At 39.0% G+C, this 142,808-nt stretch overlaps 5 protein-coding genes across 8 annotated transcripts; 2 read left to right on the top strand and 3 right to left on the bottom strand.

The window, feature by feature from the left end:
• Window positions 1-4,401: 4,401 nt before the first annotated feature.
• LOC131930468 (multiple epidermal growth factor-like domains protein 11) lies at window positions 4,402-22,831 on the top strand. Its single transcript, XM_059286969.1, has 12 exons — window positions 4,402-4,717; window positions 7,061-7,234; window positions 9,147-9,339; window positions 11,492-11,888; window positions 12,662-12,854; window positions 13,571-13,831; window positions 15,416-15,562; window positions 16,434-16,586; window positions 17,509-17,652; window positions 19,193-19,351; window positions 21,296-21,396; window positions 22,265-22,831. The coding sequence occupies exons 1-12, from the start codon at window positions 4,402-4,404 to the stop codon at window positions 22,829-22,831; spliced, it is 2,805 nt and encodes a 934-aa protein (XP_059142952.1).
• A 1,367-nt stretch (window positions 22,832-24,198) lies between these two features.
• On the bottom strand, window positions 24,199-27,888 carry LOC131930471 (uncharacterized). Its single transcript, XM_059286975.1, has 3 exons — window positions 27,746-27,888; window positions 26,849-26,957; window positions 24,199-25,185 (listed from the first exon to the last, which is right to left on the bottom strand). Exons 1-3 carry the CDS (start codon window positions 27,859-27,861, stop codon window positions 24,982-24,984), a joined length of 429 nt encoding a protein of 142 aa, XP_059142958.1. The 5' UTR covers window positions 27,862-27,888; the 3' UTR covers window positions 24,199-24,981.
• A 4,361-nt stretch (window positions 27,889-32,249) lies between these two features.
• On the bottom strand, window positions 32,250-37,792 carry LOC131930472 (kelch-like protein 21). Of its 2 annotated transcripts, none has more exons than XM_059286978.1 (3): window positions 37,744-37,792; window positions 36,359-36,408; window positions 32,250-35,241 (listed from the first exon to the last, which is right to left on the bottom strand). In XM_059286978.1, the coding sequence occupies exon 3, from the start codon at window positions 35,234-35,236 to the stop codon at window positions 33,536-33,538; it is 1,701 nt and encodes a 566-aa protein (XP_059142961.1). In that variant the 5' UTR covers window positions 35,237-35,241; window positions 36,359-36,408; window positions 37,744-37,792; the 3' UTR covers window positions 32,250-33,535. The 2 variants fall into 2 exon arrangements, with proteins under 2 accessions (XP_059142961.1, XP_059142959.1); XM_059286976.1 differs by having other exon boundaries at window positions 36,375-36,408; window positions 37,744-37,791.
• Window positions 37,793-39,424: 1,632 nt separating this feature from the next.
• On the top strand, window positions 39,425-44,930 carry LOC131930469 (geminin-like). 3 transcript variants are annotated; one of them, XM_059286970.1, is made up of 7 exons: window positions 39,425-39,532; window positions 41,085-41,198; window positions 41,291-41,489; window positions 41,928-42,010; window positions 42,181-42,270; window positions 43,799-43,874; window positions 44,366-44,930. In XM_059286970.1, the coding sequence occupies exons 1-7, from the start codon at window positions 39,467-39,469 to the stop codon at window positions 44,458-44,460; spliced, it is 723 nt and encodes a 240-aa protein (XP_059142953.1). In that variant the 5' UTR covers window positions 39,425-39,466; the 3' UTR covers window positions 44,461-44,930. The 3 variants fall into 3 exon arrangements, with proteins under 3 accessions (XP_059142953.1, XP_059142956.1, XP_059142954.1); XM_059286973.1 differs by having other exon boundaries at window positions 44,372-44,930; XM_059286971.1 differs by having other exon boundaries at window positions 41,294-41,489.
• Window positions 44,931-53,386: 8,456 nt separating this feature from the next.
• On the bottom strand, window positions 53,387-108,948 carry LOC131930470 (potassium voltage-gated channel protein Shaw). Its single transcript, XM_059286974.1, has 7 exons — window positions 108,285-108,948; window positions 74,418-74,683; window positions 67,001-67,129; window positions 60,996-61,072; window positions 59,847-59,934; window positions 59,294-59,428; window positions 53,387-54,099 (listed from the first exon to the last, which is right to left on the bottom strand). Exons 1-7 carry the CDS (start codon window positions 108,664-108,666, stop codon window positions 53,467-53,469), a joined length of 1,710 nt encoding a protein of 569 aa, XP_059142957.1. The 5' UTR covers window positions 108,667-108,948; the 3' UTR covers window positions 53,387-53,466.
• Window positions 108,949-142,808: the final 33,860 nt, after the last annotated feature.

Consider the following 142,808-nt stretch of genomic DNA (forward strand, 5'->3'; position numbering starts at 1 on the left):
AATTATTGTCTCAGGGTTTTCGTTTAACATTGTGAGCGTGATTACAGTTTTTGTGTGTAACTGTGTAAGCATAATTACAAACTTGCCTTGCAGAGCACAGGGGTAAGTGTAAGTGATGGGGGGGGGTCATCAACACCCCCTCCCCTCCCACACAAACACACATACACACATTCATACCAGTGTTTCTTGCAGACTTTTTTCTCCGGTGGGGCACTTGAAATCTTCGGGGGGGGGGGGGGGCGGTAAACTTTCTTCGGGGGGGGGGGGGCGGACACTGTTAAAAGTATATATTTTCTATATAAATTATATAAATTTCATTTCGTTCGGGGGGGGGGGGGGGCGGTAAAAAATTTTCGGGTGGGCTTTGCCCCCCCCCGAAGAGATGCCTGGAAGAAACTCTGATTCATACACACACTCATAGCAAGGCACTGATGTATTAAAAATATTTCTTGGGGAAAGTAGTATATTATCGGCTCTAGTTGAATATTACATTCACAATCGATTGCAACCAGTGGCGTAAGCAGGGAAGGGGGGGGGGGGGGGTAGGGTTAATTATATGTAGGCTATTATTCAGAATATTCCACCTACTAAATTTAGTTTTTATTTTAGATTGAGAGTGGCTTTCGGGCATTTGTCGCATTCGGGCAAGTGTCCATTCGGGCATTTGTCGCATTCGGGCAAGTGTCCATTCGGGCATTTGTCGCATTCGGGCAAGTGTCCATTCGGGCATTTGTCGCATTCGGGCAAGTGTCCATTCGGGGATTTGTCGCATTCGGGCAAGTGTCCATTCGGGGATTTGTCGCATTCGGGCAAGTGTCCATTCGGGGATTTGTCGCATTCGGGCAAGTGTCCATTCGGGGATTTGTCGCATTCGGGCAAGTGTCCATTCGGGCATTTGTCGCATTCCGGCAAGTGTCCATTCGGGCATTTGTCGCATTCGGGCAAGTGTCCATTCGGGCATTTGTCGCATTCGGGCAAGTGTCCATTCGGGCATTTGTCGCATTCCGGCAAGTGTCCATTCGGGCATTTGTCGCATTCGGGCAAGTGTCCATTCGGGCATTTGTCGCATTCCGGCAAGTGTCCATTCGGGCATTTGTCGCATTCGGGCAAGTGTCCATTCGGGCATTTGTCGCATTCGGGCAAGTGTCCATTCGGGCATTTGTCGCATTCCGGCAAGTGTCCATTCGGGCATTTGTCGCATTCGGGCAAGTGTCCATTCGGGCATTTGTCGCATTCGGGCAAGTGTCCATTCGGGCATTTGTCGCATTCCGGCAAGTGTCCATTCCGGCATTTGTCGCATTCGGGCAAGTGTCCATTCGGGCATTTGTCGCATTCGGGCAAGTGTCCATTCGGGCATTTGTCGCATTCCGGCAAGTGTCCATTCGGGCATTTGTCGCATTCGGGCAAGTGTCCATTCGGGCATTTGTCGCATTCGGGCAAGTGTCCATTCTTATTTTCATAATTTCTTCATCGGCGGGTAAGCGGCTCTTGTGTATTTGTATGAGGCAGCAGATTATAAAGGTCCAGACTTTATCAATGGTGGTCTTTGTTGTGAGCTGATTCAACAAATTTCCTCTGTACTAATTGGCAGTTAATTAATGTCAGATACCGCAACACTTCTCTCAGTTAACGAATCTCTGTAATTAACGAATCTCTGTAATTAACGAATCCCGGTAATTAATGAACCCCGGTATTTAATGAATCTCTATAATTAATGAATACATGTAATTAACGAATCTCTGTAATTAACGAATCTCTGTAATTAACGAATCTCGGTAATTTAAAAAATCCCTACAATTAACGAATCTTTGTGATTAATGAATCACTGTATTTAACGAATCCGTATCATTTTAGCTGCTACTAATTTGACTGGAAAAAAAAGTTTGCTGGGCATAGTGCTGACCACACTATCCCTTTCTATGCCGAGGTCAATGAATCAGATGAACTCTACTTCATCTGCCCCATGTGTCTTGGGCACTAACGGGATTAAGAAGAAAAAAGAAGAAGAATTTGACTGATTGCGTTACGTAGTTCTCCTTCATTAATTATTAACCGACTCAGCTACCAGCGTAACAAAAACCGATAGTCATCGTAACAAGTCAGATAAACATACACAACAAACCCGCCGACACACAAACAAACAAACAAACAAACAACCCGCGTCTCTGCTCTTGTGTGACACATTCTTCGAATTTTTTTTAAAAATTCCTGAATGTTAATGAAGTTTCAAATGAAATAACATTTGAATTCACGGCAAAAAAAAAAAAAAAAAAAAAAAAAAAAAAAAAAAAAATCTACTCCTTGAGTTGAGTGGCGAGTCAACTAGAGACAATGACACTGCTTACACCCCCCCCCCCTACATTAAATCTCGACTACCCCTCCCCCTTCTACCGCTTGACAGAAATAAACGACATGTCACTTTATGTGACGTGCAGCTGCGCAGTGACCCAGTTCTATGCTTGCTGGGTGACCGGAGATCTAGAACATTCGGACACGCTTGTTAGAACAATTAAACATTTTTTTGTTTAAATATCATTTGAACCTGCTGAGAGGCTAATTAGACATTTGCTCAGATAAAACTCTAAATCTACATTTTTAAAATTAGAATATTACGTCATCCGCTATAACAGTATAATCTACCGGCGAATAACTCTCAAAATAGAAACTTCACTTCAAAACAATCGCAATTTATATTTTAGGCTTATTTTATATTCGTTTTAAAGAAGTTAATGACCAACTTAGCATAACGTGACGACGTGGTAGTGTAGCGTTAAAATAACATGTACATTGTTTCTTCCAGACTTTTTTTCTCGGGGGGGGGGGGGGCACTTGATATTTTCGGAGGGGCAGAAAAATTCTCCAGGGGTAAGGGCGGACACTGGTTACTGGTTAAAGTATAAGTTTTCTATATAAATTTCATTTCGTTTGGGGGGGGGGGGGGGTAGATTTCTTCGAGGAGGGGGGGGGGAGGGCCAAGAGATGCCTGGAAGAAACTCTGCACACGTGGCAACATCGAAAGGTATAAAAAGCCACTAGGAAAAAACCAAATCCCGGTTAACGAACACTCCGTCAACGAAAACGTGTTTGAACTGTGTGGCCTTCTGAAACCCGACATCGTTGAGCTGCCCTTTGGCTGTCTCTATAGGGCTTGTAAGTCTACGGTCTCGAAATCTACTAGCTGGCAAGTAAGAGAACGAGAAGTTTACCTACTTACAAACCCGAAAGGGACATCCATGTATGACGTCTTCACTGAAGGGGGATAGGGGGGAAAACTGGACTAGAAGGGGCGGGGGTCAATTTTTTTAAGTAATGTACAATGATGGGACGGAGTGGCCTAGAGGTAGAGATCTAGACAGCTAACCTGTAAGTCTCGAGTTCGAATCCGGGTTCAAGTCAGTAGAACGACCCAGCCCTGATGGGGGCGTTAGGGAAAGTAAAGACGGCTTGGCCAATTGCTGACCACAATATCCCTCGAGGTCACAGAAACAGGTGAATTCTACTTCATCTGCCCCATAGACCGTCAGGTTTGGAAAGGGAACTATTTTTTACCTATGCACTGGCTAATCAGGAAAGACATGTCGATTAGCTTGGACTAATTAATATTTTAATTAATAAAATGATTTTATGATGATCTAAACTTTGTTCTGTACGAGCCGGCTATTCGAACAGTTTGTTGAACCGTGGCTGTTGTAGGCACATTATATCGGTTTAAATATTATTGTTGTCGGCGTAGGTTTTGGCCTCACCACGCCACATCCATCCACGTTAGCTGCGTCATGACTCTTAGCTGTTTGCATGTTATGTGATGTAACTGGATAGCTTTGTTATGAAAAAATCTTAATTCAATATCAATGAAGACATTGATCCTTTATGTGGTCAAAGGCTAATCAGGGTCCAAGTCAGTAGAACACCCAGCTCTGATGGGTTCCTAACTCACGTTAGAGAAAGTAAAGGCAGCTGGGCAAAGTGCTGACCACATTACCCCTTCCCTGAGGTCAAGAAAAATATGAACTCTACCTGTCCAAAAGATCGCTAGGTCTAAAGAGGGTTCTTTACTTTTTTTTATGATAAAAGGCGATAAATGTTCTATGTGTTATCACCATCTACCAACAGTCCCTGATTCTAAATGCAACTCAATGTTTCTAACATATGTTAGGTACTCATTAGTGCTGGATGGGCTCCGGGACTAAATGCTGAATCAGAAGGAAAATAATCAATTTCTTTTTAAATTTCAAAATAATCGATCACCGTAATTAAGCTAATTAGTATTTTTTTTTACATTTCAGCAGGAATTCGACCAATCAACCATCACTTGAGATGTAATCACCGAATCAACTTTCCAGCTCAGATCACGTGTTACTATTTAAAATCTCGTGTTACTCCTCTCCCCCTATACCCAAAATGTTTCCCACAAGCGCTTTGTTGTCCTTCATCGTGTGGACTCTCCTACCCTCATCATCCGCCAACACAACACTTCACAGCGACACCAAGCAGGTTCTGACCGCTCAGACTGTGGCCACTTTAGCCAGCGGGTCCTCCACCAACCAGACCTCGACCAGCCCCACCCCCACCTCCCCCGCCTGGAACACCTCCCTGCTGTGCAAGCATCTGGCCAACATCACCGCCTCCCAGAAGAGCCCCCCGCCCCCCACGGAGGAGTCCATCGAGGCTAAGTGTTTTCCTGGTTTTGTCTGCGTCAACGGCATTTGTACAGGGGGTAAGTGACCCATTCGACGGTCTATGTGACTTAATTCGTCCAGTCTGTAAGTGACCTATTCGTCCAGTCTGTAGGTGACCCATTGTCCAGTCTGTAAGTGACACATTCGTCCAGTTTGTAAGTGACCTATTCTTCCAGTTTGTAAGTGACCTATTCGTCCAGTCTGTAAGTGACACATTCGTCCAGTTTGTAAGTGACCCATTCATCCAGTCTGTAAGTGACCCGTTCGTCCAGTCTGTAAATGCCCAATTCGTCCATTCTTTAAGTGACCCATTTATCCAGTTTGTAAGTGACCCATTCGTCCAGTCTGTAAGTGACACATTCGTCCAGTTTGTAAGTGACCTATTCGTCCAGTCTGTAAGTGACCTATTCGTCCAGTCTGTAAGTGACCTATTCGTCCAGTCTGTAAGTGACACATTCGTCCAGTTTGTAAGTGACCCATTCGTCCAGTTTGTAAGTGACCCATTCGTCCAGTTTGTAAGTGACCCTTTTGTCCAGTCTGTAAGTGACCAATTCATCACATTTGTAAGTGACCCATTCGAATGATTGTGAGACGGCGCGGCCTAGCTCTAGCGCGCTCGAAAGTCTCGAGTTCAAACACGGGTTCAAATCAGTAAATCGTACTTGAGTCCACCCAGCTCTAATGGGAATCTAACTCACGTTAGAGAAAGTAAAGGCGGCTGGGCGTAAGGCTGACCACACTATCCCTTCATATGCCGAAAAAAAATCTCGAATTTGACCCCCGGGCGGATGAGGCTCGATAGCTTGGGACAGCAACCAAGCTACGAAAGAAAACTCAAATATTAAAACAACGTTTGTCTCTAATTTATTCTTGGACGGACAAAGGCAACGGAAGCTAAGCCAGAAGATAAAGCAGGCTGAAGTCAGGGTCAACGGGCCCTATGACGCATACCATGTTGACACGTCCATGTTGACACGTCATACTTAATTATGTTGGAGGAAATCCCGTCTCACAACGATTAAGGGGGGGGGGGGGGGGGGGGGAGAATGAGAAATGCAGCTTTTCCTGTTAGATTAATAGCTTTTTAAAATTATATACATTATTACACACAAAGGGACACCATCCGGTATTTTTTTTTTAAAATGACATCAAATTGCCTGTAGTTTTGATATATCATACATATAATCGTTGACGAAGGGGGGTGTCACCCTGGGTTACCCCACCCACCTGGTGGCACACGACCTAGCGACGCCATTTCTATAGGTGACCAAATCTATGACACATGAAAAGATATCATTAGGTTGTAATGTGTAGTTTATATGAGTGACCCTAACACATTACCATACAGGTTTTTAGTTAGACAATCCTCCCTTTTGTAGCTGATATACACAGCCTGTAAAAAGCCCAAGTTTTGACTGATGTAAATTTTGTTAATGACTTACAAGATTGATTAGCACGTGAATGTCCCACATTACCAATGCACCTGTTGAAAGAGTAACTTAGCCATACAATTCTTAGTGAATTAATTAACGGTTTCTTGTTGATTATCTGTTGATTAGACTTAAACATATCACTCGGACTCAACGAATCATAGCCTTTATCCAAGTGGTAAAAGTAATTGCCACAAGCGATTTCTTCTTTATCTTCATCAACATTTTCCTTGTACGCGCAAGATACATGAGGCAGATAAAGTAGAGTTCATCTGTAAGTACATCGGCATATAAGGAGCTAATCTGGTCAGCACTATGGACAGCCGCCTACGTTTCCCTTACGTAAGATTTGGGTGGACTCAGGGACGTCCTACAGTCACAAGTCCGAACCGAGTTCCGAACTCAATACTTCCGGTTAGCAGCCAAACGCTTTACCTATTGACCACGCCGTCCCATTATCTATTTTTCTAAATCTAAATCTACAACATCCCTTATCCCTTGTGTGTGTCTTTGTGGCACCGCAGTGTGTGTCTAGGGCTAAGTGTCGCATGGAGGCGCCCACCCTTCTCCATGCCTGACCCAGCTGGATGACTCCATATCTTTTTATACTAAATCTATATATAAACTTTATATAAGCCACTATATAAATCTCAATATAACCTTCAATATAAATATAATACAGGACAAAATATCTCACGGACAAATGATCTCAGGACAAATGATCTCATGCGCAAAAGATTTCAGGACAAAATATTTAATGACAAATTGTATCATGGATAAATGATCTAAGAAAAATTATATCAAAGCTAAATATGTATAGTATTTAGGATGATTTTAGTCGATTTTAACATTTTAGCAGAGTTAAGCGAGTAGTACCAGACCATTACCATGTATCTACAAACAATGTATAAAAGATGTTTTTAACACACCCATCTATGTCCGCACGTGCAGGCATGAGCTGCAAGTGTAACGAGGGGTGGGCCGGGCTCTTCTGCCAGGAAAAGTGTCCAGAGAAATGTGCGCCTGACGGCGAATGCGCCACCAGCACCGGAAACCAGGCTATCTGCATCTGCAACGAGACTTCGGTCTACTCACCCGGCGAGGGGTGCGTGCCGCGGGTTGAAGGTGAGTAGGTTTTGTTTATGTGCGGGGTGGGTGTGTGTGGGTATGGGTGTGAGCAGGGGTGGGTGTGCGAGAGCTGACTAAATAAACATTTATTGTTTGAAGTCTTAATTGGTTAGAATTATTTCATCTCAGATGTAATCAAATGACACGTGGTGGATCCACACCTGTATAAATAACACACAGAAAAAAAACATCAGGGGATTTAAGCTTAAAACTATAATTTATGTTTGTATAGGTTATTAAAAACTATATTTCTCATAGAGAAATTTGAATGAAGTTGGTAATTGTACACAGTGGCGTCGCTAGGTCGGGTGCGGTCCGCATCCCCCGTCCTCGCGACGCCACTGATTGTACATGTTGCTCATGGGTTGATTTTATTTATTGTATCTAGGGGGTAATGTGTAAAGTTGGGGCTCGGATGGTGGGGGTGGGGGAGCAAATGAAACTTTCGGTAGGGAAGGGGGGTGGGGCGCACTTAAATTTCCCGGAGGCAAACACTGGTTTAAGTGTATACTTTCCTATATAAATTATAGATGTTTTTTTAATATATCGTCTATCCCCCCTCCCCACCAACACCTGAGAAATGCTTAAATTATACTCAGGGGCTATGGTTATAATACTGTGTTAGGTGTGGTTAATTATAGTAACGTGTTAGTTGTAGCTAATTATAGTAATGTGTTAAGAGTATAACTGTGACATATCCCTGACTACACTAGCCCTTTCGTTTTCTTCAGTTGTTGTTGGGAAGCTGAACGGACTGTAAAACTTAGGTCAGGCCACTACCGCTTTCTCGTGGCCCACTGTGTGCGCTAAACCCCCTAGTGCAATGAAAAGTTCATGACAGGTTCATACCTTGACATGTTGAATGTCACAGTAACCCCAGATCACTACCTGCCCCGGAGCTCAGATCTCTGTCAACATGATTTCGACCCTGAACTACCCCCTCACAAATCCTCACCCCCCCCCCCCTCCTAAACACACGACTGACCTAAAATGTCTGTTGTACTGATGTTGTTCTAAACCTTCCCATCTGTCCATCTGAGTTCATGTCCCTCCCCCTAACCTCCCCACCCCTCAAACACGTCTTACCTAAAATGACTAACATAAGTTGTACAGATACCTGCCTTTGACCTTCAGAAACATACACAACGACCATGGGTTCATTCCCCTTATACCAAAAGTGACTCAAATCTTTTTTTTTCTACTTGACCTTCAGAAACATACTCAAGGCCCAGGGGTTCATCCCCGTCTCCCACCCTTCACCCAAAAACCCACACGCCTTACCTAAAATGACTCAAATATTTACTTTAATGAAGCCTGCCTTGACCTTCAAAACCAGATAATCCCCCGAATAATCCGCACACTACAGCGTCTCAAGTTTTGGTTTTACTGATGTCTGACCTTGACCTTCAGAGCCAGATAATCCTCCAAATAATCCACACACTAAAATGTTACAAAATTTTGGTTTTACTGATGTCTGCCGTGTTACTTCCAGGCATCTCTTCAGCCACCCCCCCTCCCCGGAAAATATATACTTTTAACAGTGTCTGCCCCCTCCTCCCCCCCCCACCGAAAATTTCAAGTGCCCCCACCCCCCCCCCCCACCCCAAAAAAAAAGTCTGGAAGAAACACAGGATGCCTTGACTTTCAGAACCATAGACAAAGACCACACGTTTCCCCCTCTCCCCTACCCTCCCCCCAAATAACCAGCACACCTTACCTAAAATGACTCCAACATTTGTTGTGCTAATGCCTGCCTTTGGCCATTAGAACCATAATACAAGGACCACACGTTCATTTCCCTCAACCACGCCCTTAACCCCTCCCCCCCCCCCCCAAAAAAAAAAAAATAACCCGCACACCTAACCCTAAAATGATATACTCTGTACTGATGCTTGTCCTTGATCTTCAGAGCCGTCCACCACGACCGTGCCCACGACGACAGAAGGCAACCTGCGGCCCAGGTCGGAGCGGCTCTGTTTCGGCGCCAGCCTGTGCGTGCACGGCTACTGTGACCTGTCGTCCCTGCAATGCCTGTGTGACAGGGGCTGGAAGGGTCAGCTGTGTAACGAGAAGTGCGACCTCAACTGCGGCAAGAACGGGAGGTAATCCTTGATTTATTTAAAGAGAATATAATTTTGCGCATAAGATGGAGTACCTTCCCTTGACACGGTTTGACCTCAATACGGGAGATAATTCTTGTTTTTTTTTTTTAATGTAGCTTTGCATTTCATAGAGTGCCTTCCCTTGAATATCTGTCCTGTTTTAGTTTGGATAATTTTTCTTAGCGGCTAATCTCTGCTCATTTTGTTTATAATTTAACCGTTAATCGATTTAATTTACGTTTGCTAACCTTACCACAACCATGAAAAGGGATGTAATGATGCCAGGAAGGGTCCACTGGTTAAAAATTATATTTAGCAACTGTCTCTATAACACCACGATGACTGCTTATATCTCGCAGTAGTTGTTTAGTAATTTAGCCGCAACCTGATTAGTGACTTTCCTTTAGCACTTACTTCCCTTTGATAAATTAGGAAAACACAATTACTTCCCTTTATAAAACATTGCATTAGTGGAAAAGAATTTACTTTTTTTATTACTTTGTTTTGGTGTTGGGAAAATTTTTTACATAATTAGCGGGGATTGATAAAGTGCAAATGTTGTAGGTATTTTACGAATAAGCTTGGAGTATTATAATTGTTCATTTGGTTTGGTTTGGCACCTACGTTCGTTTAAGTGAGTGCAAAAAGACTATGAATAAGTTGGGGTACTATAGTCGATTATTGAGCTGAAACAGGCGATTCTGCCCCGGGCTAGACTGTGAGCACTTTGCGTTTATTTTCGCGTTAGTGTTTTCTTTGTGTTTAGGTTGGGTTTGCATTAGTGGTTGCGTTTTGATTTGGTTCGTTTTTGTTCTTTCTTTTTTCGTTTTTATTTGTGTTTTTTTCTTTGGGTTTGTGTTTGTATTTGTGGTTGTGGTTGGTTTTGCGTTTGGGTTTGGTTTGTTTTCGTTTGCTTTTTCGTTTGTGTATTTTTCTTTGGGTTTGTGATTTTGGTTGGTTTTGCGTTTGGATTTGGTTTGTTTTCGTTTGCTTTTTCGTTTGTTTTTTCTTTCTGTTCGTATTGGTGTTTGTGGTTGTGGTTGGGTTTGTTGTTAGGTTTTTGTTTTTGTTTGCTTTTTTGTTTGTTTTTTCTTTGTGTTTGTATTGGTGTTTGTGATTGTGGTAGGGTTTGTTGTTAGGTTTTTGTTTTCGTTCGTATTTGTAATTGTGTTAGCGTTATGTTTGCGTTTTGTTGTTTTGGTTGGTTGTGGTTTGGGTGGGCAATGCCGGGTTTATGATGATTACTAAACACACAAGTAATGGTCTTTAACAGAAAGGTTTTTCACAGAAGCCAGAGCAGGGCCTGGCCGGGACGGCTAGTTATAGTTTAAAGTAGAGATTTTTTTAAAATCTAACTATTAGGAATTAAATTAGAGTTAGAGCTTATGGCTAATATTAGGCTTAGACCTTACAGCTTATATTTGACTTAGAGCTTGCGGCTTATATTTGGCGTAGACCTTATGGCTTAAAATATTTGACTTAGACCTTACGGCTTATATTTGACTTAGACCTTACGGCTTATATTTGGCGTAGACCTTACGGCTTATATTTGGCTTAGACCTTACGACTTATATTTGACTTAGACCTTACGGCTTATATTTGACTTAGACCTTACGGCTTATATTTGACTTAGATCTTACGGCTTGTATTTGACTTATACCTTACGGCCAGTGTTTCTTCCAGACATTTTCTCCGGGGGGCGCGGGGGGGGGGGGGTGATATTTTCGGGTGGGGGGGGGGGGGGCGGTCAACATTTTTTGGAAGAGATACCTGGAAGAAACTCTGCTTACGGCTTATATTTGGTGTAGACCTTACGGCTTATATTTGACTTAGACCTTGCGGCTTATATTTGACTTAGACCTTACGGCTTATATTTGACTTAGACCTTACGGCTTATATTTGACTTAGACCTTACGGCTAATATTTGACTTAGACCTTACGGCTTATATTTGACTTAGACCTTACGGCTTATTATTGACTTAGACCTTACGGCTAATATTTGACTTAGACCTTACGGCTTATATTTGACTTAGACCTTACGGCTTATATTTGACTTAGACCTTACGGCTTATATTAGACTTAGACCTTACGGCTTATAGTTCGCGTTGACCTGACCCAAGTTTCACGAAACTCCCCGTCTCCCCCTCCCCAGGTGCCGAGAGAGCAGCGACTACATCTTCTACTGCGTCTGCGACCCGGGCTACAACGGGTCCCGGTGTGAGAACCTCATCCTCAAGCCGTTCAGCACGACCACCGTCGCCAGCACCGCGGGGTCAGAGGTCAAGGATGCCCAGGCCAACAGCCTGTGGTACCTGGGCGACCATTCCGGCGACGCCCCGACGTCCACCGTCCTGCCGGAAACGACCGGTGAACCGGACAACGGGACCTATTCCTCAACGACCGCCTCTGTGGAGAACGTCACGGGTTTGGTCAACGTCACTGGAAGTGATGTGGCGGTCAACTCGACGACAACAGCATCGATGGTGGAGGTCAATACGACGATGAGACCTTTGGAAGAGCGTCAGTGTGTGCCTGGTATCGTCTGTGAGGTAATGGCGTCACGTTTCTGTTGTTATTTTAATAATTCGCGGTCAAGGCAAGTCGATAGTGTATACATTTGGTTTGTACACGAATGCATATCAGGATCCTGATTATGTATTGGATATGGAGTAGATCTATGAGTTAGGTGCTATAGGTCAAAGTTTAATTTGTGATACTGGCAGAAATAGCCCCCAGTATGTTAAAAGTAAAGCACCCTTTCCGGTCCTTTCACATGTTTCTGTGACCTCGGCATATGAAGAGATAGTGTGGCCAGCACTATGCCCAGCCGCTTTTACTTTCCCTAACGTGAGTTAGCATCCATCAAAACTGGACGCAGGATTTGAACAAGGATTCGAGACTTTCGGGTTAGTAGTCCAGCGCTCTACCACTAGACCACGCCGTACCATTTCCCCCCTCCCCCCAGTATATTGGGTCCAACACTTTCAGTATCAAAATTTGTTTGTTTCGTTCAACAGTTTGACAATTATTATAATCCTTTGGCGCTTCTAAGAAAACTAGGGTTTTTTTCAGTGATGGGGTTTTCGTATTAGACGTTCACTCTATGACTACTAATTGTTTTCTGTTCATAAGTACATTTTGGGAACTATGACGCTTTTTCTTAACAAGACAATATTTTGTAATAATGATGAGAGTAATGACAAGTTATATACTTTTTATTTTGTTTTAAAACATTACAATTCAATATTGATTCGTATAAACACTGTAAACGTATATCATACGGTGTTTATAAATACATAACCTTGAAGTTACATGTCCTCAGCACGGGTACTGCCAGAAAACTGCGCAGCTTGTCGCGTGTGTCTGCGACTCTGGGTACGCCGGCGCCCTGTGTGAGACCCCCTGCCCCCGGGCCTGTGGCGCCAACCAGACCTGCGACATAGCAGGCGACGGGTCTCAGATATGCAGGTGTCGGGACGGGTACAGCGGCGCCAGGTGCAACGTGTACGACCCTCGTGAGTAGTGTGTGAACACTTTCTTTCAGTTCAGTCCATGTCATTACAGACGCCTTCATTTACTTTTCAGCGGATATTCGAAGCGCTGTTTTTTTTTTTTTTTTTTTTTGCATTGCTAGTTTAATTTAGTTCGGTTTGTTAGGATTTAGTCGTGATCAGCAGGGTAAATAGAGGGCCTTAGAAATTATGTGCAGGCTTTAGCCATGTGGGTCATTGGAGAACAAGTCTGCAGTTAAATGTTTAGTGGCTTACTTTAATACCACCAAGTGATTTCTTTCTCTTTCTCACCATGAGAACTTGTTGGTTTTTTAAATATTCATATAGAGATCTAAATATTTCTGTCGATTTGCACCTAAGGTTTTACACAGTATTGTTAAAATAACTACCAGAAATAAATTATCATCTTTTCCAAAAGTGCTCCGGACACATGAGGGTCTCTACAGCCATCTCTTTCCACTTTTGCTAGTCTTAAATGGCAACTTTCTTGGCAGTTCTCCGGGATAATTCTGATTTTGTCGGTTGTTTTTTTTTTAGCTGTGTTCCTTTCCACATCTCTCTTGGACTTCCATGTTTTCATTTTTCTTCATTGAGGCACTCGAAATAAATATATACACAATATTTTGGTTTTGCAAAAAAATAAAGTTTGTCTGATTTTGTTTGCAAAAACGCTATGTATATTTGATCATTGTTATCATAATACACACGTTACTTCACAGCAACAACGACGGCGTCCCTAACAACTGTTACTGACCTGGACCGTATCTCAACGACCCCGGACAACGAGTCAACGACCTTGGTGCGCGTGTCCACGACCCTGGGGGTCCAAGCTATGGACGACCCCTGGGAGCCACTGGCGGGGTTTGGTCCCCTCGTACCGCTGGCACTGCGCATGTGCACGCAAGGGTTTGTCTGTCGCTATGGCAACTGTTCCCGGGCGCTGGACGGGATGCAGTGCGTGTGTGAGCCGTCGTTTAGAGGTAAAGGTCAAGGTTGTGGTGTGGTCAGTGTGGATCTAAAAGTCGCAATGAGCCATTACAGAAAGGGTAGTGGCTATTGATCAGTGTTTCTTTCAGACACTTTTCTTCGGAGAGGTAGAGCACTTGAAACTTTTTGGGCGGGGGGGGAGGGGGGGGGAGGGACTAAATTTTTCGGGGTGGGGGGGGGGACAGGGGTCAAAGTATATATTTCCTATATAAATTATATTTCGTTCGGGGATGGGGGTGAGGGGTGATAGACGTGCTCTCGGGGACGGGGGGGGGGGGGGGTGGGGGGGTGGCAACGAATATATACCAACCAAGAACAAACTGCAAGGTGGCAGTTGTTTGATTTTGGAGGTGTCTCTCCTAGATGAGTTGCTGTGCCCAGCTAATGGGCTTCATCTGCCCGGGGACCGAACTCGAGTTATTGCGGTTGATTTATGGTCTTAGAGTGTTGTTGTCTACCACTTCAGCTATATTTGTGTGGTCATTACAGACTTGTCTAATGACTACCACTGCAGCTATAGTTATATGGTCAGTACAGACTTGTCTAATGACTACCACTGTAGCTATAGTTATATGATCAGTACAGACTTGTCTAATGACTACCACTGTAGCTATAGTTATATGATCAGTACAGACTTGTCTAATGACTACCACTGCAGCTATAGTTATATGATCAGTACAGACTTGTCTAATGACTACCACTGTTGCTATAGTTATATGATCAGTACAGACTTGTCTAATGACTACCACTGTTGCTATAGTTATATGGTCAGTACAGACTTGTCTAATGACTACCACTGTTGCTATAGTTATATGATCAGTACAGACTTGTCTAATGACTACCACTGTTGCTATAGTTATATGATCAGTACAGACTTGTCTAATGACTACCACTGTTGCTATAGTTATATGATCAGTACAGACTTGTCTAATGACTACCACTGTAGCTATTGTTATATGATCAGTACAGACTTGTCTAATGACTACCACTGTAGCTATAGTTATATGATCAGTACAGACTTGTCTAATGACTACCACTGTTGCTATAGTTATATGATCAGTACAGACTTGTCTAATGACTACCACTGTAGCTATTGTTATATGATCAGTACAGACTTGTCTAATGACTACCACTGTAGCTATAGTTATATGATCAGTACAGACTTGTCTAATGACTACCACTGTAGCTATTGTTGTATGATCAGTACAGACTTGTCTAATGACTACCACTGTAGCTATAGTTATATGATCAGTACACTTGTCTAATGGCTACCACTGTAGCTATAGTTATATGATCAGTACAAACTTGTCTAATGACTACCACTGTAGCTATAGTTATATGATCAGTACATACTTGTCTAATGACTACCACTGTTGCTATAGTTATATGATCAGTACAAACTTGTCTAATGTCTACCACTGTTGCTATAGTTATATGATCAGTACAAACTTGTCTAATGACTACCACTGTTGCTATAGTTATATGATCAGTACAAACTTGTCTAATGTCTACCACTGTTGCTATAGTTATATGGTCAGTACAAACTTGTCTAATGGCTACCATTCAAAAATTCCCAGACGTATTCTGCAACGAGCCGTGTACCCTAGACTGTGGACCGAAAGGAATCTGCCAGTTCAGTGATAACAAAACGGAGGTGTGTGAGTGTACAGATAAGCATTACACTGGACCAACCTGCTCAGAGTTAAGGCCCTTGGAGGAAGAAGGTATGTACTCCATACATACAGATACATATTTTTAGATAATATTGTTTTAGAAGAGGGATGTATTCCGTACAGAAAAATAAATGTTTAGATTATATTGTTTTAGAAGGAGGGTGTATTCCGTACAGAAAAATAAATATTTAGATAATATTGTTTTAGAAGGAGGGTGTATTCCGTACAGAAAAATAAATGTTTAGATAATATTGTTTTAGAAGGAGGGTGTATTCCGTACAGAAAAATAAATGTTTAGATAATATTGTTTTAGAAGGAGGGTGTATTCCGTAAAGAAAAATAAATATATTTAGATTCTATTGTTTTAGAAGAAGGCGCTAAGGCCCCTGTTCCTTAAAAAAGAAATGTTTAGAATCTATTGTTTCAGAAGAAGGTGTTTATACCTTACAGAAAAATAAATATGTTTAGATAATATTGTTTTAGAAGAAAAGATGTATAACTTAAAGAAAAATAAATATTTTGTTTAGTTTCTATTGTTTTAGAAGAAAGTATTTAAAGCTTACATAAAATTAAATATTGTATTTAGATTTGTATTGTTAAGCAGAAAAATAAATATTATATTTAGATTCTATTGATTAGCAGCAGGTATTTATTACCTACAGAAATCAAAATATCTTTAGATTCCAATGTTTTAAAAGAAAAGATGTGTAACTTAAAGAAATATAAATATTTTGTTTAGTTTCTATTGTTTTAGATTCAGGTATTTATAACTAACAGACCAATAAGTATGTTTAGATTCTATTGTTTAGTAGAAGGTGTTTATTACGTACAGAAAAATAAATATTATGTTTAGATTCTATGGTTTAGTTGTATCGTTTTACTTTGTAACGAAACGGTATTATTGTTTTCCTTCTGGTTGTAGCCGGCCTGTCACCGTGGCTTGGAGTGGGGATCGCAGCTGTTATTCTTTTGGTCTCGTCCGCGACAATTGTTCTGGCCATCTACCTGATGTGGAAGCAGCAGAACATCACGATCATGAACTTGGTTTACTGGTTGCAGCCGTATGAAGATGATGGTAATGTTTGCTGTGGGTTTTTTTTTCTTATATAGTTTTATCCACAAACAGAAAAGGGCGATAATCTACTCCTTTGATGAATGAGTTCTCGTTATTTTCATGTTAAAATAATTAATGACAAGGATTCTTAAACGATGACACCCGAACATTATGTGGTGAGATTCAGATTTTAGGGGGGGGGGGGAATAATAGGCCCTATCACCCCATCTTCTATACACACAAACATACGCGCACACACACAGACACACGCACACACACACACACCCCTATCTCACACACACACACACACGTACTCTACAAATGCAACGACTTTCTACTTTGGAGTCTTTAAACAGCTTCCCTACATCATCATATTTTTTTCCGGTTAGTGCCGAAGACACACGGAGAAGATGAGGTAGAGTTTCAACGACCCTCGGCATATGAAGGGACAGTGTGGTCAGCACTATGCCCAGCCATCTTTGTATCCATAACGTGAGTCGGGTACTCACCAGAGCTGGGTAGACTCAGGGACGTCATACAGACTCGAGCCCTGGAGCCGAACTCGAGACTTTCGGGCTAAAATTCCTACATCTGACCCCCCCCCCCCCCCCACCCCTTACTCCCATAATACTAGTTTGAAGAACCCCTCCGTATTGTAGAATAAAACATCTCCTTCCTTTTTCTTTAACCGTTCTAAATCTAAGACATTACCCCCCCCCCCGAGTCTACACCCCTGTCATTTACCCCAACTGTCAATTACCCACATTGCCCTAACCTTAGCTATATAACCCAACCCCTAACTTATCACTACATGGGTGGGGGAGGGGGTGGTAATTGACGGGGCGGGGGGTAATGCCTGCACCCAATCGTTCCACCTCCGCACGGTATCCCACTTAACACTATATCTCCTCTTCTTTCCCCCCCCCACCCCTCTCCCCTCCAGACGGAAGAGACTACGACGCCTTCGTGTCCTACGCCTCTGCTGACCAGGATCGCCAGTTTGTCATACAGACCCTGGTGCCACGACTGGAAGGCCGAATGTGCTACACGCTGTGTATTCACCAGAGGAACTTTATCCCAGGCTTGTGTGAGTCACAATACATGGACACAATCATTGACATAAACATAGATATAGACATACGCAGAGGAACTTTATTCCAGGCTTGTGTGAGTCATAATACATGGACACAATCATAGACATAAACTTGGACACAATCATAGACATAAACATAGACATAGACATACGCAGAGGAACTTTATCCCAGGCTTGTGTGAGTCATAATACATGGACACAATCATAGTCATAAACTTGGACACAATCATAGACATCAACTTGGACAAAAAACATAGACATAGATATACACAGAGGAACTTTATCCCAGGCTTGTGTGAGTCACAATACATGGACATAAACTTGGACATAAACATAGACACAGACATATGCAGAGGAACTTTATACCCAGTCACAATACATGGACACAAACATATAAATAAACATAGACAAACACATTGATTCACATAAATATACTTAGAGGAACGGCACAACAGCTTTATTTGGACAAAAACATAGTTCTAAGCTAAGACATCATCATCTTTTTATTTTTGTGCCCAAGACACCTGCGCCCGCCACAGAAAGCTCCCTCCACTTTTGTCGGTTACCGGCAATTTTCTTGGCTGTTCCTCATGACAGTCCTGCCTCTGCCAGCTGCTTCCCCGCTGTGTGCCTCCACATCTCCCTTGACCTTCCTTGTTTTATTTTTCCCCGAGGCGTCTAGTTTAGAGCTATTCCTGCGATGTCTTCTGGTTTCATTCTTAGGACGTGCTCCATCCATCTTCTTTTTTTCAATTAATTTGGGAACTGCTTTAATTTTCATCTCTCCAAGCAATTTAAAGCTAAGACATAAACACGGACAAAGACAGGGATTTGAAGTCGGACTTGGACATTGACATAAACTTAGACAAAACATGGACACACGTAAACATATCTTGGTGACAATACTGGATGTGCTACATACTACACACTGTGTATTGACCACAACAGCCGTGCGTGAGTCTGCACACACCTTGACGTCACCACCATGGGGTGGGGGGTCACTCAAGGACGCCTAAACACAAACATAAAGACCGACGGAACACAGTCACAAATACACGCGAAATTTTAATGTGATTTGATATGAAACTCATCTGGGGGTTTTCAGACAGTTGGGGTGAAGGGAGTTTGTGTGTGTGGAGGGGGGGGGGGGTATGTCAAATGGAGTGGCGATGAGAATTTTTTCTTGTCGTTTTAACATGTACTACTCATTATTAATTAAGTTTAATTTAGGTTGATTAGCCTAACATAGGCCGCTGATAAGAGCTTTTTAGACATCTCTCTTCTGGGCTAGTCTCTCCAACTGTCCCCCCAGGTGTATCCAATCTTCTTGGTGCCTTCTTCCAGGTCACGTCTCCAGGTCTATCTTTATCGACCTCTTTCACTCATTATTAATACGTTCTATAAAGCGCCTGATATTCTGACGAAGACCTCATATCAAACATCATTTATTGCGTATTAGGAGGACTTTAGCTGCGGCCCTACATTGTTTTGAATACCCTCAACACGAGCGTAACATCCGTTATTTACCCTTCAGATATCACGGACAATATAACCGGATCCGTGAAAAGAAGCCGGCGGACCATCTTGATCCTGAGTCCGGCATTTGTGGCCAGCGGTTGGTGCAAGTTCGAATACCAGATGGCGCTACAGGAGATGCTGTGTGAGAAGCACCGGATCCTACCCATAATCCTAGGTAAGGTGGCTTCACATCCTACCCATAATCCTCGGTAAGGTGGCTTCACATCCTACCCATAATCCTCGGTAAGGTGGCTTCACATCCTACCCATAATCCTCGGTAAGGTGGCTTCACATCCTACCCATAATCCTAGGTAAGGTAGCTCTACATCCTGCTCTTAGCTAGATAACAGCCTACCCATAATCCTAGGTAAGGCAGCTTCACATCCTACCCATAATCCTCGGTAAGGCAACTTCACATCCTACCCATAATCCTCGGTAAGGTGGCTTCACATCCTACCCATAATCCTCGGTAAGGCAACTTCACATCCTACCCATAATCCTCGGTAAGGTGGCTTCACATCCTGGTTTTAGCTTGGTACAACCTACCCATAATCCTCGGTAATCTAGCCATAATCATAGGTAAGGTAGTTTTACATCCTGCTTGCAGTTTAGTACAGCCTACCCATAATCCTAGGTAAGGTAGTTTTACATCCTGCTTGCAGTTTAGTACAGCCTACCCATAATCCTAGGTAAGGTAGTTTTACATCCTGCTTGCAGTTTTACATCCTGCTTGCAGTTTAGTACAGCCTACCCATAATCCTAGGTAAGGTAGTTTTACCTCCTGCTTGCAGTTTACTACAACCTACCCATAATCCTAGGTAAGGTAGTTTTACATCCTGCTTGCAGTTTAGTACAGCCTACCCATAATCCTAGGTATGGTAGTTTTACATCCTGCTTGCAGTTTAGTACAGCCTACCCATAATCCTAGGTAAGGTAGTTTTACATCCTGCTTGCAGTTTACTATAATCTACCCATAATCCTCGTTAAGGTAGCTTCACATCTTGCTCTTAGTTTACTACAACCTACCCATAATCCTCGGTAAGGTAGCTTCACATCTTGCTCTTAGTTTACTACAGCCTACCCATAATCCTGGGTAAGGTAGCTTCACATCCTGCTCTTAGTTTACTACAACCTACCCATAATCCTCGGTAAGGTAGCTTCACATCCTACCCATAATCCTCGGAATGGCAGCGTCACATCCTACCCATAATCCTAGGTAAGCCAGCTTCACATCATACCCATAATCCTAGGTAAGGCAGCTTCACATCCTACCCATAATCCTCGGTAAGGTGGCTTTACATCCTACCCATAATCCTCGGTAAGGCAGCTTCACAACCTACCCATAATCCTCGGTAAGGTAGCTTCACACCCTACTCTTAGTTTGGTACATCCTACCCATAGTCCTCAGTAAGGTGGCTTCACATCCTACTCTTAGTTTGGTACATCCTACCTATAATCCTCGGTAAGGTGGCTTCACATCCTGCTCTTAGGGTGAAGAGCTCCTAGATCTAGTATATTTAATTTCTTATAAAGTACGTAACTAGCGTTATTAATATTACTTAGTGTATTTATTGTCAGCTATAAAGTAACTATGTAAATTTCATAACATATTTATTGTTTTTTAAAGTACGAAACTAGCTTTATTACATAGCATATTCTTTGTCTGTTATAGAGTAACTAGCATAATTTCATACCACATCTATTGTCAGTTACAAAGTAACTAGCTTCATGCCATCGGACCTTTATGAAGTAAATTAGAATGCAATTTTTACAGGCCAATTTTTTTAGTATCAGCATAAAGCTCATAAATATTCTATGCTAATGCACGTATAACGTGTTGTAAAGATATCACCAGTAAAAATACCTGAATAATCAGAGGTTATTTCAGGCATATCTTTGTCCACGCCCCTTCTCCCGGGCAAAATAGAACAAATATATAATTTATATAGAAAATATATACTTTAACCAGTCTCCGCCCCTCCTTCCGGAAATTTAAGTACGCTCTCCCAATAATTTCAAGTGCCCTGAGACCCCCCCCCCCCCCCAACCACCTGGAGAAAAATGTATGAAAGAAACACAGGTAACTATGTTTTTAAAATGTCCCAAATGTATACATCAGGCGACATCAGCCACCTCAAGCAAGACATGGACGACACCCTGAAGACCATCTTAAAGACAGTCACGTGGCTGGAGTACCCTGGGAAGGATTCCTCAGACGAGGTCAGTGCGCATGACATCACGGATGTTGAGGAGTTGACACGTGTGCTAAATTTATTTGAAGATCAAAACTTTCTGTTTAGACAAACTTATCAACACGGTTCTCGTTTCTTGTTTTAACTTAGGTCTATATCAGTTTGGAATTCAGAGCTAAAGTGAGGGTGTGTTATTTTTATATTACTCTGAAGTAAAAGTTTGTAAAACTTACTTTTTAAAATTATTTAAAATGTAATCAGGGTAGATCGCAAATTTCAACACACTTGCTAGACACTATACACCTTTAGTGTAGGGTTTAGGTATAGAAGCGGTTTGGTGGCTAGTTTTAGGTTTATTAAGATGTGGTTAGTTTTAGGTTTGGATGTGGTTAGTTTTAGGTTTGGATGTGGTTAGTTTTAGGTTTATTAAGATATTGTTAGTTTAAGGTTTGGCTTGTGTTAGTTTTAGGGTTATTAAGATGTGGTTAGTTTAAGGTTTGGATGGTGTTAGTTTTAGGTTTGGATGGTGTTAGTTTTAGGTTTGGGTAGTGTTAGTTTTAGGTTTGGATGGTGCTAGTTTTAGGTTCAGTATGATATGGTGTGTATTTCACAATCACACGATTTTATCACACTATAATGCGCCACAGTATTAATATGGCTTTCCAAACTTTGTCTTAAATTTTATACACTGAAAGCAGTCTAGACTGTACTGATTGAATTGACATGGGCAAGATAACCTCAGTTGAAAAAACAGGTCTTTTTGTAGTTAGCATTGTTTATTTTAACTTTCTCAAACTGAAAAAAAAACACTCTTAGAACAATAGCTTTTGTCAAAATATCACATTTAGTGCCTTGTCTTTGAAATATTTACTGACTTTCTTGTCTCCGATTCACAGGAAATGGAAAAGTTCTGGAAACGTTTGGCACTGTCTTTACCCAAAAGACGACCTGGCCAGATGGAGTCAATGGCCAGTCAATCTTGTCTTACCTCCCCTTCCACGCAAACCAAGCACGAAGACATCGTAAGCGACGCGCTCAAAGCCCCGCTTGAAATCAGATCCTTCCACCACAGCCACCCTAAAGGTCCCCCGCTCAAACAAATAGTCCGGGTCCCGGCGGTCGACCTCGACACTGAATCCTCATCAAGCCAAGCCCCCATTTTTTGTTTACAACTCAACCGTCTGCTGAACGGGTCGAGTGAGAGCGACTCTAAACCTTCTAGCCTGTCGCCGTTAGACCCGTACTACGTCAGCCCACGTGATCAGCATCCGCCAGACTACCCGCAGGACGACGCGGGAAGTTTAACGAAGCTCGCGCAGAGTCAGCAGACGTCGCCCAGTACAACGGTGGATCTGTCGGATAAACTGGCGTCATGGCCGGAGCCTAAAGCAGGCCAGAACGGCGAATCAATCCTGGACAAATACCTGGGGGATGGAGATCTTGCGAGACAACTAGCCGTGTGACAAAAACTCGCAGCGGGATAAACAAAAGTTCACCGGAAACTTTAAAAACAAACACTCGAGTTTTTTGGATTGGCCAAAGAGATATAAGGTTGTTTTGCTTCTGTCTCCTGCTAGATCACATGTGTTCTTCACGTGATGAAAGGCAAATGAACATGAACGCCTCAACCGACTTTTTGTTTTTCCGTAGAAGAATCAGAGAGAGGGGAAAGGAAAGCAAGCACGTTTTTTCCAAGTGGAGAGAATTTTACAGGCGTATATATATATATATATATATATATATATATATATATATATATATATATATATATATATATATAGTAATTAATTTATATACAAATAGGCCCATTAAGATTATATATATTTTTTGTACATTTTTCTCATAAGTTTTCATGTAGGGGTAAGATAACTACCCCAGGCCCAACTTATGGAGTCAAAAACATGAAATACCAAAATAGAGGTCTGACCGAATATATGAGATTGTTTTTTTTTAAATAACTACATTTTAGACGTTTAATGCATTTTTGAAGTAATAGGTTTTAATTTAAAAAGTTTAAAACCCCATGTCTGTATAACCCACATAGAATAACGCGTTTCAATACTACTGTTTTCTTTTTCTTCTTAGTCCTTAATTGTAATGTTGGAATAGATTTCCTCCAACACATTGAAGTACTACGTGTCAACTTGTTATGCAACATATAGGCGGTTGGCTCAAATTTCAGTCTTCTTTTCTTTTGGATTTGCTTCCATAGCCTTTGTCCAATCAAGAACAAACTACAAGGCAGCAGTTTTGATTTTGGAGTTTTCTATCTTTTAACAGTGCTATTTCGGCAAAGAAACTCCTATTCCGCTAAGAAAAAAAGTCTTATAAACGAATCGCCATGTTTATGTCAACTGTGGAACTGATATAAAGAACCAGTCCAGCCAAATCTGGCCCAATGTCGTGAATGATTCGTGTAGTTTTTGTAATATTTGATATATGTACTTTTTAAAAATGTAGATCGATGTACTTTCTTTTTTAAAAATTAGATCTGTGTACTTTTTAAAAATTCAGATCTATACTTTTTCAAAATTTAGATCTATGCTTTTTCAAAATTCAGATCTATGTACTTTTTTCAAAATTTTGATCTATGTACTTTTTCAAAATGTAGATTTATGTACTTTTAAAAAAAAATGTATGTTAATCTCATTTCAGCCCAATACATTTCCACAGCAAACAACTAGATCAGCATACACATAACGAATACAACACACTAAAACTCAATTTAAACATCAAAAACCTAACACACATACATTTAGAAATAAACAAAAAGACAACAAAAAAATATATGAGACATATGTAAAGGAACTAATGTTGTATTGTTTAAAATGATTTATAATTATATTATTAAAAATGTCGTAGTATATTAGAGTTTTTTTCTTGCTTTTTTTTGTCCCCACATAGACATCATACGAAATTCAACGTTTGGGTTGTGTGGGATACTGGGCTTTTGACCTATGACCTTTGACCGAGGAACACACTAGGGTCTTACAGTGAGCTGATATCATATTATCGAGGGGCGTGAGTTGGTGGGGGGGGGGGGGGGATCTTACAGTGACTTTATGACCTATGACTGAGGGACATATATGAGTCTTCCAATGTGTCTATGACATGACGTATGACTAAGGGTCTTACAGGGGTCTGAAAATTAAACTATAACCTATGAACCTATGACCAAGGGTCGATGAGGGGTCTTCCAATAAGCCTATTACCTATAACTGAGGGACGTCTTACGAGGAACGATTGACTTCTATTAGAGACCTAGGGGAATCCTACGATGAAATGATGACCTATGATTAAGGGACGTACGTTTGTCTCACAATGACTAATGACCTATTGCCCGATGACCGAGTGACGTAGAGGGGTCTAACAATAAACCTATGACTATGACCTGTGACAAAGACCTGGAGAAGTCCTACTATGAAATGATGACCTATGACTAAGTGACGAACATTGGTCTCACAATGACCTATCGATCAATGACCTATGACCGAAGTACGTCTTACGATGAACCAATGACCTGTAACAGAGACCTGAACGGGTCCTATTATGAAATGATGACCTATGACTAAGGGACGTACATTGGTCACACAATGACCTGTCGACCGATGACCTATGACCTCGGGACGTAGAGAGCATCAGACTCCACCTCCGTGCACATGTGCATGTCCTCGTAGATGCCACACTTCCATATGTCCGTGGTGAACTTGGTGTTGCGGGGGAACCGTTTCTTGTTCAGGCCCGGGGGTGCGGCCAGACGCCCGTAGACAGCATTGGATGTCTGGTACAGGGGATGTTGGTGGGGTCGGCCATAACCCTGGGGGGGGGGGGGAGAAAAGTTCGGATTACCAAGTCAGTTTTGGTAATATTTAAATGAAAAAAAAATTGATAGGTTTAAAATATAATATGTAAATTGTATTGATCACTACCATATAATGGGGTGGTCGGTTAGTAGAGCGTACGACTGTGTACAGGGATCGAATTTATAGGGAGTCTCAGAGTCTATTTAGATTTGGTGTACCAGACGTATATCAGATGGCTGGACATAGTGCTGACCACACGATCCCTTCGTATTACTATTTCACAAACTGAATATACTGGTGAGGTGCCTCGGTGCCATAGATGGGGTCTATAGCACTGTTTATGACAGTCATCTTAATGATGATGATGATGATGGTGGTGATGATGATGATGATGATGATGATAATGATGATGGTGGTGGTGGTGGTGATGATGATGGTGGTGGTGGTGGTGGTGGCGATGATGATGAGATGGTAGTGGTGGAGGTGATGGTGGTGATGATAGAGATGGTAGTGGTGGTGGTGATGGTGGTGATGATGGTGATGGTGGTGATGATGGTTATAATGATGATGTTAGTGGTAGTGGTGGTGATGATGGTGATGATGGTAGTGGTGGTGATGATGATGGTGGTGATGATGATGATTCCGATTTCAACATACTCCTGGGTTATCTTAAACTGTCTGTACGATAACTTTAGCCCTCACAGCAATGGTGGTTGAGACACACTGGCGTACCAATTTAGCAGAAACCCATATTCGGCCATAACCCTGGGGGGGGGGGGGGGGGGGGGAGAAAAGTTCGGATTACCAAGTCAGTTTTGGTAATATTTAAATGAAAAAAAAAATTGATAGGTTTAAAATATAATATGTAAATTGTATTGATCACTACCATATAATGGGGTGGTCGGTTAGTAGAGCGTACGACTGTGTACAGGGATCGAATTTATAGGGAGTCTCAGAGTCTATTTAGATTTGGTGTACCAGACGTATATCAGATGGCTGGACATAGTGCTGACCACACGATCCCTTCGTATTACTATTTCACAAACTGAATATACTGGTGAGGTGCCTCGGTGCCATAGATGGGGTCTATAGCACTGTTTATGACAGTCATCTTAATGATGATGATGATGATGGTGGTGATGATGATGATGATGATGATGATAATGATGATGGTGGTGGTGGTGGTGATGATGATGGTGGTGGTGGTGGTGGTGGCGATGATGATGAGATGGTAGTGGTGGAGGTGATGGTGGTGATGATAGAGATGGTAGTGGTGGTGGTGATGGTGGTGATGATGGTGATGGTGGTGATGATGGTTATAATGATGATGTTAGTGGTAGTGGTGGTGATGATGGTGATGATGGTAGTGGTGGTGATGATGATGGTGGTGATGATGATGATTCCGATTTCAACATACTCCTGGGTTATCTTAAACTGTCTGTACGATAACTTTAGCCCTCACAGCAATGGTGGTTGAGACACACTGGCGTACCAGTTTAGCAGAAACCCATATTCGGCCAACCCGTATTCGACCAACCCATATTCCGCCAACCCATATTCGGTCAACCCGTATTCGGCCAACCCATATTCGGCCAACCCATATTCGGCCAACCCATATTCGGCCAACCCATATTCGGCCAACCCATATATGGCCAAAACAATAGCCACCGGTCTCACCTTTAGACCCAGCGTGTAGCAGTCTGGTCTAGAAGCTTCCGCGGCGTCGGGGTGAGAAATCAGCAGACGTTTGGCAGGCTCCAGTTTGTGGCCACACCCAGGGCCCATCCTGTTGGGGAGGGGGGGGGGGGGGGGCGGGAGGGAACAGTGACTAGTTAAGACGCAATTTGGTTGCTAGCATTATACACATACACATTTATTTCTGTCACTGAGATTGACTTTCATGCCCTCTGAGTCGTTTGTTTACAACACGTAGTTAAGTGAAGACACAAAAACAGACCTATAGGCAGACTTCCGTACAATTACAGACTGTGCAATACACAGATAAGCACAAAGATTATAACATAAATTAGGATGAATACAAACATTGTGAAAGGAATTCCATAAAACAGATACAGACGTTAAGACAGATATTATGGCAGATATGTATTGTGCTGATAACATTTAACAGGATGTTTGGGGGGGGGGAGGTAAAAACTTATTTAGACAGATGTTAATGACGTTTTAATGGTAAATTGTTGAGAAAACTGATTAGTAAATATAATAAAAATAACAAGAGTAATACGTAAAATTTGCATTTAAAGGGAAACTACTCTAAAAAAATAATTTCTTGTGAATCAACCTAGACTCCGTCCCCTTACAATTAAAATACAGAACTAAATTATATTTACAGGAAGAAATTTTTTTTTTCAGGGTGGGGGTGGCACTGAAGGGTGAGTGTGGCTACTTAAGTTAAACGCCACTCAGAGAATCATTAACTTCCTGACAGTTATAAAGAGACAGCTATTACAGTATCCCAACATTGACCAAGATTCAAACACCGCCCATAGCATCGTGACAAAAAGGAACTGCATTCGCTTGCTAGGCTACCCAACTAACAGACGACCATTTGCTTACCTGCCGCAGACGTCTTGGGCTTTGGCATCGTTTCGACACACAAATGAATTCTCCATCTCCACACTGTCGTCTAGTTTATTACCACTGGTCGCTGGAATCATTGAATTCGGATCCATTTTCTTTTTTTTTTTTCAATGGTGACTACAGGCTGGGTGTCGTGTGCTGAATGGTGCTGAGTGGTGCATTGTAATATGGTGCAATTGGACACAAAATGGTGCTAGTGAACTGGTTTTTTTTCGCAGTTTTAAATAGTGTTAGATCAATTCAATTTTTCTCAAATCGATTATGAAATGTGTCCCCAAGGGGTCGAACATTGGTAAAACCTTAGTTTAGCGTCGGTTATTATTCCGGAATCGTATAGCAGTAAAAAAAAACAGTAAAACAATGCCAAAGTCTGTCACACACTTCCGGAATTCACCGGAAGTACTGTAAACCATACTTTATTCTGCGTCATCTTTTATTTTTATACAGAATGTTTAAAATTTGGATATATTTATTTTTGTAATCATTTTTACTATTTTCGTACTCTAGATTTTTTTACTTGGCCTAGCAGCTAGATATCTAGCTAGATCTAGATCTAATTAATTAATTAATGGTCGCAAATCCGCTGCAAGCCAAATAACATTAAATTATTACATTTGACTTCATTATTTATATTTATATTAATATATGTTTTATTTTTATTTTTAGATCTACTAATTTAAATCTACTATCATATTTATTCTTGTTTCCTTTTGTCGATTAAACTTAAAAAATTAAAGCATTAATTGACTACAATCGACTTTCAATTTATTTATAATTCAATGGTCAAATAAACCATGGTTTACCGTAACTCTAGTTACCGAAACTCAACAAACATTACCCGATAATTTCCGACGCTAAACTAAGGTTTTACCCGAACATTAATGACATCTGCCTCCTAGGAATGAGGAGAGGGGTTGGATTCTTTTAACGAGAAGTGGAGAGGGGTGGGGATGGGAGGGGGGGGGGGTCATACAGCGTAACATAATATTTTATTTAAAAGGGAATTTTGTAGGCTGATTTTAAGAAGTTATTTTCTCATTTTTTTATAATGACGTGTAAATTACAATTCAGTTAATCGATATACCTAATCGAGGCCAGTTACAATTTAGAAAAAATAAAACATCTGTAAAAAACAAACTGCAGTTTGACAGCTGTTGTAGGCTGAAAAGTGTCGTAATAAAATTTAATGGGTCGTGGGTCTGACTTATTGTGATGATGGGGAGCGGAATGGTGTTGAAATAGTGTCGCCAACATCTATATTATGCAACTTATTGTGAGAATACTTTAAAATTATTGTAATACTCTTGGTTACTTCCCCTTACTAAACAACTTCACAAAAGAAAAGCCTAGTAGAAATTGCATTCTTAATATTTTTATCATCGCACAAACGACCATCGGGCTGCAGACTCATGTCCACATAGATATACAGCCAACAATATACAAACAACAACACAATGGCATCAGTTGTCGTAATATCATTTTTATTGTTATGTTGCTAGCCTTTTCACAGTTTTGCAGAAAACAATTTTTTGTCACACCATCATTATTCAAATTCAAGTTGTACACACGTCAGAATATGTATGTGCATGTGTGTGTATGTAAATATATATATATAATATATATATATATATATATATATACATATATATATATACATATATATATATATATACATATATATATATACATATATATATATATATATATATATATATATATATATATATATATATATATATATATATATATATATATATATACATATATATATACATATATATACATATATATATATATACATATATATATATATATATATACATATATATAAAATGCATATATATATATATAATACATTTATGTTAGACACACATGGTATATGTCTTACAAACAAAATGAGTAACTTGATTCAGATGCCCACATCACCTACAGTAGTAAAGGTTAACGCTACATCAGCACATTAATGGCAGTACCTACACAACTGTTTGATAAGTGAGACATTCCAACCCATAAAAATTAAAAAGGTGATAAATAAAAAATCACTTCTAACAAGAGGATAATGTATATTGACGACTGTCATTGACAGTTTATTGAAAACCAGAGCAGCAAATATATTAAGATAAGTAAAACGTACTATTTATTACATTATTCTAAGTGAAGAAATTGAAATGCCTGAAGGCTTATGAGTTTTATTTTAAGGGTTAAAAAAAAAAATTTCTGTATCAACTTCGGCTAACACAAGTGTTGCTTGTCTTTTTCAAATTAAAATCTTTAAAATAGGTCATAAATATAACAAACCTCCCTTCTACACATCTGTTTTGATACACAAGCCTAGTGTAACTATGACTCCAGTTTTCATTAATGACACTCTATAACCATAACACCCCCTCCCCTAACTCAAACTTTGATACACAGTATTAGGGGTAGTATAACTGTGACTTACAATTTATTTATACCATTTAAAACATGGTACAATTCAACACACACCTCTACATAAAACACCCCCCATCTCACATTCTCCATATAGAACCCCATTCCTAACATTTTTACAATGCCATAAAGATGAGCAATACAGGTTTTAAAATCTTTTCCTCAAGCATAACTAATCATAGGCTGTCAATTAGTATTTTCAGATGCCTTTTAATTAAGATCATGGAGAGTTTTTTAAAGTAAAAAAATGTAATTGACTACTAATCAAAATATTAAAAACTACACATTGTTTCACTTATCAGAAGCAAGGACTTAAATGAGATGTGTTTTTATTTCTGATCTTAATATATAAGTGCTTCAAGCATCTGTATTTTAAAAAAAAAAAAAAAAAATAAAGCTATGTAGGGGTTTTAAGAAAACAAAAAAAGTATTAGTAATTAAAAAACATTTTCTACTCAATTATTTTACACTGGATACAGAAGGAAGATTAAATAAAAAAATAAAAAAACAACTTATAATATGTAAGATCATTTTGCTGATTCTTTTCGAGTGAAAGAAAATGCTCTTTTTTAAAGACTTAACATTAATTAATGAGTACATTGCAGAAAGTAACAAATGTTAACAGTGTGTTATGAAATATTTTAACACACAAGCACCACTTTGCACAGGCTACGTATTCTAGTCAAGCCACACCTCATGCTCCATAATTTGAGGAGAAGACGTATTCTCCTCTATTTCTCGTTTGATTTACAAATCACTGACCTACAATACCCCCCAACAAAAAAAAATTATTCAAGGGACAGTTATGAAGATTATGTCTGTATTTAAAAATTTTGCGTTGCATTAATTTTTTGCCAAAGTACTAATGCTGAAAATTCATTATTTATTTCTTAACTAAATACTTTTGAATTTTAAAATAATATTTTGATTGTCTGATAAAACAGCAGAGGGGTTGTCCAAAAACAATGTCACTCACAAGGGCAGAGGAGCACTGACTTGGAAGAAAGGGGGGGGGGGGGGGGCTGTTTAAAAAGTAGGACAACAGTTGCATTTTAAAAAAATTATGTTAGAAAATCATTCTTGGCCATTATTTTGCATTTTTTTGATTTTTTTTTGTTTAATTGTATAAAAAATTGATGATATGTTTAATGTTGACTGAGTTGAAAAAAAAATAACTTTAAAATCCTGGACATCATGAATGGGTGAGCCCCAGCGTGTACTAGTTTATGGATCAAATGTTGTCTGGACAGGAGAAGTATTTCTCTACCACCATGTACTGGTTTAGAAACTGTTGCTTGTGTCCTTTTCTTAGACTAGTTGCATATATTGTGAGAGTAAAATTTTTAAAAATCTCTGCTCTATTTGTACCAACACCAAACTGGTACAATGTAAGTGGAGAAGTTTTGTGAACAAACAAAAACTAAGTTCACGAGTATAAATAATTTTAAGTAAGAAATGAAGAGCTATTTATAGATCAAAAGCACACACTATTCCCACATAATTTATGCAGTTAGTGATTACAGCTAATAAAAATATCATTTATGACAGCACATACCTTGTGACATTGTTTAACTGTACATATACACATAATGTATGCAGCTTTCCCGTACTATGTTCATGATAGATGCTGAGAGCGATACATAACTGATACATATTTTCATTAATCAAAACGCATTACAAAGCAAATTAATGTTAATTTAAAAAAACAATGTAATCTACAAGATGATGGAAGGTACAAAACAAGTGTATATTAAAATTAATTTATTTCACAGTTTTGATTGGTTTATGCATCAGGATTTACAACATAAACCAATTCTTTAAAGAAGGTAGGGTGACAGTGAAATGAAGAGCTAATTGATTGATTTAGGCAATTAGCAAGTACTTCCCTGTAGACAGACATGGAATACAAACACAAACAAGCAGAACAGCATGAGACTATAACAGCACTGCATCACAGCAGGTGTGGAGTGTATCCTTGCACATAATGTTAGTACATACACCAACATACACTTGCACATAATATTAAGACATACACCAACATAACCTTGCACATAATATTAAGACATACACCAACATAACACTGACATGTGTTGTGTTATTGGCTTGGGAATGATTGTTATGTAAATGGATTACTGACACACGTTTGGTGAATCAACAGAACAATGTATGTTGTGTACACTACCATAGCAATGTAGGTGCACATGACCATAACATAGGCATGTATGTTGTGAACATAACAGTAACAAAGACGTATTGTGTTATTAAAAAGCACATTACGGCTGCCACAAGCCTAATGTGATAGTCAACATACCAGCCTAGACAAATGCATGTGTACAATGACGTTACATAGACATTCACTACAATGAAATACTACAAGAGAGAGTGGTCTACAGACACCAATGTGTTCAAATAATATGAAGATAATAGGCATCAGAAGTGGATGGTTATTATTGGTAGACTAGCCAGTTAACAATTAGCAAAAGTGGATGGTAGTATTGGTAGACTAGCCAGTTTTTTGCATCAAAACTTGATGGTAGACTAGGCAGAGTAAGAATCAATGAGACAGCAGTTGTAAAGGCTTGGGGTACACAGCTCAACTCGCGCTACCAACGGTGGGGTTCAGACAGTCCAAAGAAAACCAACCAACGCTCTGGGGGGGTGGGGAGGGGGCGCGGAAAAGAGAAGGACCAAATGACCAGACATGAAGTGATGACCCAATATTGGCACTTGAATGGAAATATCAGTATGGTAAGCATCCCATGGTGTACAAGACATAGCAACTGCAACATCCTAAAATGGACAATATCATATAATTCGTCGGGTGTAGGTCAAAATTTGACTGACTTGTTTTTCTCGTAATTAAAAATCAACACATTTAATTCAGGAATTACAGAAATTCTCAAAATGATTTTTAAATTGACTAAATGTGTTCTGATAAACACACGCAAAAAAAAATGTTATTTGTATCACAATCAGTTGTTTTTATGACTAGCTGTATCACCAAAATATTTTAAATTAAAATAACTTATTTCATACAGCATTGGAGATTTTGCTTGGCTATTCAAATACATTAAAAAATTATAATTATGAAACAGTGTCATAAAAAAATACAATATATTGCAATAGCATTATGTTAAATAATATAAAGGAAAAAAAACCCAACTTAAAATATCAAATTATTTTCCAATAAATATGAACATCAACTTCCTCTTTGGTGAATGAGCAAAGACAAGGTATCAGAGCACTGTATGCCATCTCCCAGGTTTGATTAGCAAGCTTACTATCTGAGATAATACTCCACGTTCACATAGGTCACAAGGAAATTCACCAAGAACACTAACACATTCTAAGTGTGATGCAACCATGATGAGCTCTAGCCTCCATCATGGGCTGCTCCTCGGTCCACTTCTCCGTGTTGGGGTCAAAACACTCCACCAGGTTGGTGGGCTTAGAATTGACCAGCCCCCCAGCCACATAGATTTTACCGTTCACCACCGTCGCCCCGCTGAAAGTTCGGCAATACTTCATACTCGGCAGGGGCTTGAATGTTCTTTTCTGAGCATTGAGAGCAATCATCTTGTTTGAATCTTCCCAGATGATGTAGAAGACTGTGTTGATGACAACTATTTTAGCGTACTGAATGTTCTCCGGCAGAACGAACTGTTCTCCGCTGGGTCGGATAGTATCTTCCACAATGTGATAGCTATCTAAAACTTTATCTGCCGCGTCCTCCCCTTTTAAGCCCCCAACCTCTACAATTGTCTCGTTGTACGGAACCACACACGACTCCTTACGTGGGAACATAGTTCTCCCAGCAGCTGACCACGTATTGCTCACTGGGTTATAGCATTCAATCGTCTCCACCGTTAGCATTTTGCCCTCGTATCGCACCCCACCCAATACGTACATTTTATCTTTTAGTATGGCAGCGGCATGCTTTGCCCGAGGTTTGAGCATGGACGAAACCTTCTGCCACCTCCTCTCCACGACATCAAACTTCCAAACTTTGGCTATGATTTTATTATTACTGATCCCCCCTGCCACGTAAATACAGTTGGCTAACACTGCCACGCTGAAGTGTGTCACTTCCTCCGGCAGTTCTTCAAGATTCGACCACTTTTTCTTATCAGGGTCAAATCTCTCCACACTTACAGCGGTAGAGTCTTCACCCCCACCGCCTACCACCACTAGCATTTCTTTGGCAACAGTGGAAGGTCGAGGGCGAATCAGGATATCCTGCATGCTCTTTCGTCTTTTGCCTGCTTGCGGCTCATGGAATGATTGCTTTAGTAACTCAGCTTCCTGTATTAAAGATAAACATTTCTCAGAGGCACTCACTAGAGGATTGTGTTCAACAACTTTAAGATTCATCTCAGTCAAGCGTACATGTTCCAACAGCTTACACAGATGCAGCTCCCTCTGTTCCAAATCAAATTCTATCCACCTGATGACTGCGTTGAAGACGTCCTCCTCACTCCTAACATCAATGAGATCGTTAGACACGTACTCTATCAACCTCTCCACTGGGAGATCAAGAAACTCATCATTTTCAACAAGTGAGAGAAAATTTTCCAAAGCGTACTGCCTGGCTTTATCTTGCAGATCAGTGCAGCTGTGAAGTTGAGCAAAAGACTCAATACCCAGGCAGTTGGAAGGATGCAGTTGCTGGATCAAGAACTCCACGCAAGCTTCAACTATTGCCGGGTACTGGAACAGGCAGGCGGCTGCCAACATTTCCTGAGCATTGCTGGATGTGATTTCAATCTTACCACTGTAAGCGTAATCAATGACGAGTTTCAGAGTCCAGGGGGAAACTTCGTTGAAGCAGATTCTGTTCTCGCGGCTCTCCTTTAGGTCACTGGTAAACATGGCCTGGAAGTAGGGAGAACTAACCGCCAGGACGTTCTTGTGGCATGGAAATTCCTCTTGACCCACACAAATAATTGCATCAGTAAACAAAGCCTCTTGACGGAATTCATTGAGCTTTACCAACATGCTCTGGCCATACTCTGTTTCTTTTACGATATGTGACACCATGTTGGCTGGAAAAAAAAAGTTAAAACATTTTCTTGACATGTTATGTTAATCATGTTGCATTAACCCTTAAAAAAAAATCTCTCTGAGTAAGTTTAATCTGTTTTTTGAGCTTTTAATAATAATTTTAAAATAATTTAACAAAAAAGCTAAACAATCTTTTTTATTTCACACAATTTTAGTCATGTAATTTGTATATTAGGGATTATGCACATATTATAGAACACAAAACTTTAACATTTTTTGGCCAGCCCACAAAACACAGAAAAAACTTAACATAGCATTAGGTAGTTAGAACTTTGATAAAAGTAGGCTAAAATTAGAGTCAACTGCCTAAATGGTGCATAACCAGTTGACACATATACTTTCTTTTAACACCAAAAATTAAGAACGAAGAAGAACTTTAATTATTAAGGATCAAAGTATATTGGGAAAATTAAGTTTAAGCAATAATGTTCAGATATGTATTATTCACTATTGGCAATTGATGATTTAATACATAAAGGTTATCACTTCAATCTTTATCTAGAGTCAGTTGATTATAACATCAATGAAATTATTAGGTACTTTTTTTAACATAATAACATTTGATATTTCTTCTTGTTTCGCAAAACAGATATACACAGACATATATGGTCTTAGATTTAAATATTCTGCCAAGAGGTTAGGGTAGACAACTGATCTAAGATCACATTGTTTTAAAACTGATAAAGAATTTGAACCATCACTATTAGTTAATAGATTGTCATGCATGAAATTTTGGTTACACATTAGTCTTGAGAAGCTTTGAAAGAAATTTATAAGCTTTAAAGGTTAAAGATTATAGCTATAAACATTAATAATAAATTTCTGCAGTTTTGTCACAATTAATTATGTATAGCCTAAGAAAAGACTACATACATACTATACTATAAAGCTAACTACTATTTAGAAAGAAAGAATGTGTATACATAAATACATATGTATATTCATATTTAAGGAAATTAAAAGATTTTTAAAATAAAAAGGAATTGTAGTAACATTTCTCAATACCATCCCCATTACAAATAAGAAATAGTAAGCTACTCCCCCCCCCCCCCCCCCGAATCCCTGAATCGTTTGTGTCATATAATTTGTGCAAGATACCTTGACTCTCTCCTACCTTCAGTATAACTTTTGACAGACAGCGGCATCACCTGAAAAAAAATTGATATCTTGCACTGTTAAAAATGTAATTGTCAAGAACAAAAATCAAATACAGAACTAGCAACTAAGTGTAATCAAATTGCAATTTGTCATCAAATTCTAATGGACACAAGTGAGAATAGTCTCAAAGGTATCTGGGAGGCCCATCAAATATTTTTTTAAATCATGCAGTGTAATTAAAATTAATATGGTTATAAAACCCTGACTGTTTTAACTGTTTAGTTTTTTCAGACTTAAAAAAAAGAATGTATGCCTATGTATTTGACGTTTTGGCATTTTTTGTAAGTAAACACAATTTTTAAAAAAGGCAAAAGCAATTTGGTTTGCACATGATAACGGAGACTTAAACAATGACATCTTACTATTTGATAGGCTAGCATAAACTTTATTATACCAAATGGAAACAAAAAATGGCAGAACCAGGTCATGTGGTTTAAAATAGCATTAGGCCTATGTTATTTAAAAACTTTATCTACAAATTTATGTAAACAAATAACTATCAATCACTGAGTTCCTGTACAGCCAATCAATGTTTGTCTTAGAAAAGTGAAACATCCAGTTATAACTTAGGCTTGATGAAAATAAATAGAAATGTAGCCTTAAACTCAAAAAATTATTTTCAAGTTCTCTGGATATTTGCAACTTTTATAACGCTGATTCTAAAAATATTAAATTTCTTAATTATTATAAGGCTTTAGTTTTTATTTTTATTGTTTTTACACCCGCTATGAATTTAAAAAAAAAATGTTTTTATTCATGTCAACAATAAGATGAAAGTATTCTTGTCAATTCTGTGGCCTTCATTTTAGGCGCAAGTTAAACATGATTTATTTTTTAATATGTAAGCCAGCCGCCACTATGTACTTTTCTGTTGTATAAAAAATGATTTAAGATGATTAGAATAAATAATATTGTTCATTCTCATCTCATGATAATGATACCATGAATTTTGATGTTTTTACAGTTGTTTGACTGGTCTTAAAACATTAGGCCTAATCTCTGTAGTTTGCTAATGTGTAAGTTTATTCAGCATCTACTCCACTGCTTATCAGCTGCAGCAGATTGAAATTTAGATATCTAGCCCCACAGTAACTCAGAAATCAAAACACGTCACATGTGGTTTGTTTGATTGTTTTGCCACAAGTTTGTGACTGAGCACTGAAGGTGTGAGAAACAAAAAAAAATGAGTCGAAGTCTAATCTGCTTTATTTCTTTAGAGTTTAAATACACTTCACTCAGTAAAATTTGATACCGCCTATTTGTGAAATTTAGATTTAGTTAAGGAAAGTGACATGGTTACAATATTTTAAAATATTTTTATCTACCCTCAAGTCTTTGTTAGTTATTATTGTCGAGTGGTAACCGACAGCGCCATTTTGGAACCAGGAAATGACGTATTTGGAGGATTTTATTTTTCTCCACTAGGCCTGTTGCTGTTACTTCCCCTTTGGGAGGGACGTAAAATCTATAAAATCAGTTCATACAAAACTTCAGATAGTATGCTTACATAAGTAGGCACCATTTATAAGAATAAGACTTTCATCAACACAGAAGCACATGTTGGTAATTAAATTCCTCAGAGATACTAGTGAACGTGCATGATGCATCTAACCAGACGTTCGATCTTGCAGACCGAGAGTGAAAATCAGTTTCTTCCAGGCATCTCTTCGGCAGTGTTTCTTCCAGACTTTTTTCTCCGGGGGGGGGGGGGGGGGGGCACTTCAATACTTCGGGGGGGGGCGGTAAACTTTCTTCGGGGGGGGGGGGGGGCGGACACCGTTAAAAGTATATATTTTCTATATAAATTATATAAATTTCATTTCGTTCGGGGGGGGGTACAAATTTTTCGGTAGCCCCCCGAAGAGATGCCTGGAAGAAACTCTGCTCTTCGGGGGGGGGGGGGGGGAGAGAACGAACATTGTTGACCGCCCCCCCCCCCCCCGAAAATTTCAAGTGCCCCCCCCCCCCCGGAGAAAAAAGTCTGGAAGAAACACTGTTGGATAATTTAAGGGCAGATGTGTCAACGGCCAAAAAAAAAAAAACGGGGTGTTGACTTTTAGTAATAATGTGTGGCGATTGAGAGTCGGGGGGATGAAGTTTATAACAAGCGTGACGTTATTTTTCGTCGCCCTGTTAGGGGTCGTCCATAAATGAAGTCACACTCGTAGGGGGGATCGGGGTGGGTCAGTAATTTTGTGACGGTGTGTGATGAGGGGGGGGGGGTTCAGATAATGTGACGTCACACTTTAGCATAAAACAGCGCTGTTAGAAAACTAATTTTAGACTCGCTTTTTATAAAAATGTTTTAATAAATTGTTATAGGAATTGATTAAAATACCCTGTATTGACAGAGTTCAGACAAGATTTTGGAAAAATATCGATGTTTTAAGAAAAATTCAACTGCAATTTTTAGGGGGGGGGGGGTGTAGGCTGAGGTATGACGTCATTTTAGGGGTGGCGGTCTGGCTTTTGGTGACGACGTGTGACGGAGGGGAGGGGGGAGGTAAAAATCGTCCCAAAAAAAGCGTGACGTCATTTATGGATGACCCCCTTATAGCAAAATAAAATGTAGGTTCTATAAAGTTGATGTTCAAAATTTAAAAAATGGTTTTAATGCCTTTATATTTTACAAAACAAGGTATTATTCAGTAACTTTCTTCAATAATATTTCAAAAAAAGGATAGGTCCTACATCCATATTTAAAATTTAGGCTGTGATTATTTGAAGTACACTTCTAGTTCTAGAATACTAACTATATAATATGGTTTGCTTCATTATTAAACATTTTACTCTTGGAAATCGCATATAGATCTAATATCTGTTATTTCAAGAGGTTATTTTTTGTTTAGAAAAACACCTTGTTTAATATAAAATACATGCCAATATTTCAAACATTTCTAATTCCGAATTTTAGAATAGTCTAGTATCTAGAAATTTAAAAAAAAAATATTTTTACATATAATTAATGGCCAGTGTTTTAAAAACTTTTCTGGCAATGTTAGATGCAAACGCAGTCTTCCAGGCTAGGCCGCGAAAGTTTGAGAAAAGATGGATACAGTAACACAGTCAGAAAATATTATGTCAAGTACTCCCAAAGAAACAAGATCTTCCGTTGTAAGGATTAGATACGTGATGTAGATTTAGATATAGAATCTAAATAGATTTAGTTGTAATATTAAAAATAAATTTAAAAGGATGTTGGTTTTAGATCTTTGTCAAGTGCAAACGAAATGCTGCTGCCGAGAGAAAATCGGACAACAGTCACAACAGTACACAAATCGCATTTTCTCTAGATCTAGATATCTAGAGTCTAGACTAGTCGGTAAAACTCCTTTTTAGCGTATTTTATTCCCCGCTTCTCGTTCACCTCCAGTTGAGCGTATTTTATTATAAACATAACTATTAACTATAATTAACTGAAACACATAAACGAAAGGAAATCACTCTGGCACTCTGCCTATTTCTTTATGAATTTTTAGTGCAATTTCCATTCTGGAGAATTGCGTTTATTAACCCGTCATTTCTGGATGTATGAATGGATGGATGGATGGATGTGTGTCCGCAGCTTTAAGTCGTATCTCCTCCTCAACGAAGCAATATCGATGACTAGTTCCAAAAGCAATTATGTTAAGCAAGTTGCGAGGATGAACATAGGCCATAAAAATTACGGGTTTCTTTCATGGATTTCCCGGAAAAGCCAAAAAACCTTGAAAAAATGCAGTTTTTGGCCCATATCTCGGCAACCAGACCACTTAGCGACTTGAAACATGTACCAATCGACTCCTGCCATAATTTAGAACAATATTGCAGAAGAAAGTTTTGAAAAATACCCTTTCGTTCGGTCACAAAAAATTTTTTTAATTAATTAAAATTTGGACCGAATTAGTAAGCATATTTATCCAACCACACCACACGCGTCATCACGTTCAATAGCTGCGCCATCACGTTCAATGGCTGCGTCATCACGTTCAGTAGGCGCGCAATGGTTTTTAGTCATGTAACTCTATTGTAAATAAAACATGTAAAATACTGAAAAAAAAATTAATAAAAAACGTTTTAATAACTAACCAATGGTTTTACTAACCCTGCTCTTGATTTACGCTACGACAGAGCTATTTTTAGATAACATAAGGAAATTGTGCTTAAATGTCACTAGACTTTTTAATTAACTTGTTTATTTTGGTTTAGTTTTTTAAATTAATTTTGTCAAAACTTGAGATAAATTCTAAACTTGGAATATTGAATGTGAACTAATTAGTATTTAGATCTAGATTTAACTTTTTTTTTCTTTTTGAAAATATGTTCGTGTCAGTTAAGATTTTCATGGCAATGGGTAAAGTAGAAACGCATAGGCCTAATAAACATAATTGCATGGCATGATACTAGATCTATAAATTAACTAACATGAACTCACAATGACCCTTAGCTATGACGTATGCTCAGATGCTGATAATTAAAGTCAATGTGAACCCTTGACCATGTAGGGATTTTTCTCACGCCGACGATCACACGCTATTTAATTAAACTGTAATGCTTATTGAGAACATTTTTTGGATGATTATAGATACCGATACATTGGAATCTTCATACAAATCTATGTTAAAATTCAACCAAAATATTTAAATTATACATTGATTCACTGTTTTTTCTTTTGAATTACTTTCAGGATCGGCATGAAAGAAAAACTTTGCAAACCTTACAGCCTTTGGTAGCAGTCACACCTCGTCGTGTTGGTAAAAGTGTGTCCTCATTTTCTAAAGATTCCTTTGGTGTAACATCTGTAAGTTATATTGAGTAATTTATTAGTAACTCATTTAGTAACAGGATTAAGTCTATGACTAAGGAACTACATTATTTAATTTTTTTTTTCAGAAGACTCCATCCTCCACCAGTATTCTTAAAATTTATAAAGACACCAAGGCGCCAGATGCCTGCTCACATGTTCATTGCACAAGACAAACACAAACAGAAGATTTCTTGCTGCAGGACTTAATACAGGAGCACATCCGCGCAGATGATTTTGATGATAGTGGTCGAGTGTCAGGATATATTGACGATCTTGTGAACAATGGTTTGTTTTGAATAGGTTTCATTTTTAATTCCAACTATAAACTTTTCTGGGGAGGGACCTGGAGGGTCAGGTTCTTACTAATAAACTTCTGTTGTAGCTAAAAGGAACCAATGTCAACAACAGTCATAAAGTATATTTCATTACATAAATTCTAACAACAAAACATGTATTAAAACTTCCGTTGGTTAGTAGTCAGTTGCAAAACAAAATCTTATTTATTTAGCATTTCTTTCTATAGCTTAAATTGTAACTATATATACCCCGAGTAATCAATTGAAGACTGGCAACACTATTATGCTGATATTTTGAGTTAAAATATGGAGGGAAAGAAAATCATAAGCAAAGACTTGTTGTTGAATCCTGTGTGATACAAAGCCTGTTAAAATTCAAAAATGACTGGTCACATGGGAATGTAAAGTAAATTTTTTTCTGTTACAGATGAAGTATCAGAAACATATTGGAAAGATTTAGCGGAGGAAAGGAGAAGAGGCCTAAAGGAAGCACTGGTCGAAAATGAAAGAGTAAGAATGTTTTAAATAGTTTCTTCCACTGTTAACATTATTAACATAAATAGATTGTATCTGGAAAGTAGAGCATTTCAATTTACTATTGTGTATTAAAGGTTTAGTAGGTTTTGAGTTTGAAATTACTATGGTAAATCTATTACAACTTTATGATGCGCTTTCTGCAGCTGACAATAGAAGTAGAAAAGTTACGTGAGGAAAACACAAGACTGTCTGAAATAGCACAAGAAGCTGAAGCTCTGAAGGAATTACTCAAGGTAATCCTCTTTAGACAAGAGTTGTTTTTTTTTATTGATGAGTGTATTTATTGTTACTGTTGCATTTGCCACTGCTTTTGCAGCCATTGAATCATGTTTAAAGCACATCCCTTATTGAAGTGTTGGGGAAAATTATCAGAATGCTGGAGTCAGAAATACATTTATTTGCTTTTTCTGTATAAAAGTAAAGTACCTAAAAGTACCCTTTCAAACCCTAACATTCCACTGAGCAGGTGACATAGAGTTCATATGCTTTTGTTAACTTAACTCTTTGAGACCGTAACGACGCTCCCAGCGGTCGGTCCACCGGCCTGCCATACCGTAACGACGCTCCCAGCGTCCAATAAAATTTTCTCTCTTTAATTTGTTGTTTTTCGGAATCCAGGTTTTTAATCGTAAATCTAGGTCATGATAACGCTAGAGCGGCCATTTTTCGTTGTATTTACTTCTTGTAGTTTTCTCGTTAGATTGATTTTTGTATTTTATAGAATTTTTTGTGTAAACCAACTCGAAAAACAGCATTTTTTAACACTGGGGAATGCCATTCTGCGGACGCGTCTAAACGTTTAGGTCGCCGCATTATAAAATTAACGAAAATTAAAGTATTTATACTAAGACTAATCGGATCCATGATTTTTGTAGATAAATGGAGGTACTTTTGTTTTCTATGAATAAGAACTCATGAAAAGTTATTCTTATTATTAATTTTCCCAACAGAAGCGTAATATTTGCACGAAAAAAACAACTCTTTATTTTTTCTTCTTTAAAACTAAGTAATTATCTTTCTTCAATAAATAAATAATTCCTTAAAATTTATATCAGTGTGTAGGGTATTCAATTACGATTAATTTTTATCAGTAATGTGTGGGGTTTAAATTAACGGGTAAAAAGATATGGGTCATTTAGCCGCAGGGGTACTGATAAAAAATGAGGGGAAAAAAATAATTCCGGCAAAACGTGAAAATAATTACAGGCTAAAAGAGGGTATAATGTGAGTACTACTATGCCCTGCTGTCTCTCTTTGTGTGTTGTATCATTAATACTATTATTGATAGCGTGTGTGCAGTGGTGTGGTCTAGTGGTAGAACTAACACTTGCAAACCCATAAGTCACTAGTTCAATTAATGTTCAAATGCTCAGTCTGTCCCTTGACTTGAGACACACACCCATACATATTGAGACAGGTAGTGCAATGCACCAGGGAAGGAATCAAAACACCTATAAAGAAATTTGTTGTCTGTCAATAAAGCTGAGAGAAATTCTTGATTTCTCCTTTTGTTGTGGTTTGCCTGATATAACAATAACAGCATTCCTTGAGCCAAATCTGACCATTTACAAGAGACTGTGTGACAGTTGGAGCCAAGTTTACACATACTGGTCTATGACATGTGGATGTAATGTCACATGTACTTGTAATATGTTTTGATTGTATATTTCTGTGTTTTTTTCTGTGATTTTTTTAACTTGTAAATTGTACGATGTGATATTGGTGAGCTGATGTTAATGGGTTTTGACTATACATTTTTAGGATGTGATATCTGATGATGAAGAGGCAGAAAGTCCTGAGGATACAGAAACACAGATCCAAGAACTTGACCAATCTGGTAAGGGCCCAAAAAATTTTTTCTTGTGTAATACTGTCTAGTGTTTAATATCATTTTTATCTGTGCCTTTTCAAGACTTTTTGTTGGTGTATTTCAAATTTTGTTAGTAGAAAGTTAAATTCAGAATGATTGTTACTATAGGTGTTAATTCAGTTCTTACTTTTTTTTATAAATGCATGTCAAGGCCTAAGTGCACATACCACTATGGAATAATAACCCATTTGTGGTTCATGTGAAAGAATACATCTTGTCGCTGTATAGTCATTCCAGAATTGTATACAGCATAAGTAAAATCTATTCAGGGAACTAATTCAATTCAAACTATGCTGTAAAATAACAAATTTAACACCATGTATTTTGTATTATCTGTTATACATACAAGTATCCATATTAATTAACATCTGTTTTCTGTATTAGAGGGTTTCATCATTGCTTTTTCATAGTGTAACAAAAGTGAGAAATCATAGTTGCTTATACCTTCTATATCTTAGCACAAGAGCCAAATCACAATTCCACCAGTGTAAAGGACCAGCCTGACCTATCAACCAACCCGATGAAATCTGATGATGAGGGCTCATCTTCCTAATACAGTTCTACTTTTAAACAATGTCAATGCAGTATTTTAAATGTCAGTCAAGTTTTTATTGTTATTTTATTCAACTTTTCAATGAAATGTAAAATATATTTGTTTAATTGGACACAATCTTTCATACATTTGAACTGGGATCTGTAAACACTTGATTTCAATTTTTAAATTTACTTTTTGTAAGAAAATCCATGTTTGGCATCCTGTTTTTTGTTTTTATCATTAATGAAACAATAAAACAATATGCTGTACATTTGTTGAAAGGACTAGACAAAAAGGACTATGGACCCCTCATCAGAATGGCTTTTATATTAGGATTGATTGTATGTTAGTACTAGTGTACAAACTAAAGTTTCAGTGAATCAACATATCAGTCAATTATTTCTTCCTTTACTTTTAGTTGGTTTATTGTAAATGTTGAAAGTCCCACATAACTTGTTTTATTGTTAGCCAACTAGGCAATGGTGTCCATGTATGAAGTCTTGACAGTTGTATGACTTGTTGGATTATTTTCCAGCATTTGTAATATACTCAAAGAGAATTAAAATATGCCTAGTCTTTTTCATTAAGTTTTTTGTTTTAGTTAATTTGTACTAAATAAATATTTTTGGTTCTTAAGTTTGTCTAAACAGTTGTTGAAAGTTAATTTACACATAGTAATTGATATTCATTGGATGCCCTATTATATTATATTAAAATAACTATGCTTTGAGCAAGTAATGTACAATTTTAATACTGAATAAAAAAAAATGAATTTGTTCTTTTAGTAGCTGAATTATTCAACATTTTTCAACTCATAGCTCATTGGAATCAGATATTACTCTACACCAAACTTACACATTTAAGCAAAGTAATTTTGAAAAAGGAATAGAGACAACCCACTTTTTGTGCATCAAGAGAATTTTTTATTAAAAAGGCAAAAAAAATGTTCAACAATGGAATAGTAATTACGGTACTTTACATGTTGGTGACTGAAAAACAGCAATCGATGAAGCCAAATCAGTGAGGAACCCAGTGTATGCAACTAGCAACATGATTTTTTGCCATTTACAAGTTACAAGGAAAACAAACCTTTCCAAAAGGGACCTTAGCAAAAACGTTTTGCAGTCAACAGACCAGTTAAAAACCTTGAATATCTTCGGTTAAAAAATTTCAGTGAAGCAACGTCAATGCTTATAAGGAAGAAAGAAAATTCAGATGTAATTGTCAATACTCCAGTGGTTTAACATGTCAGAACTAGTTTTTTATATTACATGATCCCATTACTTTACTACTCAACATGAAGAATAATAAATTATTTTCAAAATACTTTGAAACAAATGGAATCCGTCCTATCAACTTACTAATTTAAAATTATTTTCAATCTTATTTATTAAAAAAAAAAATTATAGAATTAAAAGTCAACATTTGTATGGGATGGCGTGGTTAAATGGTAGAGTATACATCTGCTAACCTGGAAGTCCTCTAGTTTGGGTCTCTGCACATCCCATGGTCCATTCAACTCTGATGGGTATCTGACTTTGGGAAAGTAAAGGCAGCTGGGCATAGTGCTGACCACACTTTCCTTCAACTGTCCATGGGCCATCAGATCCAAAATGGAACTTAACTACTATTTGTTTTGTGGAAAACTGAGCCAATTTCTTAATCTTTAAACTTTAGTTTTTTATCAAGCTGTATTTTGACTACCCCTTCCACCTTTTTTTTTACGCCCTTTCAAACAAGTCATCGATTGAAGTTACTATAGTGAAACAAATTTAACACACCATACATTTTAGGTACACTGTGGCACCCACCTGAAAGAACATTTCATAGACCATAATACTAGAATTGATAATAACCCTGACAGCATGATAGAATACTTATCATTGCTGCCGAAAACATGTATATTGTGTCCCTACGTATCTTAAATAATTATGACAACATATATGTTTGTCCTTACAAATCTTTAAAAGATATTTAAAAAAAATTTCTTTTTCCTGTTCACCATAATGCAGGCTAACGACACTTTATTAGTTAGAACCATGGCATTGCATTGTAACACTGAAACACACCAACTGGGAAATTTGAGAAAAAAAAGTGTTGTACAATCTGTTGCTAACATTTCTACCTGTGATCAGTAACTTTCAACATTTCTAACTGTGACCAATAGTTCACTAACAATTATTCTTAAAAATGTAAACTTGTAAAAAAGCAATGGCACAATTTCGTTTAACAAAAGTATATTTACAAATAAACAAAATTAAATTAATAAAGCACTTTTACATATAAATTAGTTAGAAAACTAATGAATCAATTTTAACAGTAAATTGATTTTTAAAAATGATTTCCTTTTAAAATGTGACAAATTAAATTCAGTCCTTTTATTTTGGTAATACAAAAATCCACCTATACACTTTTGCTATGAGGACAAGCAGCAATACAATACTACTCTTGAAGTCCAAATTTCATTAGCTTTTTTCAGCAAAGTTTTAAATATGTTTTCAACAAACTAACTATAATAATGAAGCCCTTGATATGAAAAACAAAACAAAGGGAAGTAGCATTGCTTGTTGTCAATATCTCTTATAAAAGTAGCAAATGTCCTTAAAATAGACAAGAACAAAAGTTCAGTCCTTACAACAAGTCATCCATACAATCAATTTATTTTTACATAAATCTACAAAATATGTACCAGTCTAAAAAATCTAAAACTACAAACGATAAAAATTGATGAGTTTTAGCCTGAGGTTGAAGACAAATATTTCCATGAACAATAATACTAATAGTTGATAATTTTAAAAATGGTTGTTTTTTTTTCTTTTCTATGGCAAAGCAAGATGGAATGTTGAAAGCAAAATACATTTAGGAATTTATAAATGTGATCTGTTATATCAACCTAATAGCACGAAGAAAAGTTTTAAAAGTTGAGTAACCCAAAGCAATTTTAATGGTGATCAGTTTGAAATTGTTTTTTGTTGTTTTTTTTTTCATTTGTAATAAAGACAGATTAATGCAATAACAAAATGACATTTGTTGAAAATAATATTCAATTAATAGAGGCAATTATATCTTTGTCACTGGTCTTCTATGTGGAATCCAGCAAAGCATAATCCAGTTCTATCTTTATCCTTATTATCACTGATCTTCTATGTGAAAGCCAGCTATAATCTAAGCTCATCTTTTTTTCATTCTAGAATTACAATTCAACTCAAGTCAATACCAAGAGGGACAAGAGCTATTTTTTAATGTCTCACAATGTCAGAGCTAACAGCTTCTTAATATTTTAATAATATAGGGCCTATATGGAGAGGCGTCACGAGGGGGTGGCGTGTATTGTACCCGATGACACCATTTAAGGGGGTGACACCAAGATAAAAATTGTAAAATATATAATAGACTTAATCAAAAGCTTTAGTTGGGACGAAGAACCAAAGAACCAGAGTTAAATTACCAATCTTGAACCTGTGGTCCAAGTTCATGTTTCTGACTTCAGTTACTTAGATCTAGTAAAGATGTGAAGAATAAAGCAGTATTAAAAAATTGTACCAGTAAAGGCAAAAGTTAGTTTAAAAAAAAAAAAACTTTTTACATGAAATACTTCAGGAAGCTTTATCATACTATGTACAAAGACATTTTTTTTACATTTATGAAGGTACTCTTAAAGATCAAACTCAAGAATGAGTATTAAAACAAGTGAAGCAGCTAAACCAAAGTGCACAATGGTAGAAAATCATAGTGTACTTCGTGAGGAAACGTTACTAAACACTATATTTAATACTACCTAAATGGATGCCTACACTATCAATACAGTGCCCTTGTGAAAAAGAACATATACACAGGCAACATATCAAGGCCAGCATTGAAGAAAAAAAAATCAACTGCATTTGCATAGAAAGCATGAACAAAATAATATAATACATTGTAAAAGTCAACTTTCAAACTTATATTTAGAATAACTACTAACTACTATTGTAGAAATTCTCATTTAGAACATTTGTAATGGCAATATTACTTTTCCATCAATTATTTTTTTTACATCAACAAGAGTATAACTATAAGTTAAAGAAGTAAAAGTTGGATGTAAACAGATGACAAGTTGAATTGTATTGCCATGTAGTTGAGTATCATTAAGCATGTTTACCAACTGGCAAGCATAATCTCATTTATCACTGGATAAAAATAAACTGGACATAAATAAGTTATTAGAAATGAATACTGGCCTTTGTGACAAAACTATTTTATTCACTAAAGATGTCTAAACAGTTTCTGTGCCATGTGGAATAAGTGATGTGCTGGATAATTTCTAAGACATGTTAAGTGCCAGATACATTTCTAAAATGTGGGGTTAAAAATTATTTTGTGTTTTTTTTTGTGCTTTAAAATTTGTAAGGGTAACATTATTTTTTTTTCCGCTTCAGACAAAATTAAATTTCAATTTCCAAATGATTCATTTTAAGAATTAAGAATTATTACTTTATTGGCTGATATTTATGTTTTAAAATTAAAATTTCTGTTACAAATACATGTTTGTCCACTATATTTATATTGCTGTTAAATTTTTGTAACGAGAATTTCCTATCCATAAATCAAGGCTTATAGAAAGACAATGGTGCACAATGTCATAAAATACAAAGTTAAAAGAAATAATATCACATACATTAACCAGAATATTTGGAAGGATCATTCCATATTGTTAATCATCAAAAACATCTGGTATCCATGTTAACATATTAGAATTACAATGAAACATTATCTATAAAGACCACAAAAGAGGAATGATTTAAGTAAATGAACACCTAATTAGTGCATGAACTATGATGTCATTTTGCTGCATTCGGGTCTGCTATATACAACTGCCACTGTCATCCAGGTATATCTGAAAAATAACTTAATCACAAAGCAAAAAAAAAATACTTCACACATTTTAAATCAAACATGGTTTAGAGAAAATTGTTTATAATTAAAAAAAAAACTGTCTGTGATAACAAAGATAAAATATTGCAATAAATATTTGCCAGCCCTATGATGATACATTGACAATTTTCACTAACATATCTTTTGTACAATGTAATGACTATTCAACAAAGAATACACTCAACATCTCAATGACTTAACAGAAACGCACATCCATTTGTAATTAAACACAAAAGTAAATTATACTGGTAAACCTGGCATGGTTTCTTGTGTTATTTTGAATGAGATTTGTGCTGAAACCTGGCACATTTGCTCTTGTGTGATTTTGAATGAGATTCATGCTTAAACCTACAAAAGAAGACACGTTTTTCAAAACAAATGCAAATTCTCATGTTGAATGTGCGGAGTAGGAGAGCAGTGAATAAATGCAAATAAGAAAAATATCTACTCTAAATACTTTTAACTTGAATTGTAAGCAAAAAGTTAATTTACGTTACACTTAGCAATACTTTTAACAACAACAGTTTGATAATAAATTAAATTATTAATTTAAATTAACCCACACACCACTAACACCATCAACAATCAGCTCCTTATTAGACAGTGCCTGCCTTACAATTAAAACCTTTATGAGAAGTTAAAAGACTTTGAATTCACAGGGAAAATTAGAAATTCACACAACTTTAAGATTAAAAGAAAAAAAGATCACAGATTTTTAAAAAAAATGGTGTTACGATAATCAAATCACTAAAGTAGATTGTTAATTCTTGTATACCAGTCAAGATTGTAGCTACAGCTAATAAGTAATTTATACAATTAGGGCAGCAAACAGCTATGGTACCACTGAATGTGCTGGTAGAAGCTGTTTTTACAGCAACTTTTAGGTTTTATGCTATTCCATTAAAGCTTTTTCGAAAAGCTATCTGACCACTTTCCTAGATGAAATATTTTATCTACTACTTAAAAAATTATTCCTAAACAGATCAATTAAGCCAAACAGATAACTTAGAAGTGTATAGGCTACATGAAAATATTAACCAAGAAATAATATTAAAGTGTTTTCAAATATACAGAACAAACAATTTTAAAAACCTGTGTAAAAAATGATTAAGGAAGAAACAAAAAAGTATGTGTAGAGAAATATTAAGGAAGGGAAAAACATAATAAAAATGTAAACATAATGGAGGTTTCCAATGCTGCACAGGGAGGTGAAAACTGCTGTTAAATGGAGGATTGATGGAAGACATGTAATAGACTCATCACAAATTTTCCTAAGCAGTGATAAACATAACAAAATCACAAATAAATATGAATTTAAAAAAAATTATTTCCCTGATGTTTACACATCTTAAATGGCAAGTAGAAAACTAGAAAACAATGAATTGAAAACTACTTAAAATTTCTCTGATAAAGAACAGAAAAAAATGAGGCTGAGATGATTCAAAAATTTTTGTTAAACATGATTCATATTAATATTTTATTTTAAAAAATATTAAAACTATCATAACAAAAAGAATTGTGTTGAAATATTGTTTTAAATGTAGCTTATTAATTTTATTTGATTTATTTGTTGAAAAATAATATAGAAATTTAACAGAAAAGAAAACAGTTTAAATTTGCATCTCATACATTTTATAGTTTAAAAATCATTGAGTTAGCAAGAAAAAAACAACCTCTTTAAAAAGTTGAAGCAGAAATAAACCTAAACAAAACACTGTAGCAAAACAATTTATCATAGCAATGCTTTTGAAGGAAATTAACTGCAAATTATAAACAGAACACAAAAAAACTTATTGAATAAGAATAAAAATTTAACTTCCTTTGCAATACCGCAGCACAATTTTCATCCATGCAACATCTATCAATGCTATCATAAAAATGTTTATTATGTTTTGAAAACATTTAATTTAAAACAAGACTTGGTCCCTAATAGAAACACACATATATTGCCAAAACATATCACACTATCTACCTGAATTATCATGATTTAAATTATAAATAAATTACCATGAGATGTAAAAAGAAATGAGGTGAAAAAAAAATTCTCTTTCTTTATATTTCATAAGGAAATAAAACTCAGGCATTGTTTGCTTATCTGTATATCAGAACAATACTTGTATAGGTTAGTTGAAACTCCCTAAACCAGAGAATAGTCCTAGAACTAATCCAAAATCTATCCTTACCCAAACCTTAAACTTCGGGTGTACAGTGTTTCTTCCAGACTTTTTTCTCCGGGGGGGCACTTGAAATCTTCGGGAAATTATATAAATTTCATTTCGTTCGGGGGGGGGGGGGGGGGGCGGTAAAAATTTTTCGGGGGGGGGGCTTTGCCCCCCCCGAAGAGATGCCTGGAAGAAACTCTGTGGGTGTACCAGAGCTAAGCCAACAAAACCTAAAATTTTATTACCCTTAAGATAAGAGAATGTTGCAGGAATGAGCTTTTCTTTGTATGAACCCCTCATGTTTGACATAAATATCGCTAAATGTTGTGTAGAAACATAACAAAGACACAACTAATACAGATTTGTCTAGTAGACAAGCAGACACAAGACAGACATATGCCTATAGAAGACAAGCAGACAAATGACATTTAAAAAATAGCAGACAAATTACAGACATATCATGAAGGCGGGCAAATGATACACATAGAGTAGACTAGCAGACAAATGAGAGACACATAGAAGACAAATGACAGACATATTGAAGACAAACGACAGACATATAGAAGACAAGCAGACAAATGACACAAATAAACAAGTAGCTATTACAGGTCTACCTTAGCATAACACCAGCAGTTAACTGATACAAGAAAACACGACAGAAACAAGACACACACAAATCAATGACGTAAGCAACCTACACGGATACATATATGACAGCCTAGCGATGCACAGTGGAAGAGTGTTACATCATAACGTGTTATTCTACAGTCGTTGTGACGCAAAAGAAAAATAAAACCAAACTACCATGATGGTGCACAACTTTGAACACAATTGTGGGAGTAATAAATACTAGATTCTAAGTAAGCCTACGAATGAAATGGAACATTCGCTGAGTCAAGGTAATCCAAAGCATGTGAATCCTTGTAACAGATCTAAGCATTAATCTGAATGAGTTTATATATTGTAGGCGAAGGAGCTCAGCATCTTATCTGAATATGGCTTTGTACATAGGCGGATCTATGGGATGATGAGTGGGACTTTTGCTACCCCCAAAAAATTGGGGTGAAAATTGAGAAAAATGTAAGCCATGAAAAATTAACAAATCTTTTGCATATTTTTGTATATTTTATGATATTTTATATAAAATGTTCAGTTCTTAATGTTTCACAATATATACTTGAATAGCTATAAAACACTGAGGCTTAGCCCCCCCCCCTTCTCAAAATGAAACGCTAGATCCGCTTATGGCTTTATGTACAGGCCTACTAATGCAACCTTTATTGTTACAAGTAATATATTAAGCCTATAATCTAAATAGTTTACATACAATATACTTAGCCAATAAGACTACGTGTCGTAGGTTTAGCTCAGACTATACAAATTGTTACAGTTAGCTCAACGCTACACAGTGGAAGTGTAAAAAGTCTAGTCTGAAATACAGAGATGGCGTTATGGTGAAGTGGACTAGAGGTAAGAAGAAAAAAAATAAAACATAACGCAATGAAAATTTGGTTGAAAAAAAATATGGAGTAAATATCACAGGAAAAGTTGATGATGATAGTCATCAAAAGGGCAGACGATTTCATAACGTGGGCATCAAAAGGGCATACAAATCATCACAGGGGGGCATCAAAAGGGCAGGCAGTTTTGATGCTGCCCCTTATGAGGGCAGATATAAATAAGCTTGACCATCCACGAAGCAGCTTTGCGAAGCTCTTCTTCCCGGAGAAATATACAAGAGACAGATCGAAGTGTTCACGGGTTGCAAAAGTGAAGCAAAGTAATCCCATGCTTTTTCGTGTTGATACTTCAAAAAAAAAAAAAAAAAAACACTACCACGCGCATGCGCAACATGGCTTAAAGTCACCGGCTTGAGATTAAACTGGTATAAATGCCATTCATGAATATCACTACGCATAAATTAGAGAGTAGGAAGCGTTTATATTTTTATTTAGACAATGGTCTCTCCTTTATACATAACACCGTCATCCGAATACGCGCGGAAGGATCTGTTCCGCTGAAAAACGTAATCGGAAGCGGATTTCTTCAAGGAGATGCTGGTGGAGGACTCCCCTTGCGACCATCGTGCCGTTGAGCTGGTTTTGTGCTTGAAAGGGTTAACCCCAGTCACGTGCCCGTTCATGTACGCCACCATGTTTGACCCCGCCGACGACTTCCGGGAGCTGGATTTTTCCGAGTCGGCGGAATCGTAATCCGAGCCGTCGCCGCCCCGGCAACGAGGGAGAGTCGCCCGGGACTGGACGTGGCGGTAGAAGAGCGTGAAGTTGTTGGAGATGACGGGGATGGTCAAGGCCACGAGCAGGACGCCGCAGACCGAGCAGGCGGTGCCGACCACGTAGCCGATGGGCGTCTTGGGGTAGATGTCGCCGTAGCCCACGGTCGTCATGGTGATGATGCTCCACCAGAAGCCCATGGGGATGGTCGGGAAGTTGTCGCCGCCCTCCGTGGTGTTCTTCCGCTCGGCGTAGTAGATCATGGTTGAGAATATCAGCATGCCGATCAGGAGGAAGATGAACAACATAAGGAGTTCTTGGATGCTTGCCTTGATGGCATACACCAACACCTAGCAATAAACAGTAAACATTAATTGTAATTTACACCTAGGACGTATATATATATATATATATATATATATATATATATATATATATATATATATATAACATATATATATATATAACATATATGTATATATATATATATATATATATATATATATATATATATATATATATATATATATATATATATATATATATATATATATATATATATATATATATATATATATATATATATATATATATATATATATGTAAATACTAAACCCTACACATAAAATATCTTACATACGATATTTCCGAAAGAGGGAGGTAACTTGCAACTAAAACGTTATGATAAGTTACATCCCTTGGTTTGTTGTGTTGTGATATAGTGCATTAATATGCGTACAGTTTACTAAACTTAAAAGCTGTTTCCTCATATCTCTTTAAGAGTCTACACAAATCTATAGTGTGAAGTGTTGAAAATTGGTTTGTGTGTTGAGAAGACGGGGGGGGGGTGTATTTTTATTCTAATTATTCTGTTTTATAAAAGCTATAATTTTTTTAATTTAATAAAATTTTAAATATTTTTATCTTAGCGTTATCTTACAACAAATGGACAGAGACAATTTTCAGTAACCTATTGCCATATAAAGGTAAAGTTTAAAAAAAAAAAATTCATAATAAACGTTTTAATAACAAGCTTTTATGTAATGATGCACTAAAAAGTAGAAAATAAATTATACACTACTATTTAAATTACTATAAAGAAAAGCGTGGGTCACTTTAGTACTTTAGTACCTATTGGATACCTTTACTAATATTTGAAAAGAGACCCACGCTTTTCTTTATAGTAATTTAAATAGTAGTGTATAATTTATTTTCTACTTTTTAGTGCATCATTACATAAAAGCTTGTTATTAAAACGTTTTTTATGAATTTTTTTTCAGTACTTTACATGTTTTTTTTGCAATAGTGTTACAAGACTAAAAACCATTGCGCGTCTATTGAACGTAATAGCGCGCCTACTGGGTGATGGCGCAGCTATTAAACCTGATTGAACGTGATGACGTATGTGGTGTGGTTGGATAGACATGCCTACTAATTCGGTCCAAATTTTAATTAATTCATAAAAAATTAATTAGGCATCCAATTAAGTCAAATTTAGATTCAGATTGCATTGTCTTCATGTCTTGACCCACGTGCCAACTGTGAATCGTATCGGTCAAGTAGAACTGTCCGAATTTTCACTCCTGCGTTTCCATCTAGACTGACGACAGACTGTCGACAGACTGTCGACAGAGGAAGTGAGTTAAAAAAATTCATAAAAAACGTTTTAATAACAAGCTTTTATGTAATGATGCACTAAAAAGTAGAAAATAAATTATAGACTACTATTTAAATAACTATAAAGAAAAGCGTGGGTCACTTTAGTATCTATTGGATACCTTTACTAATGTTAAGGAAGACACCCACGCTTTTCTTTATAGTTATTTAAATAGTAGTCTATAATTTATTTTCTACTTTTTAGTGCATCATTACATAAAAGCTTGTTATTAAAACGTTTTTTATGAATTTTTTTTTTCAGTACTTTACATGTTTTATCTACAATAGAGTTACATGACTAAAAACCATTGCGCGCCTACTGAATATCACGTTCAGTAGGCGCGCAATGGTTTTTGAACGCAGCCATTACGTGGTCGTGATGGCGCAGCTATTGATGACGCGTGTGGAGTGGTTGGCTAGACATGCCTACTAATTCGGTCCAAATTTTAATTAATTCATAAAAAATCAATTAGGCATCCAATTAAGTCAAATTTAGTTTCAGATTGCATTGTCTTCATGTCTTGACCCACGTGCCAACTGTGAATCGTATCGGTCAAGTAGAACTGTCCGAATTTTCACTCCTGCGTTTCTATCTAGACTGACGACAGACTGTCGACAGACAGAGGAAGTGAGTTAAATAAAAGCTTGTAATAAAAGCTTGTAAAAACAACAACTGTGGGAGAGGTACTATAGATATGAATATTTGAAAGGGAAGAATGTCTGATTTGATGTAGGGCCTACCTTATTGTACTTATCATTCGGGCTGCTCATAATATTTATATTTTATTTTTCTTTAATCCCAAATTTGTCATAGCTCTACTTATTAGACACCCCCCCCCCCTCAGCCCACCACACCTACAAGACAAATCCCCTGAATTACCATTTAATTACACCTTTGCATCTTCATGTTTAAAAAATACAATTGTAATTAGACATTTTATATAAGATATGTGTATAAAGAGCCCATCATAAATGAATGAAAATACATGTCAGAAAGAATTTTACTATTGTAAATCTGTATCAGTCTTCATTCGATGATGAAAAGTATGATACTAAAGCGAACATGGCAAGGCAAACTGACGCTAAACATTTCATGTAGAGGCAAAAAAAAGTAGCCTACAAGTTTGACAATCAATTTGTCCCATACAAATCTATTGTACCATTCTTTCCAAAGTATTTTAAGCTCTGTGACGTACATCATCTTATCCTATCGGTGCCTAGGACTTACAAGGGCCGCAATAAACAGTGGGAGATCTTCTCCCTTTTTACAGGTTTTAGCAGAGGCGTAGCGACCCTTCCCGGCGCCCGGGGACAAACTTTTGATTTGCACTCCCTCCCTCGAACTTTCGATTTGCACCCTCGAACTTTCGATTTGTTTCTCCAACCCATTTTGGCGCCCCCTAAGGTCGGCGCCCGGGGACTTATTCCCCCCCCCCCCTCGCTACGCCTCTGGGTTTTAGTGTGAACTTCCTTACTTGGTTACTCTAGCGCTGTTTTTTTAAAAAATAGAAATATGTTTGCTAAACTTTTGTTCTATTCCCAACCTAGGGGACCAGGGTGCTAGCTTTTGGTTTGACCATCCCCCCCCCCCACCAACGCATATCTTCCCAGCTTGGTTCAACATGCCAGGGGTTTCTCAATGTCCACCGCTCTCTCTCCCCCCCCCCCCCCCGCCCTTCCGAAAAAAATGGAATTATAGCAAATATATACTTTTACCAGTGCCCCCCCCCCTTCCGAACGAAATGGAATTATAGCAAATATATACTTTTACCAGTGTCCACCCCCCCCCCCTTCCTTCCGAACGAAATGGAATTATAGCAAATATATACTTTTACCAGTGTCCACCCCCCCCCCCCCCTTCCGAACGAAATGGAATTATAGCAAATATATACTTTTACCATTGTCCGCCCCCCCCCCCCTTCCGAGAAAAATGTCTGGAAGAAACACTGCTGCTAAGCCACGACAGTACAACACATAGATCTGTGTGGCAATATCGAATCTTTTCTCAAAATATTTGTTTAAACACATGAGCTGGTCACAATTTCTCTATTCATTTTGTGAAAGTATTGTCGTGGTCAAGTCGGTAAAGCTCATGGTTGCTAAGCCGAAAAGTCTCGAGTTCAAACCCTCGGGCAGATGAGGCTCGTTAGCTGGGGACAGACACTCTTCTAGGAGATACAACTCCAAAATAAAAAATCAAAATCTTGGTTGGACAAAGGCTATGGAAGTAAATTCGAAAAGAAAAGCAGGCTGAAATAGGAGTCAATGAATGGTGCTTAACCAGTTGACACGTATACTTAATTGTGTTGGAGTGGGATACCTTCGAACACTAAAATTAAGAACGAAGAAGAAGAAGAAGATGCAAACAACTGAAGGACATTTGAAATAATGTCACCGAAAGTACTTTAAAACATGCCATCAGCTAAGAGCATTGTTTGCATTTAGAAAATATAAAGCCAATACAAAGTAAAATGTTATCAAATTAATTTACAAATGTCTCCATTAACTAAATGCTTTGTGTGTAGACTGGGAATTTAAAGTAAATTATTATTACATTTTTCCATAGCTAAAAAAATTTATCAAATCATCGGTGCCACATGTCATCAGAATGGCACGTTTAGACATGGCCTAATTATTGGATGGATTGTATTCATCGATCGATTGCCAACGTACAGTTGATGTAATGTGGATGTATCATGTTATGGGTGATATATTGTAGTGTGTGACCTGTAATAGAATCATGTGACAGTACTATATACATATTTTATGAGATTGTACCTCGCTGCACAATCGTGAGTATATAATGTGAATGTATCTTGTGATTGTCGTAACTGTATCTTGTGATTGTCGTAACTGTATCTTGTGATTGTGTCTCGTAATTGTATCTTGTGATTGTATCCTGTACTCCCCTTGTGATTATATAATGTGACTAACCTATGAACGTGTGATGTGATTGTCTCCTGTGAATAAATTATGTTTGATGGCATCGTGTGGATGTATGATGTGAATAGTTTATGTGATTATATCATGCGATTGCATGATGTGAATATTCTAAATTATATAAATTATAATTGTAAATACATATTATACGTAAATATATGATATATTATATGTAAATATATAATGTGATTGCATGATGTGAATATTGTATGTAAATTTATCATGTGATTGTATCATGTTAATATTGTATGTGAATGTATCATGTGATTGTATGATGTGAATATTGTATGTGAATGTATCATGTGATTGAATGATGTGAATATTGTATGTGAATGTATGGTGTGAATATTGTATGTGATTGTATCATGTTAATATTGTATGTGAATGTATCATGTGATTGTATGATGTGAATATTGTATGTGAATGTATCATGTGATTGTATGATGTGAATATTGTATGTGAATTTATGGTGTGAATATTGTATGTGAATGTATCATGTGAATATTATATGTGAATGTATCATGTGATTGTATGATGTGAATATGGTATGTGAATGTATGGTGTGAATATTGGATGTGACTGTATCATGTGATTTTATGATGTGAATATTTTATGTGAATGTATAATGTGGTTGCAGTATGTGAATATTTTATGTGAATGTATCACGTGATTGCATGATGTGAATATTATATGTGAATGTATGGTGCGAATATTGTATGTGATTGTATCATGTGATTGTATGATGTGAATATTTTATGTGAATGTATGGTGTGATTGCATGATGTGAATATTATATGTGAATGTATGGTGTGATTGTATGATGTGAATATTTTATGTGAATGTATCATGTGATTGCTTGATGTGAATATTATATGTGAATGTATTATGTAAATGAAATATGTGAATGTATCATGTGAACTTATCACGTGACAGTATCCTGTGACCCACTTTTAGCGCTTGGTAGTGCTTCACGAGGTGGAATATCCTGAACATTCGGATAATCCTCAGGATAAACATAATCTCGATGACAAAACGCTCGTTCAGGTAGCAGGCCTGCATGCTGTCTGATTCTGTGAAGATCACCTGTCAAAACAGGACGTATCTGTCAATCATTGGGACAAGAATGAGCAGTGTGGGAATATGGACAGTGTGGGAATGTGGGCAGTGTGGGAATATGGACAGTGTGGGAATATGAGCAGTGTGGGAATATTGACAGTGTGGGAATATGGACAGTGGTGGAATATGAGCAGTGTGGGAATATGGACAGTGTGGGAATGTAGGCAGAGTGGGAATATGATCAGTCTTGGAATATGGGCAGTGTGGGAATATGAGCAGTGTGTGTGTGCGGGGGGGGGGGGGGTGAGGTATGGACAGTGTAGAGGTAAGGATGGTGTGGAAATATAGGGGCACTTATGTTGAGAAACCTATAACTTACATTAAGAAGTACTAATCTATGACTTCCCTGACCATATAGATATAGAGGCACTAATCTATGACTTACTTGAACATATAGAGGCACTAATGCTAGCAAATCTATGATATTCATCAAAGAGCGAACAAATTTAAGTTTGTCTGGTGCAAATATGAATCTGAAACAACAAAGTAGTGAAAGTTAGTTGCAGTTAAATACATTTCTTTCATAGATCATTGCTACATTGAGTTTTCGGGCAGATTTAGATAAACGGATGACGTTTATAAATAGGAATTTTTTTCCTGAGATCATTTTACTTGTTATCATTTGTGCTGATACATTTTCTCTTGATATCTTTTGTCCGTGAGATCATTTGTCCATGATATTATTTGTCCTGGTATATTTTCTCTTGATATCTTTTGTCCGTGAGATCATTTGTCCATGATATCATTTGTCCTGGTATATTTTCTCTTAATATCTTTTGTCCGTGAGATCATTTGTCCATGATATTATTTGTCCTGGTATATTTTCTCTTGATATCTTTTGTCCGTGAGATCATTTGTCCATGATATCATTTGTCCTGGTATATTTTCTCCTGATATCTTTTGTCCGTGAGATCATTTGTCCTTGAAATAATTTGTCTGTGCGATATTTTGTCTTGGATATTTTGTCTGAGGTAGTTTGTCCTGAGATCAATGAAGACATTTTAAAACTCTAAATTTTGCATTGTCCAATGGATTAAGACGTGTATTCTCCAAACTCAGAAACACTGCGGCTATGGTCGACTTTTCTATGGCCAGAAAAAAGACAGCGTTTGTTGGCCAAAATTAAAATCTTGTCTAGTAGTTAAACACCCACGCTTTTTTTTATTTAGGAGAGAAAGCACGTACAAATGCCATGTGTTGTAATAAAGATATGAGAATTTCGGCTATCTCAGCTTTCGAGTGCGTCTCGGTGAGAAAACTCATCTCTACAGCTCACAAAATGTCTCTTTACCAGCCATGGTGTAAAGCGTAAGACCTTAGTGTAAAGAGTAAAACATTGGTGTAAAGAGTAAAGAATGGTGTAAAGCTTAATAATTTTGTGTTAAGCGTAAGATCCCGTATGTAAAGTGTAAAACCATGATGTAAAACATAAGACCTCGATGTTAAGAGTAAGACATTTGTGTAAAGTGTAAGACCCGGATAGCTTACAGCCTTGTATGTAAAGCGTTTAACCTTGGTGTAAATCGTAATTTACCTGAGGATAAGTTCCAATGTAAAAAAGACTGTGCATATGATATCAAGGGTGTTTAAGGCTTCGTGTGACTTCATCACCTGCAGATTGACAAAGGTAGAACAAAAATAAATAAATAATTAAATATTAAACGTTGAAGTTGTCATAAAAAAAGTCGTTTAGTACACTACTGAGGAATTATTTTAAGTTTCATGGGAGATTTGAACATGTTTTCCCGTTCGTGCTCAAGACATGGGGCAGATAAAGTAGAGTTCATCTACTTCAGTGACCTCGGGATTTGAGGGAGTAGTCGGATCATCACCATGCCAGCCGCCTAAATTTTCCCTAACGTGAGTTAGATACCCATTTCAGATGGTGGAGACAGGGACGTATAACTGAGTTGAGCCCAGTATTCGAACTCGAGACTTTCTGGTTAGCAGTCTAGCGCCCTACCGCTAGGCCACGCCGTCCCATTGCATGGGGTTTTTAGGGGAGTAATTATACGTTTCATGCGGTATTCAGAGGAGTCGAATTATACTTTTCATGACGTATTTAAAGAGGTCGAGTTATACGTTTTATGGGTTATTTTGAAGGGTCTAAGTTTCTTGGGTCATTTAGAGAGGACTAATTTTAAATTTCGTGAGTTAGAGAGTCTAATTATAAGTTTAGTTAGAGAGTCTAATTATAAGTTTAATTTGACAATTAAAATTTGTTCGAATTTTAAATTTAATGGGGTATTTAAAGGGGTCTAATTATACGTTTCATGGGGTAGTTAAGATTGTAGATTTAAAAGCTTCATGTGGTATTTAAAGGGGTCTAATTATACGTTTCATTGGGTAGTTAAGATTGTAGATTTAAAAGCTTCATGTGGTATTTAAAGGGGTCTAATTATACGTTTCATTGGGTAGTTAAGCTTGTAGATTTAAAAGCTTCATGTGGTATTTAAAGGGGTCTAATTATACGTTTCATTGGGTAGTTAGCATTGTAGATTTAAAAGCTTCATGTGGTATTTAAAGGGGTCTAATTATACGTTTCATTGGGTAGTTAGCATTGTAGATTTAAAAGCTTCATGTGGTATTTAAAGGGGTCTAATTGAAGAGCCCAGTGCTAAAAGTACTTAAGTCACATTTTTGTGAAAATCAAACCAAGCATTGATCGTTATTCCTCTAGTTTAACTTTATCTTATAAACAAATAGTGATACTGAAGAATTTATTTAAGTTGCTCCTCCAAACAAACAAATAATATAAAAACGTAATGTTTTATAGTTAATTTTAATCTTTGAACTCATTTTTCTCAAAATGTTGTTTTTGTGACTTAAGTACTTTTAGCACTAATTTCTTCAATTATACGTTGAATGCGGCATTAACATGAGTGTGACCCTAATTTTCATACAGCCCTAAGAGGAGTGATCACAAACTTCATGGGGGCATTAAGAACAGTATGCTCTCAAAGACGCTTAGAGCACCCTCGCTCGGCTAAGCCTTAACTTTATTTTCTGTTGTGGTTTTAACACGTACAAAGGGCCTTAACCAGATAAAAAAATTCAACAGGGGAGAGAAGTGGTAGAAGTGCAGACACAATGCGGGACATTTTCAAAGATTTTTTTTTTACAATAAATAGTTCAACTCTACATTTTTCAAGAAGCCTGCACCACTCCCCCCACCCTACCTCATTGGGTTAACTGCAGTTTTTTAACGCCTATCACCCAAAGCCCTTGACTCCATTTAAAATAAACTTCAAAGAATGAAAAAAAAGTATTTTCAGAAATGTAAATTTAATTTAAAAAAAAAGAAAGATAATTTGATTTATGATATGACGTCAGGGAAACGCAAACGTTAGCCAAAAATGAACACGTCTGAACATTTTATCAGGGGTACTAAAACACACATTCTGATATGACTAGAATTTTTCTTCTCACATTCTGATATGACTAGAAATTTAAAAAAAATTTTTAATATCTCTCTGACGTCTTAATCCATCAGAAACACAGACGGACTGAAATATTTATAAATTGATTTTTATGTATTTATTATTTGCGGACATTGAGGTTAAGAATTGATTTTTTAAAACCAGAAAATGATGTTAATAAACACATAAAAACCGAATTGAGCAAAAGTGTAAAAAAAATATAATTTAAAATAATGAGTAGGTGAATCCCTTTCGACATATGGCCGAACATACATTAGACATATGGCCGTCAATACATTAGATATATGACCATAGATTAGACATATGACCGACCTTACATAGAAATATGACCATACATTAGACATATGAACATACATTAGACATATGACTATACATTAGACATATGACCGTCAATACATTAGACATATGAACATACATTAGACATAAGACTATACATTAGACATATGACCGAGCATACATTAGACATATGACCGAACATACATTAGACATATGGCTATACATTAGACATATGACCGACCATACATTAGACATATGACCGAACATACATTAGACATATGAATATACATTAGACATATGACCATACATTAGAATTATGAACATACATTAGACATATGACCATACATTAGACATATGACCATACATTAGGCATCTGACCGACCATACATTAGACATATGACCATACATTAGACATATGACCATACATTAGACATATGACCATACATTAGACATATGACCATACATTAGACATATGACCATACATTAGGCATATAACCGACCATACATTAGACATATGACCATACATTAGACATATGACCATACATTAGACATATGACCATACATTAGGCTTCTGACCGACCATACATTAGACATATGACCATACATTAGACATATGACCATACATAAGACATATGACCATACATTAGACATATGACCATACATTAGACATATGACCATAAAGATTTAACTCAGACAAAAAAACCCACAAAATTAAAATTTATGACAGTAACAAAAATATGTTTTACAGTGTTATTTGAAAGGGATCTATGAACAGTAGAACTGGGGGAGGGGGGGCGCAACTGGTGACACTAGACCTAGTGACGCCACTCTCCGCAACACAACATCCACACTGGTACCGTTGATCAAGTCAAAGTAGAGGGGTAACGATCACCGTCTAGTTTTATGTTCACCAATATGTATCATTACACATCCCTACTTTCTTCATTAAAGTCTCCAGACTGACGTAGACTAGTCTGAGCGGAGTCCTTGATTTATTAACTACTCAACATTGTAAGTTACCTTCATCGTGAAAGTTTACAGTCAGATTCACTGATTTATTTTCTAGATAAAAAAATATATCAATAAAAAAAAATTCATAATTACAGTAATAATCAGAATCAATGATAACTATATAACAAGAAAATATAATTTAGTCTCACAGTCTCACTATCAGAAAATATGATTTTGTCTCACTATCAGAAAATATGATTTTGTCTCACTATCAGAAAATATTATTTTTGTCTCAATATCCGAAAATATGATTTCATCTCACTATCAGCAAATATGATTTTTGTCACACTATCAGAAAATTTGATTTTGTCTCCCTATCCAAAAACATAATTTAGTCACATAGTCTCACTAGTTACCCATCTACTAAAGTTTAAACAAGTAATAATTTATCTAAGAGTTAGCTATAGGCCTGCTATAAAGTATTTACACTATTTACCGACGAAATCATTTATTGACGACTCCATTCATCTACCCAGCACGCTAGATTCGAAAAGTTTTTGGTACTTTACCTGCACTCTAACTCTACCTTCTGAGGGGACGGGTTTAAACTAAGCCAATTTACCTAACGTGCTAACAGGCACCTGCGCTAGTGATGCGAGCTCGGCCATTCATTTATTCAATAGCTCACCTCAACCCCTCCCCCCCCCCGGTCCTGGCATAATTGGATGTCTGCCCGGGGAGGAGACGAAGGGCTAGAAATTGGCACTCGTGATCTAATGATAGCTCTGTAGGTCACGTGACGAGAGAGAGCCGCCACCCCCCCCCCCCCCCCCCTCTCCCACCCTCACCTTATCGATGATGGGTAAAACCCCATCAACTTATCGCTAAATGGGACCAACAATTTTCTATTACCGATAGGGAGCCCACAGTGATGTCCCCTTACGGGCCTAGAGGCGAAGCCCACACTTATTTGTTCCGGTACGTTTCGCCGGATCGCAATTTACTTTTTAAACATTTGCATGTCCCTCGTCCTTCTCGTGACATCATTGATGAACCGTGCCATCATCTAATTAAGTAATTACACTCTCTTTTCAACTAATTTTCTCTTTCTCTCTCTTGATATATATATATATATATATATATATATATATATATATATATATATATATATATATATATATATATATATATGTATATATATATATACATATATATGTATATATATATATATATATATATATATATATATATATATATATATATATATATATATGTATATATATATGTATATATATATATATATATGTATATATGTATATATATATATATATATATATATATATATATATATATATATATATATATATAGTCGTATACATATATACATATATACATATATATATATCCCTGATATATATATATATATATATATATATATATATATATATATATATATAATCCCTAACATGTAAACTACATAGACATATAAATAAGTAAATAACCAATTCACACACACACACACACACACATATATATATATATATATATATATATATATATATATATATATATATATATATATATATATATATATATATATATATATATGTGTGTGTGTGTGTGTGTGTGTAAAAAATCCAACTCTGTACCGCAATTCTATTCAGACATCTCGTAACTGTTTTTTAGGCAATCTCCGAAATTGAAATATTACAAAACCTTTCTTTTGCGTACAACAGACAGCCAGCAAAGAAATTCTACTTTGATAGGAGCGACACAAAAACACATCACATTTTATTTTTTCTCTCTCCGAAGGAAAGGATTTAACAAGGAAAAGACCATCATTCATTTCCTTCTGTTTTAAGCCGGTCTCTGAGCCGATTCTTCCTTCTCTTTCGATGGCGGGTATTATCGCTCGGGCGCGGTGATAAGCTCAACATGTGTCCAGTGGCGAGCCCGGAGAAGGCAGGTCAGGCTGCTAGTACTGCTGGTTTTTTTTTAAAAGCTGAGTGAGCACAGTGGTTTGGCTGAACAATACTTTTGGATGGTGTGTTGTCTTGTGATTGGGAAAGTTACAGTGGAGCAAGAAGGATATCATGGTATAAGAAATAGCATCAGGCGTTATATTAGGAAATGACATCTTGGTTTAAAATGACACGAGTCAAGCTAGTTGTAAATATTAGAGATTGATTTATATGAAGAGCATCCGGTGTATAAGGAGGTAGCATTATGTATACGTTACTTCAAGCATTTATGTGGCATATTATATATAGGATAAATGAAATTCAGCACACTCGTAACATCTCACATAGATATGACATGTAGGAAAAAAGTGTCATATGGCATAACGGTGATATCTGACATTTGATGTTTTCCCACATGCATTTGACAGCTGGTATTTTATTCTGACATATATGCGACACATGACATATGTGTGACATACATAAACATACAGCTTTCATCATACAAATAAAAACAACCGTACACAATGACAGAAGATGATCTGGTGTTAATGTGACACATGTCACTCGAATGACATCTGACACTTGCCACACGATTGACAGCTGACACATGCCATACTAATGAGATCTGATACATGCAACACGATTGACATAAAACACATGGCATACGAATTACAAATGACGCATGTCATACGAAAGACATCTGATACATGCAGCACGAATGACATATAAGATATGTCATACGAATGACATCTGGCATATGCCATACGAATTTCACCTAACACTTATCACAAGAATGTCATCAAACACTTGTCATATGATTGACACCTGACACATGCCACTTAAATGACATCTGACACATACCAAACACGTATGACATCCGACCCACATGACATATGACATAGAGCCCGTACCCTGCCAAGCTCCCCGGGGTTCTCTCCGTCACACGGAGTTGTTATGTTGCTCCTCAGCTCCGGCAAAGTCTCCAGGCAGAATCCTGCGATCGACGTCACCACAAAAAGGAATGACGTCACACCGTACACCTGGAATTTTAAATGAAAAGTCATTAACAACTGGAGTATATTTAACTGAGACTAGATTTCGTTTCAAATCTAAATCTATAATGGGCCACGTTCGCACTTCTCTCTCTCTCTGTCCGCAAAATATTTTCGCCGGACATCACATCAGAATCTACAGCGATATATCGAGAACTTTTTACGGACTTTTGTTGAAAATAATATGTTAGATGTTTTAAATGTATAACCACAATTTTATTTAAAGAAGAAAAATATAAAATAAAGGCGTATTCAACTGTAGAAAAACAATTTTATTTATGCAACAGGAAAAGCATTTATAGATGTGAAAAAGAACGCATAAAACTGTGACGTCACTAATGCTTATACATTAACTAATGACGTCATCTGCCGTGTTTAGAATAAAAAGAAATGAACTATTTCATTCAAATTGGATTTAGATCTACGTACACTATGAAATGTATACAATATAATTTTTCCTCATTCAAATTTGATTTAGATCTACGTACACTATGAAATGTATACAATACAATTTTTCCGGCCTAAAATCATAAAATTTATGTTATTTAATTGGATTCTAGATCTAGAGATTCTAGATCTAGACTAGATCTAAATCTACGCAATAACAAGACGTAGACGCTAAGATATAGATTTAGACTCTAACTTCTCTAGAATCTATTCCAAGACTTAATTATTTTATAAAAAATCTTTGTTTTTGGAACTGGCTAATTTGGGATAAAAAAATCAATTTGAAAGAATAGGCATATTCGCGTAAGTTAAGATTTTAAAATACGTCTTTCATTCTCCGCGTTTAACTGGTACCTAAATAGCGGAGATCATAGTGTACTTAAAACCACGCAGGTGGTGCGGGTTCGAGACACACCAAGTCAACTTGGTTAATCTATTTTTTTTATTTTGCTCGGGATAAACTTTAAAAAAAAATTCTATTTGGATTCTAGATCTAGATCTACGGAAAAACTAGACTTACACAGATGTAGACCCTACCTAGATCTAGAATCTATTCAAACAATACATTTCTATACTAAAGTATTTCAGGCCTTAATTACTTTATTGAAATCTTTGTTTATCTATGCAATTTGCTAATCTCTATAATATATAAAGCAAAGTTGTCGGGTGTCCGATAGGGCACTTTCCGGCGCCGCAGGCGCTTCAAATTTGGCAGGATCTTGCCTTGGGGCGACAGAACACGGGGGCCGGTTGGCCGAAAAGTCTACGATGAGGGGGTCAAAACTGACCTCGACTGACCGGCGCCATAACTCTTCATAACTCCTGAGGTCGTAGACCGACCCTCGGGCGAATTAATTAAGCATTCAAATCCTCAATGTTTTCGAAAGCCTAAGCGAAGCTGGGCAGCATGCCTAGTGTTGGTATAAAAATTGAATTTTTTTTTTAAATATTTTTTTTGCCTAATTTGACGAGCAGAATTTTCCCCATTCTGTCCCCACACTTTGCAGTAAACCCTACATAATAACTTAACTGTGAAGGGCGCATAAAACGTGGCTTTCCCCACCCCTGTAATTTTTTGTTTGGGATCAACATCCAGTGCCTAGATACACACGCATGCACGCACGCAAGCACACACGCACATACACACGCACACACACACGGACATGTATATGCGCAAACACAAACACACACACACATATATGTCCGTGTGTGCATGTGTGTCCGTTTGTGTGTACCAAATAAGGAATGACTGGTAAATTTTAACATAACTGTACCATACGTACTTCTAACCAACCCCCCCCCCCCCCCCAATGTTTTGCACTGACCAGTACAGTAATGTTATCTTCTAACGACCGCAACCTGACCCAATCTTGTGAAAAAAAATTGTTCAAATTTCGTCCATAAAAAAAAAATGTTTCACCCACCAACCCCCTTCCCCGATAGACAAGCAATTTCAGATTTGATTTGAGCCCTGTGTCTATCTGATACAGCCGATCTCTCATCGTGTCTGTTGTATTATGAGCAGTGGTGGGGGTATATAGGTGGGGGATGGGGATGGAGGGAGGGAGAGAAAGGGGGGGGGGGAGTTTCAGACATCTCTGGGAGTGGAGTAGTGCTCCCTGGAGCACATCCACCTTCCGTCCCCCATGAAAATATATGTTACATCAAAAATACAATTTATATACTTTAACCAGTGTCACCCCCACCCGGAAATTTTAATAAGCCCCCCCCCCCCCCCGCCAAGTTTCAACAACACCCAGCTTGGCGACAAACGTCTAAAAAAACGTTGGTGTTGGGGCTAACCGGGCTGATAGCAAGGGCCTCAAATTTTAAGACCCTAAACTATTTTTTTTTAAAAACGCTAAAATGGTATTTAAAATTAAAATTGTGATACATACAATTATAGTCTTAAAGGACCACGGATAATATTCAGCCTGCTCCCCCCCCCCTTCAGGCTTAACCCGCCCCTGATGACACGTATGTTCTAGAACGTTATTTACCATGCACTTTGTGGCCCACGGTGAACGTGGGCCACAGGTCGCGTGGGTCACGTGGCTGAATCCGACCAACCAGCGCTCGATCCACGTCAACCAACCGTCTAATTATTTATTTTTAGAACGCTCTGATTTAGCGTTAATAGAAAACGTACACACGTACAGGCTGATAAAAAGCGCCCCAACCGCTTCAATTTTAAACTGATGGATCGAAGTTGTTTTGTTTTTGTTTAGTTTATGGGACTTCATTGCGCTCAGGCGCCATGCACTGGATGGAGTTATCGGAATTTCCTTGCTAGCTGCAAGATCAATAATTCACTTCGATGCCAAGTCAATGCCATATTTTTTTTAAAATAGAGAGATGATAAAAAACATGAAGCTCGAATCTCAAAGTTATGAATAGAGATCTCTTTGTGTTGTTTTTTATTCGTTATTTTTGTTTCGTTTTTTTATACACTTCGGATTTAGCTGATGAAGGGATGTCTGGTAAGCTTTTGTTGTTTTCAGAGGGTCAGAGGACAAAGGTCAAGAGGTCAGTGATGGGCAACAGATATGGCGGAGCAGAAACGTTGAGATGTCACAGCAGAAGTGGGACATGGTGAGTTCAAAGGTCAGTGTGTTAGAAAACTGGTAAACTTAGAAATGTATGAAAAAAACTTTTTTTTAACTTGAATAATGGCAAGTTCAGTTGTGTTTAAAATAGTACGGAAAATCTAAAATAGAATGTTAAAATAATGATAAAATATTAGCAATAATAATAAAATATTAACAATAATAACAAATAATAACAACAATAATAATAATAATGATAATAATAAAAAATAATAATAATGATACTTTAAATATTAATAATAAACATACATACTATTATAACTACAAAAACTACGATTATTTAAAATAATAATAAATATTATTATTATAGTTATTATTATTATTACTATTTTTACTACATATATATATATATATATATATATATATATATATATATATATATATATATATATATATATATGTATAAATCATTAATATTTATAGCACGCCATGGGGAAGGTGATTAAGAATTCAACGGTTTCTATACGCTGTAGCCTAACCTAATCTAATACACACAAAATACCAACATATTGGAGGCAAAAAACAGTACATCGTTCTTAATTAAGTTAATACACGAATTCATTAGCAACGGTATTGATCAGTTGACAAACCGACAAAATATAAAATGTAGGCGATGGCTAATCATCTACACGAGAGACAAGAAAACAATGTTAGAATGGATCTGAAAAACGGGAAAAATACAAAACATAGGTCATTAGAATAATGGGACAACATAAAATGTAAGCGATGGCCAGTCTTTAATTGGAGTTGATTTTGTTAATTATGAAGTAAACTACAGGAAATTCTGAAAGTCGTATTCAATTATATCAGAACCAAAGATCCACCAAGACATTTTTTTATACTGTTCAATTATAAGAGAACTAAAGATCAAACGCATAAATGTAACTTAGTATTAAAGTATAACCCAACACGGACATATGTTTGAGTGTTAAATTAAAACATAACCAAATATCAACCTGACATATTTACCTTAGTATTATATTGTAACGTAACCTGGACATTGAGTTTTTACTGTTAAATTTTATACAACTCGATTTAGTGTTAAAATATAACGAAATCCAAACATTACTTCCTTAATAACAAAATAAAAATCTCTCCCCGGACAATTATTTCTCAGCGTTAAATTATAATACCACTCGGACATTTGTTTTAGTGTTTAGTATTATATTATAACATAAGCTGGACATTGATTCCGTAGCGTTAATTAAACAAAACGAAATCCCCATCCATTCATTTATTCCTTAGTGTTAAATTAACCAACGAAATCCCAATCCATACATTGATTCCTTAGTGTTAAATTAACCAACGAAATCCCAATCCATACATTTATTCCTTAGTGTTAAATTAACCAACGAAATCCCAATCCATACATTTATTCCTTAGTGTTAAATTAACCAACGAAATCCCCATCCATACATTTATTCCTTAGTGTTAAATTAACCAACGAAATCCCCATCCATACATTTATTCCTTAGTGTTAAATTAACCAACGAAATCCCAATCCATACATTTATTCCTTAGTGTTAAATTAACCAACAAATCCCAATCCATACATTGATTCCTTAGTGTTAAATTAACCAACGAAATCCCCATCCATACATTTATTCCTTAGTGTTAAATTAACCAACGAAATCCCCATCCATACATTTATTCCTTAGTGTTAAATTAACCAACGAAATCCCCATCCATACATTTATTCCTTAGTGTTAAATTAACCAACGAAATCCCAATCCATACATTTATTCCTTAGTGTTAAATTAACCAACAAATCCCAATCCATACATTGATTCCTTAGTGTTAAATTAACCAACGAAATCCCAATCCATACATTTATTCCTTAGTGTTAAATTAACCAACGAAATCCCCATCCATACATTTATTCCTTAGTGTTAAATTAACCAACAAATCCCAATCCATACATTTATTCCTTAGTGTTAAATTAACCAACAAATCCCAATCCATATATTGATTCCTTAGTGTTAAATTAACCAACGAAATCCCAATCCATACATTTATTCCTTAGTGTTAAATTAACCAACGAAATCCCCATCCATACATTTATTCCTTAGTGTTAAATTAACCAACAAATCCCAATCCATACATTGATTCCTTAGTGTTAAATTAACCAACAAATCCCAATCCATACATTGATTCCTTAGTGTTAAATTAACCAACGAAATCCCCATCCATACATTTATTCCTTAGTGTTAAATTAACCATCAAAATCCCCATCCATACATTTATTCCTTAGTGTTAAATTAACCAACAAATCCCAATCCATACATTGATTCCTTAGTGTTAAATTAACCAACGAAATCCCAATCCATACATTTATTCCTTAGTGTTAAATTAACCATCAAAATCCCCATCCATACATTTATTCCTTAGTGTTAAATTAACCAACAAATCCCAATCCATACATTGATTCCTTAGTGTTAAATTAACCAACGAAATCCCAATCCATACATGTATTCCTTAGTGTTAAATTAACCAACAAATCCCAATCCATACATTGATTCCTTAGTGTTAAATTAACCAACAAATCCCAATCCATACATTGATTCCTTAGTGTTAAATTAACCAACGAAATCCCAATCCATACATTTATTCCTTAGTGTTAAATTAACCAACGAAATCCCCATCCATACATTTATTCCTTAGTGTTAAATTAACCAACGAAATCCCAATCCATACATTTATTCCTTAGTGTTAAATTAACCAACAAATCCCAATCCATACATTGATTCCTTAGTGTTAAATTAACCAACGAAATCCCAATCCATACATTTATTCCTTAGTGTTAAATTAACCAACGAAATCCCCATCCATACATTTATTCCTTAGTGTTAAATTAACCAACAAATCCCAATCCATACATTTATTCCTTAGTGTTAAATTAACCAACAAATCCCAATCCATATATTGATTCCTTAGTGTTAAATTAACCAACGAAATCCCAATCCATACATTTATTCCTTAGTGTTAAATTAACCAACGAAATCCCCATCCATACATTTATTCCTTAGTGTTAAATTAACCAACAAATCCCAATCCATACATTGATTCCTTAGTGTTAAATTAACCAACAAATCCCAATCCATACATTGATTCCTTAGTGTTAAATTAACCAACGAAATCCCCATCCATACATTTATTCCTTAGTGTTAAATTAACCAACGAAATCCCCATCCATACATTTATTCCTTAGTGTTAAATTAACCATCAAAATCCCCATCCATACATTTATTCCTTAGTGTTAAATTAACCAACAAATCCCAATCCATACATTGATTCCTTAGTGTTAAATTAACCAACGAAATCCCAATCCATACATTTATTCCTTAGTGTTAAATTAACCAACAAATCCCAATCCATACATTGATTCCTTAGTGTTAAATTAACCAACGAAATCCCAATCCATACATTGATTCCTTAGTGTTAAATTAACCAACGAAATCCCAATCCATACATTTATTCCTTAGTGTTAAATTAACCAACAAATCCCAATCCATACATTGATTCCTTAGTGTTAAATTAACCAACGAAATCCCAATCCATACATTTATTCCTTAGTGTTAAATTAACCAACAAATCCCAATCCATACATTGATTCCTTAGTGTTAAATTAACCAACGAAATCCCAATCCATACATTTATTCCTTAGTGTTAAATTAACCAACGAAATCCCCATCCATACATTTATTCCTTAGTGTTAAATTAACCATAGCAAAGTCCCGAACCGGACATTGATTCCTTAGTGTTAAATTAACCAACAAAATCCCCACCCGGACATTGATTCCTTAGTGTTAAATTGACAACAGAATCCCCACCCGGACATTATCTCCTTAGCGTTAAATTAACCACAACAAAATCCCCACCCTGACATTATCTCCTTAGCGTTAAATTAACCACAACAAAATCCCCACCCGGACATTGATTCCTTAGTGTTAAATTAACCACAACAAAATCCCCACCCGGACATTGATTTCTTAGTGTTAAATTACCAATGAAATCCCCATCTATACATTGATTCCTTGGTGTTCAATTAATTGTAACAAAATCTCTACACGGGCATTGATTCCTTAGCGTTAAATTAGCCACAACAAAATCCTAACCCGGACATTAATTCCTTAGTGTTAAATTAACCAACAAAATCCCCTACCCGGACATTGCTTCTATAGTGTTAAATTAACCAACAAAATCCCCACCCGGACATTCCTTACCATGGCAGCCCTGGACGTCCGCGGATACTCCAGCACCAGCCACACCGTCCACTGGATCTTCTGCCAGCCGGACAGGATGTTGAGGTCGATGTTGACGGCCTGGCTGCGGAGGCTGTGGTTGAAGCTGTCGAGGATGTGCTGGTTCTCGATGTACGACCGGTAGTGCCGCCAGCAGCAGGCTTTGATCTCAAGCTCGTTGATTTGCCAGAAGTCGAGTTCCCGCTTGACCACCGCGCCACACACCTCCAGCGGTACGTGAAGTTCACCTGGGGGAGGGAGAGAAGAGGGTGTGAAAACATGATGAAACTGAGACAATGAAATTTTTGGGGTAAAATTATGAACAACATGGGGTAGGTGTGATCGTAGAGCTTACGACTGCTAACCCGAAAGTCTCGAGTTCGAATCCCGGGTTAAAGTCACTAGAACGTCCTTGAGTCCACTCAGCTTTTATGGGGTAACTGACTCACGTTAGGGAAAGTAAATGCGGCTGAGCAAAGTGCTGAACATACTATCCCTTCATTCACAAAAAAAGGTGAACTCTACTTCACCTGCCACAGAAACCGTTAGGTTCTAATGATACTTCACTTGACTTTTTTTTTTAAATGTACAACGTGACGTCATAAAGAACCAGACTAAGCTTGAGCCTCGATGGGGGAATTTTTTTTTTTTTTTTCTGACAACACAAATCACTTCCCGAAATCTCGATGATAAATCATCTCTACCCGCCCCTCCCTTCCTACACGACCTCCAACATTCTCTCTATTCCAAGCCACCCCCTCCCCCCGTCTCCCTCACTCCAAAAAACGATAACCGCTATCTGCCTCCCAATACAAAGCCACTTGTGTGTTCTATTTTATCAAGTAAAAACAAAACAAAAAGGGAGGAAACTCCAGATCCTCTCGTAATTCAGTTACGTGTGTTATGGTGTTTGGTGGCCATTCCTTTAGAGTGTTGCTATGAATGCCAGGCCTAGTCTGCGGGTACCCAGTAGTGGATTAAGGGTGGAATGTAATAGAGCTAAGGCCGAGGTCACCTAAATTATACCCCCAACCCCTAAAATAATGTTATAAATAATTCAAAATATAAAAGTGCTTGTTACGCAATAGTCACTGCTATAAGCCAATGTACATACAAAGTATAACCCAACAGTTAGAAGGCCTTATTACATATGCCTACACAACTAACACATAGTTTATAAGTTACCATAGTAGGCTAGAGTAAAGATCACTAATATAAACATATATGGTAATCGATGCCATTGTTTTATTTAAAGTAATGGAAATGGTTGAGTGGTAGGGACAGACAATGCTATGCCAAAGACCTGAAGAGGTTTCCCTCTATCTACCCAGCTTTGGTGGCTACTGATTAGAACACTTTCAGAGTCCCCGCGTTAGCCATTTACAGTTTAACGTTACTTCATCAGACCTGTACATTCCCATTCGACTACTTTTACTAACATCTCATTGAAGATTTAGGCGCTTTATATATATATATATATATATATATATATATATATATATATATATATATATATATATATATATACATATATATATATACATATATATATATATATATATATATATATATATATATATATATATATATATATATTATATATATATATATATATATATATATATATATATATATATATATATATATATATATATATATATATATATATATATATATATATATGTGTAAATGCATACGTATGTGTATGCTTGTCTGTGCGCGTGTTTGTGTATGTGATGAACCACATGCATATACTCGTGCAATTCATCTGCCTCAGCAAAAACTGCATACGTTTGTTAAATAAATACTCTCCCATCTGCAAGCATCAGCATCTTTTATAAATGTCCATCAAATAATTAATAACAAATGATTCGTTGATTAAAAATAAAGTCACTGTAGTTTAAAAATCCACTCTTAGCAAGACTTTGGCGCCATTCCAAAAAATATTAGCGCCCCCATGTTTCGTTGAGAAAAACCCTTGATGATATCAGCACCTTAGATGAGAAGTCGTCCTTGAAACCCAAAAAAAAAAAAAAAAAAAAAAAAAAAAAAAAAAAAAAAAAAAAAAGAAACAATGCACTGTGGATAAAAAAAAATAAAAAACTTTACATGCTAAGTAAATGCATAAACGCCTTATATAAATAAAAATAAACTCAATACAACCAGCGCTTTCTGGATAAAATCAGGCGCCATTAAAAAAAAAAGTCACCAGCCCAGAAGACCATCTTGATTTGAAATGCTTATGCAAGAGATTACGGCCCAACCTCACCGCATCGCCAGGGAGGAGCTATCGTCTGTGATCAGACAGAAGGACGTGTTCCAAACTTGATAAAGTAAACACAAAAATAGAAGTTGCGCTCAATTGCGCATATTGTAGTCTGCCGGGAAACACGATACGCGCATGCGCGGATAGCATGTCTTCCGACAGCGAATTTTATTTTTTCTTGCTGAATTTGGTTACCGGAAGTCTAGGCAAATTTATATCTGACGTCATCCGGAGTAAACCTTTCACTGTGTTTGTTGTATGTATGCGTGTGTAAATTATAAGAGGGGTAAAATTATTCCGAGTCTTCGGATCAAGATTTGGGTGTTTTTTTTTTTACGCGAGAAACGTGAGGCGGTTAAAATATTGAGGAGATCTGGGTCAATCTATTATTGAATAATGAGTTTAGCGGGCTGTTTTTGAGTCGTTTGGGGAGGGGGGTGATAAAATTATTAAGGGGTGTGGAATATGTTTAGGAATAGAGGGGCATTTTGAAACCGTTGGGGATTTTTTTTGAAATAATATGCTGTTGTGGGGATGTGGTTGTGGTGGATGGTATAGGGGGTGGTGTTTGTGTTGGGGGATGGGTGATTGGGGTTTAGGGCGATGGTGTTTGTATGGTCGGTGTTGAGGATGATTAGTGCGTAGCTAAGGTTTATGGTTGATTGGTGCGTATCTGTGGGTTATGGGTGATTGGTGCGTAGATGTGGGTTATGGGTGATTGGTGTGTAGCTGTAGTTATGGGTGATTGGTGCCTAGCTGTGGAATAAGGGTGATTGGTGAGTAGCTGTGGGTTATGGGTGATTGGTGTGTAGCTGTAGTTATGGGTGATTGGTGCCTAGCTGTGGAATAAGGGTGATTGGTGTGTAGCTGTGGATGACGAGTGATTTGTGTGTAGCTGGGGCTTATACTAAAAGCTGTATGGTCAGTGGTTAATATAATGGATTAAGATTTTATTGTTTTACATTTTTGGAGGATAAAAATATATAAGTCGGAATTCTTGTTTTATGAACTTGTATGTCAAAGTATTACTATTTTCGTTGCTATGGTGTGGTAAGGAAAGTGTTAATGCGGCCACTTGCACTGAAGGCTAGGAGACAGTGGCGACGCTGGAGAAAATGTTATCATATTAGAATGTAAAGGTTAAAGAGTAGTGAGTGGGGTTAGGTTAAATTTTAAGAAAAAAAAACAAAATGTTATCATATTAGAATGTAAAGGTTAAAGAGTAGTGAGTGGGGTTAGGTTAAATATTAAGAAAAAAAAAACATGGGACAACACTGTAGGAATATTAATGGTGGGACAGGGTAAAAGGTCACAGAAATGATGATGTGTGTTGTGTGCTTGGGGGCAAGATGACAGGAGGTGGTGGGGTGAGTTGATGGTAGGGGTGGGCAGTGTGTTGTGAGGGGTGGAGCAGTGAGTTGAGAGGGTTGGGGTTGTGAGTCGTGAGGGGGTGGGGCGAGTTGATGGTAGGGGTGGGCAGTGTGTTGTGTGCTTGGGGGCAAGATGGCAGGAGGTGGTCTGGTGAGTTGATGGTAGGGGTGGGCAGTGTGTTGTGAGGGGTGGGGTTGTGAGTCGTGAGGGGGTGGGGCGAGTTGATGGTAGGGGTGGGGCAGTGAGTTGTGAGGGTGGGGTTGTGAGTCGTGAGGGGGTGGGGTGAGTTGATGGTAGGGGTGGGGCAGTGAGTTGTGAGGGTTGGGGTTGTGAGTCGTGAGGGGGTGGGGCGAGTTGATGGTAGGGGTGGGGCAGTGAGTTGTGAGGGTGGGGTTGTGAGTTGTGAGGTGGTGGGGTTGTGAGTTGTGAGGGGGTGGGGTGAGTTGATGGTAGGGGTGGGGCAGTGAGTTGTGAGGGTTGGGGTTGTGAGTCGTGAGGGGGTGGGGTGAGTTGATGGTAGGGGTGGGGCAGTGAGTTGTGAGGGGATGGGGCAGTGAATAGCGAGGAAGTGGGGCTCTAAGTCGTGAAGGTGTAGGGCTTTGAGTTGCGAAGGGGTGGGACAATAAGTCGTTAAGGGGTGGGATTGTGAGGTGTAAAGGGGTGGGGCTGTGAGTTGTAAAGGGGTGGGGGGGATCTGAGAAGTGAAGGAGTGGGGCAGTGAGACGTGAAGGGGTGGGGCTATGAGGTGTAAAGGGGTGGGGCAGTGAGACGTGAAGGGGTGGGGCTATGAGGTGTAAAGGGGTGGGGCAGTGAGACGTGAAGGGGTGGGGCTATGAGTTGTAAAGGGGTGGGGCAGTGAGTCGTGAAGGGGTGGGGCAGTGAGTCGTGAAGGGGTGGGGCAGTGAGTTGTGAAAGGGTGGGGCAGTGAGTCTTTAGTGGCGAGGGGGTGAGGGGGTGGGGCAGTGACTCGTCACTACAAAATCCCAGCAACGAATCTCTAGTCCAACAACTCACAACAACTTTCCAGAACAACGCTGCATTCATCCCTACAACCCTGCCATATCTAAAATCTTGAAATTCGAACCAAAACCTTTAACATTTTTTACGATCGCTCTATCTTACGGCCACTTGTATCCGATTTATTAATTTATTAACCCCATACATTTTTTTTAATGCGCATTCATTACCCAAGAACAGGAACTCATTTACATCTTAAAAAAAACAACCCTCACCCCACCCCCTCACCCCCACCATCTCCTCCTTTAGACAAAGCCCTAATCTTCTTGTCCCCTCTCCATAGAAAACACGGACATCAACCGACTTCCTTATTCCTTTCTTCCAGTCACGTGATATTTGGTTTTTTTTTTCTTTCTCTTGCTGGCGTGGTGACGTAATCAGAGATATGTATATGCGCACGGCTGTTCATTAATTTCTATTCTTGCAGTTTACGTGCGTGGAGGGAATATTCGCCGACAGGACCACGTCAGATGTGAATGGCCCCTTCAAGCGGAAAATGGCCGAAACAAAGAACAGACACGGAAATCTCCGATGCGGTCGTTACGGATGATGAAACAGCGGAAGTTGATATCAGGTTCACTTGAAAGTAGGAGTTATTAGGTTCAGTGGTACAGCGGAAGTTCATAAAAGATTCAGTGGGAAGCGGAAATGATATCTTATTTAGCTAAAAAGCGGAAGTTGTTATCAGATTCAGTTGAAAAGCGGAAGTTAATATCAGGTTTAGTGGAAAGCGGAAATATGGTATCCGCTTCAGTTGGAAAGCGGAAGTTATTATCAGTTTCAGTAGGGGTCGTCGTGGTCTTGAGTTCGAATCCTTGGGCAGAGGAGGCTCGTGAGACAACTCATAAATCAAACAACTGCTGCCTCGTAGTGTTTTCTTTGTTGGACAAAGGCTATGAAATCAAATCCAAAAAGAAAAGCAGGCTGAAAGAATTCGGGGTCAATGGCCTCAATGGCGCATAACTAGTTGACACGTATACTTAAGTGTGTTGGAGGGGATCCCTTCCAACACTAAAATTAAGAACGAAGAAGAAGATCAGTTTCAGTTGAAAGCGGATGTTGATATCTATCAGCTTCAGCGGAAATGCGGAAATTCATCTTGTTTCAATGGAACAATGGAAATTGATATCAGGTTCAATGGAACAGCGGAAGTTGATATCAACTTCGCCCCAAGCAGGCTAGAGTGCCTACATTGTCTTGTGTAGGATTGCTGGTGCCTGCAATCTCTTTAGCTATTTTTTTTTTCTGTTTTACCCAACGTGGGCGTCCTCACAAATGTCCTCCGATATCTCCTTCCGCCATTTTTTAACTTCTGCACACCCCCCACCCACCCCCCCCCCCCCCACCCCAAGTCTTCCTGATTTACTCTCCCCTTTCCCTACCCTTCCTCTAGACTTTTTCTAAACTCCAAAGAATCTCTAGGACCCCCCCTCCCCCACTCTTATTTCTATTGTTTAAGAGACCTCACGATTACCATAGCCATGTTTCTTCACTTTTCTACCCCCTAACCCTACAATCCATTTTCCGAACATACATCATTCCCCCCCCCCCCCCACCCCAATGTTAAAAGAAATCAGATTTGTTTTTTTTTTTAACCTTATTGCCCGCCCCTCCCCCGCCCCCCCATTAGAAAGTCAATGAACTATATTTTTAACCATATTCCCCCCCCCCCCCACATACACAATCCATTTTTCTAAACATACATCTTTCCCCCCAACCCCATGTAAAACAAATCAGATTTTTTTTAAACCATTCCCCCCCCCCCCCAATGTCCGTCCGTCCCCGCATTAGAGAGTCAATGAACTACATTTTATTTTTTTAAGCTAAAATTCAAGCACATGACCTGACATCTCGCATAGCTTCAGCTATGATCCCAGCCATGATCCAGCCATAATCCCAACCATGATTGTAATAGTGGCTCCAGCTGTAGCTCCAGCCATAACTCAACTCCGGCCATACTAGGTCATCCATATCTCCAGCTATTCTATAATAGTGGCTCTCGCCATAGCTCCAGCCATAAAGGTCATTCTTTACTGCAGCCAATATCGGCTCCAGCTATATCTCCAGCCATAACTCCAGCTATAAGTTAATTCCAGCCAAAGGGGTCATCCATAACTTCCGCCATGTCTACAATACTGGCATAGCCCCAGCCATCTTCAGCAATAATTCCAGCCATCCATAACTCCAGCTATAATGGTCATTGATAACTCCAGCTATAAGGGGCATTGATAACTCCAGCTATAAGGGGCATTGATAACTCCAGCTATAGGGGTCATTGAATACTTCAGATATAGGGGTCATTGATAACTCCAGCTATAGGGGTCATCCGTAGCTCCCGTCATGTCTACAATATTGGCTCCAGCTATATCCCCAGCTATAACATTAGCCATGCCTATAACATTGACTCGCGCCATAGCTCCAGCTATGACTTCAGCGATATAAATATCAAGCCAACCAAAGGAGATGTTGCATGTCTTTCACCGCGCGCACAATGAGCATAATGTCCGCCGGCTGGGGTAGCCAATCAATACTATCGTACCATAGGGTTAGGACAGCTTCGTGTAATAGTCGCAAACAGATAGAGGGAAAGAGGAGGAGTGGGGGGGGGGGGGGGGAATGTGTGTGTGAGTATGTGTTTGTTAGAGGGGAAAGGGCGGGGGGGGGGGGGGCTTTGAGTTAGGGCAACATAAAAATGAAAAGTAAATTTTGAAGACTTATTACTTTTCCACTTTTGAGATTTTTTTTTTATTTTAAAATGTTGATAAACAGAAATAAATATAAAAAACAAAACAACTTAATAAGTTGACAGGGTGGAAAGAATATTTCAGCGTAATCAGGATTTGAATTGTGGCAGGATTAGCGTAGGTTTGTGTGAGGAATATGGTTTTAGGCCGCAATATCTGATTAAAGGGATATACGCAGGGGTGTGGGGAGGGGGAGGGGAGAAGATCGGTAGTTGCACGGGATAAAGTCTCATTTTATAAATGATTTCTTCCCCTGACACACACACACACACACACACACACACACACACACACACACACACACACACAGACACACAGACACACACACAGACACACACACACACACACACACACAAAATCATATAGCAAGCTATACTGAAAGGAATTGTCTGTTGTTAATTAGGTAGAGTCTAGTACGCCTGAAGCCTTTATTACGCGAGTTAAAATAACGCCCCCCCCCCCCACCCGCTCCCACCCCCCTTCCAAAAAAAAAAATTAAAAAAAAATAATACAAAACGGGAAAGGGGTATACAAGTTTTTTCATAAACTTTATGAATACATATTTTAAAAATGGAATCAAACTGCGCCCACAGAAGTACTACAATGCCAAGTTTCCTAGACAAGATACAAGGGCGGTGTTCTCACGTAATGACATTGTAAGGAAATAAAATTTCCAAATACCATTTCATTCTGTCCCCCTATGGGCTACATCGGGCAATCTTGGATGAGACTTGTAGCTCTTCAAAAATTTTTACCCAATCGCCATTGCTGTTTCAAGTTTTCACTTTTCCTGAACCAATCGTGACAGAGTTAACAAGCTCGGGTCGGTGTATCTGTTTGATCAATGGTGAAAAGGTCCCATGGGCTAATTGTATCGTCATGCCCGTGGTGGGGGTGTGGGGTGGGGTGGGGGAGTAATGAGAACGTCATCATCGGCTAGATATTAACAATTCATCAGGTGGTTTTTATGTGAGTGTTGTGGGATACATGTGACGTAATAAGCTGTGTCATACAGCTGTTTGATACAGCTAAGTTAGACAGCTAGTAAGGCTTTTTTTTCAAACACGATTCGAGAAATTTTAATACGATGGAAGTTAGGCAGCTAAGATACAGCCGTAAGGAGTTTTGTCAAACACTATGCAAGAAATTTTAATACGATGGAAGTGTGTACGGCAAGAATAGTGCCACTTCCCCCCCCCCCCCCTCCACTCCCCCACCCTCAAGTGTTGGGCTCTGAGGATATATATTAGAAAAAAACTTACGGGTGAACTGGCTCTCGTTCTATTACTTGACCATTCCGTTCCATCATTGGATACAATGTTCGAATTTTAGGGCATACAACCCGAAAGTCTCGAGTTCGAATCCCTGCTTCAAGCTCGTATACATTCTCTGTGTCCACCCAGCTCTGAAAGGTATGACCACATTGGGGAAAGTAACGGTGGCTGGGTCTAGTGCTGGCCACACTATCCCCTCATATGCCGCGGTCACAGAAAAAGGTGGACTCTACTTCACTTGCCCCCATGGACAGTGTTTCTTCCAGACTTTTTTTCTCCGGGGGGGGGGGGGGGTACAACATTTATGTTTTATAGTGTATTTTTAGTATGTTTTATATATAAATTCCATTTCTTTTAAGGGGAGGGCGGTAAAATATTTTCGGGGGAGAGGGGGGCTGTATTTTCTAATCATTGTATTTATAAGTTTATTATTTGTATTTATTTTACGTGGAGAACAAAAGTAGATTATAAATGTTTTTATGGACCAAATATACTTCAATGTTTTATGATTGAAATCTTTTCAATAGGTGACATTTTTATATATTATTTCAACGTGTGTTTCTGGCCATTTATAATTTTAATAGGAGATCTCGACCAGGTTTCTGTAGTTAATGTTGGCCAAATTCAATTTCAACAGCTGATGTTGGAAATATATAATTTCAATCTTTGATTTGGAATGCATGGATCTAAATGTCTAAAGCAGACTAAATATTGTTTCTGCACATTACGCTTGCAAAAATGTAGTTTTGATGTTAATTTCTGACATTATAGATGGAAACCTAATTTGCTCAGCATTAAAATCCGGTTTTTGTGTGTGTTATTGTCTGCATTTTACGAGGGAATTTGCTTTGGTTAACATTTGGAAAAATTGATCAGCCCATAGACCATTCTTGATGTGTCATTGAGATGAAGATGGGGTGACGCTAGGCAACGACCACAGGTATTTCCTGTACACTTTTGAAGTCGTTTTAGTGCAGCGCTTCCGATAGCCTCCGATTAGCCAAATGTGTTTATTTCTCAGCATGGTACCGTTTCTAATAGAAGCGTTTAAATTAGCGTTATATTTCATACGATCTTTTCTGTGAGACTAACAAATAAGCGCCATGTTACTATTTATAGAGCAGAAAAAAAAGAAGAAAAAAAAACAGATTTCAAAACTTAGCTTGGAAAGGAATTGGGTGGCGTGGTCGGAAGGTAGAGCTTACGACTGCTAACTCGAACGTCTCGGGATCGGATCCCAGGCTCGAGTCCGTACAGCGTCCCTGAGTCCACCCAGCTTTGAAGGGTACCTGGCTCACATTGGGGAAACTAAGGCGGCTTGACATAGCGCCGAACACACTATCCCCTAGTATACCGAGGTCATTGCATTGAAACAGATTAACTCTACTTCATCTGCTAAATATGTTTTGAAGACACGAAGAGAAATAAAAGGGATGACAGTGATAGCTAGGGATAGAGCACGTTTACAGTATAACATCAAGGGACTGGGTGGTTGTTATCATTTTGTTATCTTGTTAGTGTTGTATGATGGTGTATGATGTTGGGTAGTGATCGAGAGGTAAGTTATAGATAATAGAGCATATCAGAGGCGTAGCAAGGCGGGTGCGGGGTGGGGGGGGGTGCGGACCGCCCCGGGTGATACCAATTAAGAGGCGAACAAGTTGTAAAAATATATAGATGAAATATGTTTTTTATGAGTTCAATGCACTTCAAACTATCATCTGGGAGGGGGGGGGGGGGGGGTGACACCAACTTTAAACTTTGCAGAGGAAAGAAGGTTTTGATAACTGATACGTCAATCAACGACCGAGAAGAGGTGACACCAAAATCTTATAATTTACGAAAAAAACTGATTTTTCCACGTGAATTAATGTGTGGTTTAATATATAATTTGACGCCCTTAGACAAATCGATAATGGGGTGACACCAATTTAACTATATATATATATATATATATATATATATATATATATATATATATATATATATATATATATATATATATATATATATATATATATATATATATATAGGCCTTTGTATACCTTAATGTGTGTATGTATGTGTATGTGAACCTGTTTCTCTGACCTCGGCTTATGAAGGGATAGTATGGTCTGCACTGGGCCCCGCCGACTTTACTCTCTTTAAACCCGAGTTAGGTACCCTAATTGACACCAGTAACCGTCAAAATGAAATCCACAAAAGACGATTCGATCCCCCTAGGCATTAAAGTCATCAAGTTATCGACCCTTACTCCACCCTCGTTCTCGACATTAACGGTGGATGTGTCTGGAATATTGATGACGTCGCACGATAATTCAATACAGAACCTGATCTTACCTTTCCAATCATTATCGATCTATCCCCCCCCCTCACCACACACACACACAAATAGGTTGCAAGCTGATATTTTTATCTTTTTTTTTTTGATCGGTGGTCAGGCAGGGTGAGGTATATGGAAGCTGGGGGAATATTAATAGGGCGTGGCCGTGTGGGCATGGGGCGGGCAGGGTACATAATTAATGCTAATGACGGAATAGTTAATTCTGTGGGGGAGGGGGGGGGTAGGCATCAGCAGGTGGAATAAGATGGATCAGGTGCTACTCGCCATGTTTTGTATACACAGGTGGACGACAAGACAACATCAATGGTGGTGTTAAGTTGACGAGAGTTTTATAGGTAATACAAATATTATGTGTAGGTGACTTTCTCCAATACCAACTGCAATACCAAGTTGATGAAAATGCTACACACCAATGCCAAGTTGATAATAGTTTTACAATTATTACAAACATTATGTTTAGATGACATTCTCCAACGCTAATGGCAATGCCATGTTGATAATAGTTTTACAGGTATTACAAACATTATGTTTAGATGACATTCTCCAACGCTAATGGCAATGCCATGTTGATAATAGTTTTACAGAATACATACGTTATGAGTAGGTGACATTTAACTGCAATACCAAGTTAATGATAGTTTTACAGGTATAGCAAACTTTATGTGTAGGTGACACTCTCCAATTTTAACTGCAATACTAAGTTGATGGGAGTTTTACAGGTATAACGACTAGGTGACATTCTCCAACGTTAATGGCTATGTCAAGTTCAAAGGTATTCACCACTGAGGCTCTACATCCTATGCAGGATTTTGGCCTATTATTCAGGGTGCTGTTTTTTTTTATATGTATGAGCATAATATGTCACAAGTGTATCGGCGCGTGGTCTACCCATTTAAACCAAGTCTGACCTTTCGATTTCAGGGTATTGCAGAGATTATAATTAGGTGAAGTATCGCAGTTTGCTGGAAAATTTCAAGAGGCGAAAAATTTAAAACAAATAACGTTTCTTGAAGAACCAGATAGACTATGGGGCGGATGAAGTAATGTGTGTTTCTCTTATCTCGGCGTATGAAGGGTTAATGTAATCAGAACGACGCCACATAGATTATTTATTCTCCCCCCCCCCAATTTAAATCAGGTACCCATTAGAGCTGGGTGAATTCAGTCAAGTCGTACCGACCCGAACCCGATATCCGAACTCAACACCCTGGGCAATTTACCCCGGACCACTCGATCATATAAAAAAAAAACATACACACAGGAAAGGTAAGTGGATACAAATATTAAACATTTTACAGAAAGAAAAAAATCTGAGTTAAATAAAATATTCCAGTTGTTAAAAAATTTAAAATGTTTATTAGTTCGAATATTCCAGGTGCAAACACACACTGCGAGAAATCAAAATTTATTGCAGGCAATGCCAGAAATATCAAGGATCAAGAGAGTTTAATTCTTCCCAGTGCAATGAGCTGGCTTGCCAAAATCTGGATTTATTTTCTGACTCGCATTTAATGCCAGATTTAGCACACACTCACACAAAAGAAAACAAACCAATTTTTATTTTTAAAATAAATATTTCAAGCAACATTAAATTTTTTGTAAATACTTAACTATAGAAAAATATAGGTTAATGTATAAAAATAAAATAAAGAGCAGATTTAGAAATGAAAATAAACCTCCAACGAAACGCTAATAAATGACGGATGAAAAAAAATCAACTTAGTTCACAAATTATTAAGTAGGTGTTTGTTGACTAGTGAATTATGTTCACGAGGAATCGTTACCTTACAAAATAACACACGGTACTATTTGCAAACAACGTTTTTCATTTCATTCACATTTCTGAAATATATAATAAATTTTATTTGATTGAAACATAAGGTCATGTCCGCCATTACCCATCTCCCCCCCCCCTGCCACCCCCACCACTGTGCCCCACTCTGGTGTTGTGTAGCAAGCGAAATTTACGTCAGATAAACAAAATCACACAAGGAAAATGTCCAACACATAAGAACCACATTGGGACAATGTCCACTGCATGAACATCATATCTTTAAAATGTCCTCAACATGAGAACCACATCGGGACAATTTCAACAACATGAACATTACACCGGGACCATTTCCACAAATTCACATCAGGACAATGTCCACCATACCAGCACCACATCAGGACAATGTCCTCTACGCGTCAGACATGTTTTTACCACCGAACCCCACGTCACGTCCCGCCCACCACGACCCCCGGGGGGACAAATTCAACCATCGCCTCGGTTCCACTTAATAACAGTCCTCGGCACTCTGGAAATAACAGACATTCCAGAAGATTCCAAGCATTTACGCTGGCAGTCGGAGCGATGTGCGCAGTGATCCTTTTAAATAGTCCACCGCACGCAGCCTTGTCTTCTGTGCTTGTCCTTGGTATGTCGGAGTTGTGGGCCCTTTCTTGGTGTGTCAGGAAAAAAAATAATTATGGGGGCTTTTTTAGGGGGCGGTTCTTATGTCGTGGGTACACGTTATGTCAGTGTTAAGTGGTAACCGGGCGTGGATACTGTTAAATTATTCCGATGATAACAGCGTTTGTTTTGACACGTGACACATCACACAGTCGCAGTCAGACATCCAACTCCCCCCTCCCCCATCCCCAAAAAAAAAAAACAGACAGGAAATATTTATGCGACCAATCAACGAATGAAGCTCTCATTCCCCCTCCCACCCCTCCCCTGCTCCCACATTCTCATGGCCGATCCCCGGCACACGATCTAGGGGGTCGCTAGGGACGCCACCGCACGAACGAGATCTCGCGAGAAATCAGCCATGACAGTCACGCGGGTGTATGGGGGGCAAAAATGTCGGACAGGGCAGGGGGCGGCAACCCAAATAATACCCGTCCCCCGCGTGCTCATCACGATCTTACTACCGCGTCGGTACCGCGTGACGTCACGGACAACACCGTCCAAGAATTAGGACAAAAGGACATAATGTTGATTGTACGGGTGGGCGGTGCGGGGAGGGGGTGTATGTAATGTATTGATTCCGCTGCGGTGGATATTTTGTAGGTATAATAAATATCATCAGTGATGGGGCGCAAGGCAGATGTGGCCGAGTTAATGAGTGCTGGGGGTTAAGGTCAGAAGTGCGACGGGGGTAGAGAAGTGCGTTAGCTCAATGAGCTAAGGGAAGCACCGAAGGAGACGTACGGTATTTCTGGAGCTATAGACAGCAGAGCAATATGGCTAGAGCTAATGAGATTATTATCGGAGCTAAAGACAGTATGGATGGAGGTAATGAAATGAATGTAGGAGCTAAAGATAGAGAGAGTAATGTTAGAGCTAATGACATTATTATCGGAGCTAAAGACAGTGTAGTTGGAGTTTATGAGATTAATACAAGAGCTATTCTCAGCATTGCTGGAGCTATAGGAATTATAGCTGATCTTATGATATCACTGCATAAGCTAAATACAACATTCTGGCTGGATTTAATGACATCATTGCTTGAGCTAACGACAGTAATAGTAGAGTTAATATATATGTTATTGGAGCTGATGCTAGCACTGCTGGACCTATAGACAGCTTGGGTGTGGAAACTGCTGCCTTGCGGATTGATCTTGGATGGACAAAGGATATGAAAGCAAATCTCGAGTCGGCGTGGTCGAGTCGGTAAAGCTCATTGTTGCTAAACTGAAAAGTCTCGAGTTCGAAGCCTCGGGCAGATAAGGCTCGTTAGCTGGGGGCAGCCACTCTTCTAGGAGAGAAAACTCCAAAATCAAGCAACTGCTGCCTTGTAGCTTGTTCTTGGTTGGACAAAGGCTATGGAAGCAAATCTAAAAAGAAAAGCAGGCTGAAATCGGAGTCAATGGCCTCAATGAATGGCGCATAACCAGTTGACACGTAACGCTTAATTGTGTTGGAGGAAATCCCTTCCAACACTAATATTAAGAACGAAGAAGAAGAAGACATCTCGAAAGAAAAAGTCGGCTGAAGCTTAGTCAACGGGCCGTATGTCGCATAACTCTCCTTCAAATATATTAAAATTAAGAACGAAGAAGAAGAAGCTAGACACGTGCAGAATGTGCTAGACAAACGAGTGCTAGACAAACGAGTGCTAGACAAACGAATGCTAGACAAACGAATGCTAGACAAACGAGTGCTAGACAAACGAGTGCTAGACAAACGAGTGCTAGACAAACGAGTGCTAGACAAACGAGTGCTAGACAAACGAGTGCTAGACAAACGAGTGCTGGTAAAACCCTCAAAGGCCGAGACCAATGGCGAGATGAGCGACCAAATTGAGACCAGCCTTCTGCCGGATGTTGAGTGATTGACAGCCGTTTCCGGCACCGTGAGTGCCGGCCTGTCATGTCGCAGATCACGTGAACCGGTCACCTCCGTGTTCCGGGGGGGGGGGGAAGTAATCGGCCGTGGTCGTATCTCTTATTTAGGCTCGATGAATTATGCGTTTCACAGAACTCCTGCCTCGTTATCCGACGCGGATAGAAACATTCTTGACTAGTTATACAACTGAGATAGAAACATTTGACTCGTTATAAGGCGGGGATAGAACCATTCTTGCCTCGTTATACGACGACTGTAGAAACACACTTTGTCTTGCTATACGGCGGGGATAGAAACGCTCTTGCCTCGTTGTACGGCGAGAATAGAAATACACGACTCATTTTACGGCGGGAATAGATACACTCTTTAACTAGGAAAAATAGAAACAAAACAAAACAAAAAGCGCTCGATGTAACCCGTTCATTAACAACTCAAGCACATGCGGTTGGATGTTAACTGATTTCGCTTTCAAAATCGCTACCATTACGCGTCCATGCACATATGCACAGATATACATGTATATGTATATCTACTGATATGACACAGGTCTAGGTATTAGTGCTGTCGTCAGGAATTGGTCATTTGGGGTCTCTCTCTTCTCTCTCTCTCTCTCTCTCTCTGTATATATATATATATATATATATATATATATATATATATATATATATATATATATATATATATATATATATATATATATATATATATATATAAACATAGGCCTATGTATATAGGAGTGTGTGTGTGTGCGCGCGCTTGTGTGTGCAGAGGCGTAGCGACGGGGGGGGGGGGTACATATGTCCCCGTGCGCCGAACTTAGGGGGCGCCAAATGGAAAGTTTGAGGGGGGGGGGTACAAATTGAAAGTTTGAGGGAGGGGGTGTGAAAATTAAAAGGTTGTTCCCGAGGGGGGTGCCAAATTGAAAGTTTGTTCCCGGGCGTCGGGAAGGGTCGCTACGCCTCAGTGTGTGTGTGTCTATATAGGCCAAGAAATATAGTTTTAGCTGAAAGAACTGCTGAAAGATGAAGAAAACAACTTTTTGATACCAAGTTTAATCAGACAATTAGTTTGCCTCCCGTCAGATTGTTGGCCAGTATTTCAAAGTGGCCATCTATCAGCGGCCATCCATCAGTGGCCATGTATCAGCGCCCGAAGGGTACTTAGGCCGCTGGTTCGATTATCTCTATTTAAACAGTGTGGCCATGGGGCTTTAATTTGAATAGCTGAACTTTTTTTTTTGTTTCGATACTTATTTGTAACTACGCCTGCTAGTGTGTGTGTGTGTGTGGGGGGGGGGGGCTTTGACAGTAGTGGGGAAGGGACGACGATGGCACAGGGCTGATAGTACCGGAAAAAAAGGGGGGGGGGGGCTATTTCTCAGTATGAGAGGATTATGATTAGTTCATAGGAGGGTGGGGGAGGGGGGAGGCTACGGCTAACAAGTTGTGCGTAGAGGAACTGGAAAGGGGGGATAAATGGGGATAGGGGTATGTGGTTAATACTCAATGTTTACATTTGCGAAAAAAGTGGTGTTGTTTGAAAACATTTTTCTCACTTTTTTCTTATATATATATATATATATATATATATATATATATATATATATATATATATATATATATATATATATATATATATATATATATATACATATATATATATATATATATATATATATATATAAAGATGAAATAAACATCACCCAATAACAAAATTCAGAACTCGCACAATAAAAATCCACATCCAAAATTGAAAGCAAACTAAATTAAATTGAACATAAACAAAAAACAACTAATTAACCATCAAAAATACAGCCCGCAATATAATCTTAAGATTGAAAGCGGACTACAAACTTCAAACAACAACAACAACCTCTTCTCTCCTGAAAATTTTAAGTGTGCCCCTCCCCCTCCCCCACGCCCTCCCAGGAAAAAAAATGTCTAAAATAAACAATTCCAGCACTCCTATTGCGGAAAAGTGCTGTAAATGATTAATACACCTTCACGTCAGAGGCGTAGCGACCCTTCCCGGCGCCCGGGGACAAACTTTCGATTTACACCTCCCCCCTTGAAACTTTTGATTTGCACCCTCCCCCCACCCTCAAACTTTCGATTTGTTTGATTTGCACCTCCCCCCTCAAACTTTCGATTTGCACCCCCCTCAAACTTTTGATATGCACCCCCCCCCCCTCAAACTTTCGATTTGCAGCCCCCCCCCCCCCCATCAAACTTTCGATTACTTTTTCCAACCCATTTTGGCGCCCCCTAAGATCGCGCCCAGGGACTTATGCCCCCCCCCCCCCCCTTCCCCCATCGCTACGCCTTCACGTAGCAGGATGTGACCAGTCACAGCGTCTCCCAACTACTACTTGTACAGGCACACACAGTGGTCATCTGTACCACGTGACAGATCGGGCCAATCAAATAAGATTGTAAGATTTAAAAATAAACCTAAGCCACGCCCTTCGTTTTGGTCAGCAATAATAAAAAATAAAAACTTGGATGGGAAAAAAATATTTCCAGACCGACATCAAAAAGCCTTCCAACAAACGTCGGCTCAGACGGAATTTACAAGTTGTGTAGCATACGACAGCATTTACAAGCTGTGTCGGATTAGACAACGTTTACCAGCTGTGTAGCATACGACAGCATTTACAAGCTATGTCGGATTAGACAGCGTTTACCAGTCGTGTAGCAGACGACAGCATTTACAAGCTGTGTAGCAGACGACAGCATTTACCAACTGTGTAGCAGACGACAGGATTTACCAGCTTTTAGCAGACGACAGCATTTTCCAGCTGTGTAGCAGACGACAGCATTTACCAGTGGCTTAGCAGACGACAGCATTTGCCAATGGCTTATCAGGCGACAGCATTTACCAGCTGTGTAGCAGACGACAGCATTTACCAGCTTTTAGCAGACGACAGCATTTACCAGTGGTCTACCAGACGACAGCATTTACCAACCGCATCAGGCGACAGCATTTACCAGCTGTGTAGCAGACGACAGCATTTACCAGCTGTGTAGCAGACGACAGCATTTACCAGCTTTTTGCAGACGACAGCATTTACCAGATTTTTGCAGACGACAGCATTTACCAGCTTTTTGCAGACGACAGCATTTACCAGCCGTGTAGCAGACGACAACATTTACCAGACGACCATAAGAAACCAAGAAACTCACGAGCAAGAAAAAAAAATTAAATCCCCATCCCTTTTTTGACCGGTCAGTGGTCAGAAGCACGAACACACAACCAAACACACTTGGACAACAGGGGTGAGCTGGGTGGTGGTGCCCTGTCTACTGGCAGACAGCCACGTGCCGCCATTTTGAATTATTGTGTGTGTGTGTGTTTGTGTGTTGAGTTTGAACAAATATTATAGGAAGTTTTTTTTGCAAATGCCCGTCTTTAGGTAAGCTAGGGAGGAGGGGATCAAAACGGTAGGGGTGCTGGGATTTATGCAAGCACGATGGCTGGTTAAATGGTTGTTGACTGGCTGGTTAAATGGTTATTGGCTGGTTGGTTAAATGGTTATTGACTGGGTGGTTAAATGGTTATTGACTGGGTGGTTAAATGGTTATTGACTGGTTGGTTAAATGTCTATTGACTGGCTTGGTTAGCTGTCTACAGATTGGAATGGTTTGGTGGTTGAAGTCATGGTTATGGGTTAAATAGTTTACGGAAAAAGTTGGATAGTTATAGCCAGGGGTGGTTAGATGGTTAGATGGTTAAACGACTAGAACGCTCATAGGATTTTAGATGTTTTCCCCTCCTTTTTCATCCCACAGAGGAGAAAAGGTCATTTGCAGCATTCACCCATATGCTTTTTCTGTCCATTTCTGTTTTTGTTTTTGTATTTTTCAATTTTTCCCAACTCGTTCCAATGAATTTCATGCCATTTCAATTTCTGTGCGTTTTTTTTTTGGGTCTCCATCTTATTCTTGATTTTTGTGGGATTCGTAAAATGTCTTGATGTTTTTGGACTGGGGTTATATGATTATAGATTGGGTGCTTATTGGGTTTTATAACTAGAGTGGTTATATGGTTAAAGATCAAGGTGGTTATTGTGTTTTATAACCGGAGTGGTTATATGGTTATAGGTTGGGTGGTTATTAGGGTTTATAACTGGCGTGGTTATATGGTTATAGAACGAGGTGGTTATTGGGTTATTTACAAGGTTGGTTATATGGTTATATACAGGGGTGGTTATTGGGTTTTATAACTGGCGTGGTTATATGGTTATAGATCAAGGTGGTTATTGTGTTTTATAACCGGAGTGGTTATATGGTTTTATGTTGGTGGTTATAGGGTTTTATAACTGGCGTGGTTATATGGTTATAGAACGAGGTGGTTATTTGGGTTATTTACAAGGTTGGTTATATGGCTATATACAGGGGTGGTTATTGTGTTATATAGTGGGTGATTATATAATTATATAATTAAAGACTAAGTGATTGAATGGCTAAAGACGGACAGTTGTTGGGTTATAAGTTTTGTGGGTAAATGGTGATAGAAAGTTTGGTTAAATGGCTGGACTTTAACTAAATTCGAACCACTTAAAACTTTCAGGGATGGCTGTAGGCCAATAGTATCGCAAGGCGTGGGCTTAGGTCATGGTTGCTTGCCGTCTTACGTGATACTATTAGAGGTGGCTGTCTGATATCTTGACGTAATACCATGGAGCCCTTGTAGACCCAAAGGCTGCAGTAACACGTCTCCAGCAGAGGCGTAGCGACCCTTCCCGGCGCCCGGGGACATACTTTCAATTTGGCGCCCCCCTCGGGAGCAAATTTTCGATTTGCACCCCCCCCCCTCGAACTTTTCATTTGCACCCCCCCCCCCTCAAACTTTCAATTTGGCGCCCCCCCCCCCCTAAGGTCGGCGCCCGGGGACATATGTCCCCCCCCGCCCCCCCCCCCCCCCCCCTCGCTACGCCTCTGGTCTCCAGCGGGCTCTAAATGTTTGCAGCTCTCTTCATTTGGGCGCAAGTCCTGCGGCATTAGCTTTCACAGGCCCTCCTTCAGTGTTTTCTAGATCTGCCCACTGTTGTCTTTGTGAGTTGCAGTCCAACACTTGCTCTGTGATGGTGTAAGGGGTCATTCGTTTATGACGTCCACACGTCCACACGGGGGGGGGGGGGGGGTCCGAAAAAAATTGACGTTTGCGGACGCGTATGGACTTTTGTAAGGGAAATAAGTAGATTTTTGTGGACGGAGGGGGGAAGGTCCGAAATTTTTAAAAATTGTGGACGTCATAAATGGATGACTCGTAATATATTCTGATAGTGTATATAATGGACTCCCTAATTTGGGTTTTGATATCTTCTGACTGTTTTCTCGTGGTGGGCGATAGGGAATTTTTTTTCCGTCCACCTTATGCTAGGATGCGATGTAGGTATTTGGTAGTGAAGGAATGTTGATGCAAGTGGTGACACCAGTGCCTCTAGTTGTAAGTGGTGACACCAGTGCCTCTAGTTGTAAGTGGTGACACCAATGCCTCTAGTTGTAAGTGGTGAGACCAGTGCCTCTAGTTATAAGTGGTGACACCAGTGTCTCTAGTTGTAAGTTTTGACACCAGTGTCTCTAGTTGTAAGTGGTGACACCTGTGACTCTAGTTGTAAGTGGTGACACCAGTGTCTCTAGTTGTAAGTGGTGACACCAGTGTCTCTAATTGTAAGTGGTGACACCAGTGTCTCTAGCTGTAAGTGGTGACACCAGTGTCTCTAGTTGTAAGTGGTGACACCAGTGACTCTAGTTGTAAGTGGTGACACCAGTGTCTCTAGTTGTAAGCGGTGAGAACAGTGACTCTAGTTGTAAGTGGTGACACCAGTGTCTCTAGTTGTAAGTGGTGACACCAGTGACTCTAGTTGTAAGTGGTGACACCAGTGTCTCTAGTTGTAAGTGGTGACACCAGTGTCTCTAGTTGTAAGTGGTGACACCAGTGTCTCTAGTTGTAAGTGGTGACACCAGTGACTCTAATTGTAAGTGGTGACACCAGTGACTCTAGTTGTAAGTGGTGACACCAGCCTCGAGATGTAAGTGGTGACACCAGTGCCTCTAGTTGTAAGTGGTGACACCAGTGACTCTAGTTGTAAGTGGTGACACCAGTGTCTCTATTTGTAAGTGGTGATACCAGTGACTCTAATTGTAAGTGGTGACACCAGTGACTCTAATTGTAAGTGGTGACACCAGTGACTCTAGTTGTAAGTGGTGACACCAGCCTCGAGATGTAAGTGGTGACACCAGTGTCTCTAGTTGTAAGTGGTGACACCAGTGACTCTAGTTGTAAGTGGTGACACCAGTGTCTCTAGTTGTAAGTGGTGACACCAGTGTCTCTAGTTGTAAGTGGTGACACCAGTGACTCTAGTTGTAAGTGGTGACACCAGTGCCTCTAGTTGTAAGTGGTGACACCAGTGCCTCTAATTGTAAGTGGTGATACTCATGTCTGTTGTTGTAAGTGGTGAGACCAAAGTGACAATAATGAAAAAAATGTACCGAATAAACACTGCTTTGTCCAGTTGAACTATTTAGCATATTGACATCATCCAACAAAGGTGAGTGGGGGGGGGGGGGGGCGGGTGGGGGGGTGTAGTGGGATAGGTGATACCTCGACGACACGTTTTTAAATTCAAAGAGATAACAGGTAAATACAATAGATAAGCATGAATTGACAACATCAACCAGAGAAACTGGGGTGGGGGGCGACACCCAGATTTACCACACCCGTTAAGTCGTTAAGTAACCAGATTAAACTGACACTGCCATGATGCCAATAGGGCAACCCTACGTTACACTTACAACTGTCACTTTATGTCACTGACATATAACACTTTCCCACCCACACACACCCTCAGTGGCGTAGCCAGGAGTTGGTCATGGGAAGGGTTCAAACATTTTTCCATATGTGTATATATATATATATATATATATATATATATATATATATATATATATATATATATATATATATATATATATATATATATATATATATATATATATATATATATATATTGGAGAGGTTATAACCCCCCTAACCCCCCCTTGCCTACGACACTGCACACCCTCCCCTTATAATTACACACAATAAAAAAACAACGTGTAGTTGAATAGAGGGGGGGGGGGGGGGTTGAATATGCGTCCAGCAATTGTGACGTCAGCGGGACGGGGCAGGCGGACACAGGCCATCGATTTCTACAGCCCTACTGCAGTCTACCAGTCCCCCCTCCCTCCTTCCCACCCCCATCAGCTCATGCAGACATCTGACACGATGTGCCGTGCAATCATCTGGAGAAGGCGGGGGGGGGGGGGGGAGTTATGGGGTTGGGGTAGGGGTGCAGATGGTGGAGAGTTATGGGGTGGGGTGGAGGATGGTGCAGAGTTATGGGGTGGGGGTTTGGGGATGGTGGAGAGTTATGGGGTGGGGATGGGGATGGTGGAGAGTTATGGGGTGGGGTTGGGATGGTGGAGAGTTATGGGGTGGGGTGGGGGATGGTGGAGAGTTATGGGGGATGGCGAGGAAAAGGGGAGGGGGAAGGCGTTCAGGACAATTGTTTATGTAAATATTTCTAGCCCTCCCCCCCCCCCCCTCCATACACACATCCCCTTCTGACCCCTGAGTTGGGAATTAGATAGGGTAGTTTTCAAATTTCGATTCCGTTATAAACTGGAAGAATAGGAAAATGGATTACTCATAGACTGGGGGTGGAAGCCTTATAAATCTCTAGGAGTCAGGAATTTGTTTATTACATGGAACCGAGTATGTACTTTAAAACGAGCTGAATTTTTTTATATAGAAGTTATACAATCACTTGTGTGGAGAAGTTCAGACTGGTTTTTAAAAAGGAGATTGGTCCTATACAGACTAGATTATATAGATTTGGATCATACAGGCGGGGTAGTTTAGATTAAATCTTACTGACTGGAGAATATATTATAACAAAGGCTGGACGATATATAAGAAAGAGTGTAGGCTGGCATGATATAAAGATTGTGACGTAGTGTTCATCTGACATAATGGACAGTTGACGTGGTCAAGAATTAACGTTTGAACTATACATGGTAATGGGACGACATGGTTGAAAGGTAGAGTATACGACTGCTAATCAGAGAGTCTCGAGATCGAATCCGTGTCTATGTCCGCAGAACGTCCCTGAGTCCATCCAGCTTTGATGGGTACCGGACTCACGTTAGGGAAAGTAAAGGTGGCTGGGAATAGTGCTGACCACACTATCACTTCATATGCCGAGGTCACAGAAACAGGTGAACTCTACGTCACTTACCCCATGGGAAGTTTCATAAAGGGAACTTCGACTTAAAATTGCTGAATACCACTTTGTATATCTGGTAGCTGTTTGGGACATACGGCCCAGATTTCCACAATAACAAACTACTAAGTTAGGTACCGATTAGAGCTGAGTGAACTCATGAGAGATGTACGTTCTTCACGTTAGAAGTCGTACTCACTACCATAGGAGCACGCCGACCCATATCAACGGTGTGGATCATGATATCCATTGGATAAAGTTGTTATCTGAGTGGACTAAAATATCCACCGGGTAAAGCTGTCAGCTGATTGGATCATGATATCCATTGGATAAAGCCGTTAGACGTTTGGAGCACGATATGCAATGGATAAGGCGTTTAGCTAATTTCATCATGATATCCACTGGATAAAACCGAATGCTAATTGGATGATATCCACTGGATAAATGCGTTAGTCGATTGGATCATGATATCCACTGGCTAAAGCCTTTAGCTGATTTTGACAATGATATCCAGTCTGCGGTTAATTGGATAATTATATATCTAAATAATGCCGTTAACTAAATGTATCCACTGAATAAAGGCGTTAGCTGATAGCATCACATGATATCCACTGGATAAAGGTGTTAGCTGATAGCATCACTCGATATCCACTGGATAAAGACGTTAGCTGATAGCATCAGATGATATCCACTGGATAAAGGTGTTAGCTGATAGCATCACACGATATCCACTGGATAAAGGTGTTAGCTGATAGCATCACATGATATCCACTGGATAAAGACGTTAGCTGATAGCATCAGATGATATCCACTGGATAAAGGCGTTAGCTGATGGCATCACATGATATCCACTGGATAAAGGTGTTAGCTGATAGCATCACACGATATCCACTGGATAAAGACGTTAGCTGATAGCATCAGATGATATCCACTGGATAAATGATTTAGCTGATGACATCACATGATATCCACGTTAGCTCAGTGGATCATGATATCCAGTCGTTACCTGATTGGATAACGTCATCCACTGGACAAAGGCGTGCTGACGGAACTGCCCAACGCCCGCCTCGCCCGTAAAACTAAAACAATGGCCTCGGTAAACAACAAAGACCCAACTGACAGCCAATCTATTCCTTGGCATCCTCTTCATACTAATCTCCCCTTTTTGTTCACATCTCCTCCTTTTATCTTCCTTGTCCACATTTTAATTCTATATCTTCCCTTGCCACATCCCCCCCAGTGTAAGCTTAATTAGATATACTCTGTAAATACCCCCTACCACCACCCCCCTACACACACATCGTTTCCTCCCATTTCATCAACATGCGGTCGCCTCACACAGTTCGAAACAGTGTGTCATGTAACAATGAGGGAGAGACAGACAACAATACGACAGACATACATTTAAATATAAGACAGGCATTGTAGGAAATCGACAGCTATATGTGAATAAGACATGCATTCTAAGAAAAATACAACCAATTCGGTATAATATAGATGTTGCAGGTATACGATAGCTATACTCACTATACTGGAACAAGAAAGCTATACAGGAATATCGCAGCTATACGGGAATATGGCAGCTATATAGGAATAAGACAGTTATACACTAATTTAGCTATACAGAAGTAAGTCAGCTATACAAGAATAAGACAGTTATACAGGACTAATTTAGCTATACACAAGTAAGTCAGCTATACAAGAATAAGACAGCTATATAGTAATACTACAGCAATACACGAATAATACAGCTATACGGGACTAAACAGCTGTAACGGAATAAGAAGCTATCCAGGAATAAGACATCTATACAGGACGAATTTAGCGATATAGAAGTAAGACAGCTATACAAAGCCCGCTATCTTGACTAAAAGAGACACACTCTAATCCCAAACACAACTATCCTAGCATGTATTAATCTCTCATCAATTCTGTTATAAAAAAAAATTTTGTGATCATTAAAAGCTTTATGCCCCCCCCCCCCCCTCCTTCCTAACATCTACAACATTAATAACTTCGATCCACCTCCAACATATCAAAAACTCATCCAAAATTTTTCCTTTATCTTGCTCTAATCCCCACTCCCAACCCCCCTCCCACCCCCCCCCCCCTCATTGATTGGCTGCATGCTATGACAAAACTTGTCAAGGCCTTATTTCCCTTTATAAAAAAAAATCTTCCTATTGTGTTGGTGGTTTTCTTGTTCATGTTGTGTGTGGGGTAAAAGACGTGTTCGAGGCTTTTAATTCTGTTGATAAGCCAGGTGTTTGGGTGTCTTGTATGTTGGGGATATGTTGATTCAGTGTATGGTGATATGTTAATATAGGGTATGGTGATATGTTGATATAGTGTATGTTGATATGTTGATATATCGCATGTTGATACGTTGATACGTTGATTCAGGTTATGTTGATATAGTGTATGTGGATATGTTGATACGTTGATTCAGTGTATGTTGATATGTTGATTCAGTGTATGTTGATTCAGTGTATGCTGATTCAGTGTGTTGGTATGCTAATGTAGTGTGTTGCTATGTTGATTTAGCGTGTTGCTATGTTGATTTAGTGTGCGTTGCTATGTTGATTAGGTGTGTGTTGCTGTTTTGCAATGTTGATTAAGCGTGTAGCTATGTTGATTTAGCGTGTGGCGCTATGTTTATTTAGTGTGCGTTGCTATGTTGATTTAGTGTGCGTTGATATGTTGATTAGGTGTGTGTTGCTGTTTTGCAATGTTGATTCAGCGTGTAGCTATGTTGATTTAGCGTGTGGCGCTATGTTTATTTAGTGTGCGTTGCTATGTTGATTTAGCGTGGGTGGCTATGTTAATTCAGCGTGGGTTACAATGTTGAATTCGTATGTGTTTTTATGTAGCGCTATGGTGATTTAGTGTGTTGCTATGTTGATTTAGTGTGTATTGCTATGTTAAAACTTTGATTTAGCGCGTTGCTTTGCTAGTTTAGCCTGTTGCTATGTTGATTTAACCTAAGCTGCCTAGATTACCGAGACTCAACTTTCTATTATGCCAACATTGTTACAGATTTACTTTTCAGCCAAAGATCTCTACAACCCAGTCTTGTAAACATTAAGGTTTTAATATCAAAATATTTTTCTTTAATTTCCTCCATAGATGAACCGCGCCTTAGCCTAAATGCATTACGCAACCTAATTAAAAAATCGATCAAATACTCACGGAAAAAATTGATTCAATCGACAAAGTTAAGATTGGGCAATAATTTGCAGGTCATGTTTCGCCTTGGGTACCTATAACTGAGTAGGAGAGAGGCATTCGTTTTCACTAGGCTCAGTGAAATGGGATACGGACAAAAGACCGATTTAGACAAAAGACCGATTTAGACAAAAGACCGATTTAGACACAAGGCCGACATGAACAATGAAATTCTAACAATTTGTGTAGCTATGTGTACGTATATGTGTCTTTCTTCTCCATCTTCTTAGTTCTTAATTTTAGTGTTTGAAGGGATCCCCTCCAACTCAATTAAGTAAACTTGTCAACTGGTTATGCGCCATTGAGGCCATTGACTCTGAGTTCAGCATGCTTTTCCTTTTGGATTTGCTTCCATAGCCTTTGTCTAACCAAGAACAAACTACAAGGCAGCAGTTGTTTGATTTTGGAGTTGTCTCTCCTAGAAGAGTGGCTGGTCCCAGCTAACGAACCTCATCTGTCCGAAGGTTCGAACTCGAGACTTTTCAGTTTAGGAACCATGAGCTTTAACGACTCGACCACGCCGAGTGTGTATGTGTATTTGTATGTGTCTGTATATGAAGTGTATGTGTGTTGCTGTATGTAGAAACTCTTATTTACGTCTGGTGTGTGTCTAAGTGTGTGTATGTGTGTGTATAAGTGTGTAAGTACTGTGGGTGTGTCTAAAGCCGTGTGTTTTGTGTGTGTGTATGTACTGTGTGTGTGTGTCTAACGCCGTGTACATGTGTGTATGTACTGTGTGTGTGTCTAACGCTGTGTGTTTTGTGTGTGTATGTACTGGTGTGTGTCTAACGCCGTGTGTCTGTGTGTGTGTTCAAGATGCATTAAGCCCTCCCACTCAGTTAGCCAAGAGTGTTGTTTTATTGATACAGTGTTTACAAGGAAATTAAGGAGATGTACGCTTGATTGAGTCCCACCTCTCAGCGGTTATCGCCTCTCCGCTCTCTCTCTTTATTTTTGTGAGAGAGTGTGGGAAGATGGGGGGTGGTGAGAATGTGGGGAGAGGGCTGGTGGGTTTGTGTACATTGGGGAAGTGACAAGACGACAAGATTCAGCGATGTTATACTCTCTTTTTGTCCTTTTCCAAGTTTTTATTCTCTTCTGCTCTTCTCTTACAGAAGTTATTAAAGTTTTTTTTGTTTTTTTTTAAATTATTTTCCACGTTCGCTACTCTAACCCTAATCGTACTTTTATCACGTCCAAATCTTAACCCTAGCCATAGCTTAAACCTTCTACATGAGCAGGAGAAAATTCAATATTGAAACTACTGCGAATTGCCATTTTGAGAAATCTACAAGGGTCCGTTGTTGACATAGGTTCTTGTAACAAAATATCCATAATAGCATTTTCTTTTTCAGAATCGGACGAGGTTTAGGAAATAGGGAGGGGGACGTTGAACAGCTAAAGAGATGATAGCGTTACATTGTGTATTCGGCTTACATTGAGTACAGGTCCACATGAGTTGGTTTGTTAGAGGAAGGTGGGGGGGGGGGCGGCTTATGGGGGTGGTGGAGGCTTTTTAAAAGTATAATCCGAGAGGTTTTTGTTAAGTAGGTTTGTGTCAAAGTTTGTGTAAAGGAGGTTTGTTTCAAGGTTCGTGTCAAGGTTTGTGTCAAGGTTTGTGTAAAGGACGTTTGTGTCAAAGTTTGTGTAAAGGAGGTTTGTGTCAAGGTTTGTATCAAGGTTTGTGTAAAGTTTGTGTAAAGGAGGTTTGTGTCAAGGTTTGTATCAAGGTTTGTGTAAAGTTTGTGTAAAGGAGGTTTGAGTCAAGGTTTGTATCAAGGTTTGTGTAAAGTTTTGGGTAAAGGAGGTTTGTGTCAAGGTTTGTGTAAAGGAGGTTTGTTTCAAGGTTTGTGTAAAGGAGGTTTGTGTAAAGGAGGTTTGTGTCAAGGTTTGTATGAATGATGTTTATGCCAAGGAAGTATATGGAGGTTGCACAAGACAGGCCTTGAAGCAGGGATGTCTTGGGAGGCTGCAAAATCAACACCCGTCTATGGTGGAGGCCCTTAGCTCCACAAGGAGAAAAAAGGATTTAGTAAAATAAATAAAGTTTTGTGTCAAAGAATTAGGTTTCAATATTTATGTCAAGGAATTTTGTGTCCAAAAGGTTATTTTTAACAGCTCACCGCACATTTTATTTAATGGCTAGCCTATCCCAAATACTATCCTAGCTGTATCCTGATACACATCTTGCTCGCTTTGCTTATGATTTAACACACAGACGAATCCTTTTATATAAATTTTATATATATATATATATATATATATATATATATATATATATATATATATATATATATATATATTTATATATGTAAACTAAAACAAAAGTACTCTATAAACCTATAAATGTAGGCTTGCTCGCTTTGCTTATGTTTTAACACACAGACGAATCCTTATATATTTATATGTGAAACAAAAGTACTCTATAAATCTATAAATGTAGGCTGATAAAAAAAATGATAAAAAGCGAACATAAAAAGCAAGCAATTACTACATAATAACCTAATTGTCTAGGAAAAGCCCAGGAATCGTACACGATTTGTTCATTTCTGATTTACCAAACGACTTTTGTTCGTCGGCTAGTTAGCCCCGCGGCAAAATACGAAACTACGGAACTCCGCTGAATACCCAACCCTGAGGGGAGACTATCCAACTAAAAAAAAAACTACTTGTCCTTTAATAGTTTAACACGACCAGACGACCGTGCGTGGTGTTGCGTCCCCTTATTTGAAAAAAAAAAAAAAAAAAAAAAAAAAAAAAAATCCACCGCCCGTGATCCCCGGGGGGTGAGGCTGGCTTTTAGCACTCGCACCACGGAGTTTTCCATTTCAGGCTGATCAACTCAACACATTGGCCGCTCTGCCAGTGACAACTGCGCACATTTCTATCTCGTTTGGGCGCCATTTTGGGCGCGCGCCAAGAGGATATGGTCACTGCGAGGGGGGCAGGTTTTCCTGTTGCACCAAGTCACGTGATAGCCCTGGAAAAAAAGGGGGGGGGGGGGAGCTGGACCGTGCAATCGTTGACAAGTCAAACTTAAAAATATGACTTGACACATGCCATGTTCTGATTGGATAATTGAGACCACGTGACCTGTTAACGCTAGGGTTTGTTGAGAATTTAAAGACAGTAATGGGGGGAAAAAGGAGGATTAAAAGGTCGAAGGGTCGATATTGAAAAAAAACAGTTCAATTAAATTCAGGTCGAGAGGAAAAAAACAAAGAAAAAAGGGGGGTGGGTAGGGAGATGTAAAATGGATAGACAGAAATAGTAAGAAATATGGACTAATATACAAATAGACACTATAAGAGATCTAGACAGAAAGAAAGATGGACAGAAAGAAAGACGGATAAAAAGAAATATGGAAAAATACAAACAGACAGTATAAGAGAGCTAGACAGAAAGGAATTTGGAAAAAAAGAAAGACGAATAAAAAGAAATATGGACAAAATGATGGATTAAAAGACATATTATGGACTTCTTCTTCGTTCTTAATTATTAGTGTGGAAGGGGATCGAGATTTATCTGCCAGCGGGTTTGAACTCGAGACTTTGTTCGAATTTACCAACCATGAGCTTTTTATATTATGGACAAAAGGATAAAAAGAAAGAAAAATGGACAGAAAAGACACCAACATCAATTTATTCTAAACTCAGACAAGTGGGATATTCAAAGAGTAATTTTTAATTGGGCGAGAATCTTACACCATTTAATTTGGTATAAGTGCCACCCGAACACCATGGTGTCCAGTATTCAGACACCTTACAGGTGTACTGACAAAGGTAGATATAGCACCGGAAATATCAAAACACAAATAACTTTCACTCACAGCAAGGTCATCTGAGCAAGGTCACTTGACCAACTTTAATGAACCCAGGTCACCTCACCATGTTCAACCGACCTAGGTCATTATACCAAGGTCACTGGAACAAGGTCATTGGACCAAGGTCACTTGACCGAGTTTAACGAACACAGGTCACCTCACAACGATCAGCTGACCTAAGTCATTATACCAAGCTGACCAGTCACATGACTCAAGTCACCAAAGTAATCAGGCAAAAGTCACCTGCTCAAGGTAGTTAACCGAGGTCACTGAACCAAGGTCACCAGACAAAGGTCACCGGACCAAGGTCACTTGAGTCATTTAATCAAGGTCACGGGGCCACTGGACCAAAGTAACCGAACCAAGGTCACCGGGGTAATGGGACCAAGGTCACTGGGGTCACGGGACCAAGATTACTGGGGGGGTCACTGGGCCAAGGTCACTGGACCAAGGTCATTGAACTACGGTCGCATTTCGAAAGTCGGGGCTTTAATCTCTACTAAATTAACTACAATTGATTTTTAGTGACGAGGGCTTAGCACATATTTTAAAAGTCTGCTATTTTAACGAGATAGGCGCACTGAGTTAAAACAATGCAGAACTATTGAATTTTTTAAAATAAGCAGACGTATTAAATAATAAACGTTCTATTCGGTTAGCCGTACCCACTGATTAGAATCATAAGTATCGCTGAATTGTATCTGCCCCTCCCCTCCTTCCACAACCTTAACCCTAGCCATAATCATACATCACGCCTTTGACTGTATCGGAGCCACGATAGATTCGATCATGGGGTACGGCAAACCACAATATAAAGTTACAAATAAACATCACACTTGAGTTCTTGACTGCGCGGCAAGAAATAATTCTGCCGATCCCCCCAACCTTTCCTAGTCTATTATCATTTATAAAGCCTTCCATTTATCAGAATTCTCCGTCTGGAAAAAAAAAAGATTTTTTTAAAAAATCAGTTACTTCCCCTTTAACTTAAAAAAAAATCAGTTACATCCCCTGTTACTTTTTACGAATAGTTGCCCTATCGTCCCTTGAAAAGAAACAGACGAAATAGAAACAAATCTAACATAGTGCACTACATTCTTCTCCGCGATTCTCTAGAAAGTATTGATTCTCAGTGTCTCTGGGATTTTTTTTCTACGAACGATCAAGACATCAAGATTTTAACCTCCAACCCGGGTCTTAGTCTTTAATAAAGCTCGTTTTTTTTTCTCGATTATTTCTAGTTTTGTTTCCATGGTTACTGGATTTGTGCTGTGTGGTTTTTTTTTCATATTCTATTAAGGATTGTTTAAGCGTATGGGAGTTAAGAAAGAAATATTCCATGACAATAGTTTTTGGAAGTATAAAATAATCTGCAGCTTTTTTTTTTGGCGTACTTGTACTTCAGGGAGGCAGTAGCGTAGCGGGGGGGGGGGACATATGCCATCGGGCGCCGACCTTAGGGGGCGCCAAAATGGGTTGGAAAAATAAATTGAAAGGTTGAAGGGAGTGTAAATCGAAATCTTGAGAGGGGGGGGGATGCAAATCGAAAGTTTGTCCCCGGGCGCCGGGAAGGGTCGCTACGCCTCTGCAGGGAGGGTAGCTTTGGTTATTTATTTGCTGTTGTTTCGTTGGATCTTGTTTAAATTAAATGATGCTGCAATGTTGTCCAACCATGGGACAATCTTCACGTAATCTTAGAAAATACTACCTTTACTGTGGTCGGTCGCTCAACAAAATCTTAACAAGATCACACAAAAATACTGCTAAAATCACACAACACCCAACCCGCTAAAATCACACAACTCCCAACCCGCTAAAATCACACAACACCCAACCCGCTAAAATCACACAACACCCAACCCGCTAAAATCACACAACTCCCAACCCGCTAAAATCACACAACTCCCAACCCGCTAAAATCACACAACTCCCAAGCCGCTAAAATCACACAACTCCCAAGCCGCTAAAATCACACAACTCCCAACCCGCTAAAATCACACAACTCCCAACCCGCTAAAATCACACAACTCCCAAGCCGCTAAAATCACACAACTCCCAAGCCGCTAAAATCACACAACTCCCAACCCGCTAAAATCACACAACTCCCAACCCGCTAAAATCACACAACTCCCAAGCCGCTAAAATCACACAACTCCCAACCCGCTAAAATCACACAACTCACAACCCGCTAAATCACACGACCCCTTATTGAACCAGACATTCCGTTACCAAGATCTTGGTACTTTACAACCACGGTCCCAAGAGAACCCATCAAGATCATCCACCTTGCCAAGATAACAAAACACCAATTTTACCAAGACCACCCACCATATCAAGACCACCCACCTTAACAAGATCATCAAACTTACAAAGATCACACATCTTAACATGACCATACAACACACCTTATCATTATCATAAAGTACCCAACTTACTAAGATTATATAGCATCCACCTTACCAAGACCACCCACTTTACCAAGATCACACAAAACACCCACTTTACCAAGATCACACACCTTACCAAGATCACACAAAACACCCACTTTACCAAGATCACCCACCTTACCAAGACCACAAGACACCCACCTTACCAAAATCACAAAACACCAACCTTACCAAAATCACAAAACACCAACCTTACCAAAATCACAAAACACCAACCTTACCAAAATCACAAAACACCAACCTTACCAAAATCACAAAACACCAACCTTACCAAAATCACAAAACACCAACCTTACCAAAATCACAAAACACCAACCTTACCAAAATCACAAAACACCAACCTTACCAAAATCACAAAACACCAACCTTACCAAAATCACAAAACACCAACCTTACCAAAATCACAAAACACCAACCTTACCAAAATCACAAAACACCAACCTTACCAAAATCACAAAACACCAACCTTACCAAAATCACAAAACACCAACCTTACCAAAATCACAAAACACCAACCTTACCAAAATCACAAAACACCAACCTTACCAAAATCACAAAACACCAACCTTACCAAAATCACAAAACACCAACCTTACCACAATCACAAAACACCAACCTTACCAAAATCACAAAACACCAACCTTACCAAAATCACAAAACACCAACCTTACAAAGACCATACACCCACCCCCACCCTCACCCCCTCACCACCTGCGCCCCACTCCCCTTCACTCACCTGTCCTGTAGAAGTCTATGATCGAGTTAAACACCGCCGGGTGCCTGTCAAAAAAATACTCTTGCCTCCCGCCCCCGCTGTCCAGATGTAACTCCGCCAACCTCGACAGTCTGGAATTGGGGATCGTCCTGAGGGTGGACACATGAGTCTCGTGCCGGACACCCCCCACGTTGAGCAACACCCTCTCGTCCCCCCCGTCCTCGGCGCAGTCCGCGTCGCTGGCGAACCGCTTGGGGGTGTTCTCCGTCCCGGCGGCCGCCGAGCCCAGGAAGCTGGAGGTCGCCTGGCGTTTGACCCGCGCCCTCATGGCCGGGGTACCTCCAGGGCGCGGACGTGTGAGAGGGATCCGATCTGAATGCGACTCGAAACCCGTCGAGCTCATGGTGGGTTTTTTTTTTTTTAAATTTATATTTTAAAATTTTAAATTGGCTTTCTTAGAATTGCGTAACCAGCCTGGTAGAAAATAAATAAAATCCTCGTCGTCATTTTGTTCCAAGATTATAATTTTTTTTATAGTGTAGTAAAACTTCGTCAAATCTGTCCCATAATTTCAGCAAGCACCTAGGTGACCCTTTCATAAACGGTGCCTCGTTTGGCCCGTCCAGTCGAATTCCTTCAAGCAGGCGGCCGATTCTCGTCTGCCGGGTTTCGTCTCAAGGTCAAGGTGGCGTCTGCCGGCTTCCAACTTCCCGCCCTGGGCCGCGACATTGCCGAGCATCGATTTGGGCTGAGTCGTACTCATGGCTTTACGCGCCCATTTAAGGACAAGACACAAAGCCTTAAAAAAAAAATCAACTTTGATCTTTACTAAGTATACATTATACTAGGTATACATTGTACTTTGGTGTAAATTATAACAGGTATTTCTATACTTGGGCATACAGCCGCGCGAAGTGCTGAAGCTGAGCTCTAAAGTCATAAAATATCCCAGGTGAAAATTACGGTGACACCGTATGGTGGTTGGGTATCGTTGTTGGCGTTCATGCTCCACTTCATGATAAGCACGTCTAGCTTTCAGCCAACATCTAAAATAAAATAAATAAAAAGAGTTTTACATTTGAGAAAATAACACCTTTAAACATAATTCAATTTGTTTTGATTAGATTAGATCAAAATGTTTTACATGTAAATCATTCTACGCTCTATAGACAAAAACACAGTAGAAAAACAAACACACATAAAAGTCTTGCATTAGTGTGCAAATTTGCAGTGCTATTAAACAGCATATACGAAAGACAATCTAACTATATAATTGCACTAATACCATCAATTTATTTTTCGGTGTCAGGTTTGAATAGTCTACGTTTTTTTTCTTTTTTTTTTTTTTTTTTGCTGCCGATATTGATTGTAGCGATAACGTTAAATTCAAGTTTTAGATTAGAGTTAAATATAGCTCCAAGGTTAGGATAAGTGTTCAGAAAGTCCCTGGTTTAAGTTAATTCAGCAGTATCAGCAAATAACAGGCGAACTCTACTTCACCTGCCACATGGACCGCCATGCTTTGACAAGGTAACTTAACTTACTTACCAACAAATTTTAAAAATGTATAAAATAAAATAACGACCCAATTATGTCGATGATCATACAAGTACGCAATTGCTAATTTATCCGATAAAATGTATCCAAACATGAATATCGGATGAAGGCTAAATCAAACCTAGACACATACAATATGAAGTGGCTTGTTGGCTAATTGAAAACAACAAGAGCTTTGCCACACACAGCTCCAAGCTTTAAAGTTTGGGTTAGTCAGTGCTGAGCTAATCCACTTCTTAAACTCTAAACCTTTAAAGTTATATTGGGGTCACATTTCAGAAAAAAAAAACATGATCCCCCCCACCACCTCCCACAAATTATGACTCCCCCTTCTTCGCGACCCCCTCCCCTCCCTCACTGCAATTAAAAGTTCCGATTACCGAAAACACACTCAAAAAAATTCAAAAGCCTTTATAAAAAACTATGTTTTGAAAGTATTAAATTTCTATAATCCAGACTTTCAACTAAGTTTCGGTCACATTTTGAAGAAAAAAAAATTATATCTTAAAACTACGACCCCCCCCCCCCCCCAGGTAATATATTTAGATTAATGAATCTCTCTCGAAAAATACAACAACATACACACCATTATGCTTCTACATTTTTAATTCAGTTTATTTTTGGAAGGGATTTCCCCCAACACAATTAAATTACGTGTCAACTTGTTATTAGCAATACAGGCCATTGTCTCCCGATTTCAGCCTGCTTTTCGTCTTGGATTTGCTTGCTGTCGGCTGTTTGCTTCGATAGCCTTTTGTCCAAACAAAGTGCAAACTACAAGGCAGCTGTTTTGATTTTAGAGTTGTCTCTGCTCAATGTCTCTACCCCTCCCCTCCGCCACACGTCGTCACAAAAAGCCAGACCCCCCCCCTTAAATGACGTCACACTTCAGCCTACAACCCCCCCCCCCTTAAAATTACAGTTGAATTTTTTTTTAAACATCGATATTTTCCCAAACTCTTGTCTGAAATCTGTCAAAATAGAGTATTTTAATCAATTCCTATTACAATTTATTAGAACAGTTTTCTAAAACGCGAAATAACACCTAAAATTCGTTTTGTAACATTTCTTTTTTATAATGAAAAAACTGTGACGTCGCACTATCTGAACCCCCCCTCCCCCTCATCACACATCGTCACAAAATTACCGCCCCCTGTCCCCCTACGAGTGTGACGTCATTTATCTACGACCCCCCACAGACCCGACCACGTGGACCTCTATTACGCTCTGAAAGTATTAAATTTCTTTGAACCTTTCGGTCACATTTCCAATATATATATATATATATATATATATATATATATATATATATATATATATATATATATATATATATATATATATATATATATATATATTAAAAGTACGTCTACTCCCCTCCCTAGGTAATACATTTCGATTAGTGATTCCCCCCCCCCTTTAAAAATAAAAAAAAAACATACAAAACTACACTTAGAAAGTCTTAAATCTCCCCCAATCGCTCAGACCACCAAAAGGCCCACAAAACAAACCACGAGCAGAAATGTTTTCCTAATTTACAATATTCAAGGGCCGCTCACCGAGAATTCTAAAGGGACGCCACCCGGCCAAAATTTGGACAAGCAGGCAGCCTAAGAGACGAAAAAAGGGGAATCTATTAGCATCGATTGCCGGCGAGTTTGTTCCCTTTACATTTCAGCCGAGCAAAGAAAAACACATTCCATTATGGAGTAATAAATAGTTACTTCGCTTGAGGAAGGGTTAAAGGTGGCCCATGTTGGAGCTAGGGATAATTAATAGTAGGCTAATAACCGTTATCGTTATTTTGGTTAATAATAATTAAATAGATAAAAAAAACTAAATTAAAAGTTGTTTCCGTTTGAAGTGTTACTGATTTCAGATGCTACCGTTTGCTATGACGTCATAGAGTAAGTCTGTGACGTCAGACTGTGAGGATGAGATCGTGACGGTAGATGTAACACGGTACGTGAGGCCAGACGTCAAGCTGTGGCGTCAAATTTCCGGCGGTGGTGCCGTGACGTGACGTTACAGAGAGGACGTCAATCTGTGGACGTTCAACGGCTGACGTCAAGCTTCGAAGGGGGGGGGGGGTGTAGGGGGGGTGATTCGTCAGTCTGTCACCAAGTCTCCCCCACAGCAGTTAGTGACGTCCGCTGTAGGACGTCATCCACGTGATATTCCCATGTTGACGTCCTTCTACTAACGTCTCTTCATTAACGTCACATAACGTCATACACTCGCCATCCTTCTAACAGCCCCCACAACGTAACGTCCTACAATTGACGTCCGCCACTTGCCGCACTCCTATAGATAGACGTTCCTCTATTAACCCGTGGAACTTGACGTCACTCAATTGACGGTTTCATAGACGTGATCGAATTGCCGTTTCACGATTTACATAGTTCTATAGACATAAGCAAACAGACGTCCACCACTTGATGTTAGCCAATTAACGTCAGCGACTTTGCACACTACAATTTACCTCTGCCAAAACACGTCCACTACTTGACGTCCGCTACTTGCCATCCACACTATACGTCCGCGACTAAACGCCCACCACCAGATGTACGCTACTTTACCTCTCCCACCAAGACGTCCGCAACTAGACGTTCACCACTTCACGTCCGCCAATTGACGTCCGCTATTGGACATCCGCTACTTGACGTCCGCTACTAGACGTCCGCTACTTGACGTCCGCTACTAGACGTCCGCCAATTGACGTCCGCCAATTGACGTCCGCTATTGGACATCCGCTACTTGACGTCCGCTACTAGACGTCCGCTACTTGACGTCTGCTACTAGACGTCCGCTACTTGACGTCCGCTACTTGACGTCCGCTACTAGACATCCGCTACTAGACGTCCGCTACTTGACGTCCGTTACTTGACGTCCACTACTAGACGTCCGCCACTAAACGCCCACCACCAGACGCCCGCTACTAGACGTCTGCTACTTGACGTCCGCTACTAGACATTCACCATTTAACGTCCGCTACTAGACGTCCGCAACTTGACGTCCGCCATTTGACGTCCACTACTTGACGTCCGCTACTTGACGTCCGCTACTAGACGTCCGCTACTTCACGTCCACTACTTCACGTCCGCTACTTGACGTCCGCTACTTGACGTCCGCTACTTGACGTCCGCTTCTTGACGTCCGCTACTTGACGTCGCCACAACAAACTGCTATTACAAAAAAAAACAACCTCTGAATGAAAAACGTTTCCCCCGCCCCTAGTCTATTGATCCCGACTCGTTCAAATTTGTCAAGTACATCCCTTGACACAAGATAGCGGCGCCCGTCCCGTCCCCCCCACCCCCCACCCCTCCAGACGAGGGCCAGCTTCAGACGGAAGTGGGGGATTAAACATTTGGTCTCTCCCCCCCCCCCTGCACTAGAGATACCGAGACGATCTGGACATGAACAGGTCGAGGGGAGGAACCTACGTGTGAGTATCAACAAATTTATAACCTCGGTGTGAGTACATTCGTGTGTGAAATGGCGAGTGGTAGGTTGGGTAGGTTTAAGGTGTGAGTATAGGAGAGGTTGGGTAGGTTCAAGGTGTGAGTATAGTAGAGGTTGGGTAGGTTTAAGCTGGGAGTATAGGAGAGGTGGGGTAGGTTCAAGGTGTCAGTATAGGAGAGGTTGGGTAGGTTCGACCTGGGAGAATTGGAGAGGTTGGGTAGGTTTAAGGTTGGAGTATAGGAGAGGTTGGGTAGGTTCAACATGGGTGTATAGGAGAGGTTGGGTAGGTTCAAGGTGTGAGTATAGGAGAGGTTGGGTAGGTTCAAGGTGTGAGTATAGGAGAGGTTGGGTAGGTTCAGGTTGTGAGTATAAGAGAGGTTGGGTAGGTTCAAGGTGTGAGTATAGGAGAGGTTGGGTAGGTTCGACCTGGGAATATAGGAGAGGTTGGGTAGGTTCAGGGTGTGAGTATAGGAGAGGTTGGGTAGGTTCAAGGTGTGAGTATAAGAGAGGTTGGGTAGGTTCAAGGTTGGAGTATAGGAGAGGTTGTGTAGGTTCAACCTGGGAGTATAGGAGAGGTGGGGTAGGTTCAAGGTGTGAGTATAGGAGAGGTTGGGTAGGTTCAAGGTGTGAGTATATAGGAAAGGTTGGGTAGGTTGAAGGTGGGAGGATAGGAGAGGTTGGGTAGATTCAAGGTGGGAGGATAAGAGAGGTTGGGTAGGTTCAAGGTGGGAGGATAGGAGAGGTTGGGTAGGTTCAAGGTGTGAGTATAGGTGAGATTTGGAAGGTTCAAGGTGTGAGTATAGGAGAGGTTGGGTAGGTTCAACGCGTTATTATAGGAGAGGTTGGGTAGGTTCAGGGTGTGAGTATAGGAGAGGTTGGGTAGGTTCAGGGTGTGAGTATAGGAGAGGTTGGGTAGGTTTAAGGTGTGAGTATAGGAGAGGTTGGGTAGGTTCAATGTGTCAGTATAGGAGAGGTTGGGTAGGTTCAACTTGGGTCTATAGCAGGTTGGGTAGGTTCAAGGTGGGAGGATAGGAGAGGTTGGGTAGGTTTAAGGTGTCAGTATAGGAGAGGTTGGGTAGGTTCAAGGTTGGAGTATAGGAGAGGTTGTGTAGGTTCAAGGTGTGAGTATAGGAGAGGTTGGGTAGGTTCAAGGTGTGAGTATAGGAGAGGTTGGGTAGGTTCAAGGTGGGAGGATAGGAGAGGTTGGGTAGGTTCAAGGTGGGAGTATAGGAGAGGTTGGGAAGGTTCAAGGTGTGAGTATAGGAGAGGTTGGGTAGGTTCAACGCGTTAGTATAGGAGAGGTTGGGTAGGTTCAAGGTGTCAGTATAGGAGAGGTTGGGTAGGTTCAGGGTGTGAGTATAGGAGAGGTTGGGTAGGTTCAAGGTTGGAGTATAGGAGAGGTTGTGTAGGTTCAACCTGGGTGTATAGGAGAGGTTGGGTAGGTTCAAGGGGAGGGGTATAGGAGAGGTTGGGTAGGTTCAAGGTGTCAGTATAGGAGAAGTTGGGTAGGTTCAGGGTGTGAGTATAGGAGAGGTTGGGTTGGTTCAAGGTGTCAATATATGAGAGGTTGGGTAGGTTCAACCTGGGTCTATAGCAGGTTGGGTAGGTTCAAGGTGTGAGTGTAGGAGAGGTTGGGTAGGTTCAAGGTGTGAGTATAGGAGAGGTTGGGTAGGTTCAAGTAGTGAGTATAGGCAGAGTCGTAGCGACCCTTCCCGTGCCCGGGGACATACTTTCAATTCGGCGCCCCTTGGGAGCAAATTTTCGATTTGCATCCCCCCTCGAACTTTTCATTTGCACCCCCCCCCCTCCCTCAAACTTTCGATTTGCACCCCCCTCGAACTTTTCATTTGCACCCCCCCCCCTCAAACTTTCAATTTGGCGCCCCCCCTAAGGTCGGCGCCCGGGGACATATGTCCCCCCCGCCCCCCCTCCCCTCGCTGCGCTACTGAGTATAGGAGAGGGTGGTGTAAAGTTGTGACATGGGATTAGTGATCATACTGTACTGGCTACACTGTTATCGAAACTTCGTACTGTTGGCTGGTATCAAATTTTTGTACTATTGAATACACTGGTATCGAAACTTAGAAATGTTTGGGATGATACTTTGTACTATTATATACTCTCGTATTGAAATGTTGAACTGTTGGCTGGTATCGAAGCATTGTACTGTTGACGGTATCGAAATTTTATACTATTAGATACACTGTTATCGAAACTTTGCACTGCACAATTTCACGAATGGCTAAAATCATACACATTGGTTTGTTTTTTTGAAAATCTGCCTGAGTAACATAGTTGAGTATTACTGTTTTAAAATCGACGGTAAATAATAATTCTCTTATTCATAAAAATGTAAATGACTGCTAGTTGACAAACACAAATAGGTTGTCTCGGTTTTCGTCGGTTGCCTCGGATTTCGTCATTTACCAGAGTGAAAAAAAAGTGGGTTCGGGTTAGAAATTCACAGGTAGATGACCATAACAACAACTAGAACTTGTGCCAGGTGATGTTGCAGGATCTGCAACTAAAAGTTGAGGCAGAGAAGATTCTATGGATGAGGAGAGGGAGACAAGAGAAAGGGGCTTTTTCGGAGACAGAGAAAAAATCTTTTCCGTGTTGTAGTGATGTGCAAGCGTTTGTAGAGGAATCATATCCTATGCAAATATGTTGATTGGCCGTCTATGGTACATGTAGATTTTTTGATTGGCCGTCTATGGTACATGCACATCTGTTGATTGGCCGTCTACGGTACCTGCACATATGTTGATTGGCCGTCTATGGTACATGCAAATCTGTTGATTGGCCGTCTATGGTACATGCAAATTTGTTGATTGGTCGTCTATGGTACATGCACATATGTTGATTGGCCGTCTATGGTACATTCAGATCTGTTAATTGGCCGTCTATGGTACAAGTTTGTTGATTGGTCGTCTATGGTACATGCACATATGTTGATTGGCCGTCTATGGTACATTCAGATCTGTTGATTGGCCGTCTATGGTACAAGTTTGTTGATAATACACCACCTTCAACTCCCCCCACCCCCCACAAAAAATCTATTGTGATGTGCAAGCGTTTGTAGAGGAATCATATCCTAGGCAAATATGTTGATTGGCCGTCTATGGTACATGCACATCTGTTGATTGGCCGTCTACGGTACCTGCACATATGTTGAATGGCCGTCTATGGTACATGCAAATCTGTTGATTGGCCGTCTATGGTACATGCAAATTTGTTGATTGGTCGTCTATGGTACATGCACATATATTGATTGGCCGTCTATGGTACATTCAGATCTGTTGATTGGCCGTCTATGGTACATTCAGATCTGTTGATTGGCCGTCTATGGTACAAGTTTGTTGATAATACACCACCTTCAACTCCCCCCCACCCCCCACACAAAAATCTATTTTTGGCCGTCTACTGTACCAGTTTGTTGATAACCCACCACTTGTCACCTCTCACCAAACAAAACAATTGATGGCCGTCTATGATAAACTCTACTCCATCTGCTCCCATGTGTCTTGGACAGAACAAGATTTTGATGATCTCCGTTATTTGCCTTCTTCCTTAAGTTAATAATTACTTTTTATTTATTTCATCAAATATGTATTTGTTTCGTTTTTCCAACGTATTAGATAGATGTACATTGCTCCATATTACGTCGGTTTCGGATCTCGACTACTGGTTTCTTATATTTTATTGGCCACGTCGACGCACAAATGGTGTACCATTCCATGATGGAGTGAATTAAAATGTTGCCTTGTAATATTTATGCACACCATCAATGATAAAGTCATTAAATAATATTTACATAGCATGTCGGGTCATTACGGTCATCATGACATTCCGAGGCTCGTGAACTAATTAATGATGTTAAGGTCATTATGTCTTGTGAACTAATCAATGTTGTTAAGGTCATTATGACTTGTGAACTAGTCGTGGATGTTTAGGTCATTACGTTTTGTGAACTAATCGTGGATGTTAGGTCATTATGTCTTGTGAACTAGTCAATGATGTTAAGGTCATTATGTCTTGTGAACAATGAATGATTTCAAGGTCATTATGTCTTGTGAGCTAATTGTGGATGTTAAGTTCATTATGTCTTGTGAACAAATCAATGATGGTAAGGTCATTATGATATTTCAAGTATTGTAAATGAATCGTGGATGTTAGGTCATCATGACATTTCAAGTCTTGTAAATGAATCGTGGATGTTAGGTCATCATGACATTTCAAGTCTTGTAAATGAATCGTGGATGTTAAGGTCATGAAGGCAGTCGCTTGTGAAGTAATCGTGGATGTGTTTTTTTCAGTCCAGATAACATTCGTCTCTGTTGTTTTTTTTTTAAGGCAATCACCGGCCTATCGATATGCAAATGATCATGTTAAACTAGAAGAAGGGGAAGCGACTCCAGCGTCAGGCTGTAATTTTTTTTGGGTGTTGTTTTATGCACTTGCTGACCGCTGAGCTGGTCAATAATCGGTACCTTGAAGAAATTGGATAATTTTTTGGTTTGGATTTGGGTATTAAAGTGTGTTACAGTCAAATTTAAAAAGTGGATTTGTACCCGCGTTTTATTATAATCTCTACAACGGGATTTGTTCCAGAGTGTTATGACAGTATTTATACTCGATTTCTCCAGATTAATTCTGATTAAACAATTCGTTCTAGAATCATATCTGAAACTAGATTTTTATGGATCAGGGGTTGGCAACCTTTTAGGACGGAAGAGCCAAAAGTTACAGTTTACCATATTTCACAGTTTTTAAAAAGCCACAAACATTTTATTTCAATATTATGATATTTGATCCGGTATATTTGTATATATATATATATATATATATATATATATATATATATATATATATATATATATATATATATATATATACATTACATTTAAAATAAATAGCTTAAAATATGAAATAATATTTATTCATATGAAAACATACACATGTTTCGCACAAAACATTAAAGTAGTTTAGCAAGCTCTGCTCGAAATTAGAAACTTTACATGGTTATTAGATCTATATCTTTAATTACCGAGTATTGCAGACTAATCTTTTTATGAGTTTTAAAAATAAATTAAAATAATTATTAATATTTGTGCATGGAGCTGAAGAGCCGCATCTTGACATCAAAAGAGCCGCATGTCGCCGACCCCTGGTATGGATGTAATGATTTATCCTTGTCTAACATTTGTTCTAGTGTTTCAGAAACTTGGTATTTTGGAACATTTAGAATTGCACAAAGATTTGTTCTAGGCTGTTTCACATAGATTTGTTCCAGGCTGTTTCACATGGATTTGTTCTAGGCTGTTTCACATAGATTTGTTCCAGGCTGTTTCACATAGATTTGTTCCAGGCTGTTTCACATGGATTTGTTCTAGGCTGTTTCACATAGATTTGTTCCAGGCTGTTTCACATAGCTTTGTTCCAGGCTGTTTCACATGGTTTTGTTCCAGGCTCTTTCACATAGATTTGTTCCATGCTGTTTCACATGAATTTGTTCCATGCTGTTTCACATGAATTTGTTCCAGGCTGTTTCACATAGATTTGTTCCAGGCTGTTTCACACAGATTTGTTTCAGGCTGTTTCACATAGATTTGTTCCATGCTGTTTCACATGGATTTGTTCCAGGCTGTTTCACATGGATTTGTTCCAGGCTGTTTCACATTGATTTGTTCCAGGCTGTTTCACACAGATTTGTTTCAGGCTGTTTCACATAGATTTGTTTTAGGCTGTTTCACATGGATTTGTTCCATGCTGTTTCACATGGATTTGTTCCAGGCTGTTTCACATAGATTTGTTCAAGGCTGTTCACATAGATTTGTTCAAGGCTGTTCACATAGATTTGTTCCAGGCTGTTTCACATAGCTTTGTTCCAGGCTGTTTCACGTGGATTTGTTCCAGGCTGTTTCACACAGATTTGTTCAAGGCTGTTCACATAGATTTGTTCCAGGCTGTTTCACATAGCTTTGTTCCAGGCTGTTTCACGTGGATTTGTTCCAGGCTGTTTCACATAGATTTGTTCCAGGCTGTTTCACATAGCTTTGTTCCAGGCTGTTTCACGTGGATTTGTTCCAGGCTGTTTCACACAGATTTGTTCAAGGCTGTTCACATAGATTTGTTCCAGGCTGTTTCACATAGCTTTGTTCCAGGCTGTTTCACGTGGATTTGTTCCAGGCTGTTTCACATAGATTTGTTCCAGGCTGTTTACACAGATTTGTGCCAGGCTGTTTCACATAGATTTGTTCCATGCTGTTTCACATGAATTTGTTCCATGCTGTTTCACATGAATTAGTTCCATGCTGTTTCACATGAATTTGTTCCATGCTGTTTCACATAGATTTGTTCCAGGCTGTTTCACATTGATTTATTCCAGGCTGTTTCACATATATTTGTTCCAGGCTGTGACAGATAGCTTTATTCCAGGCTGTTTCACATGAATTTGTAGCACTCTGCGGGACATCACGCGCGCTGAGCAACCAGTGAGTCGACCGAGTAAATATGCACGTGCGTTAGATCTGATCGTCATCAACAAAATATTGGCATCGGAACCTGTGATATGGCAAATCGGTAAAGTTCAAGGTCGCACCACTAGGAGTCGTCGTTCCCCCCCCCCCCCACATCGCTTGGCAATCATGACGTTATCCGGCGTTAACAGTTAAATCACACACCGATGATAAACGTGATTTGATAGATGCAGCAAATGTATAGGTCACATACAACAAATATATAGGTCACATACAACAAATATATAGGTCACACACAACACATATATAAGTCACATACAACAAATATATAGGTCACATACAACAAATATATAGGCCACACACAACACATATATAGGTCACACACGACAAATATATAGATCACACACAACAATTATATAGGTCACAAACAACATATATAAGTCACATAATCAAATATATAGGTCAAATACAACAAATATATAGGTCACATACAACACATATATAAGTCACAATCAAATATATAGGTCAAATACAACAAATATATAGATCACACACAACAGTTATATAGGTCACATACAACACATATATAAGTCACCTACAACAAGTATTTAAATCATACATAACAAGTATATAATCACACGCATCATATATATAGGTATTGTACAAGAAATATTTGCCACAAATAGATTTACCACATACAACAAACAGGTTTACCACATACAACAAATATACTCCAGAGACAGAGACCACACATAACATCTATATGTGCCGTACCCAACAGTAGCACTTCAGACAATGCTACGGCATTGGGTAAAACATCAAACGGCTACATCTACATTACCCTATCACCAGACATCCAACAATTGAAAACTACGACATGCAGTGTTGTGCATGGATACAGTGTTTCTTCCAGACTTTTTACTGGGGGGGGGGGCGGTCAACATTTTTCGGGGGGGGGGGGGGGGGGGACACTTGTAAAAGTGTATGTTTACTATATAAATTCCGTTCAGGGGGGGAGCGGTAGACTTTCTTCGGGGGGGGGGGGCGCCTGGAAGAAACTCTGCATGGATACAAGCATGATCAATAAGACAGTCAAGCATGACTAACTGAAAACCAAGCATGACTAACTGAAAACCAAGCATGTCCAACTGATAACCAAGCATGACTAACTGATAACCAAGCATGACTAACTGATAACCAAGCATGACTAACTGATAACCAAGCATGACTAACTGATAACCAAGCATGACTAACTGATAACCAAGCATGACTAACTGATAACCAAGCATGACTAACTGATAACCAAGCATGACTAACTGATAACCAAGCATGACTAACTGATAACCAAGCATGACTAACTAATAACCAAGCATGACTAACTAATAACCAAGCATGACTAACTAAGCATGACTAACTGATAACCAAGCATGACTAACTGATAACCAAGCATGACTAACTAATAACCAAGCATGACTAACTAAGCATGACTAACTGATAACCAAGCATGACTAACTGATAACTAAGCATGACTAACTAATAACCAAGCATGACTAACTAAGCATGACTAACTGATAACCAAGCATGACTAACTGATAACCAAGCATGACTAACTCATAACCAAGCATGTCTAACTGATAACCAAGCATGACTAACTCATAACCAAGCATGACTAACTGATAACCAAGCATGACCTTTACAAGCATGACATTTATGAATGGTACAATGACAGTAAGACAACACAACATTCCAGCACGATAAAGCTGACAGTCAAGAATGACAGCACACGATCATGACCACCAAGACAGCTAAGAAAACAACAAACCACTAACTGTTACAGTAACTTCTATCAGTCACGCAAATCACCAACCATAAAAAGAAACTTAGGTTGACCTGATAAAATAATTGTGTGACTAGTTTGGTCATTATAAAATAATTGTTTTTTTAGGTTGAAAGTATAAAAATAATTGTGTGATTAGGTTGGTCAATAAAATAACTGTGATTTGGTTGGTCAATATACAATAACTGTGTTTAAGTTAGTCAATATAAAACAATTGCGTGATAAGGTTGGGCATTATAAAATAAATGTGTAGTTACGTTGGTCATTACAAAATTATTGTGTAGTTAGGTTAGCTATTATAAAAGTATTGTGTAGTTAGGTTGGTCATTATAGAATAATTGTGTCGTTAAGTTGGTCAGTATAATATAATTGTGAGTTAGGTTGACAGTATTAAAAAATTGTGTGATTAGGTTGGTCAATATAATAATTGTGTAATTAAGTTGGTCATTACAAAATTATTGTGTAGTTAGGTTATCCATTATAAAATTATTGTGTAGTTAGGTTGGTCATTATAAAATAATTGTGTCGTTAAGTTGGTCAGTATAATATAATTGTGTAGTTAGGTTGACAGTATAAAAAAAAATTGTGTGATTAGGTTGGTCAATAAAAATAAGTGTGATTTGGTTGGTGAATATACAATAACTGTGTTTAAGTTGGTCAATTAAAAAAAATTGTGTGATTAGGTTGGTCAATAAAAACAATTATGTGATTAGGCTAAAGTTAGCTAATAGAACAGCGTGTAGTGTAACTATGCCAGAGATGGTCAATCCATTGCATGCACTCATGGACGACTGCTAGAACCGTGAAGCCAGCTTGTAGTTGTTGGAATTTTCCGATGTGTGACGGACCAATCAATACGTTCCATCGCAGGGCGTGCTTTTTAGTGTGTTGGGCACGATCTGGTGTGTTATGTCACGGTGTCTGACACAGTTACTGTGTAGCTTGATGTGTATGATGTAATATAGTGTGTGGTTTGTCTGACACGTTGTGGTGTGTCGTTGAATGTTCTGATGTGTTCTGTGTCTGATTTGATTTAATGATTTAATGCAGTGTGTAGTTTGTCACAATGGAGTTGTAGTTTTTAATTACTTTCATTTAACATACGGTGTTGTTATGGATACTACACCTCTAATTAAGGACGCTGTGATTACCACGCTTAAACTCAAACACACGCACACACTCACACACACGTGCACACACACACACAAGAGGCAGAAAGAAAGACGTTAGCGAGTATTGAATAATCGAGTTTAAGCAATCAAAAGATCAAAGACACCGAGACCAATAAATCGATGCAGGTGAAGTGTGGGTTAATGGATTACCTGTGTGGCGACACCCACACCAGGCGACCCCTATGTGTGGCGACACCCACACCTAGGGGTCGCCTGGTGTGGGTGGGGGGTGTAGGGGGTCTAATTGGCGGCGGGTGTAGTGGTGTTATTGGCGGGGGGGGGGGGGGGTTAGGTTTGTAATTGGTGTAGGAGGGTGTGTCGGGGATGTTGAGGGTATAGTTGGCGGGGGAAGGGTGTTATTGGCTTGGGGGGATAGGGGTGAAATTGGTGGTGGTGGAGGGGGGGGGGGGTAGGTGTGTAATTGGTGGGGGAGTGTAGGGTGTCTAATTGGCAGGGGGATATTAGTCAAATTGGCGGGGTTGGGGTGTAGGGGTCTAATAGGCAGGGGTGGTGGTGTTAGGGTGTAATTAGTGGGAAAGGGTTGTCGGGTATCTAGTTGGTGGGGGTAGGGTGTAATTGGTGGGGGGGGGTGTAAGGGGTATAACTGGCGGCGGGTAGGGTGTAATTGGTGGAGTGTGTAGGGGGTCTAATTGGCGGGGGTGTAGGAGTTTAATTGGTGTGGGGTGGGGGTGTAGGAGTTAACTTGGTGTGGGGTGGGGGTGTAGGAGTTTAATTGGTGTGGGGTGGGGGTGTAGGAGTTAAATTGGTGTGGGGTGGGGGTGTAGGAGTTAAATTGGTGTGGGGTGGGGGTTGTAGAGGGTCTAAGCAGTGGTAGGGTCTAATTGGTGCGGATGTAGGTGTGTAATTGGCGAGAGGGTAGGGGGGTAGGGGTCTAATTGTGTGTGTGGGGGATGTGGTGTGTAAAGGTGGTGGTCAAGAGTATAACTAAAACTAACTGAGGATGAGGGAAGGGAGAGCGGTGTTGGTGTAGATTGGGGTCGACTTAGGGTGTACTGGTTGAGATAAATGTAGTTAGGGGGTCAAGTTCTGCAACCAAGAAGAGATGTAGATTGAGGTATAATAGAGGGTATGAAATGGGCGTTGTCTTTAGTATAAGTAAGGGGAAGGTGGGTTTGATATATTGAGATATAATGGGTTGATATAAAAGGGGTGGAGGGATCGTGGGATCGTATTAGAGTATGGGGTGTGTAAATCTGAATCGATAAGGTAGGGGTGGGGTGGGGGGTGCTAACGATGAATAGGGTATTCACACTGATTGTTTTTTGGTGGGGGGGGGGGGGTAATGTAGACCTGTTTGTTGCTATTGGCTTTGGGGTTTCAGTATAAAAATATAAGTTAGTTTTAATATAGGAAGGGTGAATTCGGTAAGTAAAAGGACCTACCTTGTAATGGGTGGGTGTCAGTGAGATATAGGGACCTACCTCAAACGTGCCCCTATTTATAGATAGGGACTAGTGTGGGGTGCTAGTCTGTGAATAGGTTTACAATTGTGAGCTGTATAACGGTGTAGTCACTAGAACTGTAAACCGTAAAAAAACAAAAAAACTGAACCTACGTGTGTCTCAATGGAGTGAAATTCTGCAGAGGATCCGTACAGTAGACTGGCGACCAGAGCAGAAATATATCGATTGCTTCAATCAATACCATCGATGATAAATCAAAGATTTCTAGCTTTGGTTGAAAATACTCTCTCCCCTTCGCACAAGCACATACACACACAATCATATTCACACATACACACATAGGTCTACACTTGCACGTACATGTAGGCTACAGACAACACACACACAAACAGAGTACACACACACAATCATATTCACACATACACACATGTACATAGGTCTACACTTGCACGTACATGTAAGCTACAGACAACACACACACACAGCACACAATCATATTCACACATATATACACTTGCCTGTGCATGTACAGACGACACACACACACGCACACACACACACACACACACATACACACGGACAGAGAGCCAAGCGTGAGTAGTTCAGAGTTTATCTTAAGACTCGTTCATCGCTTTAGAGTTTTTGACGTAACTATAGTATCAATAAAACTGTAATTTTTGTCCCCGAAACAGAGAATTTAAAATACTAAAAGGTCCCAAAATGAATCAAACGATTCATTGACCTACAAAATTGACGAAGGGAGAAAAGACGTTTATTTTATCTGCTTGGATTAAAGATAAAACAATACTCGTTGTTAAATATATTTGTCTAAAAAAATTTTTTTTTCAAAATATTTCTGATAAGCTGTCCTTAATAAAAGTATCTTGAAGATTTTTCTTAATCAAACTGTGATAATTTATCCTGAAGGCTAGCCATAAAACATAACTAAACCCTGGCCTTATTGGCGGCGTCTATGGCTACTGGTAAAAGACACGCGACGCTGCACATCCGACACAACAAAGTACTCAAACACAGGGAAACCCCATAGAGACACAAACATCGAACCACTGAAACCCACAAACTAAACCCTTCAGAAACCCACACGGCAAACCCCTTGTAACCAACGCATCGAACCCACAAAAACCCACACATCAAACCCCACAGAGGCCCACACATTAAACCCCTAGAAACCCAGACATCTAACCTCTTGAAACCCACAAAACAAACTCCACAGAAACCCCCACATCAAATCTCACACAAACCCACACATCAAACCCCACAAAAACCCACCAAACAAACCTATTGCAACACATTGCACATCGTTCTTACACCACCAAGCACAACAACCCCCAACCCCTCCAAACCCTACACCCCTACACACACAGAAACCTATACACCGTGGACAACAGAAGTAAATAAAAGCGATGACACGGTCACTTATGCTCTCTCTCTCTCTCTCTCTGTATCGATATTTCCTAATCGCAATAATGATATCGATTTCTCTAACGATCCCCGCTGGCTGCTGCCAGTGTTGTCGACTACAGCGTATCGATACCAGACCCGTGTCGGTGCCGTGACGTGACAGGGGGAGAGAGAAAAAAAACAAGGAATCGCACTACAACGATACCCCCCAGGGATCGATACGCGCGCTGTGTTGTGCCAAATCCGATACTCGCAGCTGATTAACCCGCTAGCGAGTCCAGTGAAATCACTGAACCGGAACGAGAAAAAAAATTCGAAATTCAATTTACTTTAAAAAAAAAAAAAAAAAAAACAAGATCGGTATCTAGACTTGAAAATGCGAATAGTATCGCGTGCGTGCGGAAAACTTGCTAAATTACATTAAAATTTAATAAAGGGATATTTTTCTTGATATTCTATGGCATGACTAATACAGTACCCAGACACAAATATTGGTACAAATAAATAATATAAATCATACACAACAATAGCCCGAATTGAAGAAATAATCTAAAAAATCTACTGTAAATAAACTAAAAAACTAAAAAACTAAAAAACCATACACAAGAAGCAAGATATGTTTATAAATAAAGCAGTGCTCCTGTTTATTTGTTTAAAAATAAAATTTAAAAAAAGTATCATGTCTTCTCAGATTAAGGAAAGCATGTGGATTACGGACGGAGGAAACAAAATTTTCACAACGAGGCTGAAGTTTAGGATGGCGGTGAATAATTGAAACAGGGCGATGTCACATCCGCCTAATGCATTGAGACCTATACAACAGAACACACGCACAGGAGCAGCTAATTTATACCTGGGGGTCGATACAGAATTGGGGTGGGGAAGGGGTTCGATGCTAGGTCGATATATTTAAAAAAAACAAGCCGTGTCGTGATTACTTATCTTAGAGCTGGCCACCTCGCATTGGCCACACGTTGGCTACTTTCGTTATTAAAGTTAAAATATAATTTTCGAACATATTTCAAAACTGCTCATCTAATCGCACAGAAACAGCGTATGCATTTTAATTGGGGGGGGGGGGGGGGGGCGGGAGGGGGCACATGGGAAATGCTTCCGGGAGGGGAAGGGGGACGGGGGATGGCGGTGCTAAAAAGTAGTGTTTCTTTCAGGTATCTCTTGGGGGGCGGCCCCCCCCACCCTAAGTAAATCTACTGCCCCACTCCCCCTCCCCGTACGAAATGGAAATTTATATAGAAAATATATACTTTTACGAGTGTGCCCCCCCCCCCAAATATCAAGTGCTCCCCCAGGAGAAAAAAAAGTCTGGAAGAAACAGTGCTAAAAAGATGCCTGAAATTAACTATGCCTAAAGTTTCACTTAGACTACGGGACAGAAGAAGAAGATTGACCTTATATTGCCTGATTTTATGTTTGCTCCTTTAACTCGTCGTATATTAGAAATGCTGCATACTGCCCAGCAAAGGAAACATATCCACTATCTCCGGGTGTATAATACTTTAATTTAAAAAGTTAGTATTACTAGTATATAGTTACAGTTGTATCGTATGTTGGGGACATTGAACGGATGAGTCAGTTGTTTTTCATGGTATACTAAAATAAAATACATTCAATACATTTTTTAATAGAATGTATTTTTAATAAGGTCATGCCAACCCGCTATCTTATCTTTGGGTTGTCATGATATCCTGTTAATTCTCATGTTTATGTTGTGTAATGTGTAATATGTTAATGTGTACGTCTGTGGAATCTTTCAGCTGAACAACGGGGGAACCGGGTTAGTTCCTCTACCACTAGGACACTCGGCTCCATGTGTAAATATGTTCGGCTGTGGAATCTTTCATCATCGTGGGAACCAGGGTAGTTGCTCTACAACTAGGCCACTCAGCCTCATGTGTTAATATGTACGGCTGTGGAATCTTTCAACTCAACAAGGAGGAAACCTCGGTAAATGCACCTGGTGAAGTGGTGTTGTAATACGAATGTTGCTAGTGATAGCACCTGGTGAAGTGGTGTTGTATTACGAATGTTGCTAGTGATAGCACCTGGTGAAGTGGTGTTGTATTACGAATGTTGCTAGTGATAGCACCTGGTGAAGTGGTGTTGTATTACGAATGTTGCTAGTGATAGCACCTGGTGAAGTGGTGTTGTATTACGAATGTTGCTAGTGATAGCACCTGGTGAAGTGGTGTTGTAATACGAATGTTGCTATTGATAACATCAAGCAGGTGTGAAATCGATAGGTTTGATGAAAATATCCTCTTAGCCTTGCTATTGTGTGGTGTGGCACTGGATGACACCCAATATCTGACATTAAAGGACGCTAACATGTAGTATAGCACTGGATGACACCCAATATATAGCACTGGTCGACACGTATATAATATAATACTGGACGTCACCAATATATATAGTATAGCACTGGATTGCACCCACATATAGCACTTAATGTCACCAGCGGACAGTACTGGATGACACCAATATCTGACATCGGATGACACGAGCGTGTAGTATAGCACTGAATGACACCAACATGTAGCACTGAATGACACCAATATGTAGCACTGAATGACACCAACATGTAGCACTGAATGACACCAACATATAGCACTGGCTGACCACCAACATATAGCACTTAATAACACCAACATATAGCACTGGATGACACCAACATATAGCACTTAACGACACAATTATATAGCACTGAATGACATCAACATATAGCACTGAATGACACTAACATTTAGCACTTAATAACACCAACATATATCACTGAATGACACCAACATATATCACTGAATGACACCAACATATAACATTTAATGACACCAACACATAGCACTGAATGACACCAACATATAGCACTTAACGACACAATTATATAGCACTGAATGACATCAACATATAGCACTGAATGACACCAACATATAGCACTTAATAACACCAACATATATCACTGAATGACACCAACATATAGCACTGAATGACACCAACATATAGCACTTAATAACACCAACATATATCACTGAATAACATCAACATATAGCACTGGATGACACCAACATATAGCACAGTATAACATCAACATATAGCACTTAATAACACACAAATATAGCACTAAACGACACCAAGATTGAAGTATGTAAGACATTTAACGATTACAATGAACCATCTCAAACTTGACCAAAAAAAATCAACAAATCTAACAAGTACGCGCAATTGTTTTTTTAAAACCTGTCTTAGTGAATTGATTAACCTTTTCACATTCCTGATCTTGACAGCATCGACCAGAGCACCGTTTGTAGGATTTGTTTCCTGCGTCGTCTAGGATTAGTTGAAGATTTTGACAAGACTTCAATACCTCTGTTGAACAACTGCCATCACACTTTACACAATACTTATAGGGACTGGATCTCGTGATTTGTTTTTTAAATTCTGTTTTAAGTTGATGATACATGAACTACAGTGTGAGGAAACGCCACAAAGACCGTCGTATGGTAGAAAGTAGTACTAGGACGTAGAGGGTAGTACTCGGACATAGAGTACTACCCTGACGTAGACAGTACAACACGGAAGTAGAGAGTACTGCTAGGACATACAGAGTACTACTCGGAGGTACAAAGTACTACTCGGTCATAAAGAGTACTACACTGAAAGAAGAGAGTACTACTAGGAGGTATAGAGTACTACACAGACGTAGAGAGTACTACAGACGTAGAGAGTACTACACGGACGTGTAAAATGTGTGAGTTTACTTTTCTGTACTGTTTGTTTTTTGTAGAAAATGTATTTGCATGACCACTTTCCCGCACGTCTCGAGTTCGAATCCGGGCTCAAGTCCGTAGACCGTCCCTGAGTCCACAAAGCTCTGATGGATACCTGACGCACGTTAAGGAAAATAAAGACGGCTGGGCATAGTGCTGACCACACTATCCCTTCATATGCCGAGGTCACTGAAACATGTGAACTCTACTTCACCTGCCTATTAGACCTCAACGTTCGAAAAAATACTTTTTATTCTGAAAGCTACAGACATTACCATTTATTACCTGAATTCTACCACAGCATACTCAAATATTCAGACACTACCATATCCCCAAATACAACCATAACGTAACTGGAACTACAGACACTACCATTTCCCTGAATTCTACCACAACATACTCAAATATTCAGACACTACCATATCCCCAAAGTACAACCATAACGTAACTGGAACTACAGACACTACCATTACTCTACATACATAAATAAACACAAGCAGTCGCTTTCTTTAATGACAAGACAATCAAACGCTCAGTAGGGCCACAGAAAGAAATGAGTCTTCACATGTGAATACAAACTAGCAGCTACCGTCTCGGAGGTTCGCTCGTTAATCACAGCAGGATGAAAAGACGAGATGAATTGCGTGGTGTTTGTGTGAGTTGGTTTTATTACTGCTAGGGTTCAAGTTTGGGAGATGTGTTGATTCGAAATGGGCCTATACACGTTGCTAATGTTGAGTTCTGTGATGTAGTATATGTAGAGAGTTGGGGATTAAAGTTAGAAGAGTTGATACGAAATATACACGTTGCTAATTTGGGGTTCTGTGTTGTAGTATATGTAGATGGTTGTGGATTAAAGTTAGAAGAGTTGATTCGAAATATACATGTTGCTAATGTGAGGTTCTGTGTTGTAGTTATAAGTATATGTAGAAGGTTAGGGGATAAGTTTAGAAAGTTGATTAGAAACATACACATTGTTAATGTGAGGCTCTATGTTGTATTATATGTAGACGGATGGGGGATAAAGTTAGAAGAGTTGATACGAAATATATACGCTGCTAATATGAGGTTCTGTGTTGTAAAATATGTAGAAAGGTTGGGGGATAAGTTTAGAAAGTTTATTAGAAACATACACATTGTTAATGTGAAGCTCTATGTAGAAGGTTGGTGGATAAAGTTAGGGTTATGGTTAAAAAATTTCATATTTTGGTTTAAATTAAGGTTCATATTTAAGTGTAGGTTAAGGTAGAAATTCAATTTAAGGTTGAATATAATATTAGGGTTGAGGGTTGAAGTTATGTTTGGGTTCGCATTAAGAGCAGAATAAAAAGTTATTGTTTTAAATGTAATGTTATGGCTGGGGTTTGAGTTATTGTTTGGGTTTTGGTAGTTTTGTTTTGTGTTAGCATGAAATTGTTACGTTACCAAACGAGTATCGAGTGATGGAAATGTGTAACTTTAAAAACGGATTCGATACAACTGTTATCACTTGTTTTTTTTAAAACGCACTGCGTTAAGTTGCGAGCGAGGCTGGGCAACAGGCTATACCGGCATATATACCTGTCCATGTATTTTTATAACAGGCTGTATGTACCGGCATGTATACCTCTACATATATTTCTATAACATGCTTATCGGAACATATTCCTGTACATGTATATGTACAAAACGGTGTACCGGAACATATACCTGTACATCAGGCTGTCTCTTACATGTACCTGTACAACAGGATGTACTTGAACATATTCCTGTACCTGTACATATAATTGTACCTGTACATATACCTGTGCTTCTACATATACCTGGTCCTGTACATATACCTGTACTACAGGCTGTACCTGTACATATACCTGTACTACAGGCTGTACTTGTATCTGTACTGCAGGCTGTACCTGTACATATACCTGTACTACAGGCTGTACCTGTACATATACCTGTACTACAGGCTGTAACTGTATATGTACTGCTGTCTGTACCTGTATATATACCTGTACTACAGGCTGTACCTGTACATATACCTGTACTACAGTCTGTACCTGTACATATACCTGTACTACAGGCTGTTCCTATACATATAACTTTACTACGGGCTGTACCTGTACATATACCTGTACCTGTACATATACATATACCTGCACATACACCTGTACCTGTACATACACCTGTACCTGTACATATACCTGTACATACACCTGTACCTGTACATATACCTGTACATACACCTGTACCTGTACATACACCTGTACCTGTACATATACCTGTACATACACCTGTACCTGTACATATACCTGTACATACACCTGTACCTGTACATACACCTGTACCTGTACATATACCTGTACATACACCTGTACCTGTACATACACCTGTACCTGTACATATACCTGTACATATACCTGTACATATACCTGCACATACACCTGTACCTGTACATACACCTGTACCTGTACATACACCTGTACCTGTACATATACCTGTACATATACCTGCACATACACCTGTACCTGTACATACACCTGTACCTGTACATATACCTGTACATACACCTTTACCTGTACATATACCTGTACATATACCTGTACCTGTACATATACCTGTACATACACCTTTACCTGTACATATACCTGTACATATACCTGTACCTGTACATATACCTGTACATATACCTGTACCTGTACATACACCTGTACCTGTACATATACCTGTACATACACCTGTACCTGTACATATACATGTACATACACCTGTACCTGTACATACACCTGTACCTGTACATGTACCTGTACATACACCTGTACCTGTACATATACCTGTACATACACCTGTACCTGTACATACACCTGTACCTGTACATATACCTGTACATACACCTGTACCTGTACATACACCTGTACCTGTACATATACCTGTACATATACCTGCACATACACCTGTACCTGTACATACACCTGTACCTGTACATACACCTGTACCTGTACATATACCTGTACATATACCTGCACATACACCTGTACCTGTACATACACCTGTACCTGTACATATACCTGTACATACAACTTTACCTGTACATATACCTGTACATATACCTGTACCTGTACATATACCTGTACATACACCTTTACCTGTACATATACCTGTACATATACCTGTACCTGTACATATACCTGTACATATACCTGTACCTGTACATAAACCTGTACATACACCTGTACATATACATATACCTGCAAATATACCTGTACCTGTACATATACCTGTACATATACTTGTACCTGTACATATACCTGTACATACACCTGTACCTGTACATATACCTGTACATACACCTTTACCTGTACATATACCTGTACATATACCTGTACCTGTACATATACCTGTACATATACCTGTACCTGTACATATACCTGTACATACACCTGTACTTGTACATATACATATACCTGCACATATACCTGTACCTATACATATACCTGCACATACACCTGTACCTGTACATACACCTGTACCTGTACATAATCCCACCAGTCTAGCAGATCTTGACATTGCCACCCCACCAAACGGCACAACCTAGCGCGACTCTTTAATTAACACTGTCAGGTGTCGAGACGTCAACCCATTAACCCTAACCATAACCCGGCTCTATACATCGGCTCTCGTTAAGCTCTGGAACAGCGGTTCTCAACCTTTCTACAGGTACCGAACCACACTTTTCCATATGCGTTTTTATCGAACCCTTCATCGTCCGCACTGACAAAATCCGATTGTGAATCGTAGGAGTCGTCTGTGTGTCTTGACCTCCGCCGACCCACTGAGACTGACTCACCGAACCCTTGGGTTTTCGAACCCAGGTTAAGAACCACTTCTCTTAAAACAATCAGCACCATTTCAGTTTGTTGGTTTAAAAATAAACACGCCGTTTATTGTAGTTTACTACGGGTCTCCTTGCATACTCTCTACACGCCATCAATCTATCTACACCAATGACATCAGGTTTCCCCCAAAAGAAAATCTCAAACGAGCAAATAGCTCCCGCCTCGTTTTAAAACTTTAAACGAGTTACTTAAAAAATAGAAATGCTGAAAAACGAAATCGTGATTGAAATTTATTGGCAAATTTGGTGCATCATAATTTAATTATTTTTTAGCCGTTCGGTGTCGAAGCGTCTCCGTTTTAAAAAAACTGAATTTAAAATACATTTTTTGGACGCTTGGAAGCGTTAAAATTTGATTGGATTCAAACTACAACTTGAGGAAACCTTGCCTACGGCTTACCATACTTTGAGGAAACCTTGCCTACGGCTTACCATACTTTGAGGAAACCTTGCCTACGGCTTTCCATACATTGAGGAAACCTTGCCTACGGCTTGCCATACTTTGAGGAAACCTTGCCTACGGCTTGCCATACTTTGAGGAAACCTTGCCTACGGCTTACCATACTTTGAGGGAAACCTTGCCTACGGCCTGCCCTACTTTGAGGAAACCTTGCCTACGGCTTGCCATACTTTGAGGAAACCTTGCCTACGGCTTGCCATACTTTGAGGAAACCTTGCCAACGGGTTGCCATACTTTGAGGGAAACCTTGCCAACGGGTTGCCATACTTTGATGGAAACCTTGCCAACGGCTTACCATACTTTGAGGGAAACCTTGCCTACGGCCTGCCCTACTTTGAGGAAACCTTGCCTACGGCTTGCCATACTTTGAGGAAACCTTGCCTACGGCTTGCCATACTTTGAGGAAACCTTGCCTACGGCTTGCCATACTTTGAGGAAACCTTGCCAACGGGTTGCCATACTTTGAGGAAACCTTGCCTACGGCTTACCATACCAAGACGAAATCTGCCTAAGGTTGAACATACTTCCGAGGGACGTTGATTACAATGTGCCGTAGTTATGGAAGGACTCCCCCCCCCCCCCCTCACCCACACACACACTCACATGTGAACCACAGCTATTTGAACCATATCTACGTTCTGAACCTGTGCATCAAATGCGACACTTTAGATACTTGTTACGGTTCCATTTGTTAAAGTATAATCCAGGCAGCTCCTAAAAACAATTAAAACAACACATACCATTTATTCTAGTAATCCCACCTTTCCTTTCTACTATTTAAAAAAAAACGGCCTGAAAAAATACTGTAAATAAAGCACACAAAATATTTCCATTCATAAATTTGATCTTTCTCCAAAACAAAATCTTAAACGATTGTAAATAATGTATATAATATTTCTCACGGCGTTTCAAAGTTAACGCCTCTGGATCAATGATATGCATACTTTTAAATAAGCGATTATTTAAGTATATTAAACTTTATCTTTTGCTAAATCCTCAAATAGCGTAGTGTAGCGAATCTCTCCTACATAATCGACTATCACCTTTTGGATTTGCTTTCACGGCCTTTGTCTATCCAAGAACAAACTACAAGGCATCAGTTGTTCAATTATGGAGTTGTCTCTTCTAGATGAGTGGCTGTCCGGGGTTTCAAACTCGGGACTTATCAGTTTAGCAAACTTTACCGACCCCACACTTACGACTTACTTAAATCACATTTCAATCGGCAAAATTTATTAATCCATAAGATGTTTATAATATTTTTTCTTTCAAAGTGGCCTTTGAATGAACTTAGATCGAAACAGTAATAGCAAGTAAAAGCACGGCCGAGATAGGTAAATGCCAATTTCACCTGTATTACAGTCGAGGCTCTTTCTCGATCGTAAATATTTTACTTTTCTCAAACTTTTTGAGGTGAATTCAGAATTATTAGATTTTCTTTCAGGTAGTACGAGTCATCTTACATTAAGAGTTATCGGCCTTGCAATGATCTTATGTTTGTGTTTTGGCTGCCAAAATAATATGCCTACATATTTTTTTCGAATTCTTAACTAGATTTTGTTATGAAACTTTGAAATATTTACAATCCCCGTGACAGCGAAAATCTGCGCTAACATAGTTTGAATTTTACTGCTGTAACAGCGAAATGTATCACCAAATGTCGGCATACTAATGAAATAATGTGACGAAAATTGTCCCTTCAATCAATTTGAATGAGCTCGAACCCCAATTAAGATGGCTATATATAGCGCATGAAGTAGCGGAAATGACGTAGAGAGGTCGACAATTCAAAATGGAATTTTGCAGTTGTGTGCACACGGGCACGCTTTTGCAAATTACGTTTTGGGTTTTTTTTTGGAAGATTTTTAAGAATAAATTTCTTTTTTTTGTTTCTGCTGCAGCAATGCCAAGGTCATTCAGATTGACGTCACAGCGAAATTAGCATGGTGCGCCGGGTAGATTTCGGAAACGTCACTTGAAATTTCTTACCTCCCTGTTCGACGGGATACATATAAAATATTTACAAACATCTAATTTTGGCTGCACGTTCACACTTTTATTTTTAGGCATGTCTACATAGCTGTGGCGAACAGGCTTGCTGTGTACACATTTATATACACACTCTCTTTCACACACATACACACACACACACATATATATATATATATATATATATATATATATATATATATATATATATATATATATCGATCTATATGAGACAACAACATACAGCATCAGTATCGATACATACATATATATATATATATATATATATATATATATATATGTATATATATATATATATATATATATATATATATATATATATATATATATATATATATATATATATATACATACATATATACATACATACATACATACATACATACATACATACATACATACATACATACATACATACATACATACATACATACATACATACATACATACATACATACATACATACATACATACATACATACATACATATATATATATATATATATATATATATATATATATATATATATATATATATATATATATATATATATATATATATAGATATATATATATATATGTATATATGTATGTATATTAGAGCCAGACGATAACTATGTACCAGGCTCCCCTCTACCCCCACAGCTGATGGACCCAAGGGACAGGACGTTACCTGTACAGTTTGAAATCAGCAGTGTCCCTGGTACTACTGAAACATATTGTAACATACAGGTGTAAAGTAATGTCTTTTGGGTTAATTCAATCAAGTGCTGTAGAGACTTTGATTGTATACGTCAGACAAGATTATATTAAGTATAGTATGTTCTCTATGTTGATCGCGATACACACGGGTTGTATGTTATACGATTCGATGGCTAGTTTGCTTATTGCTATACTACTTTCTTTAGCGCTATAGGTTGCTTATGAGATTATTTAAAAAAAAACCATGGGATATGGAAGGTTGTATATGGCCATAGTAGGTTGTGTATAAAGTTATTAAAAACATGGAATATGGAAAGTTGTATATGACCATAGTAGGTTGTGTATAAAGTTATTTAAAACATGGGATATAGAAGGTTGTATGCGGCCATTGTAGTTTATGTATAAAGTTATTCAAAAGAAGAAAGCTTTGTAAAGAACAACAAGACTTTACAGTCAAATCGGAGGTTGAATAAGACTTTGAATAGCGGCTTTGATCTATGGGTTACCTTGCTTGAATAGGAATAGGAAATGAGATTTATGGGGTCTAAATTGAGTTTGACATTTTATATTTGGCAGAGATATTTTATAATGTAATGTGAAATGGTTAAACTATGAGGTTTTTCAAAACTAGAAAACGTTGTATATGACGACGAAATTTTGCAATCTTACAGTAAACCAACCTAACCATACAATGACTCGTGTAAAGAGAAACTGTGATCGCACCCAAACCGTTAGCTTAAAGAACGACAACTGCTATTACAGAAGAAGACGCGACCGGGCCGATTTATTTTGATTTAATTCGTTGGTGTGAACACAGCTTAAAAAACATTATCAGTATCGTGTGAGACAACATACAGCATCAGTATCGATATGTGTGAGACAACAACATACAGCATCAGTATCGTGTGAGACAACAACATACAGCATCAGTATCGTGTGAGACAACAACATACAGCATCAGTATCGTTCTATGTGAGACAACAACATACAGCATCAGTATCGTGTGAGACAACAACATACAGCATCAGTATCGTTCTATGTGAGACAACAACATACAGCATCAGTATCGATATGTGTGAGACAACAACATACAGCATCAGTATCGTTCTATGTGAGACAACAACATACAGCATCAGTATCGATATGTGTGAGACAACAACATACAGCATTAGTATCGATATGTGTGAGACAACAACATACAGCATCAGTATCGATATGTGTGAGACAACAACATACAGCATCAGTATCGATATGTGTGAGACAACAACATACAGCATCAGTATCGATATGTGTGAGACAACAACATACAGCATCAGTATCGATATGTGTGAGACAACAACATACAGCATCAGTATCGATATGTGTGAGACAACAACATACAGCATCAGTATCGTTCTATGTGAGACAACAACATACAGCATCAGTATCGATATGTGTGAGACAACAACATACAGCATCAGTATCGATATGTGTGAGACAACAACATACAGCATCAGTATCAATATGTGTGAGACAACAACATACAGCATCAGTATCGTGTGAGACAACATACAGCATCAGTATCGATATGTGTGAGACAACAACATACAGCATCAGTATCGTTCTATGTGAGACAACAACATACAGCATCAGTATCGATATGTGTGAGACAACAACATACAGCATCAGTATCGATATGTGTGAGACAACAACATACAGCATCAGTATCGATCTATATGAGACAACAACATACAGCATCAGTATCATGTGAGACAACAACATACAGCATCAGTATCGTGTGAGACAACAACATACAGCAGCAGTATCGATCTATATGAGACAACAACATACAGCATCAGTATCGTGTGAGACAACAACATACAGCATCAGTATCGTGTGAGACAACAACATACAGCAGCAGTATCGATCTATATGAGACAACAACATACAGCATCAGTATCGTGTGAGACAACAACATACAGCATCAGTATCGTGTGAGACAACAACATACAGCATCAGTATCGTGTGAGACAACAACATACAGCATCAGTATCGTGTGAGACAACAACATACAGCATCAGTATCGATCTATATGAGACAACAACATACAGCATCAGTATCGATTTGTGTGAGACAACAACATACAGCAGCAGTATCGATCTATATGAGACAACAACATACAGCATCAGTATCGATTTGTGTGAGACAACAACATACAGCATCAGTATCGTGTGAGACAACATACAGCATCAGTATCGATTTGTGTGAGACAACAACATACAGCATCAGTATCGATTTGTGTGAGACAACAACATACAGCATCAGTATCGATTTGTGTGAGACAACAACATACAGCATCAGTATCGATTTGTGTGAGACAACAACAAAAATAAGTTCTCTGAGGCTGTCCGTGATGACACGGCAATACCACATCACGCATCAACAATACCACATCACGCATCAACAATACCACATCTCACATCAACAATATGACATCACGCATCAACAATACCACATCACGCATCAACAATACCACATCTCACATCAACAATATGACATCACACATCAACAATAACACATCTCACATCAACAATACCACATCTCACATCAACAATACCACATCACGCATCAACAATACCACATCTCACATCAACAATACCACATCTCACATCAGCAATACCACATCTCACATCAACAATACCACATCTCACATCAACAATACCACATCTCACATTAACAATACCACATCTCACATCAACAATACCACATCTTACATCAACAATACCACATCTCACATCAACAATCATACTCACATCAACAATACCACATCTCACATCAACAATACCACATCTCATCAACAATACCACATCTCACATCAACAATACCACATCTCACATCAACAATACCACATCTCACATCAACAATACCACATCTCACATCAACAATACCACATCTCACATCAACAATACCACATCTCACATCAACAATACCACATCTCACATCAACAATACCACATCTCACATCAACAATACCACATCTCACATCAACAATACCACATCTCACATCAACAATACCACATCTCACATCAACAATACCACATCTCACATCAGCAATACCACATCTCACATCAACAATACCACATCTCACATCAACAATACCACATCTCACATCAACAATACCACATCTCACATCAACAATACCACATCTCACATCAGCAATACCACATCTCACATCAACAATACCACATCTCACATCAACAATACCACATCTCACATCAACAATACCACATCTCACATCAACAATACCACATCTCACATCAACAATACCACATCTCACATCAACAATACCACATCTCACATCAACAATACCACATCTCACATCAACAATACCACATCTCACATCAACAATACCACATCTCACATCAACAATACCACATCTCACATCAACAATACCACATCTCACATCAACAATACCACATCTCACATCAACAATACCACATCTCACATCAACAATACCACATCTCACATCAACAATACCACATCTTACATCAACAATACCACATCTCACATCAACAATACCACATCACACATCAACAATACCACATCTCACTTCAACAATACCACATCTTACATCAACAATACCACATCTCACATCAACAATACCACATCTCACATCAACAATACCACATCTCACATCAACAATACCACATCTCACATCAACAATACCACATCACACATCAACAATACCACATCTCACTTCAACAATACCACATCTTACATCAACAATACCACATCTCACATCAACAATACCACATCTCACATCAACAATACCACATCTCACGTCAACAACACCACATCTCACATCAACAATACCACATCGCACATCAACTATACCACATCTCATATCAACAATACCACATTTCACATCAACAATACCACATCTCACTTCAGCAATAGCACATCTCATATCAACAATACCACATCTCACATCAACAATACCACATCTCATACCAACAATACCACATCTCACATCAACAATACCACATCTCACATCAACATTGCCACATCTCACGTCAACAATACCACATCTCACATCAACAATACCACATCTCACATCAACAATACCACATCTCACATCAACAATGCTAATGCTACATCTCATATGAACAGAGTGCAGAGGGGTGATATTAATTAGCTCATTCAGAAGATATAGGGAACAAATTTTATAATTTATACAGAAAATATGTACTTAAACCAGCGTCACCGACACAGAAAGATGCACGAGTGCCTCGTACGCCTACAAGTTCGCCAAAAAGGTTGATAATTGTTTTCGCGTTCTTAAAATTTCTAAACCCTAACTCAACACGACCCCACCCCCATCCCTCCTCTATGCAACCTATTAAAAATCAAGGGATTTCAATTATACTTGACCCACCTACCAACGCTCTCCACCACCTCAGGGAATTACTTGATCAGCAATTTTTTACCAAAAAAGTGGCCAAAATAAAATAAAAAAACTTAATTAAACTAAACTGGCAACCACCGTATATCGTTTAAAAACTTGCAACCACTGTATATCGTTTAAAAACTGGCAACCACCGTATCGTCTAAAACTGGCAACCCACCCCATATCGTCTAAAACCGGTAACCACCGTATATCGTCTAAAAATGGCAACCACCGTATCGTCTAAAACAGGGGTCTCCGAATTTTCAGTCCGAGGGCCGCATTAAATATCAAATTTCAGTTCGGGGGCCAGTTTCTTCCAGGCATGTCTTTGATTTTTCTGGGCAAAGTTCCTCAGCCATCACCAAAAACTGTTTTTCCGTGGACAAAAAGATCTCCGCGGGCCGGATGAGAGGACATAGCGGGCCGCATGCGGCCCGCGGGCTGTAGTTTGGAGACCCCTGGTCTAAAACTTGCAATCACCGTATATCGTCTAAAACTGGCTACCATCGTATATCATTTAAAACTGGCAACCCACCCCATATCGTCTAAAAACAGCAACCACAGTTTCGTCTTAAAACAGCAACCACCGTTTCATCTAAAACCGCCAACCACCGTTTCATCTAAAACCGCCAACCGCCGTATCATCTAAAACCGGCAAACCACCGTATCATCTAAAACCGGCAACCACCGTATCGTCTAAAACCGGCAAACCACCGTATCGTCTAAAACCCGCAACCACCGTATCGTCTAGCCATAAACAAAACAGCATCCAAACCCTCGGCTGGTAATTAATAACAATGGCATCCATCGGTCGCACAAGGATCGATAACTTCGCGCGGTCGTCTCATTGTTGCCGCCCATTTATTCAACTCTCATCTTCATAACAATAGAACAATCCGCGAAGCAAAAAAATAAAATAGAAATAAAAAAAGATGGCTGTGTAGTGGACCGAACGAGAATGTAACGCTCGCGTTGGGTGTGTCGTGCTATATTTAGAATCGGAGATTCCCGAAAATGATGCTCATGAAATGTTTGAATAATTCCCCCTTCCCCTTGCCCCTCTCGCAGAAACCGCCCCTTTACCTCGCTGCTAGCCTATATTACGAATCATTCATTGTCCGGCCTGACCCGAGCCATAACGTCCAGAGAGGGGGGATTGGGTGGGAAGGGGGGGGGGGGGGGTACCAGCGATATTTCCTTCAGTCTATCATGGAAGGGGGATGGGGAGGGGTGTATATTTGGGAGTCAACACAGATCGTTAAGGCCCCATTCAGTTTCATAAGCAACGTGTAACTTTACCCACTTTACCCACTGTGGCTTATTCAGTTTCACAAGGAATATGTAGTGTAGCTTTACCCATCAATCGTATTTAGTTTCACATGCAATATATATATATATATATATATATATATATATATATATATATATATATATATATATATATATATAGGCATATATATATATAGGGTCTATATATAATATATTACGTATTACAAATATATGTACATACATATACATAACCCATATATATATATATATATATATATATATATATATATATATATATATATATATATATATATATATATATATATATAATCTATACATACATAACCTTATGTTCAGTATAAGAAGTGGTACTTGAATTAGGAGACCGGCTATGGCAGGTTTATGGTTAAGTAGATGAGATTTATTTTGCCTTTAATTTGAAACAGCTCAGATGAGATCAGACGGATTTTTTCACGTGCTCGATTGTATGGGTGAGTGGGTGCGTGTCAGGATGTGAGTATGTTTGTGTGTGGTGTGTCTGGTGGGTGGGTATTTGTGTAAGGTTTTATGTGTTGTATTGGTTTGTGTGAGGTAGTGAGTGTGTTTGTGTGTGTATTGTGCGGTGTAAGGCTGTATGCGCTGTATTGGTTTGTGTGAGTGTGTGAGTGTG

This window comes from Physella acuta, unplaced genomic scaffold (genome assembly GCF_028476545.2).
Source record: "Physella acuta isolate Inbredline_101_S28 unplaced genomic scaffold, ASM2847654v3 ptg001783l, whole genome shotgun sequence".
Taxonomy (NCBI): Eukaryota; Metazoa; Mollusca; class Gastropoda; family Physidae; genus Physella; species Physella acuta.

Bases quoted from the DNA above. Each gene is read 5' to 3' on its own strand.
- LOC131930468 (XM_059286969.1), top strand. From the start codon at position 4,402: ATGTTTCCCACAAGCGCTTTGTTGTCCTTCATCGTGTGGACTCTCCTA. The intron at 4,718-7,060 runs GTAAGTGACCCA...CCGCACGTGCAG, and splicing joins CAACGGCATTTGTACAGGGG to GCATGAGCTGCAAGTGTAAC. The intron at 11,889-12,661 runs GTAATGGCGTCA...ACATGTCCTCAG, and splicing joins TGCCTGGTATCGTCTGTGAG to CACGGGTACTGCCAGAAAAC.
- LOC131930470 (XM_059286974.1), bottom strand. From the start codon at position 108,666: ATGAGCTCGACGGGTTTCGAGTCGCATTCAGATCGGATCCCTCTCACA. The intron at 74,684-108,284 runs GTGAGTGAAGGG...TCCCTCCCCCAG, and splicing joins CATAGACTTCTACAGGACAG to GTGAACTTCACGTACCGCTG. The intron at 59,429-59,846 runs GTAAGTCATAGA...CTGTTTTGACAG, and splicing joins TAGTGCCTCTATATGTTCAA to GTGATCTTCACAGAATCAGA.
- LOC131930469 (XM_059286970.1), top strand. From the start codon at position 39,467: ATGGATACAGTAACACAGTCAGAAAATATTATGTCAAGTACTCCCAAA. The intron at 39,533-41,084 runs GTAAGGATTAGA...AATTACTTTCAG, and splicing joins AAGAAACAAGATCTTCCGTT to GATCGGCATGAAAGAAAAAC. The intron at 43,875-44,365 runs GTAAGGGCCCAA...TCTATATCTTAG, and splicing joins CCAAGAACTTGACCAATCTG to CACAAGAGCCAAATCACAAT.
- LOC131930472 (XM_059286976.1), bottom strand. From the start codon at position 36,405: ATGCCGCTGTCTGTCAAAAGTTATACTGAAG. The intron at 35,242-36,374 runs GTAGGAGAGAGT...TTTTTTTTCCAG, and splicing joins TGTCAAAAGTTATACTGAAG to CCAACATGGTGTCACATATC.
- LOC131930471 (XM_059286975.1), bottom strand. From the start codon at position 27,861: ATGGATCCGAATTCAATGATTCCAGCGACCAGTGGTAATAAACTAGAC. The intron at 26,958-27,745 runs GTAAGCAAATGG...CCTCCCCAACAG, and splicing joins GCCCAAGACGTCTGCGGCAG to GATGGGCCCTGGGTGTGGCC. The intron at 25,186-26,848 runs GTGAGACCGGTG...CCCCCCCCCCAG, and splicing joins GCTACACGCTGGGTCTAAAG to GGTTATGGCCGACCCCACCA.